This window comes from Vipera berus, assembly GCF_964194415.1.
Source record: "Vipera berus genome assembly, chromosome: 1".
NCBI lineage: Eukaryota > Metazoa > Chordata > Lepidosauria > Squamata > Viperidae > Vipera > Vipera berus.
In genome coordinates this window covers 338,216,548-338,320,951 of record NC_138202.1, presented here as the reverse complement: position 1 = coordinate 338,320,951, position 104,404 = coordinate 338,216,548, and the positions used below count along the sequence as shown (strand labels likewise).

Here is a 104,404-nt window from a genome sequence, read left to right as displayed (position 1 = left end):
AAAACCACAAACCAAACACACCTAGGCGCTGTCTGGATTCAGGGCAGTTCTGCTCCCACACTCAGCTTTCCCAGTTATCCCAATCAGCATCCACTTCAATCAAACATCCACTCTCTACCAAACAACCTGGACAGGTGAGGATACCCACTTCTCCATCCAACTTGAGGATAACCCAAATTGCTGCCCCACTCCAGGTTCTCATCCAGGAGAGGACAGACAGCCCCCTACAGCTAAGGAGGAAATATCCTTTACAAAACCACAATCCACATAAAATGCTCAGTCCGTATCACACCAACTACAGTCCATCAGTCTGGATGGAGTGATTTGGGTTAGTATTAAAATTCATTTAATTTAGTCAATTTTAAGGCCAGCACTCACAGAGCAATGCCAGGTGTCTTGTATGTCTATAGATTTTTTTAAAAATCAATGCATGAAATAATAATAATCCATAAAAACATACAGAATCAGAGACAATTAAATCTAAGAACACATCTAGGCAAGTTCAAACAACATCCTGGCCCAAGTGCCTGGGGGAGTGGGGAAATCAGGTGTTCAATCAAAGGCCATCAATGTCTGTAGGAGCCAGTCTGTGAATTAGAAGAGAAGATGAATCTTGGCATGAAATGTGTTTTTTTTTTCAGATTTGCATGAAAACTTACAAAAGGGAGAGAGATGAAAACATATTCAACATTTCCATTATCAGCAACATCTCTTTGTTGAATGGCCAATCTTAATAATTATTTTTCATTGTTTAAAGGAGTAGGTAATTTTCTCAAGGTAATTTACAATAACGTAATTGTCACTAACTATTCTTTATTTTTAATGTCCCTATTTATTTCCATACTGACTCGGAGTATATTTATTTTATATTGGTTGATTTAGTTCGTACAACATGCTGTGTATTGAATTATCCCATTTTCTGGGCCAGAATATATTGAAATATAAGCTAGTAAACCAGTAAGTATTACACCACACACTGAGCTATGCCTAACCACATTTTACATGTGCAATTGCAATTATTTGTTTTTAATTGACTAGTTTAAATTTAGCCCCTGCTAACTAGTTAATTCTGTTGGCTGAGTTAACAGAATATCAACTAGCCAACTAGATGGGTTCACATAGCATGCTTGGCCCAGTCAATCACAATTATAGCCAATTAAACCATCAATCGGGTCAGACCAAGGATTCAGCTAGCCCAGGATTGCCAATCTCAGATTCCTCTTGATTGTTTCAGACTTGGCTGAAGTTCTCCAAACACTTAGAGTAACACAGCTATAAAGAATTGTTATTGTCTATAAAGAATGAAACTATTTTAAACAGTTTGTAGTTTTGTGACAACTACAGCTGCAGTACCACTTATACCAGCTTAAGTTTAAATTCAAGACTTTGTCCTAAGTGGTTTTATACTTCTGCTTTGTGCTAGAGTAGATGTCCATTTACAGTATAATCTTAGCATTCTTTTCCTGGGAAATTAGCTCCAATGTAACTCCTACAGTCATCACCGACTAGCAGGGGTTCCCTAGACTTTTACAGTGCTGCTTTTTTCCAGGTAATGAAAAGGGAGTGGACCAGTGGTGGGATTCAGCCAGTTTGCACCACTTTGGCAGAACTGGTAGCTAATTTTTTGTTACCCAGGCCCAGAATGGACTTCCAGAAGCAGCATCCACATAGAGAACCGGTTGTTCATATATTTGAATCCCACCACTGGAGTGGACCTACAGTCATGTACTTTCAGGTCATGTGTTCTTCACTGAGCTATAACAGCCCCTAACTATGAACATATGTAAATGATGCACTTCATGTATTAAGGAAGTGAGTTATGGCTTTGTACAAGTTAAACAGGCTAATCTTTAAAGTTCACCAATACCGGTACTTGTTTTAGTTTTTGTGTAATTATTTATCTTGGCTGGGGTTCTCGTAAACCAAGGATGCACATTGGCTATGTTCCCACAACTGATTAAACTAAGTCAGTTAAAAACCATTGTAACTATATTCCTGCTTTTCTTGGATAACATGAACTTTTCATATTTCTCTCTCTCTTCCTCTCTCAGCCTAACCCAATCTTATCGGCTAGTTTAAGTGGAATGTATCACTGAACCTCAGTAAATGGCATAATTCAATATCCAGGTGAAGTGGGTTATATGACTTCAGCCTGAGTCATCACAATCTCAATGTATGAGGAGAGAGTTTCCCTATCCTAGAATGGTTTTGAGGTCCAGCATCATGATTCCAGTTTGAGCAAGCAAGGATCACAACCTGGCTGAGGTTCCTATGACATTGCATGAAAAAGTGAACAACTCTTTAAAAGATCACTCCCCAATGATTGCTGAGTGACAGGTTGGTTGAATCCCAGAGCCATGATTGGTTGACTCAGCAAAAACCATTGTTACATTGCTAGAGGACAAGGTGATGAGCTATAAAAACATTTTTTGCTCTCTGGGGGTGGTCCAGACATCATAAGGGGCCCAAGGACCGGTAAGTTCAGAAAAAATAGTGACCTCTCAAGAGCTGCTTGGCGGCCTTGGCTGAATATTTGAGGTTTGGCTCTTGCTGCATTCCATAGCCTGAGCAATCCCAGCGCTGTGGGACTGAATTGGTCCCAACAGGCATAATTCTCTTGGTTGGACCATTCTCACCCGGGCCCTAAAGTCTTTCACTGTCAGATAGTTGATTGTTCATCTTTGGGAAGCCACAGCTCCTTTTAGGCACAATGGTTATGATTAACATTTCAAAGGGGATGGCAAAGACTTATCAGCCACAGCAAAAATCCAGAGTGTTTCCTGGCATTTTAAAGGCCAACAGATTTATTAGGACAGATCTGCACAAGCTTCAGACCTGCTTGTTATAAAAGATAAGACTGATATTGCTTTGTACGTTGGGGATATATGTGCAGTGTCTCAGGAAGTCAGCCCTGGGAACCAGAAGATGCCTCTTCTATTTCTTAGAGCCTTTCTCTGGTGTAAAGGGAGTCCTTGACTTACAAGCATTTGTTTAGCAACCTCCCAAAGTTAAAACAGCCCTGAAAAAAGTGACTGGTCTTTCTACTTATGACCATTGCAGCATCCCCATGGTCACGTGTTCAAAATTCAGATACCTCGCAAGGTGCATGTATTTATGACAGGTGCAGCATCCTGCAGTCATGTGATCACCACTTGAAAGCTTCTCAGCTGGCTTCCAACAAACCAATCCAGTGGGGGAAGAAGAATTCTCTTAACAATTGTATGATTCACTTAATAACTATAGTGACTGGTTTAACAAAATAGCGCGTCACTTAACAACTGCTTTGCTTAGCAACAGAAATTCTGATCCCAATTGTTATCATAAGTCAAGGACTACTGTAGATCAGGCATCTCAAACTGCCGGCCCGCGGGCCAGATGCGTCACTCCAAAACCGGCAATGGGAAAGTCACGATACATCGCGTGACGTCACAAGTTTGACATGTAGATTCTTAAAATCACTTGGCTTTTTTCCTGAGAATGGTAGCCTACCCTTACTCTTGTTAGCAAAACATATTCTCCTCATTGTGGAGAGCAGGAAAGATGAGAATATTTTGAGGATGTCCTTCCTATTAAGAAGTAGAACCCACCTCGGGGAATCTATTAAGGAATGATCAAGGCTGAGACATAAACATCCACAATTAAACTTATATTCAATGGTGTTTGGTGATTTAAGAAGGAAAACAGCTTGATTTCATTAATGTAAGACTACTGCCATCCTGGAGGACGACAATTTGGCCAGCATTACATAATCAAAGCAAGACAATGGAGTTGCCAGGCACTGTTTATCAACAAAAACTTCAAATAAGGAAAGTCTTCTAGAATAGTGTTTCTCAGCCTCAGCAACTTTTAAGATGTGTGGACTTCATGCTGCTGACTAGGCTAGGGAATTCTAGTTTGTGAAGTCCACACATCTTAAAGTAGCTGAGCTGAGAAACACCAGTCTAAATGATTAACCACTTAGAGATCTTGCCATTTTAAATGAAATGGCACACAATTCTTGCAAGCAAAAGTTCTTGGTAAGGCTGATCGCAAACTTAGTCCCTTCACCTTCCCCATTACACGCATAGAAGCAAACTACTGCTCTATGGAGTAAGGTTTTCTGCTTCAAAAAGCAGCAACCTAGTTCGGTGGCCCAACAGGCCAAAAATGTCAGTCCTCTTCCAAGAGAGGAGGCTGTATACAGACCCACAAGAGGAATGTTTCATCCTGCCTGTCCTACCATCTGCTGTCTGAGGTACTTTCCCTGCTGTAACGTGAGAGCAGATCTAAGCAGAGAAGCGAGCTGGTCTCTGGGCCTCGACGATGGGTAAGGAAGGTTAAAATGAGGAGCTCTGCTGCCCTCTAGCGGCTTCTCAGGTTTGAAAGAATATTTTTACAAAGATAAAATGTTTAGGATTTTTTTCATCACTTTGTTGATCAAAGTGGAGGGCTCCCGGGAGGGGAAGGGGGCTCCAAGTATTCTGTCTTTGAAGGAAGAAGAAATCCTGGCTGGCCGCCCAGTTTCTGTCAGTGGTCGCAGCAGCAAAAGGGATGTGCGACAGGCAGGCTGATGTTTTCAGTTTCGTTTCCGCCGATCCAGATTGCAGAAATGAAAGTGAAAGATGGAGGGAGTGCGAGCGGAGAAATGGAAGAGGAGAGACGCATCTGCAAGAACTGGTAAGAAAAGCCTCCGGGCTAATCTCAACTTCTCACATAGGCGAGGCAAGTGTGCTTTTTTTTTTTTTTTTTTTGCAGTGGTAGCTTCTGTCTGTTCCAGAAATCTGCTTGGTGGCAGGCTGGAGAGAGGAGAACGCGTTTTGAAGTTGGGCAGGAGTGGTGTGGGAAGCCCAGCCGCTAAACTCTAGCCCAGATAGGTGGACTTAAACTTTCAGAATTCCCTAGCCAGGCATCTACAGATAGTCCTTGACACAACCACAATTGAGCCCAAAATTTATGTTGCTGAGTGAAACATTTGTTATGTGAGTTTTGCCCCATTTCTTGGTGTAGTTCAGGGGTCTTCAAACTTGGCCCTTTTATGACTCATGGACTTCAACTCCCAGAATTCCTCAGCCAGTATGCCTGGCTGAGAAATTCTGGGAGTTGAAGTCCATGAGTCATAAAAGGCCCGGGTTTGAAGACCCATGGTGTAGTTGGTAAGTGAATCATCACAATTCTTAAGTTACAAACATGGTTATTAAGTGACTCTGGCTTCCCCCTTGACCTTGCTTGTGAAAAGGTTGCAAAAACTAATCGCATGACTCTGGGACACTGCAACCATCATAAATATGGACCAGTTGCCAAGCATCTGAATTTTGATCGTACAACCAAAGAGATGCTGCAATGGTCATAAATGTGAAAAACAGTCATAAGTCACTTTTTTCAGTGCCACTGTAACTTTGAATGGTCACTAAATGAACTGTTGTAAGTCGAAGACTACCTGTATCACACAGTAAAATATAAGTTCCTGTATTTTTCATATACTTTCCATTTTCAAATTTATTCTTTTTCTTTTGCTGGTGATCTACAATGCAAAATATCCTTTTCTGTTCGGTTTATCAAGAATTAGCAAGTCCCAATCTTTTTTATGTAACGTATTCCCAATGTTCCATTGGTTTGCAAGGAATAAAAAGGAGAATCAGTCTGTTTATCAAAACTGAAGTTTCAGACACATTGATGATCTTGCCCATGGCTGTTTTTTTCTTTCATTCCTAGCAAGAGGGATGTGGCTGCGGTGAACTTCTCTCTCCACGAAGCTCACTGCATGCGGTTTCTTGCTGTCTGTCCCAAGTGTGAGGAACTGGTTGCTTCGAAGGACATGAGTGAGCATCTTGCCAAGGCCCACCAAAAGGTAGGGAGGATCTTTTGCCTTGCAAGCCTTTGATAGGAGGCAGTCTGTGGGCTGCTGAATCTAAGGAGTAACAGGAACACGGTATGATGAGAGTTTTTGTTTATGTTACATGCCAGTTGCCAAAAATCTGCCTGTATTTTCATCATTTGGTCGTATTGTAAGTGTGAGGACTCGTAAGTGTTTTTTTTCAGTGCTGTTGTAACTTTGAATGGTTGCCACACAAAGGATTATAAGTCAAGTACCTGTACGTGAAATAGCTTAGTTTTGCATTGTTTGGGGGGAATGCTGTGCCACCATTTCCCCAGTGATAGAAAGAGTTCTTTCTATACAACTTCTGAGTTTCAGATCCTGTAAGACAGACATGTCAAACACAAGGCCTGAGGGCCGGATGCGGCCCGCGAAGTGGTTTCATGTGGCCTGTGAAGCCATCCTGGAAACAGTGAGGGAACGGCCCCCACTGCCTTGGCCCTGGCCCAGAGACCCTCCTTCTGCCAGAGACCCTCAGATCTGTCCCACTCCTGCCCAGGCCCCCATAGGCACCTTTGATGCAACCGATGTAGAGCTGGCCATGCCCACCCAGTAGGCCATACGCACTCTAGCCACACCCACCCAGTAGGCCACGCCCACCCAGGCCACACCCACCCGGCCCCCTGAGGGCAACCGCAATGCTGATGCGGCCCTCAATGAAATTGAGTTTGACATCCCTGCTGTAAGAGGAGGGCTGGTTTGATAGATTTACCTTCTAACCTCCACCTCCACACATGTCTCCCTGCAACAGTTGTCAGTTTTGCCCTTGACTTCCCACTGAAGAAACATTGACACTGGTTAACTATTGGAATACTTTATTTTGTGGGTGGGGTGGAGTAAATGGACTATCTTTGCTGCAGGTTTTGCAGAATTTGAGGTGGGAGAGAGATATTTACTCCTTGTTCTGAGCACCAGATCTGCAGAAATGAAAACGATGCTGGATATTCTTCTGAAAGCTTACAGTGTGAAAATAGTGACAGTGTTGAAATGGCCATGATTTTCTACAGATACATATTTGCAATGACTTATTCTGTGTCAATGAGGTTGATGTAGAAAACAAATAGGTAATTGATTGGAGCACCCTCATCTAGCCCTATCGTTCCTAAATCTCATCTAGAAGGAAAGCTCTTCACCTTTCATTTATAAAGCTAATTTGTCTAAAATTAACCTTCATATACCTTGCCTTTCCATGATCATTTCCAAAACATGCATGCACATCCATCGATGAGCTATAACATTGCAGGCAGCCACTAAAAAGAGTTTACCAAACAAGATATGCTCTCTGACAAAACCCCAACATCTTTGGAACAAATCAGTGCTGTGTCTTGCCTTCCTGACTTCCAGTGGGTGGTTGTGTCCTTGGGCAAAGCAACTTATTGCCTGTTTTCCATCCTCCCTTTCCATCTTCCAGGTCAGATGCATGCTCTGTCACCAGAAGGTGCAACAGTATCTGCTGGAGCTCCATGAGGTAAGGCGGGTGTCATGGTTCCAATAGATGAGACCAACTAAAACAAAAGTCCGAGGCTTGAGTTTTCCTCTATGTTTATTGGTTACAAAACATTAGCATGGTCAAAAGTGAATCCAAGACTAAAGTTCCCTCCCAAAAGTTACATTATTACAAAGTTAACCTTCCCACCCCAGTACTATGCAATCAACTACGTTTCCCAATAGAATAGTTTGGCAGGCTTTCTAAATAAGACCCAGTTCCCCAGTCTAATTGGCAGAAATGATCTTGGTTCTCACGGGACAGAGAATTGTTTAGACTAGCATAAAACTCCATACCCCTCCCCCCATTCTTGTGGAAACCGAAAACGAGCAAGATGGCTTCAGCCAGGTTCATTGCACAGTTGACCATGGACATCTGTCTCCATCTTTGGACAAAGCTTGTGGCACAGGTACAGGTCCCTGTTTTCATTCTCAGCTGTGCTGGGATAAGAGCGTCTTCCTTGAGTTCACTTAGGATATGTGGACTGACGTGAGCTGAAAATGAGCACCATAGTCACTGCAAAGGAAATGAAATGCCGTAAAGGTCTTACGACCTGGCACCTAGGTAATTTCAGGACCACCTTCTCCAATAAGAATCAACCTTCTCAGGTGAATTTGCTTGCAGTTGCTTATTTGGGGGAGGTGGAAAGGACTGAGACCAGAAATGCTGCTTCTGAGTGGTAGCACTCTTCTTTGAAACACTTTCACTCTGGAACAAGAGCGACCCTATTTGGAGTAGCCTCCTGGAAGTCAGTCCGGGAGGTTTTAGGGTGAAGTGAAATCTCATTCATAGTAACTGTGATTCTTGTCTTGTGCTCTGGAAGCTTTAACTGATGTATTCGTGTTAATATTGTAAATGCCAAGAGATGGGCGGTCCATAAATTTAACAAAAAATGAGGTAAATAGGTAAGAGAATATTTCTGTTGCCTCTGATGGGTATCCATTTTGTACATTACGGAGCAGTATGCCAGGCTTGTTACTTGGTGTGACAGCATTTGCCTAGTAGGGTTTAGTGTTAATCATAGAAAGCAATATAGCAGCTGAGAGAGTTTGTGTAGGCTAGCATTTTGTGGGAATTCTATCTCTTTGGTCAGTATGTGTTTCATGCATTGGGTGAACCCAGAAAATGGACAAGAACCAGTTTGGTGTAGTGGTTAAGGCACTGGGATAGAAAGTGGGAGGCCATGAGTTCTTGTCCCACCTTAGGCATGAAAACCAATCGGGTGACTTTGGGTCAATCACTGTCAGTCCAAGCTACCTCACAGGGTTGTTGTTGTGGGGAAAATAGGAGGAGAAAGGAATATTATTATGCATGCTCATTGCCTTGAGTTATTTTAAAAATAATAGAGGTGGGGTAAAAATACATGACTTTTTGTAGACTCAGGTTTATGCAATGTACAAGACTTCATATAAGGCAAGATGTCATCCACACCTCCTGTGCTCCATAGCTAATTCTGTCCAAAGTTCCTTCTGCAAGCTCTGAGGCTTTAAACACACCTGCAAAAACTGAACTTTGTGTCCTTTGTTCTTCCCACCCCTGCAGGCTGAAGAATGCCAGGAGCGCTTAGTTCAATGCCACTTCTGCGAGCTGGAACTGCCCTTCCGTATACTGCAATCTCACCTGGATGCTTGTGGCAGCCGCACTACCATGTGTTGGGATTGTGGCAAATACGTCATGCACAAAGCCCAAGAAGAGCACAAGCTCACCTGTCAAACAGGCAACATGCTAAGGAGCCCTGGTGAGTTTCACACCTGTAGGTCTCTTGCTACCTTTGCCTAGTCTCCCTCCCCATCAATGTCATGTGTGTGTGTGTGTGTGTGTGTGTGTGTGTGTGTGTGTGTGTGTGTGTGTGTTTAGAGATAGGTAGATAGATCTAATGACTTCAAACACAGTTTTTATTTATAATTGTAATCCATCCTGTAAGAAAAGGCAATCCAAAAAGAGTCTTTGTTTTTCAGCCACAATCTTCAGGACTTTAAATTCCAAGGACACCATAATGTTTAAACTATAAACCAGACATGTCAAACACAAGGACCGGGGGCCGGATCCGGCCCGCGAAGTGGTTTCATGTGGCCCGTGAAGCCATCCTGGAAACAGTGAGGGAACGGCCCCCACTGCCTTGGCCCTGGCCCAGAGACCCTCCTTCTGCCAGAGACCCTCAGATCTGTCCCACTCCTGCCCAGGCCCCCATAGGCACCCTTGATGCGAACGATGTAGAGCTGGCCATGCTCACCTAGTAAGCCATACGCACTCTAGCCACGCCCACCCAGTAGGCCACGCCCAGCCAGGCCATACCCACCGGCCCCCTGAGGGCAACCGCAATGCTGATGCGGCCCTCAATGAAATTGAGTTTTGACACCCCTGCTATAAACAATGGGCTTATAGCCAGGTTTTACTCCAATCAGAGCAAGCTGCATGTACTTCTCAGTTTTGCCACTAGATGTCATTAGATGTCCATTCCCACCATACCTTGAAAAAAGTTTAAGAGGTTAAAAAACCGATGATTTCCAAACAAAAAATAATCAAAAAAAGATTTATAAAACCAAAAGTTTTCCGAAGTTATCCTTCTTTTATGCCTCAAGTCAGTTTTAATTTCCCCAAAGCTTAAACCACTGCTTAAAGTTCAGGAGGGAGGGGTAAGGAAACCCCCCCTTCCTGGAGCTAAGGGCTTTGCTGTTGAATGCTGTTTCCCAGAACCGCTATTTCCATTTATAGAGAGATAAGGAAAGTAGTCTCACCCAGATCGGCTGTTTTGCCTTCCGCTTTAAAAATTTGTTGTCTCTGACAATCATCTGCTTCTGGAAGACCACATGGGTGGGGTCAGTCTTCCTGCCGGTCCCAAGGGCTCCTTTGAATCAAGCAGGCCAATCGCCTCTATGGGGCAACTTTCGGTCCTATTGGACTCCCCAGCTGGTAGAAATCAGGCTTGGGGAAGGGAGATTCATTCCCCAGCGCCCATCTTGCAGCGACGTCACCGGAAACTCTCCCCATCGATGCCCTTTTGAAATGCTACCTGGGAATTGATGGAGATGGCCCAATCTTTTTTCATCTAGGACACAGGTGTCAAATTCACCACGTCATGTAATGTGATGCGACGTATCGCAACTCTTTTTGCATTGCTGCCAATGGGGTGAGGGCGGCTTTGGTATGATGAAACCGGCCCACAGGCCAGCAGTTTAACACCCCTGATCTAGAAGCTGGGTCTGTTTTTCCCCTGGCCTATGATTAGTGAAATGAAAGATCAAAATGACCTTCACTTCCCCATCTCTCTCTTTCTCTCTTGTGCTTTCCTCTCTTCAAAATGTAGTTTAGATAGAAGTCAGGCTTTCCTATCTTCATACATTTCTGAATCTAGCTTTTACCTCAGATGTAATAAGCATCTGTTAGCATTTGCTGACAGCTGCACTGAGCCTATAATCTGCATCCAAGAGGGTCACATAATGAACAGTCTTTTTTTAAAGAGGGACACACAACATTGTTCCTCAGAATTCATTCAGCAATTCTCCTTATGTTTGAGAGCACATCCTCTAACATGGGTTCCTGCTGAATTCAAGCCACCAAGAGAAACCCATGTTTTCCATTTACCATAGATCCTGGCTTACTCTTGACAGTTCACAGGTTGAACTGCCTCCACTAGCAAACGAATACTATAATCAATCAAATCAGTTTGTTCTCTGTTCTTAGCCTAGACCAGGGGTCTTCAAACTTGGCCCTTTTATGACTTGTGGACTTCAACTCCCAGAATTCCTCAGCCAGGCACTGGCTGAGAAATTCTGGGAGTTGAAGTCCACAAGTCATAAAAGGGCCAAGTTTGAAGACCCCTGGCCTAGACATTTAAACAACTGGAAAGAGGCAGACTAAAAATTAAGATCCCCAGGAATGGCACATTCCTGACCGGAAGCTAGAATAAGGGTTAGGGAAATTGTAAGTATTCAGGGAAGGCTGAAATGAGGTAGAATAATTTGTAGTTCAGAATGTCTCAGGGTTGTCTGTAGCAAAGCAGGGCAATCCTTACCCATCAATTGCACAACTCCTTTCTTTCAATTACTATGTTGCGACACTCTTGCAGAGCATGGCTTGCATACTGGATAACTTTGCATGCTCCATGAAAGCTCATCTTGTTCCTTGCTTAAGAGTGAGTAACAGGCTCAGCAGTTTGCTTTCTACTAGTAATTACCTACCACCAACTGAGCTCTTAACACCATTTTTAAATTTTGCCTTCCTTTACCTAGAGTTATTTTTAAAAAATCAGGGAATCGAGTTGTGTTAACTGTTTTGACTGGCTATAGTGCAGGTGTCCTATTAATCATTGTCTTAGCCTGTTGTGTGATGTTAGTGCATTGATATAATTGTTTTGGTTGCTTAAATGTTGTATGAATACAACATTGGGTCTTGTTGAGGTTTTGTGTTTTCTCTGTGTCTAGATGAAAATAATGGCTGATCAGGGATTTAACTTGCTTTATGAATATACTGTTGATTTTGCTAAAACTGGGGTTGTGCGACCCATTTCTAAACCTCACTTATTTTCCAATTTATCCAAGGAAACTTAAGAGAGGGATAAAATGAATGAATGAATGAATGAATGAAGTCATTCATTCATTCATTCATTCATTCATTCATTCCCCTTGTTAAATCTGTGTCTGGATGATTTTGGCCAATGAGAGGCTGTTGGAAGAGGCACAGACCAGTCTAAAATCTTTTTGCAGTTTGTTATGTATTGGGCTCAATTGTAAAACCACATGGTAAGCTGGAGCTAGCTAACGGCTCTCCAGCAACTCAGACTTCCCGGCTCCAGTGCTGCTATTGGCTACCCCTAGACAGCAATGGTTTGCTTTAAACCTATTGGCTGCCGCCTAGGGGCCAGGCTATAAATTGCTGCAGGCTGCAGCCCAGTTCTCAGTTCAGATGCTGCAAGCAAATAAACATGACCATTGCTGAACTCACTTGCCTCATCTCCATTCCTGCACAACGAACTCACTATACAACACTGGTGACGAAGGTGGGATCCTGCTTCTCTGAAAGAGCTGAAGTTCACTAGGGGAGAGGCAGCGCACGCCTGGTGGGAAAAGGCATTCCCCCCCCTTCAGTCGGCTAGCCAGACACACTAGTGACCACATGCTCAGTGGATCAGTCCCTGGGCATCGGAGAAGCAGGATCAGAAGATGCAGGAACCAGCTGAGAAGATCTGAAGAATGCCTAAGATCGGAAGGCTGCAAGAGTTCTATATCAAGCGTCCGGAGGGATGGCCATCCTACTTGTCCCAGGTGGAAAACTACCTCTGGGCAAATCAGGTCACAGAAGATGGGCTGAAGGCCGCCACACTGCTCTGTGTGTGCAGCCCAGCCACATTTGACCTGGCCGAAAATCTGTTCACCCCAACACCGCTGGAGTCAGTCTCCTACGCTGAGCTTAAGAAGAAGCTAGGAGAACATTTCCAGCCGAAGATATCGGTGATTGCTTGGCGTTACAAATTCGAACAGCAAATGCAGCAGCCCGGTGAGACTGCATCAGAATACATCGCAGCCTTGAGGCAGGCCACACGCCTGTGTAAATTTGCGGACGTTGAAGAGCGACTGTGAGACCGGCTCGTCTGTGGCCTATGAAACCGAATGCTGCAGCAAAGACTGCTAGACCGAATTTAACCTTCACTGAAGACCAGGACGAAGTCATGGCAGACGAAGCCGCCGGGGGTGCAGTCCAAACAGTCCAGCCTGCCAAAACAACGAAACACAAAGAAACAGTCCACCACGAGGACGCCAAACACTCAGAGGAATCATCAGAGGAAGAAGATGCCGAAGTCAACAAGCTACACAAGCAGCCCGATGCACAGCACCGCAGCAGCAAGCAACAAGAGACTCCTTACAAGGCAGTTCTCTTACCTAGATGTAAAGGTTGTGGCGGCAGCTACCAATGCGCTGTTTGCAGATTCCGGTCAGCCACGTGCAGGGCCTGTGGCAAAACTGGCCACATTGCAGCAGTTTGCAGAGCTTGCCAGAGGGTTTGGCCACCAAAACACCAGTCGGAAGATCCAACCAGGAGAGGTACTGGGGCCCAGGGACCATTTAGTGTGGGGTTTTGTAAAAGCCGCAGAAGTGTATGCCGCACCAGGGCCCGACGCCCCCTTAAGCCAAAATTTAAACTTCAGGTGGAGCTACAAGGTGTCCCCTGTAAAATGGAGTTGGACACAGGCTCAGCTGTCTCCATTATTTCCCTGGACACATTTAATTTCGTGTGCAGTCGCAGTAGAAAATGGGCCAAGCTAAGGCCCTCTGACATAATTTTAACTGATTTTCAAAATGCTAAAGTCAAAGTTAAAGGGGAAGCCACCTTGGCTGTAAAATTTAAAGGGTTTTATGGGCACCTGGATGTCATAGTAGTAGGGGGCCAGAGAACGAGTCTAATAGGACTCAATTGGTTTGATGCTTTAGGCATTCAAGTAACCGGTATCAACTGGACACAAGCTGCAAATCTAACGTCAGTTTGCGAGGACTTTACAGACATATTTGATTCAGTCCTAGGAACATACACAGGCCCGCCTATTTCATTCAAGCTAGATCCCAGCGTGGTCCCCATTAGGATTAAGCCTCGAAGGGTCCTCTTTGCCCTCAAAAATAAAATTGACACAGAAATAGACAAGCTTGTAGAACAGGATGTTTTACAACCAGTTGATGGTGGGGAGTGGGAAACTCCTATAGTCACACCACTCAAGGCCAACGGAGAAATTAGAATATGTGCAGACTATAAATGTACTGTTAACAAAGCCCTTAAGCAACATGCATACCCTGTCCCAGTGGTGAACCACATTTTAGCTTCTTTGCAAGGGGGCACTATTTTCGCAAAGTTAGATTTGGCACAGGCCTATCAGCAATTGCCGGTCGATGAGGCCACAGCCGCAGCTCAGGCGATCATGACTCACAGGGGGGCTTTCAAAGTGAAGCATTTACCATTCGGGGTTAGTGTTGCTCCAGGCATTTTCCAGGGAATCATGGAACGCACACTTAAAGGCATTCAGGGTGTTTGCCCTTATTTTGATGATGTACTAATTGCTGGAGAATCTACAGAGGTATTAGCCGGCAGGCTCAGAGCTGTCCTACAAAGGCTGCATGAAGCAGGCCTCAAATTTAAAAAGAGTAAATGTAGTATTGAGGTTTCTTCAACTGAATTTCTGGGATTTCGAATTGATGCTAACGGCATTCACCCTGCTGAGTCCAAAGTGAAGGCCGTTCAATTGGCTCCTAGTCCTAAATCCAAAGGAGAGCTACAAGCATTCTTGGGCCTCCTCAATTTCTACCATGCATTTCTGCCTAACAAGGCCGCATTGGCAGAGCCTCTTCACAGGCTCTTAGATAAAAAAAGCTCCATGGAAATGGACCAGCATTCACGAGAAAAGTTTCCAGGACCTAAAGTCACTATTGTCAGTTAAATCTACTGTAACTCATTTTAGGGAGTCTAAACCAGTCTGTTTAGCATGTGATGCATCTCCTTATGGGGTGGGGGCAGTCTTGAGTCATTTAGAAAAGAATGGAACACAAGTCCCTATTGCATTTTATTCAAGGACACTGTCCTCTGCTGAGTGTAACTATGCTCAAATTGACAAAGAGGCCTTAGCCATTGTAACAGGAATTAAAAAATTCCATGACTATTTATATGGCAGGGACTTCACAGTCTTCACAGACCACAAACACTGCTGGGACTCTTCACAACAGACAAACAAACTCCCCACATACTTTTCCCAAGAATGCTGAGATGGTCTATTTTTCTGTCTGCATACACATTTAAGCTGGTTCACAAACCCGGCAAAGAAATGGGCCATGCTGATGGCCTGAGCAGACTCCCACTGCCACTAACGGAACCAGAACCAGACCCTGCGGCCAGAATTCTGTCCATTCAGGACCTGCCTGAATTTCCTCTCCACACTGGGGACATAGCTGCAGAAACAGCTACTGATAAAACACGTAGTAGAGTGCTTTCATGGGTACACACGGGGTGGTTAGATAAAAGCCCAGGCTCTGAGTTCCAGAGTTACTTTGTTAGAAGACACAAGCTATCAGCTCACAAGGGGTGCATCCTATGGGGGAACAGAGTCATAATTTCCTCATCACTGAGAGATAAGAGTTTTACAGTCACTACATGAAGGCCATCCAGGCACTGTCAGAATGAAAGCTTTAGCAAGAAGCTACCTTTGGTGGCCAGGCCTAGACAAGGACATTGAGGCACAGGTACATGGATGTTATACATGCCAGCAATCAAGGCCTGAAATGCCACACGCTCCAGTTCACAGGTGGGAGGAGACGCACACTCCCTGGTCTAGAATTCACATAGACTACGCTGGGCCTTTTCAGGGGCAGCTCTTCCTCATAGTAGTAGACAGCCACTCCAAATGGCTTGAAGTAATCCCAGTTGCAAACATGACTACTGCTAAGACCATCCAGGTGCTGAGAAAACTCTTTGCCACACATGGGTTGCCAGATGTCTTAGTTTCAGACAATGGGACCCAATTCACTGCTGCTGAATTTCAGGCCTTCCTAAGAGCAAATCTCATCAGATGCGCAACGTCTGCCCCTTTTCACCTGTCCTCTAATGGTCAAGCTGAACGTATGGTAAGGACCATGAAGGAGTCACTTAAACGCATAGTAACAGGGGACTGGCATCACAGACTGGCAGATTTTTTACTTTGCCAGCATTCTACGCCCTGCACTGCTACAGGCAAAAGTCCTGTAGAACTTAGTTGGGTGAGGCGACTGATCCCTAAACTGGACAGGTTGCATCCAGATAGAGTGGCAGCAGAAGCCTCTCGACCAAAACCCCCAAGGGGGCTGCAAGTGGGCGATTGGGTATGGGCCAGAAACTATGGACATGGGAATCTGTGGGTTCCTGGTAAAATTACCAAATCTTCTGGTCCCCTCTCTTATGAAGTGGGGCTGGAGGGAGGGAGAGTCATCAGATCAACTCAGAAAATGGTTTCCAGAACGGCCACTAAGCGAGGACTGCATCATAAGTCCCTCCCAAAGTCCCCAAACTTGCAGCCAAGCCAGCCCACACATGGACTATCAAGATTCTTCCTTCATAAGCAATGAGGAATTGGGCGTAGAGGAGGGGAGTCCAGAAGTGCAACATGGATCCCCTGACAGAGCAAGCCAACCAGATTTTAACAACCACTGTGCCAAATCTGCTGAACAATCTGACTCTGGGGTGGGCCAACCTGGAGAGGCCAGCCAGAGAGCATCTAATTCCTTTAACTCAAGTGCATTAAGGGACACTGGTCTGCCTGGCCCAATGGGTAAGCTGGTAGACCAGAAAGTGACTGGAACCCTGAGGCATTCCACAAGGGCACGTAAGCCTCCTACTTCTAGCAGATTATCTTGTAAAATAAAGGAACTATAATGTTGTCTGTACTGTTGACTTGTTGCTGTACTGCAACAATAATGGAACTATGATGTTGTTAACTGTCTAGTGTGCTGTTAATGGAAGCCTATTCATTTTGGTGTTAAATCGTGTAACTTGTATTGTTTTGGTAATTGTTGCTATGATGTTGTCTGTTCTAAGAGGGGAGGGGTGTTATGTATTAGGCTCAATTGTAACACCATGTGGTAAGCTGGAGCTAGCTAACGGCTCTCCAGCAACTCAGACTCCCTGGTTCCAGTGCTGCTATTGGCTGCCCCTAGGTGGCAATGGCTTGCTTTAAACCTATTGGCTGCCGCCTAGGGGCCAGGCTGTAAATTGCTGCAGGCTGCAGCCCAGTTCTCAGTTCAGATCCTGCAAGCAAATAAACACGACCATTGCTGAACTCACTTGCCTCGTCTCCATTCTTGCACAACAAACTCACTACACAACACAGTTCTTTAGTCAGAATGTTGGTACTGATTATTGTCTTCTACCTCTTACTTTTAGGTTCCAAAACAAATTTATGCCAGCAGTGTAACAAATGGTTTCCGGCAGATGAATATCTACTCCACCTGGTAAGAATTTCAGCCATCTAAAATTGGCCTTCTTATAGCAGTGGAAGAACAAAAGAGGCAACAATTTAAATAAACTTAAATGTAAATTTTTAGTCAAGCTGACTGTAAAAGAACTATAAAAATATCTAGAGAAAAAAGTTTGGGGCAGAGGAGGAAAAAAAACTTCCCTCCATCTTTTATCCCTACAATTGGAATATTAAAGCTTGAACCCAGGATGCCTGAATGCGGACCACTGAGCTTTGGCCTTTGTTGTGGGTGAGGGCCAATTCTGGAAATATGGGGCTGGACATGAAGGGAAATCCTTCTCACTCAACTTAGTGAAAAGGAGGGAGACGTTTTACCAGAAAACAAAACATCTTAGTCTCTGTATAATTGGAGCAATTATTTCCTGGGTTATCTCACCCACTTTTATGATGGCTACTTAACCTACATTACTTAACCTACATTAACCAAGCCTTCTTTGGAACCTCTCTTTAATCCCACCCACAGAACAAATGCAGTTCACCACCTCAGCTCCTGGGGGTTCTCGCCACCCATTCTGCCACAAGATCAAGGTCTCCTCCATCTCCATGGATACCTCCACCTCCATCTCCTTCTTCCCCTACTTGGAAAATGAAGGCTGAGAAGGATATGCACCCCATGAGGACAGAGAGAGAACTGCCTTCTCTTGAGAAAGCATCTCTGAGGTCTCCAAAAAGTAAAAAGACATCTAGCTGCCAGGACTTCGCCTCCATCCCGACCTCCAGTGGGCCACAGGCCCTCAATGACACGTATGACCTGCTGGTGACATGTTCCCAGTGCAACATCTTCCTTCCGAGCCCAGGCCTACAGAAGCATGAGGTGAGGAAGATGAACCCTCTGGGATTGTGGCAATAAGGGAGCCATTTGGAGGACGGGGTATTATCTGATGCTGCTGCAGGGGAGAAGTCTTTCTCTTGGGGAAGCTATGTGTATCTCTCTGGAACTGCTGCTAAATAGCTGAAATCCAGCTGCACCATAGTCACTGCAAAGGAAATGAAATGCCGTAAAGGTCTTATGACCTGGCACCTAGGTAATTTCAGGACCACCTTCTCCAATAAGAATCAACCTTCTCAGGTGAATTTGCTTGCAGTTGCTTATTTGGGGGAGGTGGATAGGACCGAGGCTAGAAATGCTGCTTCTGAGTGGTAGCACTCTTCTTTGAAACAGTTTCACTCTGGAACAAGAGCGACCCTATTTGGAGTAGCCTCCTGGAAGTCAGTCCGGGAGGTTTTAGGGTGAAGTGAAATCTCATTTCATAGTAACTGTGATTCTTGTCTTGTGCTCTGGAAGCTTTAACTGATGTATTCGTGTTAATGTTGTAAATGCCAAGAGATGGGTGGTCCATAAATTTAACAAAAAATGAGGTAAATAGGTAAGAGAATATTTCTGTTGCCTCTGATGGGTATCCATTTTGTACATTACGGAGCAGTATGCCAGGCTTGTTACTTGGTGAGACAGCATTTGCACATGTCTAGTAGAGTTTAGTGTTAATCATAGAAACCAATATAGCAGCTGAGAGAGTTTGTGTAGGCTAGCATTTTGTGGGAATTCTGTCTCTTTGGTCAGTATGTGTTTCATGCATTGGGTGAACCCAGAAAATGGACAAGAACCAGTTTGGTGTAGTGGTTAAGGCACTGGGATAGAAAGTGGGAGGCCATGAGTTCTTGTCCCACCTTAGGCATGAAAACCAATCGGGTGACTTTGGGTCAATCACTGTCAGTCCAAGCTACCTCACAGGGTTGTTGTTGTGGGGAAAATAGGAGGAGAAAGGAATATTATTATGCATGCTCATTGCCTTGAGTTATTTTAAAAATAATAGAGGTGGGGTAAAAATACATGACTTTTTGTAGACTCAGGTTTATGCAATGTACAAGACTTCATATAAGGCAAGATGTCATCCACACCTCCTGTGCTCCATAGCTAATTCTGTCCAAAGTTCCTTCTGCAAGCTCTGAGGCTTTAAACACAACTGCAAAAGCTGAACTTTGTGTCCTTTGTTCTTCCCACCCCTGCAGGCTGAAGAATGCCAGGAGCGCTTAGTTCAATGCCACTTCTGCGAGCTGGAACTGCCCTTCCGTATACTGCAATCTCACCTGGATGCTTGTGGCAGCCGCACTACCATGTGTTGGGATTGTGGCAAATACGTCATGCACAATGCCCAAGAAGAGCACAAGCTCACCTGTCAAACAGGCAACATGCTGAGGAGCCCTGGTGAGTTTCACACCTGTAGGTCTCTTGCTACCTTTGTCTAGTCTCCCTCCCCATCAAGGATAATGTCTGGGTTCATGTGTTTAACAAACAATAATAGATATAGTTAATTATCATAAACAATATGTTACTTAATCACTCAATAGCCTTCTTCTTGCTAATATATATATTCAACCACATTCCTTTCTCTCTCACTCATTTTTCTAGCCATTGATAGAAATTATCCCTTGTTCTACACTGAGTCTTATTTTTCTTTAATCTTTAAAGTCAATCTATCCATTTCTGCACACTCTAGAATTTTCTTAATTAGTGCTTCTTCAGCTGGTAAGTTTTCATTTTTCAAATGTTGGGCAAATACAATTCTTGCTTCAGTTAATACATGTAGTATTAAATATCTGCAATCTTTCTCATAATTTGCTCCTATTATTCCTAACAAAAATAATTCTGGTTTAAAGTCTATTTGTTTATTAGTCATTTTCTCCAACCATAAATGTATTTTAACGCAAAATCCTTTGGCTTTAGGGCATGTCCACCACATATGATAATAAGTACCCGGTCTTTGTTTGCATTTCCAACAGTTGTATGAAGTATTTTTAAACATTTTTGCTAATCTCACTGGTGTCATATGCCATCAGTAAAACATTTTATATAAGTTTTCTTTATATGCCCCTGCTTTAGTTAATTTAATATTTCTTTCCCATAACTTTTGCCAATCTTCTAATTCTATATTATATCCAAAATTCTTTGCCCATGTTATCATTGTTTCTTTTACTTGTTCTTCCTCCATCTTTAAATTTAACAGAAATCAATAAAGTTTCTTAATCAACTTTTCATCTGTTTTTAGCAGTATCTGATCAAATTCTGTCTATTCTTTATAAAATCCTGTTGTTTTGACATCTTTTTCATATCTCGTTTGAATTTGCAGATATGGCCACCATGCTAGATCAATACCATGTTCTTGTAAATCTTGTCTCTTTTAATTTTCCTTCATTGTCCAAAATACCTTTATAAGTCACAACTTTGTCGTAGTTAATTAAATTTGGGTAAGCAAAAGCTTCCACTGTTGAAAGCCATAAAGGTATCTTTATATGGTTTTTTTCTTTTATTTTTTCCCATTATGAAAGAAGTGCATTCCTTATAAAATGATTTTGAAAGTATCTATGTATTTTATTCTTTCCATACCACAGAAAGGCATGCCAACCGATTTGTAGGTTATGCCCCTCTAGGTACAATAGTCTTTTTATCTCTAAGCATTATCCATTCTTTAAGCCATGTTAGAATATTTGCTTGGTAGAATAACCTCCAGTCCGGCAGTCCAAATCCTCCATTTTCTTTTGCTTCTTGTAGCATTTTCACTTTAATTCTAGCTTTTCAATATTATTGTATTCAGTTCATCAAAAAAGGCTTTCCCCAACCTTACAGGAATCGTTTGAAATAAAAAGAGTATTTTTGGTAAGATATTCATTTTCACTGTTGCTATTCTCCCCAACATTGAAAATTGAAAGTTTTTCCACTTTTCCAAATCCAATTTTATTTGTTTTAGCAGTCTTATATAGTTATGTTTTTTTACTGTTACACACTTTGCTGTTAGATAAATTCCCAAGTATTTAACTTTTTTAACTATTTGAAGATTTGTTTTTTTGTTAGTTGATTTTTTTGTCTTTCTGTTAGATTCTTTGTTAGCACTTTAGTCTTTTCTCTGTTTATTGTCAACCCTGCCACTTCTCCAAATTTTTCTATTTTCTCCAGAAGTTTAGTGCTTGCTTCCAGTGGATCTTCCAATATAAAAACTAACTCATCCGCAAATGCTTGTAATTTATATTTTTCATCCTTTATCTCCAGTCCTTAATTTCTATATCTTGTCTAATATTTCTATTCAATACTTCCAATGTTAGTATAAATCAGGGGTCTTCAAACTTGGCCCTTTTACGACTTGTGGACTTCAACTCCCAGAATTCCTCAGCCCGGCACACTGGCTGAGGAATTCTGGGAGTTGAAGTCCACAAGTTGTAAAAGGGCCAAGTTTGAAGACCCCTGGTATAAATAGTAATCGAGATAGTGGACATCCCTGTCTTGTGCCCTTTTTAATATTGAAGTTTTCTGTAAGATCTCCATTTACAATGATTTTGGCTGTTAGTTTACAATAAATTGTTTTGATTACATTTATAAAGTTTTTTCCAAAGTCCATTTCTGCAACTTGCTGAAACATAAATTGCCAGTTTACATTGTCAAACGCTTTCTGCTCATCAAGGAATATTAAAGCCATCTGTTTCCCTGAATGAATTTCATAATACTCTAACACATCAAGAATCATTTTTAAATTATTTTTATCTGTCTTTTAGGTAGGAAGCCATTTTGATCTGAGTGTATGAATTCGATCAAAAATTTATTTAGCCTTTCTGCCATTATTGAGGCAAAGATTTTGTAATCTACATTTAATAGTGATATTGGTCTATAATTTTTATTTGCGTTAAATAAGAGTCTTCTTTAGGTATTAAAGTAATATTGGCTTCAGTCCATGTATTTGGTATTTTAGCCTCCAGGAGAATTTCATTACACAGTTCTTTCAGGATCAGACTTAATACATCTTGTAGTGATTTATAAAACTCTGCAGGTAATCCATCTGGGCCAGGCCAGGAGTCTTTTCCTTTTTTTGCCTTTTTATAGCCTGTATAATCTCCATCACTGATATTTTTCCATTTAATTCCAGCTCCTTCTTCTTCTTCCCCTACTTTGAAAATGAAGGCCGAGAAGGATGTCCGCCCCAAGAGGAGGGACAGAGAAGTGCCTTCTCTCAAGAAAGCATCTCTGAGGTCTTCAAAAAGCAAAAAGGCATCTAGCTGCCAGGACTTTGCTTCCATCCTGACCTCCACTGGGCCACAGGCCCTCAATGACACGTATGACCAGCTGGTGGCATGTTCCCAGTGCAACATCCTCCTTCCAAGCCCAGTCCTACAGAAGCATGAGGTGAGGAAGATGAACCCTCTGGGAATGTGGCAATAAGGGAGCCATTTGGAGGACGGGGTATTATCTGAAGCTGCTGCAGGGGAGAATTCACAGTGGGGCCTCCTTCTCTTGGGGAAGCTATGTGTACCTCCCTGGCACTGCTGCTAAATAGCTGAAATCCTAGCCACAGCAGGCTAGTAATCTCAGTATTTAGAAAATGGTGGGAGAAGGGAAATGTTAATTAAAAAAAAGATTATTCAAGTTTAGTGGCCTTTCAAAATTGAATTTCTCTACATTACCTTTTAAAAGGACACTTAAAAAAAGAGGCTGCCATAGCAAAACTGTCCTCAGATCACGCATAAAATTCCAATTTCATTCCTATTTCAGAAAAAGTGCCAAAGGGCAGCTGCCCTACAAGCAATTCGACAGAGCTCACGATTTTTGGAAAAAGAAGGTAGTATTATAACTTCCGGTTTGCTCTTTCCCTCCCTAGTAATTATTTAAACCACTTCATGCTTTTTTTAAAAAAAAAGACGTTGAAAATACCTCCACCTGTTCAAAAAGGCTGCACAGTTTCACTCAAGTACTTGCCATATTTCTGCACTGCTAGAGATTCAGAATTGGAAAGCAGCATCTGCTTCTCTGCCCTGCCACCACTGGAACTACAACAGGGGTTAAAGGGTCATTGTAAGGAGTGGTTTCCCTTTTTAATTTCATTTCCCAAAGCAGCGTCTAGTAACAATTCTAAGGAGAGATTCTTGGTAACTTCCATGGTGGCACAGTGGTTAGAATGCAGTATTGCAGGCTAACTCTGCTCACTGCCAGGAGTTCGATCTTGACTGGCTCAAGGTTGACTCAACTTTCCATCCTTCCAAGATTGGTAAAAACGAGGACCCAGATTGTTGGGGGCAATATGGTGATATTTGTAAACCGCTCAGAGTGCGCTAAAAGCACTATGAAGCAGTATATAAATTTAAGTGCTATTGCTATTTATGAATAGGTCCATAGAGTTGCTTTCCTTAAAGCAGCACACAAGTGGTTGCCAGATTTATTTATTTGGGGGGGGGGGGTGAACATTTCACATTCCAGCACACAAGTAGTCCTTGACTTACAACCTGTTGCTTAGCGACCATTCGAAGTTTTGAGGAACCCCCAAAAGATAATTAGAACCCAGTTCCGAAATTCCAGTGGCCATCCCCCCCCCCATGATCATATGACCATATTTCGGGTGCTTGGCAACCAGTCCACATATACAGCTATTTGCAAAGCGCAATTTACAACATGTATGCATTTTCTTCCAGTTTCCAGTAAAAATGTGCCATAGTGAACAATGGCTTTGCTTAATGACCACCCCATTTGCTTAAACAATTGCCCCATTCGCTTAATAAGCACTGCAAAAAAAGTAGTGAAATTATGTTGCTCACAGTTATGGCTGACATGACTTATGACGATAATTGGCAGGCTCAATTATGGTCATAAGTCTGTACATTGCTAGTATTTCTTGGTGGGTTTCCCATTTAAGAACTAATCCAGTTTGGCCTTCTTCAGTCCAATCCTAATCAAAACCTTTATTACAGCCTTTAAGCCAAGAAAAGTCATAGTTAGCAAGGTTTTAGGGGCTGCTTAGCTTTTTTAAAAAAAAAAAAACAAACAAACTCAAAGAACCAAAGTTTAAAAAAACCATCCTGGTATCACTCAGGAAAAACCAAGCAAGCAACTCCTTTGTTTCTCCAGAAACTAGGAATTCGAAAAGCGGGAGTTGCCGTACTGTCTTCTGTCCCCAGGCTCTCTTCTTTCTGTGCTTCTTCAGGCCTCATTCTCCTATGGAGCCAGCTTTGTCTTCTTCCAAATAAAGCAGCCACTTTGAAGACTGAGGAGTGGAACATCTGTTTTATTCAGCAGTTTTTGGAGGCGTAGGGGCCACCCTAGGGTTGCCCTCCGTTTGAAAATGCCCTGTGGTGGTGACCGGATGGAATTTATACTTAACTAAACTCCTCATACAAAATACTTCCACTTTTTATGGGAGGACAGGAGGGTAGCTTGAGCTAATGAAACTAAATCGAGAAGCAACCTAGAATTAAGGAGAAATTTCCCAACAGTGAGAACAATTAACCAGCTACAGGGCTCTGCAACCTTGACAACTTTTTAAGACTTGTGGACTTCAGCTCCCAGAATTCCTCAGCCAGTCCTGTGAAGTCCACAAGTCTTAAAAGTTGTCAAGGTTGCAGAGCCCTGAACCAGCAGAACAACTTGCCTTCAGAAATTATGAGTGCTCCATCACTGGAGGGTTTTAAGAAAGGTCTGGAATGGTATAGGGTTTCCTGCTTGAGCAGGGGGTTGGACTAGAAGACCTCCAAGGTCCCTTCCGATTCTGTTATATTCTCTTAAGCGGACAAATGGGGCAGGCTGCAATAGTACCACCAACCCCCAAGCGCTGGTCCTAAATAAACATATAAAGCGCAGAGTTTAAGACCTTTAACCTGCGTGCATGTAAAATATGAATTTGTGCGTTGGGTGTGGGGGGGTTTATCCTAAGAACCAAGGAGGAGAGGATCCCCTTCCCCTGAGATTTCCCCCACCTCACCCCAAAGCGACTGTTCCCTGCTGCCCTCTGCCATGTTCTAAAGTATATTCTCTCTCCCTGTGTTGTGTTGCAGGAGAATCCATGCAAAGTTCACCAGAAGGAAGTAGCTGGCAATGACATTTCCCAGCAGCTGAACTGGCCCTTTTCGTTCCAGCAGGAAAGTGCCCTGCAACACCCCGATCTGCCCTTTTTAAGAATAAAAGAGCTACGCAGTTGACAACCAAGACTTGAGCATAAGCACCATTTGTGAGTTTACAACAAAGAGTCTTTGGAATGCAAAAGGGCCAGTGAGGTTTGGGGCAGCTGAATGGCGCCTGCAAAAGATGCTGGACCAGAAGCAGCGCAAGGATTCTTGCATTTCTCTTCTCAGGGAAGAAAGAAAAGCCTGTTGGTCTTTGAGGAGAAACTTGGTTATCCTGGGAAGAAAATGTGGGTTTGCTGGAATCCAGAACTTAAAAAGTATATACAGGTAGTCCTCAACTTACAACCATTCCTCAGTTACAACAGTACTGAAAAAAGTGTCTTACAACCAGTCCTCACGCTTACTACTGTCCCAGCATCCCAACAGTCACGTGATCAAAATTTGGGCACTTGGCAACTGGCATGTATTTACAACAGTGGCAGCATCCCAGGGTCATGTAGTCTCCGTGGGCGACTTTCCCCAGCCAGCTTCCCACAAAGTTAATGGGGTAAGCTAAATTTGCTTAACCACTGCATGATTCATTTAACAACTGCAGTGATTCACTTAATAACTGTGGGGGGGAAAGGTCACAAAATCAAGTGTGTCTCACTTAACAACCGCCTTGCAACAAATTCTGGTCCCAATTGTGTCATAAGTCGAGGACTATCTGTATAAGCTATGGGAGTCATTGCCTAAAGCACGGGTCGGCAACCCGCGGCTCCGGAGCGGCATGCGGCTCTTTAAGCTGTCTCATGCAGCTCCCAGGCCTCCTCTGCCATTCTGCAAAAAAGTCCCATTGAGAGAATGGGGCGGCAGAGGTTTGGAGAGCTGATGCCTTTCGGGCTCTCCAAACCTCCTCCACCCCGTTTCCAAGGCTGCCAGCTTCGTCCATGTTTGAGGAAGCCAGCAGATCTCCAAACAGCCGGTGGCGGTTTGGAGAGTTGCGCGCACAGCTCTCCAAACCTCCTCCCCGTTTGCAGGGCTGCTGGCTTCCTCAAATATGGACGAAGCCGGCAGATCTCCAAATGGGCGGAGGAGCTCCAAACCTCCAGCGCCCCGTTTGGAGAGCTGCTCCCTTCCGTGTTTCTTTCAAATGCGGACGAAGGAAGTACCTCTCCAAACGGGGCGCCGGAGGTTTGGAGACCTGCGCAGGTCTCCAAACCTCCAGCGCCCCGTTTGAAGAGCTGCTGCCTTCTTCCGCGTTTCTTTCACATGCGGACAAAGGCAGCAACTCTCCAAATGGGGCGCCGGAGCTCCAAACCTCCGGCGCCCTGTTTGGAGAGCTGCTGCCTTCTTCCGCGTTTCTTTCACATGCGGACAAAGGCAGCAACTCTCCAAATGGGGCACCGGAGGTTTGGAGAGCTGTGCAGGTCTCCAAATTTCCGGCGCCCCGTTTGGAGAGCTGCTGCCTTTGTCCACATTTGAAAGAAACGCGGAAGAAGGCAGCAGCTCTCCAAATGGGGCGCCGGAGGTTTGGAGACCTGCGCAGCTCTCCAAACCGCTACCGTCCCGTTTGCAGAGCTTCCGCCTTCATCCATGTTTGAGGGTGGCAGCAGATCTCCAAACAAGTGGCGGCGGTTTGGAGAGCTGCATGTGCAGCTCTCCAAACCTCAACCATCCTGTTTGCAGAGTTTCCGCCTTCGTCAAACATGATCTCCAAACTGGCAGCAGTGGTTTGGAGGCCCTGGGGGGAGGGGCAGGGCGCTCTGACGGCTCTGGCTGCACCCGGGCTGAAAACAGCGCCGCAACCCAGCGCCCGTCGCCAGGCAGACTCGCCGCCGCTGCCGCGCAGGTGCCTCCCAAGGCTGCAAGCTTCGCATGGGAAGCCCAGCGTCTGGGGAAGCGGCAGCGAAAGGGCCGCCTCCCTTTCCCCCCACCCGGCTTCAGTTGGGAGTTTTGTGCTCTCGAAGGTGGCGAGGACTTTTCGGGCTAGCTAGCAGAAGAGAAGCCGGGCCCTTCCTCCTCGGGAGCCATGAGCAGGTGTGGGAAGTGGTGCAAGCACGGCTTCGTGAAATTTGCCCGCACCCTCTTCAAACTCATCACGGGCAGGCTTAGCAAAGGTAAAGGCGAGTAGTAAAGGTGACGTGGGAATGGCAGGCGGCAGAGGGAGGGAGGGAGGGAAAGGAGCAAGAAGACCAGCCGACGCCATTCGCCAATCGTTGGGTTTAGGGAGCGGAGCGTAAGGGTTCCCGGTTCCCTTTGGAGAGGGCATTTGCTGCACTTGTGGCGTTTTGCAGGCCGAGAAAGGTTTGCTAACTGTTTGTTGGGTCACTTCTGGGCGATCACGGGGGCCCTGGACGATGTGGAGTTTTGCAGCAAAGCCTGGTAGGAAAAGGCTTCATCGGGACACACTTTCCTGCTTAGGCGGCTTCCGAAGCTACGAATCGCCCTTTCCAGTTTGCAGCAGTAGTGGCAGCAGCTGGAAGGCGGCGTGAAAACCGGTCCGCGAACCTCTTGTTTCCTGGGGGGAAGAGTTGGAGCCTGTTGTTTTGTGCATGCATGCGCATGCGCGCACATGCGCACTCTTCTTTGCGGCTCCCAGTTTTTTCTTTTCTGAGGGAACCGGTTCCGAGTGGCTCTTTCACTGTTTCGGGTTGCCGGCCCTTGGCCTAAAGAATATCCACATTCTAAAAATTAGCCCAAGTGTTACCGGTAGGAGTCGCTTAACATTGCACAGAATTATGCAGGGGTCTTTGAGGGAAAGGAGGGAGAAAAAAAGTCAAGATGGCAGCTATGATCATTGGGTTGAAGCCATCACTCTCTTCTCCTGTGAATATCCCTGGTATCCTTTTTGATCTTGTGTCTCATTGGATGAATGACCATGTGACCTGGATGGGGCTGTCAATTAGTAATCAGGGTCAGAATCTTAGGGTGGGTAGCCTCCACATTATCCCCATTTTAGCCTATTCCTAAGGTTAATTTTTTAAAATCTGTTTTCTCCCTGAACAGGACAGAACATTTACAAATCCTATGAAAGCAATGTGTAGAATCAGCACTCGCCTTAAGTTTTTAAACTATTTCTGCACTAAAGATACCAGTTCAAATCCTACTTGTTTTTTTTCCAGCCATCCTCTGTCACAGGGATTTCCCCCTCGCCCACAGGAGCTGATGAAGTTGGGCTCTGAGGTTTCACTAATTTATTATCTGGTAGAAAGTTCAGGGCAGATGTTTGGCTTCTATAAAAGATTTTTGAAAGTTTAAGCCAACGTTTCAAGATCTATTCGTAGGGTCCAGCAAGCAGAGATTCTGCCAGCGTCGTGGATCAGAAGTTATTGATGGAAATGGACTCTCTCATCTGCATGCAGAGCACTTCATCAATGTAAAGTGTATTTGCTTTGACTTCAATCTCTTCCTCCAGAGAGAGCTGCCGGCGGTGTAGGCCTTTCAGTTCTATTTCAGCCTGAGCCAATGTGTCCTTCAGCCTACGGGAGAAACAGAAGGAAAAAAAGGTGAAGGCTACTACTTTCAAGAATTTGGCAAGCCTCTCCATGGCTTTAAGTCAAACAAATCACAACAATCTTCTGATTGTATGCTCTGGTCTGGCCCTGCTTCCATGTTAGTATGCCATAAAAGGTGGATGTCCAAAGAAAGTAGGTTTAGTTCCAAAGAGATTCTGGTTGGCACTAAATCATCTCCTGCAGGGAAGTAGCTCCTTGGATTTCCTGTAACCTTGACTCTGCAGGCACAGAGTCTTTACTATTTGCCTTGCTCTGTTATCTGGGATTCTTTTGATCTACAGCCTCCAAGGAAGTAGATAGCTTCTGTCTCAGTTGCCTTTTGCTACCTGTTGGTTGGATCCCTGCCCTCCCAGCTTGTAGGGAAAGCAGGCAGGAGGTGACCATGTGGATATGAACAATTGTTAATGCCTTATTGGAGAAGAGTTTGCTTTTAGCAACCTTGAAAGAAGTTGTAGTATGCCCGGACTTCTGGTTTGCCGACACAGCCGCCATGAATGTCTGGAAGGCGAGCTCCGTCTTCCGTGCCCAGTTTCGCTTTGCTGGGGGACCTTGGAAAGGGTTGAAAGTCGCCCTGTAGGGGCAACCAGCAAGGAGAGGATCCCCGTTGGATAGCGGGAGGGCAGCACCCTTTCTGCTTGATCCAGGGCAGCCTTCCAAACTAGCAGACGAAAAACTGGCCACAGCAATATGGCTCGTCACTAGGCTACAGACAGCTGAAGTCACACTTAACCACCAGGCAATTTTAAAGCAGCACGGATGAGACTGGGTGAGATCTATCTATCTTAAATCCTAACTATTTTATTACCTGCAAAACCTGCTTAAAGTACTTTCCCCCCTGTGGAGAGGGAAGGGAGATTTTATCCCTCCCTCTAGAAACAGCGGCAACTGACTATCCAGGGAGCTTAAAACATTGAAAGAATAACTTGATCCTAATTGGAATTCTATTTTTTAAAGTTAAAGATAAACAGTTCGGGACAACTACCGTAGTTTCCGGCGTATAAGACTACTTTTTAACCCATGAAAATCTTCTCAAAAGTCAGGGGTCGTCTTATACGCCGGGTGCTGAAAATTTAGGGACAGGGCTGGCTGGAAAACCTGCAGCGGATCTCCCATTTAGTCTGCGCAGGGAAAGCGGGACCAATTGGAGAAGAAGCTGCAGTCTGTGATTTTTTACAGGCTGGGGTCTGGGCGTCTTTCTTTCTAAAGTTGAAGAGCAGCTGTAGTATATCCCAACTTGAAAGGTAGGTGGGGAAGGCAGCAGCCAGAGCAGCGGCTTAGCTCTAAGGACACATCTGACTCAGTAACTGGGCGGGCTGGCTGGAAAACCTGGAGCGGATCTCCCATTTGGTCTTTTTTTTTTAAAATCCCATTTATATCCTGCCCTTCTCCGAAGACTCAGGGTGGCTTACAATTTAAAGCACAAATCAATGTGCTTAGCAATAGCCTTCATTCTGTGTATATGCCTGTTTATTAGGGCTTTCACCCCCCCCAAGCAGCATTATTACAAAGTCAGCTTATTGCCCCCAACAATCTGGGTCCTCATTTTACCTACCTTGGAAGGATGGAAAGCTGAGTCAACCTTGAGCCTGGTGGGATGAGAACCTGCACTAATTGCAGGCAGCTGGTTTTACTTAAGGCTCTGCGCAGGGAAAGCTTTAGAGTGAATTAGGAAAAGTGAAAAAGTGAATTAGGAAAATAGGGAACGGTTGCTGGAATTGGGTATGTGTAGTTTAACGAAGAGAAGGGTGAGGGGTGACATGATAGCAGGGATCCAATATCTCAGGGGCTGCCAAAAAGAAGAGGGAGCCAAGCTATTCTCCAAAGCACCTGAAAGCAGGACAAGAAGCAATGGATGGAAACTAGTCAAGGAGAGAAGCAACCTAGAACTAAGGAGAAACTTCCTGACAGTTAGAACAATTAACCAGTGGAACAACCTGCCTCCAGAAGTGGTGAATGCTCCAACACTGGAAGTTTTTAAGAAGAGACTGGACAGCCATTTGTCTGAAATGGTGTAGGGTTTCCTGCCTTAGCAGGGGGTTGGACTAGATGACCTCCAAGGTCCCCTCCAACAACTACTACTACTACTTCTTCTTCTTCTTCTTCTTCTTATTATTATTATTATTATTATTATTATTATTATTATTATTATTATTATTATTATTATTATAGTTTAATCCACTTGCACTGTTTTATGTTTACATGTTTGATGACAAACAGCCTTATGTTTATAAGTGACAGTTTTCCTACTAAGCACCTGCATGTCATAAGCATTTGAATTAAAATTACCATATTAAAATCAAATCTGATGTTTTTTAATTTTTATTTGGTGTGCGTTGGAAGAGGGGTAGTCTTATACGGCGAGTATAGCCCAAACCCTATAATTTAACAGGAAATGTAGGGGGTCGTCTTATACGCCCAGTCGTCTTATACGCCGGAAAAAACGGTACGTCGAGATGGAAAAACAGGGATGATTTGTTAGTCCTCTCACAAAAATGGCAACCGGATGGTTTTTTCTACGTCAAACAATCTACATAACAACACAAACTCAAAAGCACAGAAGACGATTTGGCAAAGAAAGAAAGCCAGAACAAAATTGGGGTTTTGACTTACTCATTAGAATTTAAATAGAATATACTCAAATGGATAAAACTTGTATTTTGAACACTAGATACTTTTATGAGATGAGATAAAGAAAACTTTGGTCATTTATAACTTAGAAGTATAAATATTAATAGTTAAATTTGAACATTGATTTGCTTATAAAGATTAAATGTAAAGGTAATTAAGATATATATAAGCTAAAATTAATCGATGAATGTAATATTTTTTTTATTTAATGGTAATAATAAGAATTATTAGCTTAAGCACGAGATAGTAGATATTAAAGACAGGAAGTATTAAAGGTTGAAATAGGAGGAATTTTGGTTACTAAATTTAAGATATCTGTAAATTACCAGAAAATAAGAGTATTATATTGTATAAATAATTAATTGATGTAAGATGGTGAGAACCCAAATAGATAAGATGTGTATTTTGAACCTTAGATTGTGATGAATTACATGTAATAAAGGGAATTGGGATTATTTAAAACTCAGAAATTATAAATATCAAACATTAAATATAAATATTAATGGGAAACTAAAAATTGGGAAAAATCAACCAGGACATTGATTGTCTAAAAAGATTGAATGTTAAAACAACTAAGATATGTCTAAACTAAAAAATATTGATAAATGTAAGCAAGTTATTTTTTATTTAATCAATATAATAAGAATTGTATTAATTTAAATATCAGACAATAAATACTAAGGGGAAAAGAGAGGAAATATTTACTGTAAAAGTTTGAGATCTGTACTAAAGATATTTGTATGTTATTGAACTATTGACCAACTCAGCCGCCACGTTGCTTTTCAAATATTTAAATGTAAAACTAGAAAACCAATACAATTTTCTTTTAAAAAGAAGAAGTTGTAGTATGCCCCCTGAAGAGGGAATTTGTGGAACCATTAGTATTAGAGAACAACCAACCAGTCAAGACCTTCCCTAAAAAAAGAACTGGTGATGGACCAACTTCACAGCACCTAGAGAAATCAGATTATCAGGATTCAGGCCAAGAGATGACACTGGTCACACTCTTAAATGATCTGTGTTGTAACTTGGATAAATGTACCCCTCCTGGTCTTAATAGACTTTGTGATGGCTTTTGATACTATCAGCCATGGTACGCTTTTTTGGACCATCTGCAAGAGTAGGAACTGTTATTTCATAATGGTTTCACTCCTTCCTTAGTGGGTAGTCTCTGTGTTGAGAAGGAAGACAGGTTGGCCTAGTAGCCTATGGTTTATGAGATGCTGGAGTTGGTCCTATCGGCCCTGCTTTTTAACAACTTTATGAAGCTACCGGGACAGGTCACCCAAAGGTTTGATGTACTCAGTTGTACATTGCCACTCTGAGCTGGGGAGTGGGAGGGAGAGAAATACTTTTTCCTGCTGTCCAGAAGCTATCTAGATCTGAATGGGAAAGAACAGCCTGAAGTTGAATCCTGGCAATTTGTTGTCAATACATGAGGTGCCCTGTTGTCATCAAATTCCTGTGATAGTCAAGTTCACAATTTAGGGGTGTTTCTAGACTTGGCTTTCTACTCCGTAACTAGAAAGGGAAACATGGCAGCAATAAATCATAACCTTATCATAACCTGTAATGCACTCTATCAGCCTGCATCTTTTATGTCTTGATGCCCAGGCACCTTTAGGACCAGCTACTCCCATTATCGTTAACTCTTAACAGGAAGAAACTATTGCAAATCCCTCACTTTTGAGAGGTTTGCAGGCATGGTGGCACTGCTTTTTTTACTGCAAACACTATTAATACATTAATGTATGGTTTACTTGAACACTGTTTACAGAACTAAACCAAGTGTCTTGGTTGCTGTTTAGTGAGGTTAGATACCTAGCAGTTGCAAATGTATGTACAAACACTGGTTAATTTGTTATTTAATGGGTTTGCATATCCATCTTACTTAATGTTCGAAATATGTGCAAGCCCAGAAAATGGTTAATTAAATAACCAAATTAAGCATATTCCATGAATGTAGTCACAAGCTACAAACTAGCCAACCACATTTTAATCTAGCACTGTGAAACCAAGAAATGGTTGTATTTACACAGCTTAGTCTGGCTACCAAATGGATCCCATCAATACACTGAATGATAAACCAATCCATAGGCTAGGTTTGCGCAATAGGCTAAGCCACAAATATCTACTTTAACTTTACCCAAGCTTGGCCTATTGTACAAATGCACTTGCAAAATCTTTACCCAACATCGCTAAGCTTCTAATATGAACACAGCTTTAGGATAATCAGTCTGCTCGTGTATATCATTGTATTCCTGCTTGCCAGAATGGCAGGCAAATGCCTCCCAACTCAGCTGCTAGAAGCACCTGCTCAGTCTCAATTGGTCTCATTTGGATTGCTGAGATTCCTATTAGCATTGCTTGTGTATCATAAGTTTCCATTTAGAGCCAGAACTAGAAGCCTAGGGAGAAAAATCATTCCCTAGGACTTAGAATGCTATGCACTTTCCCAGAGTTTAATTCTGGGAAATCAAAACTCCCTCCGTTTAAATTCTTTGTCCATAGAAGAGCCACCAACTGCTCTGATCTCCCCCATGAAGCAGCCCCACCTTCACGTCTACTAGAGAGAAGTTAGCCCACAAATCCATTGAAATCTTTGACCAAAAGGGGGAGAATTGGGTCTAAAATTAAGACAAATGATGGACCAATCAAAGGATCGATCACAAAATGAAATGAAACAATCCATTGCACGTACAGGTTTTGCAGAACAGGGATCTCACACTGTTTCCTGCTCCTCCCTCACCCCAGAAAGTTACTAACTTCCTGGGACAACCCCAGATTTGACGAAGGCTCTGTGGCTTCTCGGTTGTACTTGCCTCTGGATATTATGGCAGATTTCCTGCACTTCACTCATGAGTCGATACTGCACCATGTCTCGGCAAAGCTCTACATTTGGACGGTGAGTCCGGGTATCCAAGCGAGTTTGGGCCACCTTGGCTGGCCCCTCCTTATCCAGGATAGCCTTCTTCAGAGCATCAATATTTTTTGTCTGAGAGTTGATCTCCTCCATCACCTTCAAATACAGACAGAACAAAGAGAGGAACACATTTCGGCTGTGTTCATAGCACACAATTAGATCCCTTGAAGGTCTAATGGCTGTCTTTATAAGAATAAGAAGCCTGGTTCATTTTAAGTCTTGGCTTTATTCTTTTTAAACTGTTTAGTTAGTTCTTCCCTCTCTTTATGCCCCATCCCAAAGTTCGGTACCCCTCCAATATTTACCTTTGCCAAGTGAATTTCTAATTTGTTCTTGGCATCCTTGGTTTCCTTCACCCTATTCTGGAATGCAATGTTTACTGTCCTGTTTTGCTTGCGCATGTCACTTGCAGTCTGGGACAAAATGCTGTCAATCAAGGCTCTGAGGGCCAGGGAATTGTTTCGCTGTTTGTCGGCTTTTTCAACATTTGTGTTGGAGAAATCCATCCATTGTTCAGGGCTCACTGAGCTGTCCAAAAAACAAGAGAAAAAAATGGACTCCCACATGCAACCCTATGTATTCAGTGTCCAGAGAAAGGATGGGAATCGTTGTGAAATGTTCAAATCTTTGAGGGAAGAATCACAATCAAGAATGTCCATAGGGTGGGTGTATTACAATCACAAGATGGTGGTCACGACCATGCAATCAAAGTCCTGTCATCAAATAATACAATACCAAGTATTCTGGGCGTTAGTTATGGCTCTATGAGGCAATAAGGGAAAAAAGATAGATTGGTGGAATATTTCTGAAGAAACATCTTGGATGAAAAGCGAAACATCTTTAAGGAAAAACAAAGAAAGTCCAGTTGCCTTTTGAAAAAGCATCTTTGGGACAATCATGATTTGGATGACTGAGAATATCCATACACATTGACATTGGTGGAGCATGAACCCAAATGAGCTTCCCTCGTGCTATTCTCATCTGTGGCACCATCAACTGCCCAGGTCCTTCCCAAGTTTGGCCTTTGTTGAAATGAACCATGGTTACAAAAGAGCCCCCGTGTCCCAATGACAGGTTTTCCTGGTTCTCCCACTCAGTTCCCCATATGACACTTACTTTTCCTCAACCTTCACAACATTTTGGGCATATCCAATATCAGTGGAGTTGTTGGTCAGATTGGAGCAATAGTTGTCAATTGTCAAGGCTGTGAATTTATCCTTTAGATCCTGTTCAAGATTGTATTTGGCCGTGCGATTAAGCCTGAAAGAGGAAAAAGCCTTTGGGAAGAGAATAAATAAAAAGCTGTCCAGCCATACAGTTCTAAAATGCAGATTACACATGTATCAAAGGACTCGGTATAGCACAGTTGATATATTAGAGCAGTATTATGCATGCTACAAACTCTATGGAACAGAACATCAGATTTACAAAGAAGCCTTCTTATTCCTTCATGATTTTTGCTGTAGAATGAAGAAACCAGCTCATAGTCCTCCTGTATGTGTCTGTAAGAGAAGGGCAGGCAGAGTTGGAGGGCAGAGTTAAATGCATCATCAGTTTAGAGTCCTTGCATTGCCACAAGACACCCAAGTCCAGTCCTCCCTTGAATTCCATTGGACCTTATCTAGCACCAATTTAATGCTGGCAGTTAGTTGACCAGATTCTTGTGTATAAAGGTAAATGTAAAGGTTCCCCTGCACATGCGTGCTAGTCGTTTCCGACTCTAGAGGCCGGTGCTCATCTCCGTTTCAAAGCCGAAGAGCCAGCGCTTGTCCGAGGACGTCTCCGTGGTCATGTGGCCGGCATGACTAGACGCCAAAGGCGCACGGAGCGCTGTTACCTTCCCACCGTAGTGGTCCCTATTTTTCTACTTGCATTTTTACGTGCTTTCAAACTGCTAGGTTGGCAGAAGCTGGGACAAGTAACAGGCGCTCACTCTGTTACGCGGCACTCGGGATTCGACCCGCCAAACTGCCGACCTTCTGATCGACAAGCTCAACGTCCTAACCCACTGAGCCACCACGTCCCTTCTTCTTGTGTATAGGCTTCAATAAATTATTTATGCTGCAAGGTTATAAATCATGCTGTTTCTTTGCGTCTGACATTGTCAAATGCACAATCCACCCAATGTCATTGTCTGGAAATTAGTGAAGACTTTGTTCAATTGTACCTGAGAAGTTTTACATGCAGAATAGTTGCTGTTCCATTGAGTTATAGTCTTAACACCCAAGACTACATACCTATCCCACTATACTCTGTGGGATTAACAGCTTTAGTTCATACTGCATCACACTTTAGGTTCTTCCCTGTTGCCCATATCATCTCCAGAATTTCCACAGCTTTCTGTTTTTCTTTTCTTTTCAGCCTTTTCCTTTTCCTATACCTGAGTTGCTCATCCGTTTGCTCCAGAGTACGTTCAAGCAAAGCAACAACTCCCTGGAAGACCTCAACTTCCTTGATCAGCTCCCGTTCCACTTCATCATGGACCAAGTCAATACCAACCCGCCTTTCCCTGAAACAAAAACAAAAATTCTTTTCAGGGTTTTGACACAACAGGAAATCCTGACTCTGTGGGTATATTAATGTTTGCCCAATAATCAAGCACGTCTGATTTTTTTTTCCCCCCCCTCCATTTTATTGTTGTCAGCTGCCATGGTGAAATGGGTGGCAAATAAATTTCACAAATAAATAATATAACAATAAATAAAGGTCCATAGACAGAAAAATAATTTTAAAAATCTCAACCACTAGAGCTTACCTCTCACCATTTGTGAATTTATTATATTTTTATATCACTATACTTCCCAAGGATTCACAGCTGTGCACAACTAGAACTTACACTCTCTGAGTTTCTTCTTCAGCACCTTCACCATTATACTAAACTGGTTCTTTGCCCCAATTGTGTTTACTGAATAGTCTTCAGAGGCCATTCTAGCTGATCTTGAAAAAAACCCATACTTAATTTTACCCTAAATACTGTAGGTCGGATCTGGTTAGTACGTACAATGGAGACTAGCAAAAAATCTTAAAACAATAGGTTAAACTGTAAAGTTTTAAAAATCCCGGAGGGAAACAATGGCAGACATGGAAAATAACACAATTGTGTTAATCTTGCTATTAGAAGCTGAACACAATTGGAGGAAAACTTATACAGGTGGTTCTCAAATATGATGTTCCTTCAATATGTGGATTTTAATCTGGAGAATTCTCAGCAGTAGCTAAGAAGGCTGGGAAATATCTAGGAGTTCATATATCTGGAGGTTACTTAGATGGAAAAAACCAATCCTATATTCTTCTGCAAGATTTTCCAATGTCAAAACCCTCCCAAAATGTAAAACGTTACAATGTCCTTTGTAACTATTATTATTATTGTTGTTGTTAAATTTATTTGCCACCCATCTCACAGATTGACGTGATTCTGTTCCCTTCAAGGTAGATTGTTACTCAGATAAAACTTCTATACTTTTCTGTCACAGAGGTACTCTTAATTAGCTTTTTATCCCAGCCCCATGAAGAAGTTGATCAAGAGACAATTCAGAAGTAATTCCTCAAGTGTGACAAACATGAAATAGTAAAATTGGTACCAGATGGAGAGTATTTCTAGTTAAAAATGCATATATAGACAAAAGATGTCCATTTTAGAGAAAAGGCCTAATGTAGGTGCATCCTCTAAGAAGCAGAGAAGAAACCTGAAGAGGATAGGATAATAAAATATAATAAATAACTAAATCTTAATTAATAAATATCAGTATAATTACAGGCAGTCAGTTCTTCACCCGTTTCTTTTCAAGGTAGAGACTGGGACTCTTGAGAATGATCTTCAGCCCCAGAATCCCTAAAATAAGAGTCAGCTACTCTTTCTGCAAAATTAAACTATCTTGCAAGCTCCTACGCCTTTTCATTTGCAGCATCCATAATTCCACACAAAATGTCACCCAAGCCTTCTTTAGGCTTACTTTTTCATTAGTATGGACTCGTAAAGTAGAGCACACTGAATAACTGCAGTGATTCACTTAACAACTGCGCCAATAAAGGCCCTAAAATGGGGCACAACTCATTTAACATCTGTCTTGCTTAGTAAAAGAAATGTTGGGCATAAGTCAAGGACTGCCTGTCATATGAACCCAACTTATCAGACCAGCTTAGGATTTCATATATATGGTGCAAACCTAGTATGTTGTGCAAACATAATATATGGATTCATATATTAAGGCATATACCTTAATTGAAGTCCAACATCTGCCTTAATACTTATGTATTGGTTACAACAGTTCTTTAATACTTAGAAAGGGCTTTGCCAGCTCTACCTAGCTAGACCAGAGGTTAGGCCAAGATCTTCTACATACAAAGCAAATGTCCCACTGCTTAGCTGTAGAACAAACACACCATAGGAGCAGTGGTGGGATTCAGCCGATTCGCACCACTTTGGAAGAACCAGTAGCTAATTTTTTGTTGCCCAGGTCCAGAACGGACTTTCGGAAGCAGCATCCACACAGAGAACCGGTTGTTCACATATTTGAATCCCACCACTACATAGGAGACATAACAGTAGGAAGGTACATTAGAGAGATCATTTCCTCCAATTCTCTACTCGGTGCAGAAATCCACTACTTCAGGTTCCCCACAGATGGCGAGCTAAGCTTTGTTTAAACATGTCCAGTGTAGAAGTCCAACATTTCCTAAGGCAGTCTGTTCCATTGCCAATTCTTGTCATTAGGAAATTTTATTTGATGTCCAATTGAAATATACTACAGGCAGTCTTTGACTTATAACCGCAGTTGAGCTCCAAATTTCTATGAACTAAGCAAGACAGTTTTTAAGTGAATTTTGCCCCATTTTACGACCTTTCTTGCCACACTTGCTAAGTGAATCACTGCAGTTGTTAATTTAGTAATATGGTTATTAAGTGAATCTGGCTTCCCCGTTGACTTTGCTTGTCAGAAGGTCCCGAAATTTGATCACATGACCCCAGGACACTGCAATGGTCATAAATACTTGCCGGTTGTCAAGTGGCCAAATTTTGATCCTATGATCATGGGGATGCTGCAATGGTCGTAAGTTTGAAAAACAGTCATAAGTCACTTTTTTCCAGTGCCATTCTAACTTTGAATGGTCGCTAAATGAATTATTGAAAGTCAAGGACTACCTGTGTCATTTATCAATAGGAAGAGTTAGAAGTGTATTTAGGGGTCACCGTATTTAAGCCCTACTGCAGGATCTACTAGAGCATCTCTGACATGACCATGCAGTCTCTGATGTAGAGGAGAACTCTCCACTTCATATGGCAGCCAGGTCCACTGGTTAATAATGTAGAGTTCAGGAAGTTAATTTAAACCTACTGTTTGTCCTGTAACAAGGAATAACTCCAACAAGTCCTCTCCTTCTCCTTCCTTAGAGAGGGCTGTAAAGCACTGTGAAGTGGTATAGAAGTCTACGTGCTATTGCTATTGTGCGTGACAGCCCTTCAGAAACTTGAAGATCACCACTCTCTTTTCTAGACTAAATATTTGCACGTCTCCAGTTATTTCTCATAACATTTTTTCCTGCCAGCTACTATGAGTGACTCAAGACCTTTTCTCCCAGCTAACCAGTCATGATGACATTACAGTGTTTTTCTTAATCCAGACAAGTTTATCCCACCTGCCTCCAGCAAGTAGAAACTGAAGTAGCCTCTCAAGTCCAAAAATAAATAATCCTCTCACCGATTTAAGAGACACTCCTGAGCAGTGAAAAGTGGTTCTTTGCAGCCCTCCAGAGCTTTTTCCAGCCTTGTTTTGAATGACAAAAGCACTTCAGTCTCCTTCACAATCTGGTCAAGTTTGTCATCCAACTGCTGCTTCCAGAATTTTATCTCCTCAAGTCTCTGTTCTGCAGAAGTGAGAATACTCAATCACCCCAAGGTAGAGGAAAGCAGCATCCAGGTCCAACAGCAGCTCAGGGCTTCATCCAAAAGGAGAATTTGATGATCACCCATAACAGACAATGTGGATGAAGCTCAAGTGAATGATGCCATCAATTCAAGGGCTGAGTTCACACAGTATTGAATTAAGCCATTTTCTGGGGTTGCGCAATATATTGAACCATAACCTACCGTAGTCAAAAAGTCTGGGTTTGCATTGCATGATGAGACACAAAATTCTAAAACTATAAACTGTATATTTTACGAATGTAGTTGTTACATCTTTACCTTACCTGCTTAGGCATCTTGGGTGGACATGTTAATCTCCATACATTGCAAGGGGTAATTGCTATATCTGCACATTTATCTCACAGCGCAGTATTTAAATTGGTTTAGAAGAGTGATGGACAACCAGAATCCTGCATGCACTTCCCCAAACCCATTTTTGCAGCCCAACAGTGTATTGCTAAAATGTGTTGACTAAATGGTACCCTCCAGCAGAATAATATAGTCTTTTTAAAAATGGACACTGTCAAATGGGCACGTTAACATATGTTTTTCCAGTTTAAACAACCTCCAACCCCTTCCTTTCCAGGGACAAAAAATTCATCCTTGCATCATTGTCATGGGACAACTACACATGCCTTCTGCGGCTCTTAAATGTTGGAAACAGGATGAAGAAACAAACACACGTTAATGTGACAGACACACCCCACAGATCAGGTCCCTTCAGCAGGCGTGGACAACCTCAGCTGGCATGCAGCCTCCGAGACTCCCTTTGAGGGTCCCTGGATCCCACAGCCATTCTAGTGTGGACAAGGCCAGATCTTTTTAATGATTTGTTTAAAAGATTTCTATGGCCACCCATCTGAAACAATTCTGGGTAGCCCACAACAGTAAAACCAGTAAAAATTAAAACTGAAACATAAAACAATCAAACTACAACAAGAACTTTGCAGCTTAATCATCCCCTGAGGATGTCGCATAGCAAGCTCCAATTACTCTCCTTCCAGACTTTCTATTTTGGAGAGAGGTTGTATGGTTCACAGGCAAAACTGATACCTTGTCTTACAGAAATTTACCATCCCCTTTGAAAGCTTCCAGTATCAAGCCAATTTCCCCATCTTGTTTTTTAATGCTTAAGATATCTGTTTTGCCCCTCAACCCCTCTGAAATAGGGTTCTTTTTTGGTCCATCCACTCCTGTACATAAAGATATCATTGCCCCATCTCCTGCACTCCTTACCCAGCAATTCCTTACCCTTTGAATTGAACTTATGAACAGTCCACACACTTACAGCTATAGCAGCATCCCCATACAAGCAATCAAAAAGTGGGCACTTGGCAACTGATATGTATTTACAACGGTTGCAGCAACCCAAGGTCATGTGATTGCCATCTGCAACCTTCCTCCCTGGCTTCCAACAAGCAAAGTCAATGGGCCCATCATAGTCACTTAATGACCGCATGATTCGCTTAACAATTGCAATGATTCACTGTGGCACAAAAGAATCATAAAATCAGGCTTCCGGATGGCAAGGTGTCGCCGGAGGCAGCCATTCTTAGGCTGTCAGCCCTGCGGCTCCGTAGAGCCGCCGAAAACAGCGTGATCAGCTGTTTCGGCGGCTCGGAAGCCCCCTCCTCGGGAGAAGAGGAGGGGGTGAGTGCTCAGGTAGGGGTAGAGCTCTCCGGGGCCGCCAGAACTTAAAGTTTTGGCAGCTGAAGGATTGAGCCCCCCCGAAGCCTGGGTATGCTCCGGACTGCGAGGCGCTTCTGCTCTGGGTTTTTTGGAGCAGAACAAGGTGTCCGCAACCATCCCTGCTAGCAAGAAAGAATTTTGGAGAACTTGGATGCAGGCAGAGCGATGCAGGAGATTCAGGTGAAAGTGGACTTTTGATCTTTAACTCAATGGATTTTGCTGAGCTAAAGTGAAAGTGCGTAGCAGACAATAGTGGGTGAAAATGGCGGCTACATCTTTGAAAGTTTTTAGAAGTGCCGGGGTTTCTCCGGTGCAGCAGTCTTCGTTGCGAGCTTTATTGCCCCCTGCACCCGTACCTGCATCAGCCCTCACAGTTAAAGATTTGCAGAATGTGATGCAAGAGATTATGGAAAAGCAATTGCAACAATTAGTTGAGATAATGGATGAAAAGATCATAGAGAAATTCACAGAACTAAGGGCAGACATCTTATCTGCATTTCAAGGCATGGCAATATGTATTGAGCGTTTGGACGAAAGAGTGGAGGATCTCAGTCAAAATAATACTAGATTAGAAGTAAAAATGACAGAAACTGAAAATGTGGTGGAAAAAATTGATTGTGATATGACCTTGGTACAGTATCATCAGATGGAGTTTGCCATGAGAATCAGAGGCTTAAAAGAAGATCCTAAAGAAAACCTGAAGAAAATAGTTTCTGAGGCTTTGGAAGGGGTGCTGGGGTGATCAGCAGATGAAATAATGGAAGATATATGTTAGAGATTAAACTTGATTTGGGTGACAATATTATATAATGGAGTAAAAGCACCTTTAAGGAGTTAAACGGCCTAAGGGTGTGGCTGTAATTATTCCACATAAAAGAGAGTTAGATGTTACATGTAGTTGCTCTTGTATATGTGTTTGATGTTAGTGTTTGGATACCTCTTGTTCTCTTGTTTGCTAACTTGATATTTATTCTCTCAAGAATCAACTGCTTGCTACAGTGTATATTGTTTTTGATATTGGTAAGCAGCTTTTGTATTTTGATACTATGTTTTTTATGGACTGACTTTTATGTGCATGATACTGGATTGATACTTGGACTATTTCTTACTGTGTTTCTTTTTGTTGTCTGAGTAAAAATAAGTTATAAAACTCGTGTTAGTGCATTACTGTTTGCCTAAAAGTCCCAGTACAACTTCCACTGTGTATTAATAATACTCTGTTAAACAAACCATTTTTTCAACAACATATTCTAACAATGGTTATGGGCCCAGATCCAGTGTGGTGCTGAGGACAGGCACAGTATTGTATTTATATTTCCTAACTGAGTTTTGAAATTCAGACAATGGCACAAGGACTATTCAATCCATTCTGCATTACCCGGCTTAATGGGTCAAACTACGTATCCTGGTCTACACAATGTAGTTTGCTATTACAAAATCAAGGTCTTTGGAAAATAGTCCATAATCCTCCTGATGTAACTGCCTGGGATCCAACTAATGAAGAAGATAACAAGAAGATTGTAGACTTCAATAAAGACAATGATAAGGCTTTATCTATTATTGGGCTAACATTAGGAGACCAACAGCTAGTCCATGTGCGTGGAGAAGAGTCTGCTGCTAAATGTTGGGCTAAGTTGAAAAAGATTTTTGTTCGGGACAGTGTTGGTGCTCATATAAATCTTACCAGAAAGCTATTTAGAGCTAGACTGGAAAAGAATGGCGATATGTTAGCTCACCTTAACTTTATAAAAGCAACTTTGTTGGAACTGCAAGAAAAAGAACTTATTTTCTCAGAGCTTCACCAGGTTTACATCATTTTATCATCATTGGATGAGAGCTACGATGCCTTTGTATCGTCCTTGGAGGTTTTGTCCAAAGAAGACCTAACTGTTTCTTCAATAACTGGAAGGTTGTTGGAAGAATCAAGATGTCGTATGGAGAGAAAACAGTTGAGAGAGCCATTGCAACAAGAAATAAAGAAGACTGAATCTGCTTATATTTTAAGGAAATGCTTTAATTGTGGGTTAAAGGGACATATTGCTAAGTTTTGTCAGAATAGTAATTGTCAGAGAAAGGAAAGCCATAGAAAGAATAAAAAGCTGATTAATGTAGCTGTAGCTAATAGAACTACTAATAACCACAATTGGTGGGTGGTAGATAGTGGAGCTACACACTGTATTTCAAAAATAAAAAGGGATTTTGAGAATATAAGGTCTAGTAAAAAATATATTTCTATGGCTAATGGCTGGAGAGTCAAGGTCTCTGGAGAGGGTAAGGTTTACTGTTCATTTTTAAAACAAAATTTGGAAATGCTATATGTTCCCAGATGTGATTATAATCTATTATCAGTTAAGGCATTATTGGAAGCAGGTTTTAAAGTTACTTTCCAAGGGGAGGAATGTCTTATTCAAAAGAATGAAGTGAACTTAATAGCTAATATGAAAGACGGTTTGTTTGTAATTAGCAATGATCCTATTATAATGGCTACTACTTGTACAAATCAAAAACCACATGATGAATGTATTCATTTATTACATAGAAGATTGAGTCATGTGAATTTTAATACACTAAAAAGAACTGTAGCTTTGTCTAATGGGTTTAAGTTAAAGGCTTGTAAGAAATATCTGCAGTGTAACGTATGTGGTAGAGAAAAGAGCAGGGCAGCACCAGCTAATAGGTTAGATGGATTTAAAACCACAACTCCATTAGAACTGGTATTTATGGATTTGATAGGTCCTATGAAACCCAGTTTAGGGGGTGCTTGCTACATATTAAATATTCTAGACCATTATAGCAGATATGGGTTCTGTTATCTCCTTACGTCAAAAACTGAAACTATACAAACAATATCTAATTGGCTCAAGTTTGTACAAAGGAAAACTCAGTTAAATGTAAAAACCATAATAACAGACAATGGAACTGAGTTTGTTAATAAACAGTTCAATGAGCTGTTAGTTTCAGAGGGAATAGAGCATAGACGTACAGCTCCTTATAGACCTCAGCATAATGCATTTGTTGAACGGAGGGGCCAAACATTGCAAGCTATGATTAGATCTATGATTGAAGATTCTGGTTTACCTGATAGCTTATGGGGAGAAGCAGCAAAATGTGCTAATCATATTTTAAACAATGTGGTTAGTTCAGCTACAGGTAAAATTCCTTATACCTTATGGTATAAGAGAAAACCAAATCTTAGTTATATTCACACATTTGGGACACCTGATTGGGTACATATTCCAAGTTCAATAAGAAATAAAGGAGAACATAGAGCTAAACAATTATTTTTTGTTGGCTATGAGTTAAACCATAAGTCTTATCGGTTCTGGGAGAAAGGTACTAAAAACATTTATTGTAGTTCTAGCGCTGTTTTTCAAGAACAGTCAGGCTGGGAAAGGGTAGAAGATATTGTATATATTCCTCAACAAGATTTAACTAACTCCTCAAATGAAAGTGATAAAGAAGAGGAGGAACCTGCTAGAGAGATCAAACAAGAACCACTGATAGTGGAGACAGGAGAGGAAGAAGATAATAATGTAAATGTACCTATAAGTCCAATAATTCTCAGAAGGTCTAACAGGGAAAGACGACAGCCTGATCGTTTTGAGGCAGGTTTAATTTGTCAAATAGACATTGAACCTTCTAATGTTGAAGAAATAAAAATGTATCCTGAGAATGAAAGAAAGAATTGGAAAGTAGCTATGGATAAAGAAATAAAATCTTTGCAAGATCTTAATGTTTATCAAGAGGTTAAAATACCTAAAACAGAAAAGTTAATTGGATGTAAATGGGTTTTTAAACTGAAAGAAAGTGTTACAGGAGAGGTAATACATAAAGCAAGATTAGTTGCTCAAGGATTTGCACAGAATAATAGTGATTATGATGAAGTATTTTCCCCAACGTTAAGAGCTTCCACTCTTAGGGCTGCTTTAGTTTGGGCAGCAAATAAGAATTATAGTATAAAACATGTAGATATTGAAACTGCTTATTTGCATGCAACATTAAACCATGATATATATATGAAAGTTCCATCAGGAATAGAAAGTAAGGTAGGGTACTGTTGGAAACTGAATAAGAGTTTGTATGGTTTAAAACAGTCAGGTTATGAGTGGAATAGATGTTTAGTAAAAGAGTTAAATAGTTTGGGATTTAAAGCTAGTATTGCAGATCCTTGTTTATTTATAAAACAGCAAAATAGTGAATTATCATTGTTATTATTATTCACTGATGATATTGCTATTATAGCAAAAGATGAAACAGAAACTGAAAGAATAATTTCAGGGTTAAAAAGAAAATTTAGAGTAAAAGATCTAGGAGCTATTAGTCATTATCTAGGGCTGGATATTGTCAGGACTAGTAAAGGATTTAAACTGTCTCAAGCTAAGAAAATTAATGGTTTGCTGAAACGTTATAATATGGAAAACTGTAAACCAGTAAAAACACCTATGGTTCAAGGTTTTGAGAGTTCAGCAGATAACAGCAATGTCTTTGATAAAAAGATATATCAATCATTAATAGGCAGCTTGATGTATTTATGTAACTGGTCAAGACCTGACATAGCATTTACAGTTAATCATTTAGCTAGATATTGTGAGAATCCTACAACCAGATGTTGGCAAGGTGCGAAAAGAGTTTTAAGATATTTGAAGCACACCATACATTATTCTCTATATCTAGAGCCAACAAAGGAATTGGAACTAAAAGCATTTGCAGATGCTAGTTTTGCATCTGATACTGTAACCAGGAAATCCACTTCAGGATTGGTTGTATTATTGGGAAACGCTTTAGTAGGATGGAGGTCTAACAGACAGAAGCATATAAGCTTATCAACAACTGAATCCGAATTTTCTTGTTTATCTTTATTATGTACTGAGCTATTGGTATGGAAACAATTATTGTTTGATATGGGTTTAAATTGTAATGAACCAATAAAAGTGTATGAAGACAATCAAGCAGCTATAAAATTAGCAACTAATGCTGCAGTGAAAACTAGATCAAAACATACGGATCTACGGTATCTAAATGTCAGACAATGTGTTAAAGATAATTTGATTAAACTGGAATATTGTGCAACTGAAGATAATATTGCTGACCAGTTTACTAAAGCTCAGGGTGCTATAAAGCATAAATCTGTTTGTGATATGTGTAATTTGAGATTGTAAAAATATATGTATAATATGCCACCCAAAAGGGGAGATTGTTAGAGATTAAACTTGATTTGGGTGACAATATTATATAATGGAGTAAAAGCACCTTTAAGGAGTTAAACGGCCTAAGGGTGTGGCTGTAATTATTCCACATAAAAGAGAGTTAGATGTTACATGTAGTTGCTCTTGTATATGTGTTTGATGTTAGTGTTTGGATACCTCTTGTTCTCTTGTTTGCTAACTTGATATTTATTCTCTCAAGAATCAACTGCTTGCTACAGTGTATATTGTTTTTGATATTGGTAAGCAGCTTTTGTATTTTGATACTATGTTTTTTATGGACTGACTTTTATGTGCATGATACTGGATTGATACTTGGACTATTTCTTACTGTGTTTCTTTTTGTTGTCTGAGTAAAAATAAGTTATAAAACTCGTGTTAGTGCATTACTGTTTGCCTAAAAGTCCCAGTACAACTTCCACTGTGTATTAATAATACTCTGTTAAACAAACCATTTTTTCAACAACATATTCTAACAATATAGATAAAATTTTCCGTGTTAATTCGTGGATTGCAAGACAAAGGAAATTACCCAGAGATGTGGTGGTTTATTTTACAAAGAGAGCGATTAGAAATGAGGTTATTCAAGCCTCCTACAATACTGAATTCTTGATTTTAAAAGAGATCCCTCCAAGAATCTTAAGTAGAAGGAAGAAATTTGCTTTTTTGGCACAAGAATTAAGACGACGTGATATCAAGTATAGATGGGAGATACCAGTGGGGACTGTAGTCAAGAAATTAAAAGACGCTTGCTCCTAGGGAGGAAAGCCATGGCAAATCTAGACAGCACACTAAAAAGCAGAGACATCACCCTGTCAACAAAAGTGCGTATAGTCAAGGCTATGGTCTTCCCAGTTGCAATGTATGGCACTGAAAGTTGGACCATAAGAAAGGCTGAGCGCCAAAGAATTGAGGCCTTTGAACTCTGGTGCTGGAGAAGACTCCTGCGAGTCCCTTGGACTGCAAGGCGATCAAACCGGTCAGTCCTAGAGGAGATCAACCCTGACTGCTCTTTAGAAGGCCAGATCCTGAAGCTAAAACTCAAATACTTTGGCCACCTAATGAGGAGGAAGGACTCACTGGAGAAGAGCCTAATGCTGGGAAAGATTGAGGGCAATAGAAGAAGGGGACGACAGAGAATGAGGTGGCTGGATGGAGTCACTGAAGCAGTAGGCGTGAGCTTAACTGGACTCCAGAAGATGGTAGAGGACAGGAAGGCCTGGAGGAACATTGTCCATAGGGTCGCGATGGGTCGGACACGACTTCGCAACTAACAACAACACCAGTGGGTATGGTGGTGACCTATGAAGGTATGAGACATCGTCTTACTACGGTGATTCAGGCATGTGATTTTTACAGTAATGTTTTAAAAGCAGCCCCCTTACCACTTTTGGAATCTACAAAGAAGAAAGGTGAGGGAGAGTCTCAACGATACAGAGAGAATTTACAAGGTGCTGAAGGAACAATGCAGACAGATGAGAAAGTTACAGGAGTGGATCAAGTTTCAGTATCATTGGAGGCCAGAAATTGGAGGAGGCGTGCTGCTTCTAGACGGATGAGACGAACTTGAAGATTTAGTTGTAGAACTGAAGGAAATAATAATGTAATAAGGATCATAAAAGGTGGTTTTAGAAGAGTAAACGGGAATTGAAATTGTTAAAAGGGTTAAATATTTGGGGATATATTTTTCACCCTCAAATGTAGAGTTATATAAAATAATTATGTTTTGTAATATTTTATGTTGTTTTAATTTTAAAATAATTATGAAAACTTAATTGGGAAGAATTGTAGTAATGCTTATTGAAATTTTGAAGGTCATGACTTGTTATTTGGTTGGTATGTATATCTATTGTGTGATAAGAAGGTGGATAATGTGTTTAAGGTATATATTTTAAAACACGCTCTGTTGCGAGTTTGGGAAAAAGTATAGATGCAAGCTAATTGGTAAGTTACTTTCAAGGGCAATAATGAAATACGTAATAGAAAATACAAAAATGATGTGATTACATATAAGAAAATTTTAAGTTTGGAAAGGAATGTATGGTATTTGAAGCTGCATAATATTTTAAGGGGTTTTAGTATGAAAAATTACAGACCAGGTGGAAAGATTAGAAAATTGATTTTTTAATGATTGATGTAAATTTGTTTTGTCTGTAATTGTTCTTATTGGGTATTTTTTATTGATATTACTGTCATGGATATCCGGATGTTGAATTTGATTACGGCAGTAAAATTTTTAGTAGGGCAATATTGGAAGAAGGCAGAACTGCCGATTATAGAAGAATGGATTGTAAGAGTTCTCAACTTGGAGGATATGGCAAAGATTTTAGTGTATTTGAAAGACTATTTGCAACAGAGAAATACTAAAGAGTGTTATCCAGCATTTGAATAATTATTGATGTGATATTTATACTGTTTGGAGTTAACTTATAAGAGTTAAAGTGTGATAGTTTTAATAGTTTATGATTGTTTGTATTCTTATACCCTGTACTTAGCTCTGGGAAGTTGGGGAGGGGGGAGGGGGGAGGGGTTGGGGAGGGTTGGGGAGTGGGAAGGGGGTGGGGTGGGGTTTGTTAAAAATAAAATGTATTGTAAAACTCTTTAATAAAAAAAAATAATCATAAAATCAGGCACAATTCATTTAACAATTGCCTTACCAAATTGGAAATTCTGGTTCCAAATATGGTGGTAGGTTGAAGACTACCTGTATTTTCTGGTTGTGTATACTACAATCACAAACAAACAAATTACCCACAAGATACTAACACCCCCCCCACACACACACACACCGGCAATAATGAAATTTAAAACAAAGCTTTGCATGTTGTACAAATACAGATCTTTAACTGACTTGGTTCAAGGATCTTATGCAAACCCAGCCACCCGCTTTCAAACTCATGTACACATGCGTCCATATAAATGCATTAAAAGCATCCATCACCTATTCTCTTGTTGACATCACTCTGAGTCTTCTGAGTGGTTCTCTCAATTTCATCTAGCAACCGCTGGCTCTCATCTACCAAGCGTTCCGAACGAGACCGCTGGGCCTCGGCACTACTGTATTGGACCTTGTTAGCAATGTGCCATTCGGGGGGCAGAAACCTAGGGGGTGCTTGTATCAACTTGGCCATTATGGCATCCAGAAGACCCTGGGAAGGGAACAGAAGTTAAGTGAACACTTGGAAATAAAACTGGAAAACAACAACAAAAGTTTAATAGCAGGGAGAATAAACAGAAGTTGATTTTTAAAAAGGTGTGTTCCCTAAAAAAACCCTAAAGGGTCTCCTTCCCCTTCAGCAAGAAGCAGTAAGGCTATAGTTTTATTTCAAAATTATTACAATGGAATGTATATCTTCACAATTCTCCATATCTGGGTATTTATTTCATTTCAATAGCTGTCCATCTCAACAAGTGACTCTGAGTGGTGAACAGTCTTAAAATACATTAAAACAATTCCAATCACAAATTTAAAGTACACAGTAGCTGAGGAAAATACCACAACCTACAATCATTAGCACAGCCAGAAGATAGGATTCTTCACACAGACAGGGTCCCAGCCCTGAGCACATTTAATGCTTCTTGATTTATACTGCTCAAAAAAATAAAGGGAACAGAAAATAAGACATCCTGCTGTTAAATACAGTACATTGTGTTGTTTAAGTGTTTCCTTTATTTTTTTGAGCAGTATATTTAAAATGCTGAACTAGGCCACCCTCTGAACATTTCATGTATTCCATTCATGCTGCTTTCTGCTCAGAAGGACATCCTCCAAGGATCAGCACTGAGAAAGATCATATAGTTTTACATAACCAAATAGCTCCGTGGATTCATCCAGAAAAGATGGCTACCCAGATCCAAAAGTCCTTGAATGCTAAAACAAATTGTTTTGCTCAGTTTCTTAAGTTATAGGAAACATTAAGAAGACAGAAATACATGAAAAGAAAATGAATATTTTAAAAAATATTTAAAATACTGTTTAAAAAAAACCATTTGGTCTAGCAGTTAAGGTACCAGGGTAGAAACTGGGAGACCATGAGTTCTAGTCCTACCTTAAGGCATGAAGGCTGGCTGGCTACTTTGGGCCAATCACTTTCTCAGCCCAATCCACCTCACAGGGTTGTTGTTGTGAGGAAAACAGGAGGAAGAAGGAATATTAGGTATGTTTGCAACCTTGAGTTATTTTTAAAAATGTATTCAGTCAGAGACATAAAAGCCTCACATCAGATTGAAGAGGAAGAAACTAACCCCTGGAAATAAGCTAGTAAGGGCAGGACACCACTGCCTTAAGCCAGAAATACAAGAACTGATAGACTTCCAATGCATTTTTCCCAAGTTCAGTACGGTAGCAGCTTCTTGCAAAATCCCCAGAAAGGAAGGGAACTGCTCCGAATCTTACGTGCATGAGGATCTTGTTATATATTCATTATCCCTATGATTTACAGAGCTGGCCGTCCCATGCAAGCCTGGCTACCCACTCTTTGGCGGTGCTCTCCACAGCAGCTCCTCCGTTCGCGAGTTCGAATTGGGGCGTAGGAAAGCGGAAAAGCAGGCACAACAAACCTGTTTCCATGGAAATAGGGCGACGCCTCCTATAGCAACGTGGCAGGCGCTGTAGAACGGAGCCGTGATTGGCTGCTGCTCTCTATCAACCCGTAGGAAAAAAATGAATGAATGAATAAATCAACAGCGGCGCGAGATCAAGGTATTTGAATACGCAAATCCTTATAGTAAATACCTGATCCTGTCGGCAGCAATTTTAACACTAATGAATCGAACGTTTAGCCCTGGGTGGGTTGATTCGCTGTAGAGATGCAGATAGTGGTGAAGGGCGCAAACCCTGCAGCGCAGAAAGCTGAGGAATCCTTTTGTCTGATCTCGCCTTTGATGCGACGGACAAGCAGATTTGCAAGTAGGATTGACACGTCTGGCTGCAAAAATCCGGACGGCCAATAGATTTCCAGCGAAGAGACTCAGAAACTCTTCGCTGTCATACTCCGGATCTTTGCAGCAGCCCGAAAAAAAAGAGAGACTTCCGGAGACTAGGATTCTCGACATTTCCTTAATTTTGAAGTGTGATTTTATCTTGACCTCTCCTCGTTCTTCTGTCAGGAATATTAGGGCCTCCTCTCTTCAGAGATTTTATTTCCAAAAATGTTTACTTACTTCAACAACCTTTGCTTCGTTTGGTTACTAGGTTAATCCGTATTTTATATTTATACACTTAAATGAATTGCATACAGACAAGTGACTAGTTTGAAGATCAAGCTAACAATCATCAGGTTTGGCATATTGTGTGAATGTAATTCCTTGTCTTTAAGTGACTTGATTAAGCTTCACCCAAATAGGTGTCTGATAACATCCACAATTAGACTGGTTGCAGAGTAGTTTGAGACCGAAGTTAACAAGCGTGGGACTCGCGCCACACTTAGCCAACATGTGATTGGCTAACTCGTGGTTCTATCAACGAAACAGACAATGAAAAACGCGGGCTGATGGGTCTTTTCCAATCAGATAGCATCATTTAGCTCGATAGACAATTGGTAGATTGATGCCATCAATCAGAATAGAGCCGGAAGAGACCTTGGAGGTCTTCTAGTCCAGCCCCCTGCTCAAGCAGGAGACTCTTTCCAGAAGTGTGAATTTTTAAAATAACATTTCTCTTCCCCCATCCATGAAGTCTAGAAAGGGCGCAAACTTCACCCACTCACAAGGATCAGCCATTCTAATGCTTAGGATATTACATTACCTGACTCCACTCTTTTGATTTGTCATCTTTACTATGAATTAGTTTGTAAGTTCATGCATTTTGCTCCCAAGAATAAAATAAGGACCAAACACAAAGCTGCCTTTATTTTATTTGTTTTATAGTGGCCATCTGTACAGCCCCAAGGTAGGAAACTGCTCTGAGCAAGCTATTGACTGCAGGGAAATACCTTGGAAAGAAGTTGATGGGGGTCTGCAGTGGCAGAGTTGTGTGGAGCAGACAGCTAAAAAGCACAAATTCATCCCAAAACACACATATGCTTATTCCTGCTGCTTCAGGATAGCCAAATGGCTATGATTACATAGATGCCTGTAAAAGCCAGTATGACATCTCACATGAGCCATTGACATCATACAAATGGTACAAATTCCATAATTTGTCAGTCATGTCCGATTTGTATTTTCTTTACTTGAATAAAGTCTTCACTTATGACATAATTGCCCTGCTCCAAACATACACAAGTGTACATGACCAAACATCGTAGATGAAGCTACATTAGATAGAATGTGGTTTATTGTGTTCTTGGATCTCTGCTGTTCTTACATTTTGTGTGAATCAGGCCACCAACCTAAGCCACAATTTGGTTTCTCCATGCAAAAGAGGCTATGTGAACCCAGCAATTGGATTTTGTTCATCTGGTTTTTGTGTTTAAAAAAATTGCACGACTCTAGGATTCACGTCACACAACACAGTTAACTGGATCAAGAAGAAATTAAAATGTTATGCAAGTAGCTTATCTAATCAGTGATGGGTTTGGATAAGTTTCAGCCCAAATCCAAAGGATGTTTGAGACAAAGTTAATTTCCCCATAGTACAAAACTAATTATTTATCTCTTAACAAGTAGCCAGCTGGGTCAGTCATACATTACAAAGAAGCTGATGCTGGTACTAGGCAACTTGCTTTCATGCAAAATCTTGTATAATACTTGAGACCATTTTCAAAATAGCCTCAAGATGTGAAAAGCAATCCCCAAACTGTGATTAGAAGTGTGCTACACCTTAGCTGCCTGTTTCTCCAATGGTGTGGTTTAAGTGCAATGTAACTTAGTGGGTTAGGACACTGAGCTTGTCGACCAGGTCGGCAGTTTGGCGGGTCGAATCCCGAGTGCCGCATAGCAGAGTGAGCGCTGGTTACTCGTCCCAGCTTCTGCCAACCTAGCAGTTCGAAAGCATGTAAAAATGCAAGTAGAAAAATAGGGACCACTACAGTGGGAAGGTAACAGCATTCTGTGCGCCTTTGGCGTCTAGTCATGCCGGCCACGACCACGGAGACGTCCTCGGACAAGCGCTGGCTCTTCGGCTTTGAAACGGAGATGAGCACTGGCTCCTAGAGTTGGAAACGACTAGCACGCATGTGCGGGGGAACCTTTACCTTTACCTAACTTCCTATGGGTGGACGTAAACACTTTTCCTGGCCCAGGCTAATCTGAACCATGACTCCATTTTAGCCAGGTTAGTTTGGGAAGATCTGGAGCCTCTTCCTTATTTTACTGAGCACAATTCTCACACATTAGCAGAGCAAATGCTCTGGTAAATCTTTCCAATCTGGTACCGTCCAGAATTCTCATGTCAGCGTGCACCAGGACTGATGTATCTGGCACCAGTTACTTCAGATATTTTGGACAAATATTTTGGACTCAAAGGTGCTCTTGCTGTAATCAGTTTCCTTTCTGGCAATCACCGCCTGGGAGTCTGATGTATATCATAAAGAGCAAATTCTCCTCATTCCTTCGAGACCAGAAGACTAAGGTATGCAAGTATTGTGCAGAATTTCAACTATCTGCCCATAAGAGTCTTTCCAAACAGTCCCTGTGCATCACCATAGCTATTTGGAGTAAGTATTCTTGCTCTGTTGCAGGAGTGAGCAACCTCAGAACTCAGGGTTATGCACCCCCCTAACTCTATTTTCTGCCTCCCCCAGAGCCCGCTCCTACTACATCATAATGTACACCTATAACAGGTTTAATGTAGTTTTTTTTAAAAAAAATAAACTCCTCCCCACAACTAGGAAAAATAATACAGAAGTTCTCCTCCAGCCAGATTGCCTCACTGCACCTTTCTTTATGGCCTTTCTGCCTCATTGTCCCTTTCTTTGTTGCCTTTTTCTGCACCTTTCATGTGGACTTTCTTTTCCCTAAATGCTAAATCTGATAACCTTCACACGGTTGCCAATGCCTGCTCCAGTATCAGATAATATCGCCTGACTGGGTCCGATTCAGGATTCAGCCTGCAGCTTTCAGCTGACAGATTAACACATACTGGGGAAAAGTAATGCTGGAGCAAATTGTGATGAAGTGTCAGTTGTGGTCATGCCTGTTAATATACTCCATTATTGCAAGAGCGTTTTTTTAAATGTACAAACAAGTCTTTTGGTTTGAAGGAAAACGGGTTTCAATACTGCAGCCTTTGGAAACAGGCTGAGTTCTACAAGTATTCAAGAAGCCCCCGTGATCAAGAGAATTTGCACATTAGCCTTCAAACTATCCACACTGGAATCTGTCTCTAGGTCTTAATCTATCCCAGAAATTCCAGAGCATAAGGAAGTGGAATCAGGAAAAAGAAAGGGGATATAATACAAAGCAACTAATAGCACAGCTGTCTACAAATGATAGACATAGCATTTAGACTTTTGAGAGACATCTACAGAAGGAAGACAGGGAGAAGGAGAGGAGATCATGCTTGAATTATCCTTCTAGGTCAATTTGGTCAAGTCAGCTTGCACATACAGTTAAAAGAAAATTCTTGGAACAAGAATCTCTATTCACAGCTGCTTAGAGAAAACAAGGAAGGAACTTCTGGCCCTTTATCTTTTTTCAGCAAGAGCTCTAGCTGCCCAGGAATCTTGACTGTTTTTAACTTTCCTTTTTCTTTGGCTTGTGGCTGTGTCCAGCAGCCTGGGACTTCCCTCGGCAGGGATGGCAAGCAGCTGTATAGCAGCACCAAACATTAGCACAAAAGCAGTTGTGGAGCAGTCCCATTCTAAGAGTCATGGCCTTCCTGGATTCACTCAAAGCGCCGAAGATGGTTGTAGAGAGACTGCACATATGTGAAGACACACATGGGGTCTGGTTTGCGGCCCATCAGCATCATGTCCTCCACTTCAATCAAGCGGTCACAGTTGGCCATTTTTCTACAAAGGGAAGCAAGGCATCGGATTTAGAAAGCAAGGCAATTTAGAAAAATTGGGAACTGGGAAAATGAAGGAAAACTATCATTCAAGGGGACAAGTACCAACCCACTATCTTACAAAACTTTACTCAAAAATAATTTCCTCATATTTTTTTCATTATCAGACAAGGATGATGTAAAAGGGTAGCCTTCCTAACCGAGGAAAGCTAAGAGCTCTGTGCAATTAATAAAATTCTGCAGCAGAATCTGCAGCAGGCAACTTATGACAGTAGCACCCTACTTACTCAGCTGTTGTGAATGCCAGTTCAAAGTTCTCCTTGCGCTTGGTGGGGTCCAATGTGTGGTAATCAAATGCTTCGGGGAAGAAGGAGTGCACCAGTGCACAGAAAGCCATCCCATCATTCCAGCTAGAGGAGAAATTCTGCAGATCTATATGCTGGGGGCGGGTGGGGGAAGAGTAGGGCGGCAGAAAAGAAGGAGGAGAAGGCAAGTACTGTAATTCAGGAGAAGGATCTGACACAGTTGGGGTAGAGAAGCCTGAATTTAAGTATCGGCGAGGAACCAGAAGTTGTATTATGGTACTTCATATGGGTTCACAAAGTGAAACAGTGAAGAAGGGGGGAGGAATTACAGAATTCCTTACCTACCTTGTAGCCAATAGTTTTGGACCGGCACCAGTCCAAGAGGATTTGCTTGATGCTGCTGGCACTGGCAACTGCAAAACTCTGGGATCTCTTGAGTTTGGTCCGGCCCACACTCTTCCCCCTGCACAACGAGGGACACAAAGAGAAGAGATTGCTACTGTTATCTAGAGAGGTAGTATTTTAAATGGAAAAAAACCAGCTCCTTCAACCTGTACCCAGAATTTTCCTATTTCATCATAGAGGAGCTGTCAGAGGTAGAATATTGGAATATTGTCATCCTGTGTATATGATGAACACCAGCAATCTGAAGGAACATTAGCTTTTACCTTCCCATTCAAATCCCTTCTCTCCTATTCAACTCCTCCACTGAACTGGCATAAGTAAAACAAATTTTAAGACCTTTTTTCCTGCATGCTGGTTAGAGAACATTGCAATGATTTGTGCGGTTTTGCGTCAGCTAAATATGCTGCCTTAGTGAACTGCTGAAACTAAAGGAGAAACTATACTTATATTGAGGATCAACCAGTTTTGCATTTTTCTTAAATCGTTGTGTTTTTACCAGAACAGAACTTCTGGTACAGCCTTGTGCTGCAGACAAACAAGTGCAAACCATTAGGCTAGAAACTGTGACCTGATTTAAGGCAGCTGTTTTTAGACAACCTCCGGGCCTTCCCTGAACCAACTCTCTAAAAGTTGAACGGGACCCAACGTACTTTCCAGTATCCTGCTCGAACTTCTCAAAGAGTGCTCTTCTAGATTGAGTTTCTGAGGTCCGGGGCAGGGTCTGAGATCTCACCAGCTCCCTTCGCTTTTCCACTTGTCGATGGACTGAAGAAGGTGGAGAGTGGGACTTTGAAGCCTGGGTTTGTTGGCTTGTGGTGACACTGCCCCCCCCAAAAAAGAGAGAAAATACACTTCAAAAGAACACAGTTGCAAAGGATGACCTATTGGATTCTCCAAAAGGGATGAAATACAATAGCTGGATTCATATAGTATGCTACATCAGGCCCTCTACATATTCTTCACACAATTTGGATCAGTAGGCATATCTGAAATTTGAAGACCATGACACGGGCACTCTCAAAACACAGCAGTCAGGGAAGATATGCATAGTTAAAACAAAAAACCAATGACCACTTACCAAAGGCTGAAGTTGCACCTAAATAGGCTGCAGCTCCTATCATTTTTATTTTCTGTTACTATTTATTTCTATGCAGGGCCCAGAGGCACTTTTGGAAATAAAGTTTATGCTTGGGGGTGGAGCTTTGTTCTATAACATACTGTCTTCCCATTTATATTTTTCCCAATTAAAAAAAAACTGTGCTAAACTCAGTTCCTACTTTATGGCTTAATATGATGTGAGAACCCATCCAAATATAGTTTAGTTAATAAGCCCTGATTAAACAAACCAAACCAATGAGCCTTTCCCCACTGGCCATAACCGCAGCACGAACATTTCTAGGCTCATAACATTTTCAGTTAGTAAAAACAGAGGGCAAATGACAACATGGGCACAAGGATGCAATCATACAAACTTTATGAACTTGGACACTGGTAAACAAGTATGGAACAGTGGCATTGCATGTGACGTTACCACACCTGTGTTGTCAGTGTAGTTTCATTTTGGTGCATAAAGGTTGGGGACCTATGCTTTAACACCACCCATGGACATCTTCAGGATGTGTAAAATCTATAAGGCTCATCAACTTGGTGGGAAGTGAAGAGTACTGCAATGACTGGAAACAGTGCAAGAAAAGGGAAGAATATGGCATAATAGGAAATGGGAACAAGACATTTCATAGTGGTACAAATTTTCCACAGGTAAGCAGTGGGGAAAGACCCAATGTCTATTCCACCCAACAGTATGTCCATGCTGTGCCCCTATTACAATAAAATCCAAAGAGTAAGATACTTGCAAATCCAAGTATGTTCACCTTTCACTAGATTGGCTTCCATAGTTTACAGTCGATGTGGATTTTGTCCCCGAAGAAAATTTATCTGCACAAAAAATTAAATAAAGAAATTGGCTCTCTTCCAAATCATTCTCCTACAGCATTTGTTTTTGAGGGGGTGGGTGGAATGCCTGACTCTAAATGTGTGCGGGGAGGGGCGGGATGGAATCATGCTCTGAATAGAGAAGAGGTTGGAATCTGCAATTCACTGGTGCTGATGATCGATCCATCAATGTCATCCAAGAGGAATTCTTTACTATATAGATTTCACCATTGGATTACAAACCCAGGAAAGGTAAACTGGTCTTAATCTGGATCAGGATATAAAGTTCTCTGATAATTTTCTTAGGCTTGCTTATATTATTAAGATTAAGTATAAATGCATCAAAATCTCCTAAAAATTAGATTCAGATTTTTATTGGTCACCATGCAAACACTTGACCCTGCTGGACTACATCAAAAACTCTCTAGTTCAGCATGTTTAGGACTTAAAAATGATTATAAATCAGTGCTTTGAACTCTGGATAAGCACTGAACCTCCCTACTAATTAAAGTAGCCACATCATTTTCAGATACCAGTCTGAATTTGAAAAAAAGATGGGCCTAAAAAATTGATCCACTTAAAAAAAGTCCTTAAAGCAGCAGCAGCTTTTTTTCCAGATTTATATGGAAGCCTAAAAAAACCCAAGCCTATTACAAAGAATAACAGAAAGGTGCTGTGCTCATTTTCACAAGGTCTGAAGCAGTCCACCTAAATCAATTTTTGAATTATGCAGAGTCCTATTATTTCTCACAGTGGCTATTGAGGCATCTCTCTCAGTGGCATCTGGAGTTGGAGTGGGTGTAGAAGGCAGAGGGGAGTTAATCATGTCAAAATAGTAGGACTGACAGCAGATTGGAGCCCTATCTGTTTTTCCAAATATGCAATGCGCACAACGCATGATAAATAGAGGCAAGTCTTCAATTGTCCTGTTGCATCCACTTTGACATTGTGGAATCCGTGGCAGACATCCATGTCTGGGATCAAAGCCCATCTGTGGACCATTAAGGCAGAAGCTCCATATTCAGCTGATGACACTATAAGCACTATGTGTTGAAATCAGCAAGATGCCAGTGTTATGATGAAGAGCAGCCCATGTCTTCACCATGCACCAAAAGGATTTACCCACTTGCTAATTTTGATGACGAAAACAGCATTGGGCTGTCACGCTGCAAACTCCACCCCTTTTGTTTGTGCGTCATGATATCACACAATGCACAAATCAAAGGGACACAGCTTGATTCAGAAGAGCATGGACTATTTTTATCATTTTCATCAAATCCTCTGATCTTGTGGACACCTCTGCTTCCCCTCTAATCAACCTATCTGGTTTCTACACAGTTTCTAGTCCCAAAGTTCTTCATCTTTCAGTGAGGGGTGCATGTTCTTCAGCCAAACATCTGCCTGATACAAATGTCAGTCAGACAGCATTTGCATTTTTTTCTAATTTTATTGTTAAACCTCTGTGCCGCCTATCTCACTGAGGTGACTCTAGGCGGCCTACAGTCATACAATTAAAATACCGTATAAAGCATTAAAACAATAAATAAGAAAAATGCATTTAAATTTCAGATATTTGAGGGTAAATGCATGGAACCTGAATGTGGAGGTCTTTGGAAACCTATTTATTGTGTCAATTTTTCCATACCATAGTACAATAGTACAGAAAAGTATTATTCAAACATAGGAAAATATATGCAAACCCATTTGCCAACCTGAGGTAAAGGAAGCATTTGTTGTCCTCACTGAACTCACATTCCAGTTCTTCGCAGTGCTCAGGGTTGAACTGCTAGCACCTTTTATATCTTTTTTTAAAAAAACCAAAGAATAAAAAATGTTATTTTTTTTAATGGAGAGAAGAAGAAAACCAGATTAGACCATTAACCCATCAAGCCACGTTAGGTCCCTCCTATCAAAAGGCTACATTCCAACAAGTCAGCATTTGCCCAACAGCCCATTTGATTAGCATGAGATTCTATGTTAGTGTGCAAACCCAGAAAATGATTTAACTTTGTAACCAAGTTAAATATATTGTGGGAATGCATTCAGTGAGAGAGAAAACTTTCCAGAACAAAGCCACACTTCTCTGATGTTTTTATTTTTTTATTTTTTAAAAAAAGAACCAGCCCATTTTTTATATACAAGAAAGCTATCACCACTAAAACCCAAAATATGCACACCCAATTAAAATGCTAACACCACTAAGCCTCACTCAAAACAAACATTTCCCCACAGGTTTAGCTCTAACATCTTTTTGAAAAGATGTGTGTAAAAACTTGCACCAGAAATGGTCCTTTGAGGAATGGATGCAATGGGACACTCCTGGGTTACTGATGAAGACCACTTCCAGTAATTCCATCATATTTGGAGTCTTGTAGAGAACCTCTCTGCTATTCATTAAAGAAGGCACAGCTTTTTTTCAGGGGTTCCGCAGAACCCTGAATGAAAGTGCTGCCACTTTAAAAGTTGACTTACCATATGATTAGTTTCTTAGGACATGAAGAAAAGAGAATGGCTTTAATGAGCAGCGGAGAGGCACTGTATTCTTGTGAAGTTCAAAGCATTTCTTCCACACCATTTCCAAAAGGTGCATAGCACTAATAGGTACCTTTGCACAGCTAGACTTGCAGAAGTGGGGATTATTTTATTCAAGTCATCCACTATTTTACCTGATTGAATCAATGTTTTGGACACAGCCTCATTATGAGCATCGCTCTGCTGCCCACTGGGAGAGTTTGGCCCAATTGACTGTCCAACAGTTTCTCCTGAAAATGTTTCTGATACTCTGGTTACTGCAGTAACAGGCTGGTGGGGCATCCGCGAAGACATGGCTGGAGCATGTGCCTCAAGAGGAGAATCTGAAAAGTGAAGAGAAGAGTATTTCTTGGCTGAGCCTAGCCAGGGCTAGTGAGGAAAAGAGCAAAACGATGTTGGGATCATTTTTTTAAATTAAAATTCTACATTGTCTTTTATTTTCCAGGGAGTTCTTCTTTCTAAATACTATTTTTCTTAGAATAATATCATTCTGGGTGAGATTCAAGGTACTGGTAATGGTGTTTAAGGCCCTACATGGCATGGGTCCGGAGTACCTTAGGGAACACCTGCTGCCGGCATCAACTTCCCTCCGCCCTGTGCGTTCCCACAGAGAGGGCCTCCTCAGGGTGCCACCGATCAGAGAATGTCGATTGGTGGCCCCCAGGGGGAGGTCCTTCTCTGTGGGCGCCCCGGAGCTATGGAATCGGTTACCGGTTGAGCTCCGGATGGCGCCCGACCTTCACTCCTTCCGTCGCGATCTAAAGACATTCTTGTTTGAACAAGCCGGCCTGGCCTGATGGGGGATGGGTGGGGTTTTTTACTGTTTTTTAATATTTGTATTTACTGTTTTTAGTGGGCACATGTTTAATCCTTTTTAACTTTTGTATTTTTGTATTTTTATATATTTGCCCTGTTCACCGCCCTGAGTCCTCTGGGAGAAGGGCGGTATATAAATAAATATTATTATTATTATTATTATTATTATTATTATTATTATTATTATTATTATTATTATTATTATTATTATTATTATTATTATTTAAGGAAAGTTCAAATGCCACAAATATGAGCTTCCTTTAAGCAGAGTTAAGCAAATGACAGCTCAGTCCAAATGGCCAAGTAATTGCCTTATTACAGCATACAAACAACAAGAAACCAATCTCCAACTTTTATCTGACTGTACAATCTCATAAGTTCCATTTGCAAGACAGTGTTGTTTCTCTGGGTCATATATGTGTATGTATGTGGGTATATGCATAATTTTTTGGTCATATTTATGCAGTGTATATTGGAGGTGGTTACCCTTTGAGAGCTGTATGCAATGAAATCTCATTTTAATGTATGCTGATTAGTGTACATTTAAAGTGACAATAAAATTATTATTCTATTATAAAAAAGTTATTCTATTTTGAGGTTATTGGAGTATGTTCCAATGTGGAACCAAGAAAATCTATGCTTTCATTATAGGCTTTCTTTTACTTGCTTAAAAGACATCTATGGCTATGCTGTTTTATCTTTTCAATAAATAAAGGAGAATATTTGTAGCTCAGGGTTGGAATGGGGTCCTTAGTGCTCTCTGAGCTTGGATGTTTGCAAGAAAACGTCTGCAAGAAAACAACCAAACTCAAGAGAGCACCAAGGACCTATCTTTTCAATAAATATCTTGTTTTAAAAATAGATCTGTCAGGACCCACCTCAATCCACATCTTAGGAAATAAGAACTCTTGGATGCAAGTTTAGTCCAAAAGGAAAATGTTTACTAGGATGGAATCGATTGTGGGAATACAAGACGGAATCTGAGAAAAGTTACATTTCAATCCTATATAAACCATTCCCATTCCAGCCCCTCCCCTCATCCATTTGGTCAGGCTGTCGTCAGTTGCTAGGTGTCAGGTCCTTCCATGGGAAAGGGAACTCTCCTTGGTTTTATGGTTATTGCTTTCCTTTTCAGTTGTAAATGAAGATACAATCCAGACCTGTCTGTCCCCCCTCCCTTCCCCAGTAAAACATCCCCTGTTGTTTGAAAATCGCTTTAGTAACCATCCTCTCCCCCCCCTCGGAGAGATGGCAGAATCCCCAGAAATAGCACGTTGTTCTACCTATACAATTATGAAATGTGATATAAATGGATTCTGACATTCGGCTCTCCTTTCAGAAAAAAGATGAGTCCATCTGTGGGGAAAGAAAACATATAAATGTTAGCCTGGTTTGTTTGGATATTCTGTATGAAACCTCTTAAGCAGCTTAGGTGCTTTAACATGGAGTTTGTTAACCCACTCATTTTCTGAGGAGGGGAGGTGTTTCCATGCCACTAAATATTGTATCGTTCCATGGTGTTTTCTGGAATCTAAGATTTCTTTCACTTCAAAATGTTGTTCTCCTTCCACCATGATGGGGGGTGGTGGTGGTGGGATTTTTTCTCGTAGTGGTGATTGTTGTTCTCTCTTTAATAGACTGCAGTGGAAGGTTGGGTGTATTCGTCTAAGATTTTTGGGTAGTTCTAATTCAACTGTTACTGGGTTTATGATTCTTTTAATTGGAAAAGGTCCAATATATTTTGGTCCTAGTTTTTTACAGGGTTGGAGTGATTTCAGGTATTTTGTGGATAAATATACCATCTCTCCTACCCTAAATGGTGTGGGATCGGTTCTTTTTTTGTCTGCCTGTGTCTTGTATGCTTTTCTGGCATCTTCCAACGCTTTCCTAACGATTGGCCATGTATTTTGTAATTGAGCAATCCATTCCTTCAGATCAGGGATAACCGGTTCTTTTGGGGTTAGTTCTGGTATTGGGTTGAAACTCTGGCCTGTAGCTACTTGAAAAGGAGTGTAACCTGTGCTTGAGTGGACTGCATTATTATATGCTACTTCTGCAAAAGGCAGTAGGTCCGTCCAGTCGGACTGCTGAAAATTAATATAGCATCTCAGATATTGTTCAAGTATATTATTAAGTCTTTCAGAAGCTCCGTCTGTCTGAGGATGGTGACTAGATGACAGTCCTTGGGTGGTTCCTAAGAGGGATAAAAATTCTTTCCAAAATGCCGACGTAAATTGCACCCCTCTGTCAGATATGATGCGTTGTGGTACCCCGTGCAATCTGTAAATATGCTGTACAAAAAGTTTTGCTAATGCTTTTGCAGTCGGGATTTTTTGGCAAGGTATGAAATGTACTTGCTTAGAGAACAGATCTGTGACAGTCCAGACTACGGTGTTTCCATTACTTTCTGGCAGTTCTACGATAAAATCCATGGCTATTTCTTTCCATGGGGCTGAGGGGTTTGCCACCGGTTGTAACAGACCTGGCGGTTTCCCTTGCAGTCTTTTGGCCATCACGCAAATTTGACAGCTACCCACATAGCTTTCTATGTCCTTTTTCATAGATGGCCACCAAAATTGCCTTTTAGTTAAGTGTAAGGTTTTTACAAAGCCAAAGTGTCCTGCTGATTTTGTATCATGGCACAGTTGCATGAAATTGATTCTCTGTGTGGCAGGTATATATAGCTTCTCCCCCACCCACGGCAGTCCATCTTTAATTGTGCACACATGTTTATTTTTCTGGAACCATTCATCACTTTCCAAAGATTTCCTGAATTCTATTCCAGTTTGGCTATCTACCTTCGGCTTCATTTTTTCTTGTGCCCTGGTGGTGACTGGTGCTGCCAGTTGTTGTTCCGGTACAAGTGGTTTAAAGTCAGTAACTCTTGTGCTGTTATATTGGGGCATGCGGGATAATGCATCTGCCAGGAAGTTCTTTCCCCCCGGTAAGTGTTTGAGAGTGAAATTGAATCGGTGAAAATGTTGGGACCAGCAGGCTTGCTTAGGAGTGAGCTTCCTGGGCGTTTTTAGTGCTTCCAAATTTTTGTGGTCTGTCCAGACCTGGAAAGGTATTTTATTTCCTTCTAAAAATTGGCGCCATGTTAGTAATGCCCACCTCAACGAGAATGCCTCTTTTTCCCATATTGGCCAGCGTTGTTCTGTTTCTGTGAGTTTTCTGGATGTGTATGCGCATGGTTGCAATGTCCCCCCATCATTTTCTTGTAATAGTACGGCTCCTACCGCTACATCACTCGCATCTGCCTGTATTACAAAAGGTTTGTCGGGATCTGGGTGTTTTAGGACAGGTTCAGCAGAAAAAAGTCTCTTTAGCCTCTCAAATGCTGCTTGACATTCCACTGACCATTTCAGAGGCTGGCTGGGTTTCACGGGTGACCCCCCCCCCCTTCGTTTTCAACAAATTTGTGAGGGGCATGGCTATTTGGCCAAATGCGGGGATGAATTGGCGGTAGAAGTTTGCAAACCCCAGGAAACTTTGCAATTGCTTCCGTGTGCGGGGGGGTGCCCACTCTAGTACTGCCCTGACCTTCTCAGGGTCCATTTCGATGCCCTCTGGAGATATGCGATATCCCAGGTAGTCGATTTTTTCCTGATGGAATTCACACTTCGATAATTTAGCATATAAGTGGGCAGCTCGCAACTTCTTCAGGACTGCTCTGACTAGTTTGATATGTTCCTCTTTGGTTTCTGTGAAGATAAGGATGTCATCGAGGTAAACCAGGACCCCCTTATATAGGTGCTCTCTCAGCACGTCATTAATTAATTGCATAAAGACTGCGGGGGCCCCTTGCAGTCCGAATGGCAATACTTTGAATTGATAGCATCCCATTGGGCAGTTGAATGCAGTCTTCCATTCGTCTCCTTCCTTAATCCTAATACGGTAGTATGCTTCCCTCAGGTCTAGTTTGGTAAAAATCTTTCCTTTCGATAGGTGGGATAACATATCCTTCATTAGGGGAAGGGGGTACAGATTACATTCACTAATTGTGTTCAAATTTCTATAGTCCACAACCAAACGAAAGGACCCATCCTTCTTCTCCCTGAACAGAACCGGGGCGGCCACTTTGGGTTTGGCAGGCTCAATAAATCCTCTTTCTAAGTTTTTCTTTATGAATCTCTCCATTTCTGCCATTTCCCTTGGGCTCATGGCATACATCCTGGGTTTTGGGAGTTTTGCCCCAGGTTTGAATTCTATGGTGCAGTCTGTGGGGCGGTGGGGGGGAAGCTCATCTGCTCTTTCCTCACTGAAAACCTCAGTCAGGTCCCTGTATTCCTCCGGTATCTCTGGTAATCCCTTCTCTTTCCCCACTGCTGCTGTCTCCTCCCTCTGGGTTGGGGGGGTGCTTTTGGAGTCTAAGTTCTTCTGCCCCCCCTTTGGGAAATTGAGTTCTGCTGTCCTCCAGTTTATCCCGGGGTTCCATTTCTTCAGCCATTCCAATCCTAGGATCATTGGGCATTCCATGCCTGGGGCCACTATAAACGTTATGTCCTCCTCATGGGGCCCCAGTGATAGGTGGATTGGTAAAGTGGCTAGGGTGGCTGGTCCTCCCCCTGCTATTGTCCCATCTAATTGACTAAAAGAGATTGGTTGTTTTAGCCTCCTCACTGGGATGCTCAATCTCTCCACCAGCGTTGGGCTGATAAGGCAGCGGATGCACCCAGAGTCTATCAGAGCTTTTATTTTGGCTGCTTCAGGCATAGGGGAAGCTAATATAGTCACTGTCTTAAGTATGGGTGGAAGGGGTCCACTTACCAATGGTTCTCCCTCTGAGCTGTCTTCCGAGTTGTCCACCGTCCCTGCGGTGCAGGCCGGAGTCCAGTCCCAGTTCCTGGCAGGAATTGTGGACTCTACAGCCTCTGTCCCCTTCATGGAAGATTCTTTTGTGTTGCCTTGGGGCTTCCACGGCTTCTTGGAGGATGATGCCTCTGGTTTTCGTGGGGGGGCTTTTGAACGACATTCTGCAGCATGGTGGCCCTCTCTCCCGCAGTTGAAGCAACTTGTTGATTTTTTGGCTGTGGCTGGTGGTTTTTCCCCCTCGCGTGTTTGCTCGGGTGGCAGGCGGCCCCATGGTTTTCCTCTGCGGTGTCTCTTCAGTAGGTCTATTTCCACTTCCTCCGCCAGGATGTACCAGTCGTCGAGGTGGGGTGGGTCTCCTCGAGGCAGGCAAGCATCATACAGGTCGTAGTTCAGACCGTCTTTGAAGTGGCTAAGGAGGATGTCTTCTGGCCAGTTCAGCTTGCTGGCAATGGCTCGGAATTCTTGGGTATAATCAGCCACTGCTCGCCTGCCCTGCCTCACCGTTTTGATTCTCTCCCAGGCCTTACGGTCAGCCAAAGGATCCTCGAACCGTCGCCTCAAAGATGACATGAATCGGTTGAAGTCGTTGAGTTCTGGGGCGTTGGAGTCATGCAAGTTCACCACCCAGTCTGCAGCCGTCCCGTCCAGGGCAGATTGCACAATTCGGATGCGTGTTTTGTCACTGGGGATGTCCCGTCCGTACTCTTCCATGTAGCTGAGGACTTGGGTTAGGAAAAATCCCAGTCGTGATGGCTCCCCCTTGAATTTGACTTCCAGGGGCGGGAGTCTTTGGCTGGAGCGTTGTCTGCGCCGTGGCCGGTATCGCTCCTCATCCTGGTCCCCATCTGTGGTTCTGGGGGGGGTGGGTACTGCTGAGGCAGCAATTCCTGTTCCATTGGATGGCCCCGGGGTTTCAGGTGTTGGATCCCCTCCGTTACCTTTCCAGTTGCGTCCCCAGGCGCTGCCTCGGTTGCGATTTTCAGCTCTCTCCTCCCTCAGTGAACTCAGGGTTGCTTTCATCAGATCAATGGCCTTTTCCAGGATCCGCTCCTCCTCGCTGGCGTGCAGGGAACTCTCCATCTCTTGCCTCCATTCCGGTTGGTGGTTACTACGCCTCAGGGTCGTTTCTCCCGAAGCCTTTTCCCACTCACTTTTCCTTCCAACGCCCATCGACCACCGGGGTTTTCGGTCGTACTGCTCCACCGCTTCTTCCCCGGGGGAATATGCTGCTTCAGCTTCCCATTGTCTCTGGGATTCCATTTGGGGGGAAGACTCCCCCTCCATGGGGCTTCCCTCCTCTCTTGCTTCATCGGCAGACATTTTATTTGTTGCAAAGTCCCCCGGTAAGGTTTTCCCTTCCAGGTTGACTCTTAAAGCAGATTCCGTCTACTGTCAGGACCCACCTCAATCCACATCTTAGGAAATAAGAACTCTTGGATGCAAGTTTAGTCCAAAAGGAAAATGTTTACTAGGATGGAATCGATTGTGGGAATACAAGACGGAATCTGAGAAAAGTTACATTTCAATCCTATATAAACCATTCCCATTCCAGCCCCTCCCCTCATCCATTTGGTCAGGCTGTCGTCAGTTGCTAGGTGTCAGGTCCTTCCATGGGAAAGGGAACTCTCCTTGGTTTTATGGTTATTGCTTTCCTTTTCAGTTGTAAATGAAGATACAATCCAGACCTGTCTGTCCCCCCTCCCTTCCCCAGTAAAACATCCCCTGTTGTTTGAAAATCGCTTTAGTAACCATCCTCTCCCCCCCCCCTCGGAGAGATGGCAGAATCCCCAGAAATAGCACGTTGTTCTACCTATACAATTATGAAATGTGATATAAATGGATTCTGACAAGATCAATATTTATTTAGGAAATCATTCCTATATACTCACTCCCCATTTAACAACTAGTTCCATTCCAATGACCAAGTTCTTAAGCAAAGTGGTTGCTAAACACATGACTGAGAGGGAGATACTGCAAAGAACAGTGGTTGCTCCCATCTTATCCAAATAAAGTTCTCGTTCAGCTATGCCAGCCTTACTCTCACTCTGGGATGCATTGTTGTCAAGCATACTAAATTTGGTTGTAAATGTGCACATTGTTCGGAAAATATTTTTTTATTACTATCCTATTTGCAAATGACCACTAAACAGTGGTAGTTGCTAAATACGATACTAAATAGGCTACTACATATGATGATCTTAATCACATATTTAAAAGAACCACCCTCTCTTTTAACATGAAATACCATTTCACTTTGAACTATAAGTTGTTAATAGAATGAATGCTGGCCATCCACCTGGGTTTAAGCTCAACATTAAAATATTTAGTGATTTAGAAGACACTTTTTATTTCATTCCAAGCCTAAATGGACATTTTTCTTCTTGTAATCTAGGCAGGAAAAAGAACAGTGAATCAAACTTCCAGAGCCTGTGCAACATCACTTCAAAAGCCTGTTTAACTTTCACCACATCAGAAACAGTAAAGATTTATGGTCTCACTAAAAGGATTTCCTTTCCTTACCTCCTGACAACTGATGCCCATTCTCAGTTATGGCTGAATCAGGGGTTCTTTGGCTCATAAAGTTCTTTTCATCCTCAATGTCCAAACTCTGCAAAGGCAAGAAGATAATGCACACTGTTACAAGCACTGATTTGGGGGGGGGGGAGAAGGAGAGTCAAAAACACCAGAGAGCAGATGGTTATTCCAGATTGGAAACCCCCAGCTTCCAAGTTTGCCAAAAGGAAGAGGGCACATTGCACTGTTGAAAGGGAAGAGAAGTGCTTAAAGAGAATTTGTGGCTGTGCTCACAAAATACACAAAGCTAGAAGAACAAACTTCATTATGGCTTAGTCAATTCTGGGAACCCAGCCAGTTGTGATTTACATACCCTGGTTTATGGCTTACAGTGGGTGTTTTATTTAATAAAATATGGGTTATACAACCTATGGATTAATGCAATATGTGATCTACGTAAGTGGCTTAAAGCCATCCCACCAGAACATGTACTTGTGTTTTTGTAGCTACATTTGTTTTAAAAAGATTGGGGAGGGAAGATAGCTACAATATGTATGAGGTATAGTAATGTTATTAACTCTAAATCTATCTCTTCTGAGGCCAAGAATAAAAGCTGTTCCCCAGCATACATTTGATTTGTTTTCCTGTAAATCAACTACCTTAGTTCTCAGTTGTAAATTTTAATTGAATTTCATCCACTGTTTGAAAATACCTCTGTGAGATTCTTCTAATCTATACTATCCTCAATAACATCTGACTAAAAGGATACAAGTCTACCCTCAAACCAGCATTGCCCATCCTAGAGGAGAGGGACTGAAGGAGGCTGGATTCCTACTTTGCTATAGAGCAGCATTACTGGCTAAACTTGGCTTAAATTCATAAGTATGAAAGTATGAAAGGTTGTGGCATTTAAAAATGCCCGGATGGAGTGTTGTTGCCATCCATTCATATTTTACACTTGTGGGAGAAGAGCAGACATAGCTGGAGGGGGGAGTGGAGTTAAGCATGTCATCAGCTTAGAGTCGTTAGATTCCCACAAGTGGTTCAAGTGTAAACTATCCTGAATTCCACTGACCCTTATCCTCCGCCAGTTAGTGTTAAACTTTAGTTAACTAGATTTTTGTGTATGGGTTTGAATAAATCTTCTATGCTGCAATCTAACGGATGATCCTGGCTCTTTGTGCCTGATAACACTTACCACTACACCAAATCATGTCCTGAAAAGCAAAGTTTCTGAAGCAGGGGCCATTTTGAAGCACCCAACCACCCAAGAAACATACATGCTTATTTCTTAATTTACAAACAGGGGCATCATCTATTGGGAGAGATGAGAGAACTCAAAATGGCTGCTTTGATCAAGCAATCGAAGCCCTGCACTTTTCAATATACAGTAATACATATTAGAATGGGATGGGGCTTCGATCATATAGTCACAGCTGCATCATGACAATTTATTAACTTCTTACATACAGCCCTGCTTAAAAGCCTCTCAACCTGGGGCAATGTACAATTCCCAAAATCTGCAACTTGGATTAAAACAGAGATTAATAGAGAAGCTAAACAGATCATCATTTTCATAATCTAAACCAAAACTAAAAACCATGAATCGCAATACAGTTAGACATAAATTGATGATCTGAACATTAAAAACCAAAGAACCAATTCAATGTGCAGAAGAATGCAGTAGTCACAGCAACCTTGTCCCAAAGGCATGATGGAACAACCATATTTGGAAAAGTAGGAGAAGAGGGGGCAATTGAACACCTGGGGGAAAATTCTATTATGAGGAGGGATCAGCAATTAAAAACAAATGCTCTTATAGATTACAATCTCCAATTGAACAAATACAGGAACAGCTCAATTGATTAAGCACTACCTTATTGAGTTCCTGTCAGAAAATAAGAAAATTAATTCCAGAAGCCTGTAACAGTATCTGACTTTTCATGTCTGAATAGCTTGCAACCACAAATCCAAATTCCCCTCCCTACCTATACCTCTGCAGTGCTTTTGCTATCTATAAAAAAAAACTGAAAGAGAGAAAAACACATGTGCAAATTGTTACTAACCTTATCGCTGCAATGCCCTTCAAAGACAGTTAGTTTATTCAATAAAGCACGCTCTTACAAGCTTTGCTTATGCAGATATAGCCCTTATCTGATTTTCAAACTAGTACTCTTTATATATTTAAAATTAATTTCAAATATGCAAAATCCAAACGTTAAACACTTTATTCCTCTTTCTCTTTTAATTCCAGCCCAAAACAAATGGTCATGAAATGACCTTCCAGAACTATAGGCTTATGGCCCAAAAACTCACCATACTACAAAAAGATACATTATTTCCAAAATGCATATATAAATGGAGTTAGGGTTTGGCTTTAAAACTTGCTTCTGATACTGAGGGAACATGTACAGAAGATCTACGCATGTGCAGAGCATTTTCTCTGTAGCAACAGCCAGGTTGTCCATTTCTGTATTCATATCAGCTCAGAAAACAATGTCCAAATACAGAAATGTATAGGATACAGGGGAAACAGTTATGGTAGTAATAGTTACATATTATTCTTCCTTCTAAAGGAGCAAGCATCTCTTCAGTGCTTTTCTTACTGAGAGCCAGGTAAAGTAAAAGGAACATTTGAGGCAGCAAAGCCAGTGAAATGGACTGGTGACCACTGTATGGCAAGTAGCAGTTGACAGGAGCGCTAATGTCTTCTACTAACTACTAGATTCAGGGATTATAGAGGCCATTAATGGTGGGATCCTCTTCTAGTCACCGTCCCTCAAAACAGAGAAAACCTCAGATGGCCAGGTCAGCTCTGAATCCATCCTTTTCCACCTGAAAGCATCAAGTGAAATTGTTGAGGCACATAATGGTAATATAAAACTTCACTCAAGAGCAACATTCCTAGAACAGCATAAAAACTAGTCTAGAGCCAAAATAAGTCAAGGGAACATGATTAGTTCTCCGAAAGTTATATGCTGGTTCTGAACAGGCATCCAAACCAGTCTGATCTTTTTCCTCCTTGTGCAGAAAGTCTAACTCCAGCTGTTTCCAAGTGTGAAGGATCATCACACATTATGGTGAGATTAAAATGCTGGAGTTAAGCTCCAACCAACTTGGGAATCACTCACGAGACCATCCTAGATTTACAGGAACAAAATACGCATCCCTCAAAAATCCTTACTTCATATCCCATTGCAGCTGTCAGCCTTCAGTGCCACTTGGCGTAACATACACCAGGACTATTCCCCAGAAAAGCCATTAATCATATTGATAGAAATGGAGAGGATGTTTATTGCACTTGATGGCAGTTCAAGGGAGCTCCAGCTGCCAGTGTTCTCTCTCCTCTCCCCAAGGCCAGGAATGGGGCCTAGCTCATTAGGATGACATCACTGCTAAATAGTCACGACACCTACCATAGTTCCAAGCCACAGCCACCTGAACAAAACAGCATAGAGACAGTGTACTGCTGCCCTGCTTGAGCTCAAGAAATCCACACCAGATTCTGGCTGGAGGCTGCACAAAGGAGGAAAACGTCCTAGCCAAGGAGATAAACAATGGAAGTCAGACTGGTTGTTCAGCCAGAGTTTAGTCTGTTGACTAAAAGAAACCTTGAGAGACAACTTTGTGAAGAAGGACAGACCTGAACAGCCATTCCATTTATTGGCATGATGTTGGAGGCTCTGGGTAATTAAGAGCATAAGGAAAATGCATCAGTAATGGCACTTCATCACTTATCCTGGTGGTCCAGATCACTGCCAACCATGCGGCTAGGTTTATACAATATGCTCAATATTAACATTGATTAAAAAGACACAGTTGTGCTGTTTGAATAATATGGTGTATTCAAACAAACAAATGTATTATATCTTAAAATAATGGCAATTATATACTAACGACACTTAGAAATAGGATTACTATTATCTGGGTTGCAAAAGTCAGAATGACTACTAGATGGCAGCAAGGACTCATTTCCAGGATAACTCTGCTGCCATCTATTGGTCATATGAATTGTGGCAACTTTGATATGATAGATCTACCACCCTAAAACAAGAGCTAAGAGGACCGAAGGATAGCCCATTTCATTTGTTTGAGGTTCTTATTTGTTTCTCCCAGATTCTAAAGGAAAGAAGAGATATAACAGTATTGTTAAAAACCAATTCAACTAACAATTATCAGTTTGATGAAAGAAATGAGTCTTGTCATTTTCCAACATATGCACTCGGTTGTTATCCAGCTTTATTCTCTTTAGATTCCTCTGAGCAAAAGATAGTCAAATGGTGAACCTAGAATTCATATAAACTAGGAGAGCAGCACATTTGGGCATTAACACTGAAGATAAGTTTGTCTCCTGGTGACTACCTGGATAGAGGTAGGGTTTGGTTTTTCTTTTTTCTTTTTTTTTTTTTACAATATCCTTGGAAGTAGTGTTAGGCACTCCTGGCTGCCTTAATTTTATTAACACTTCAAACAATACTAGTATTGCTTTTGTGAGTTAGTAATGGATAGCTTGGCACATCAACAAATACTCTGAGCTGAAGCTCATTCTAGATCCTGGAGCTACCAGATCTGGGCTGCCAAAATCCAGATCTCTAGAGGCTCCTTGGTGGTTATTTGAATTTTTTTGCAGTCCAACTTTAAGCAAAAGAAACAGCACTTCATTTCTAGGTGATAGCTATGATAACTGTACGGTATTTTCACAACTGCAGCTAATACTCCAACTGTGGCCCTTCCCCAGCTGGTCAGGTTATCTATGATTTGGTTACATCCATCTTGACTTGTACATATTGGGCTTCTCTGGGAGTTTATAGGGAGGTGCTAATCAGTATTTGGCCAGAGTAACAGAAAAATTTAGGAAATCCCCAAAATTACTTTGCTGACCATTCCCAAAATGTGCACTGGCTGTTCCCATAACTCAAAAAATAAAATAAAAAAGGTTAAATGGGGGGAGTCAAAACCCCTTGAAACTGGGCTATGGCAGCTTTTCCCCCCTTTGTGAAACACACCAGCTTCACTGAGCAGAAATTAGCAGAGATAACCTCATGTATGACTAACCTTCAGAATTCAACCACCACAAAATAGGATGAAGGCCACTAGTTGAGAAGGTTTTCAAAAACATTATTTAGGGAAAGAAGGAGATGAAATCACCATTACTAGCAAGACAGCTAGCTACCTGGAACTTACTCTCCAGAGAGCATACTGAACCTGGTTAATGAACTAACTCAGCTGCTAGGTAATCAATTGATCTGGTTAAAGATGGTATATAAATGCTGCCAGAGAATATAACTATGGATAGTCAAGTGTGGTAGAGGCAAGTGATGGTTGTTTTCCTGACTCAACAGCAGGGATCTTGTTACTATATATTCTCATAGTCTGGTGCTTAAATCCAGCTTACTCATACTTGGTAGAGAATGGTGCATATGTAGCACAGGTACAAATAAGGCTGATAGCGTTCTCTACTATACTTGGAATGTCTGGTGAAACCTCTTTTAGCTATGTTACCTTTTCTTATCTCATACCCATAATTTATTTTTCTTATTTTTGTTTCTTATTATTTCTTGCTTATTTTCTTCAGTGTCACTTAGCCTGAAAAGAAACAGCATGATAGGTCTGTCTCAAAGGTGCTTTTTCAAAAGGCAACTGGACTTTCTTCCTTTTTCCTTGAAGACATTTCACTTCTTATCCAAGACGTTTCTTCAGTTCTGAGAGAACCAGAACTGAAGTTTCTTGGACGAGAAGTGAAATGTCTTCAAGGAAAAACAAAGAAAGTCCAGTTGCCTTTTGAAAAACGCCTTTGGGGGAAACCATGGATGACTGACAATTTCCATAGAAATATGGAATGGCATAAATATGGCATGCATATTTATTGTATGATAAGAAGGTGGATAATGTGTTCAAGGTACATATTTCAAGACATGCTCTGTTGCGAGTTTGGAAAAAGTATAGACATAAGTTAAATTATAAGATACCTATATGGGCAATACCGAAACACGCAATAGAAAATATAAGTGTTGGGTTTAAACATGATGTGACTACATATCAGGAAATTTTAAGTTTGGAAAGGAATGTATGGCATTTAAAGCCGTATAATATTTTAAGAGAAGAAAAGATTGTACAAACTTGGTTTCAGTATGGGCAATTACAGGCCAGGTGGAAAGAAGACCAGAAAATTGGTTTTTCAATGACTGATGAAAATCTGGTAAAGCAAATTAGAGATCAAGGCCAAGCACATATTAAAAGGATATATCTTGCATTGATAGAAATTGACTCAGAGACAGAACTTGTTAAAGACTGTATGATAAAGTGGGCTCAGAATTTTCAAGAAGTCATTACAATGGATACCTGGGAAAAGATTTGGGTGAGAAATGTAAAATTTACGCAAGCTCAAAACTTAAGAGAGAATTTTTATAAGATGTTTTATAGGTGGCATTTAGATCCTAAAAAATTAGCAAGTATGTATCCGAACTGCCAGCCCAAATGCTGGAGGTGTGGTGGTGAAGATGCAACTGTTTTTACTGGGCATTATTACGGATACTACTGTTGTGGACACTAAGTTGATCTTGAATTTAATTACGGCAGCGAGACTTTTAGTAGGGCAATATTGGAAGAAGGAAGAACTGCCGACTATAGAAGAATGGACTTTAAAAGTTTCCAACCTGGCGGAAATGGCAAAGATTTCAGCGTATTTGAAAGACCAATCGCAACAGAGATATATTGTGGAGTGGAGAAGATGGATTGATTATATCCAGAATAAATATGGGACTAAAAAGTTTCACCTAGCATTTGAATAAGTATTGATGTGATATTTATATTGCTTGTAGTTAGTTTATGAGTTAAAGTGCGATAGATTTAATAGTTTATTGTTGTTTGCATAAGGTAGACTATGATTGTTTGTATTTTTATACCCTGTATTGAGCTCTGGGAAGTCGGGGAGGGGGGAGGGGGAAGGGAGGGAGGTGCTGGGGAGGGTTGGGGAGAGGGGAGGGGGTGGGGAGGGGTTTTGCTTTGTTAAAAAATGTATTGCAAAACTTTTCAATAAAAAAAGAGAAGTGAAATGTCTTCAAGGAAAAACAAAGAAAGTCCAGTTGCCTTTTGAAAAACGCCTTTGGGGGAAACCATGGATGACTGACAATTTCCATAGACAGACAGGTCTGTCTGTTTGCCCTACCTAATTTCTGTAACATTTGGGTTCATAAAGATTTTACAAAGGCCCACCTGCCACAGGAGTCAATTTCCAGATGTTTGGGAATGTTGAAGGAATAAATTGAGAATCTGAGGGTAAGGGCGTAGGTATATGAATATTGCCAGAAAGAGAATTAGTAATTCCTAAAGGAAAGATAAAGGGTGCTGTACAATCAAGTTTGAAAATTTCCTTTTTGAGAAATGTCTTTGGTAGATGATAGATGCAGGATACCATGTCCCAAACCAATACACATTCTTCTTTTTACGGGCTAACTAAATGACTGATAGTTTAAGTTTCAAGTCCAAAGCTCTTTCCAATTACTACATCAATAATAATGGTGATGATGATGATGATGTAGTTGGAAGGGACCTCAGAGTTCATCTAGTCCAACCCCCTGCTCAGGAAAGAAACCCTATACCATTTCAGACAAACGGCTGCCCAGTCTGTTCTTCATCAGCCCGAGCTTAGAAAGATCCCACCAGTTTTCAATGAGTTTAGGAGGCAGCAGGCTGCAACACCAGATCATATTAGGATCTGAACAGTATATACATTATGTTGAAGACATTTCACTTCTTATCCAAGACGTTTCTTTTATGGAGTATGTTTAAAAAGGAGAAAAATTATTTGGAGCATATGTAGAGTGTCTTTTTCCTATCATAATCATGACCTTCAATTCAACCCCTGGCATTTCGCTAAGAGAATTATTTTCAAGGCAGATCTATGCAAAGAGACATCTTTGCTGTGTTTATACAGTACAGCGTACTTAACCAAGTCATTAGAAAACCTAATGGCTGCATTTATATAATGTATAATCTTGGTAAATGTTTTTATAGCTTAGTGTGTTGTGCAAATGCAGATATTTGGGACAGTTTAGGGTTGAAAAATATATTTCAGGCCCCCCCAAATGGGCTCCTTTAGAAACTGGGTTGGGTGTGTTGTACAAATACAGTCCAGTATGTGGTAAGTTACCCTCAGGCTGATAGGTGTGGACAAAGCACTCCAGCAGACAGTATTTTTCATTTTTGAAGGTATGTGGGAGACGTAATGGTGCAAGTCCCTTGCTCCTTTCAGACAGCTCTTAAACTAGAGGTAAACAATCTAAGATACAAGACTGAATGTTATTTTTGGCACCAAAAGCACCTTCTCACTGTTTTCTGGAAACTGTAGAGCAATCCCCAAATACCGTACATGGGAAAAGGAATCTTAAATCTTATATAGACTTATCCTACTTTAAAAGGAAACTGAACCTCACCAGGGAAAGACGGGAGAAAAAAAATGTTTCCCTTCCCACTTTACATTAACACAAAATCTATTATAGCCTTTGCCCATTCAAAGCATGTAAGGGTGATTCCCAAATTACCAAAAACTACCTATCCTGGTTTTAAGCCTTCTGGCTGGATTTTGAAGAAGCAGGATAGGAGGAAGAGATTCGATGCTTTTTAACTTTAATGCTGAAGAAGACTTCTGAGAATACAATGGACAACCAAACAAATCCAACCAATGTATCATCAAACAAATCAACCTGAAGTACTCACTCAAGGCACAAATGACTAGACTCAAATTATCCTACTTTGGACACATAATGCTAAGATCTTATCCTGCAGAAAAGGTTCTAATGCTAGGAAAGGGTGAAAGGAAAGAGAAGAGGATGACGAGCGGCAAGGTGGATGGACTCAATAACAGTGGCAATGGGTGCACTGTTGGAAGACCTAGAACAGGGATAGGTAACCTTGGCTCTTTTAGGACTTGTGGACTTCAACTCTGGCTCAGGAATTCTGGGAGTTGAAGTCCACAAGTCATAAAAAAGCCAAGGTTGCCTACTCCTGACCTAGAAGAACAGATTAAGGAGAGTTTGTCATAGAGAAAATCTGTCTATGTAGGAACTAGGAAGTTGAAACAACTTGATAGTGCATAATCAAATCATCAAAGCTATCTCAAATGCATGGCAACTAATTATGCTTATTTCTGAATGGAAAACTTTCTGATGGTCTTCTGTCATTCTAAACTTCTTTACACGGATGAAGAGTACAACAAGCCATATTCTTGTTTTCCACTGTCTTTGAAGAGTATCATAAAATAATCTAGGTGTAACTTACTTACAAAGTTAATCCATTCTCTAATTTCACTCAACGCCATAAACTGGCACTTTTGAACAACATTATTAAGCCTCAAAAATAGCCAAGGTGAACACAAAGCAATTTTACCATACTAGGCAAATAGAGCAGCCATAGGGAGTTTCACTGACTTGGTGTGGAAAAACAACCAATTTGCAGTCTGAAAATTTGAGAGAAAGGAGCTTGTCTGAAGCACCTATTGAGATGGAAAAGGGAATCCCTTATGTGAAGCACAACAGACAGAGGCCAACTCTACATTGGACTGACGTCTGCACAACTGCTGTACCTCAAATATCTCTGGGCAACGGCTAAATCAGAAAAAGGAGGCAGCTGCTTCAGTCAGATGGAGACATCCAGGGGGATTGTGGGAGAAAAAGAATAAAACCATGATTCACACAACCGCAGAGAAATCAGAGTTGGAGACCATCTCAAAAGTCATGTGTAATTAACTCTCTCCTTCTGTCCTGGCACCTGGGCTCTTCTTTAAAAGATTGAATGAATCACCACTTTACAAGATTATGGCTGAGTTGATACAATGTACCTGGTTAATAAAACGTGATCCTAGTTGGCATACTCATAAAGCACATAAGGCCCAAACAAATAAACCACCTAATAGCCTGGTTCGCACAATCTACTGGATTTCTACAACACACTGAACCACAAACCTGAAGCATGAAACAAACCAGTCTGCTCTATTCTCAAACAGATTATATCACTTAAAAGGTAAAGGTAAAGGTTCCCCCGCACACGCGTGCTAGTCGTTTCCGACTCTAGGGGCCGGTGCTCATCTCCGTTTCAAAGCCGAAGAGCCAGCGCTTGTCCGAGGACGTCTCCGTGGTCATGTGGCCGGCATGACTAGACGCCAAAGGCGCACGGAACGCTGTTACCTTCCCACCGGAGTGGTCCCTATTTTTCTACTCGCATTTTGACGTGCTTTCGAACTGCTAGGTTGGCAGAAGCTGGGACGAGTAACAGGCGCTCAACTCTGTTATGCGGCACTCGGGATTCGACCCACCAAACTGCCGACCTTCCGATCGACAAGCTCAGCGTCCTAACCCACTGAGCCACCGCGTCCCTCTTATATCACTTAGGATCACCTTATTTCAGAGGGAGTCTAGTGGTATCTTTTCAGACCGACACATTTTATTGAAAGCTGAAAGGTTTGTGATTAGCACAGCCCTCATATAAACCCCTTCCTTGTAATATGAACTCACTGGTTCTGAAACATGAAGCAAATTCTGTTCATTTAGTACAGGAAAGCTCTTCAAATACTTGAAGAGAAAGACTCCATTGCTTCTTATTGTCCCTTCTCCTGGCTAAACGCCTCTCCTTCAACAGAGGATTTGTTCCAATTCTTTTACGGAAGGAAGGATCACGTCTTGAAAAACTTTCCAAGCCAGGAGGATATATGACGATCACTCTTAAGAGCACGCTTTACTCGTGTCCAAAGTTTGATCATTTGTGATGAAATCAAGTCTGTGATTCAGAAAGCCTGACCTGAAATAAAACCCTGCTTCATTTCAAAGGCAATCTGCTTGATTAAGAAGGATGGCTGCTTTTTTGCTTGGGCGACAGCAGGGGGAACTGCCCTTTCTAATTTTCCGAAATTCCTATCCCACGATCGCCCCGCCTAGCAGCAACGAGATCGCAGCTTTAGCGCAGTTTCAGTCATGCGCAAGAAGTCAACGCGCTCGCAGGGAGCGTTCCCGCCCCTCAAAACGCGATTGGGGGGTGGGGTGGGGGGCGCAAAACGAATTGCCCGCAAACCCCGTCCGCAACGAAACACCCATACACGAGATTCCACACGCATGCAAACATCCGCCCCAGCGTGGAACCAGAGAACCGGTACAATAGCATTTGAAACGGCTACGCCGGTCCAGCAAACTTCCACTGCGCCGCCCTGGAAGTTCGGTTAATGTTGAAAGATCCGGGTTCGAGGGGGGGGGAGGGGAAAGGGGGGGGGAAACGGGGGCGCGGCATCTTCGCGCAGCGCGAGACGACGCTCCCCGACGGAGCGTACGAGCGCCACTTCGTCCTATCTGTGATCTCCTGGGTGGAGCTGCGTGCAGAAGTGAAATCGCACCGAGGGAGGGCATCGTGTAAACCAGCGTTTCCCAACCTTAGGAACTTGAAGATGCGTGGACTTCAACTCCCAGAATTCCCCAGCCAGCTATGCTGGCTGGGGAATTCTGGGAGTTGAAGTCCACGCATCTTCAAGTTCCTAAGGTTGGGAAACGCTGGTGTAAACAGGGAGGAAAAAGGAGGGAAGGGGGCGCTGGAGGTCGGGGGACGGAAGAGAAAAGACACAGATCTGACCAAGCTCGGGGGCAGAAGGGCCGAGGGCAACCGACTGGCTCAACAGCGCGCCAGGAACCCCTTCCACGCGGGCTAGGAGATCAATGATTTCAGTGATTTCTGCACGCAGCCGTCTGGCAGACGGTGCTTTCCCGCTCCTGCTACACGGGTTACCTGACTCTTGCTGGAAAGGGACAGTCTAGCGTGGCTAGCAAAGCGACTGCTGTTGCTGCTTCCCACCAGCCTCGGCGATGCGGCGGACGCCGTCGAGGATACCGGCTTGGAAATCAAGACGTCCGAGAGTCCGGCTGCCCGGCTGAGGATCTCCACCTGCTGAGCTAAATGCTCGACCTGCGCCCGCAACTGCTGGTTCTCTTGCTGGAGCTCGGCTACGGTGCTGGCCAGCGGATTGGCCAAGCGCAACACTTCGGCCACCTGTCGGTCCACGCCATTCTTAAAGACCTGGATATCCACGTGGATCTCCTTCACGGCGCCGCGAAGCGTTTCTTCGTAGCGGCCCAGCGCTTCGCACACCGTCTGGGCGTCTTGGCTGTTCAGGTCCGCGATGTCGCTCGACGACGTCCGGGTCGCACTGACTTCCATGGCGGCCCCGCAAATGGGTCTTCCCTCCTTTAGTCCAGAAAAAAAAAAGCCCGTTTCCTCGTCCAAAGAACAAGGTCCGGCCAGTCTCAACCAAGCCTTCAGAGCGCGATGCCCGCTTTCATCAGCAGCAAAGCGGACTCGGGTCGCTTCCTCCACCGTCTCTTTTTGCCAGCCCCAACCTCTCCTTTTATAGGCGGGTGGACTGGGCGGAAGGAGCAGGTGGGAGGGTGCAAAAGGAAGGTTTCCAGGGGCTGATAGGGGCTGGGCAGGAGCACACCGAGCAAGCGGTGCTGCCCGGCTATTTCCCCTGCCTGCGCAGACCGCCCCTTCGGAGGAGGAGCTGGAGAGGAGGGGGGAACTGGCTGTGTTTGAGGCGGGGGCCGAGCTGGTGGCTGCGGGAGGAGTGGCGACCTCGCTGGTTTCTGAGGCGCCGCCAAGGAATCAAACATTCCCCAGTAAGGTTGTAGGCTTCCTTCACCCAGTGTCTGGCCAGGTCAGGTAAAGGCGGTGCCCCTGCATTCACACACCATGCCAGGGGTAACCTTGATTGGTCTTTTGTGGGTAGTCTGATGGCTGAATCAAACTCATTTGGGTACTTTGTGTTCAGTGCATGGTGTGATTCCAGAAAAGGGTTTGTTTGAGTCATTAAGCTAAGCGATAAGCACTGTTTGGTTCACCCAGCATCTTAACCCAAAATCTCGCTTCGCAGAACAGAGTTGCAGGGCTCACTCAACTTGCTCTGCTAAAAATAAATCAAGTTATGATTTAATAATAGCATACAAGACGGTAATGCAACGGCTGGGATCCGACAGCACACTAAACTCTCCAGCCCTATTTTGGCCTTGTTTAGCGCATTGGGATGACTAGGGAAGATACTGTAGTCATGTATGAACAGTAAAGGTCAATAAGAAAATGAAAGAAAACGTAAAGGGGGCTAAATCTATTCACAGTACCAGGTGGTTGTTTTAAGTTTATTCTACAGAGGAAGAAAGGGTCAACCAAATTCAGGAAGAGGCCAGCGCGGCTAGTAGTGTTCAGGAAACGGTAAAAGATAAGAGTTTTCTTTCAGGAAGCGGAAAGCTTGTCTTAAAGAAGGGAACAAATTGGAATACAAACCTTGGCGAAAAAATAAAAAGTGTAAAATGATCAGGAAAGCAAAAGGAAGAATGAGGAGGAAGAGGACCAGGAGGAGTAGAATTATATAGAGGCATTGCTCTTTGAGTTACAACATCTGGTTCCGTCAGATTTAAAAGTTGTTGAATAGGAATATAGTTTTAGACCATCCAGATCACCCTCAGATTCATTCTTTTATGGTCTTAATATTTTAATTACTGTAAATTCTTTTGAGTGTTTATAGAAACAAAAATAGCAAACTGAGGTAGCTCTAGGAGGAAATCTTGATAAACTACCAAATCTTCAGGTCCTGGTGGCACCTACCCAAGAATCTGTAAAGAATTCAAATATGAAATATTTGGGCAAAATGTGGAAGTTACTAAATTTAGTTTCAGTACTGGAGGATAGGAAGAACTGGCGCATGTTTAAAAAAAGGATCCAAAGGAGACATCAGTGGGTAAGTGGATGAAAGTGATCTTGTCAACATTGCAACTTCAATTAAAAAGAACAACCTACCGTAACTAAGTCCCTCATCCAAAGTTCTTTGAGTCATTGAAGTGTTATAAGCCTTTCCTCATTACTGTTAGCTTGTTTGCGTGGGTATTTCCTTCATTGGGGTGTTGTTTACTTCTTGGTTGTTGGCCTAATGTTAAAACTACCAATGCAGACAGACAAGCTAACAGGTAGTCCTCAACTTACAACAGTTCATTTAGTGACCATTCAAAGTTACAACAGGACTGAAAAAGTGACTTTATGACCAATTTTCACAGTTCTGACTTTTGTAGCATCCCCATGATCAAGTGATCAGAATTCAGATGCTTGCCAACTGGTTCATATTTATGACCATCGCTGTGTCCCAAGATCATGAGATCACCTGTCACTGAGAAAGCAAGAATGGGAAAATCCAGATTAATTTAACAACTGGGTTACTAACTTATCAACTGCAGTGATTCATTTATCAACTGTGACAAGAAATGTCATAAAATCAGGCAAAACTCACTTAACAAATGTCTCAGCCACAGAAATTTTGGACTCAACTGTGGTTGTAAGTTGAGGACTACCTATAAACAGCAACCTAATTAAGGAACTACCAACACCAAAGGGCACACCACTGAAAGCAAATGAATGAGAGCAAACCCCATTCCCTTCTAGCATTGATGATGTTGCCTAGTTTGGTAATGAAAAGTCTGCAAGAAAATAACCAAGCTCAGAGAGCGTCAAGTCCCCACAGTTCAGCCCCGAGCTACAAATATTCTCTTTGTATCAGAAAGCAGAGTAGGAATAAAATGCCAGTCTTCTCAGTGAAACGAGATGTAGAGTGGAATCCCTTAAAGCAGGGGTCCCCAATCTGTGGGTCATGAGGGGTTTGCAACTGGGCGGCAGAAATGGCTGGCGAGCGCCCATGCGCATCCTCACTTGCACCAGCTGCGAGTGCGTGTGTATGTGCTCCATTTGCACGAGCGGCAGGTGCACAGGCATACCACTCGCGCCAATGGAGCTGGGTGAGCTCACATGCGCTTGCTGACCATCACGCAAAACCGTCCCCTCCCTCCTGCTGGTCCGTAAAGCCAGAAACACTGGGGAACTCTGCCTTAAAGATCCCTGCTGGGACCAATGCTTTTTGATTTGTTCACAATGGATCTTGACTTAGAAGTAAGCAGCAGTATGCTAGCCAAGTTTGCAGACCATGCTATTCTTTCTGGTAAAAAAATTAGAAGTGACTGTGAAGTGTTCCAGAAGAATCTTTTTAAACTGGGTAAACAATCAACCATATGCAAATCTAATTCAATTTAAGGAAGCGTAAATTTGTGTGCCCTGGGGCAACCAAAACTAACCATGTATGCACTGATGGGGTGTGAGCTGTCTTTAATGATCTTGGGGTCATATTAGATAGGTTGATGAAAATGACTCATTGTGTAGCAGCTGTAAATTCCAACCTGAGAATTAGGCATCTCTAAAAGTTGGCAACATGAGAACAAAACATTACACTTCCATCTGAACCACATCTCATAGTGGGAGCCAATTTATTTATTTATTGGATTTATAGGGCTGCCCAACTCAAAACAGTTTGACTTTGGATGGTGTACAATAAAAAAAAGAACAAGAAAGAAAACTACCATATAACAATAAAACATATATATAATAATGCGCAATGGCAGCCAAACATAATAAAACAACCAAAAGGGGACTCCACTCAGTTGGACTAAAATGCCTGAGAAAAAAGCCAGGTCTTTAATGACTTTCATAAAGGTGAGCAGAGTTGGGGCTTGTTTTTTGAGGGGAGATTGTTTCAGAGCACGGCTGTAACCTCCAAAAAGGCTGTCCAAATGGTAACTTCCTGAATTCCTGAACTTTGGTGCAAGGCAACCAGAGTTGCTGACCAGCCTCAGAACTTGTGAAAACTCTTGTGAAGGGGAAGCCCACTTGAAACGTGATGGAGACTCATCCTAAGTGTGATGCAGCATTGGAAATGATCAAGGGGGCAATGCTTTTCACTCAAGGCTGAAAATTCAATCCCTTAACATAAAAGCTTATGAACTAATTTGGTTCACTCTGGCAGCCTTGCAGGAAAGATGCCCATGGCTTCTGTGCAGTGGTCTGGGTAGAAACAGCTGACAGCCCTTCAGTTAAACCATGGGCAACTTCTACCCTGCTTAGAGAAAGGGCTTCCCTTCCTTCTCTGCTTTGTCTGGAAGGGCATGATGGGGTGGAAGGGCATGATGGGGAGGGAGAAGCAGGGGAGAACTCCTCCTTTGTTGCCAGTTCTCCAATCCTTTGGAGTGATCAATCCATGGGATCAGAGAAAAGACCAAAGACCTTCAGTCTTCTGCTGCCAGTAACTAACAGCAAAGGAGGCATTTAGCCATCTCTCTCTCTTTTGCCCCTTGCCTTGGAGTATAGACAGAACCCCTGTTCTGCTTTATTGCCAAAGCAGAGTAAAGGCTAGGAGCACAGTCCACACTTCTTTAAGCTGGTATGTTTTCTGCAACTCTCACACTGGAGAGCAGCAATTTAGTGCTGCCCTTGTGAAGAGCTCCAAGATGCATTTTGGCCTGATCCCAGAGGACCATTCTTATATTGTTATGTTAAAGATGTAATTCATTAAGCCTGTTCAGTTGGAGTTTGCCATGTTTGTACAGGACCTATGGAGTATGCAGTGTGAAATTGCTGGCAACTGAGAGCATATAGCACATTGGGGTCCTATAAGAGCATTGCTCTGTTATGTGATCTGTTGCTGCTGGTGAGTCACTGTTTTCAATTAGGGGGCTGTTTAAAAGCAAGGCGAGGACAGTCATCCAAAGCCTGTGAAAGGATGGATGGGCAATGTTCTTTTTTTCAGGGATCATTTTTGCTGGGAATTCTGACTCACAAGGGGATATTCTAGGTAATCTTGCTGTATTTTATTATTGCTTTGGGGCTAATTTCCAATTACTATTTTGAAAACACTGCTTGCAGATAAATTATTCCACATAACATGCAGAGCCTGGTTAGTTTATTAGTTTTCAGTTTATTAGCGGAGAGGAGGGGTCACAGTCTATAAAAGCAGCCTGTTCCGTTTGTTTAGGATTCAGTATATTGGGAGATCCCTGAAAATGGATTAGTAACCAGTTTGTGATGTATGAAGCAAGCCAAGGAATTAACTGGCCATCGTTGGAATTCATATTTAGCTGCAAGACCTTCCAATGTTTCTGGATAGGCTCATATTATATTCTTAACCTATTTAGTCAATCGCCCAAAAGCTACATTTGTACTGCAAGCTAAACTTGGTTGGAGAATCATGGTTAAGATTTGGGTACAGCATGCAAACCCATCTGAGTTATGGTTCAGTGTACTGTAACAAAATTAAGTATTTTGTGGATACAAACTGACTTTACATAAACATGTACAACATAAAATTATAACTCCAAAGATGGATGGATGGATGGATGGATGGATGGATGGATGGATAGATAGATAGATAGATAGATAGATAGATAGATAGATAGATAGATAGATAGATAGATCACAGTCCTGATTGATAAATATACATATTCATATACATATATACACACACATGTATACACACATGTGTATATACATATATCTATATGTATACATGTACTTATACATATCATTACTGTGACCACTGATCTTTCTGCACCTTCCTTGCATTTAGTCTGATCTACTGGAAAAGAAACAGTCTCTAAAGTGACTCATTAGATTGAGAAGCTTGGCAGTAGATCCAGAAGATAGGTTACCAACTTGCTAAAAGAATGACTGTGGCATTGCCATGTTAATGGATTAGATGCTTGTGGATAATATACTCAAAATTAGTCTAAATCTGCCTTCAAAAGCATTACTGTATGCGGGTATTTCCCACTGTTGTGTTGCATAGCCCTGGGAAGCATGCACAATGTAAGACACTCTGTACACTTCAGAACAGGAAAATTGGACCAACACCATCTTTAAAATAGATGTGTGCAACCATATATCATGGTGTGTCAGAGAAAAAAGAGTGTGCAACTACACTCAGCCAAATAGTTACTGTACAGCTGTTGCATGTTCTGATGAATGTGTTACTTGACAGACTTGAACATTGGGCACTATCTAACAAAATGAAATTCAGTGGTGAAAAAAGTAAAGTTCTACATTTAGGCAAGAAAAACCAAATGCACAGGTACAGTATAGGTGGTACCTCGTTCAATAGTAGTAACTGTGAGAGGGATCTTTGAGACTTACTGAACAATCACTTAAATATGAGCCAGCAGTGTGCTGCACCTGCCAAAAAAGCCAACACAGTTCTAGGCTGCATTAACAGAGAGATAGAATCAAGATCATGTGAAGTGTTAATGTCACTTTATAATGCTTGGTAAGGCCACACTTGGAATACTATATTCAGTTTTGGTCACCATGGTGTAAAAAAAGATGTTGAGACTCTGGAAAGAGTGCAGAGAAGATCAACAAAGAAGATTAGGGGACTGGGGTTTAAAACACATAAAGAATAGTTGCTGGTGACATAATAGCAGTGTTCCAGTATCTCAGGGGTTGCCACAAAGAAGAGGAAGTCAAGCTATTCTCCAAAGCAGACAAGAAGCAACGGATGAAACTAATCAAAGAGAGAATCAACCTAGAACTAAAGAGAAACTTCCCGACAGGTAGAACAATTAACCAGTGGAACAACTTGCCTCCAGAAGTTGTGAATGCTCCAATACTGGAAGTTTTTAAGAAGAGATTGGACAACTATTTGTCTGAAATGGTATAGGATTTCCTGCCTGAGCAGGGGGTTGGACTAGAAGACCTCCAGGGTCCCTTCCAACTCATTCTATTCTATTCTATTCTATTCTATTCTATTCTATTCTATTCTATTCTATTCTATTCTATTCTATTCTATTCTATATCACATAGAAGAGCATTGGTGACAGAAATTGCGCTATGTGAAGATACTATAATTTTAAAAGAGCTTACCTACTACTGGGGGGAAATTGCATTTTACATAAGGGGGGGATAAAGATCCTCTTATTGACCTTTAACTTGTCTGCCTGGGGAGTAAACAATTGAAATTCAATGTAGCCAACTGGAATTTAATGTAGTTCATTGGAATTACTATTCAAATGTTATCAAATGCCCTTTGCAAGGGCTTTCATTATATTAATTTATATTGCTTGGTTGAGAGAGATTAAAGGGCAAAGAACCATTACACTAAAGGCCTTTTCTGGCCTTTCAGAGAAGTAGTAAAGTCAGATTTAGTCCTGGTGATTTTGTAGGCATAGCCATGTGGTTTTCTTGGCAGTTTACCACTCTTTTTGTAATGGTGTTTTTTTTTGTTTTGTTTTGTCCAGTTTCCAGTGTAACTACAAACCTTGGATTCTCGTGTGATGCCTCATCCAAGAAGTAACTAGCCCGAATCCCACTTAGTTTCTGAGCCAGCATAAGGTTGGCCAGGTGCTGCCATTGCTGAGATCACAGGGAATGATCAATGAATCATAATCAACAACTGAGGCCTTTAGCAGGAGGGGGATATTCCCAATGGGTTCTCAAGAATCTCTAAGCCATGACTCTGTTGAAGCCATCGCTGAGGAGACTGCAATATGCTCTCGGTGTCCTTTTTTAAAAAAAAAATCCAAATATAAATCCAGAGGAAGGAGCTGGAAGAGTTTCAAATGGATTTTCTCACCCGTGCTACAAAGCAGAACTGCCATTATGCCAGAAATGTTATGAGGCCCTATAAAATTTTAGACCTAAATTCATTCCACATTTCTGGGAGACAGCTCTGTTCCAGGTGCGTCATGGATGCGAAACCTGTCTTTGCAGCTACACATTGCAGTGGATAAACCTGAATGATAACAGAAATTATTCCATTATTCCAGTTAGATAATAGGAAGCTTCCTTGGTTAAGTAAAGAGCTGAGATGAGCAGTTAAGGCTAGAGGCAAAGATTGGGGTCAAAGACATAGGGTTCATACAGAGGGAAGATCCTACATTAAAAAAATGTTGCAAGCTATAACCAGAAATGAGAATGGATAGACAGTAAGGTTTATGTTTGTGGAAAGGGAAGGTTTTTTTTACATAGGTATAAAGATGACATTGGCACAGACCCAACCATTTTCTTTCAGCCAAGCACTTCATCCTTCCACAAATTTCTTTTCACTTCATATGTCAAGCAACACCTTCCAGTTTCAGCCTTAAGGAGGGTCAAAATAATGTCCCAAACCAAGACACTGGATTGGAGAAATGCCACATTGCCCAGAAATTCAATTTTAAATAGTTTGCAAGTGGTTGGGATTGAAACCGCTGGCCTGAAAACCAAACATTTGTTTTAGCTCTTGTGATTGTTGAATTAAAAAAAGGGTGCCTAAGGAATGATATTTAGCAATTATAATCTCATTTTCTGGGTTCACATAATATATTGAATTGTAAACTAACCAAGCAGGCTGACATTGTGCAGTATGCTCGGTCCCAAGAAACCAACATTATAACTAAAGAGACTTTGTATGTGATGCCCTCACAGCTGCTGAGTAATGTAAATGATATGGTTTAGCGGGCTGTGGGAATGCAACTCAAGGCAGTCCTCTGTACTTATTTTCAGTCCCGGCCAAGGGGGTGGGAAGCTTCTGTCCCCTTCCTTGGCCTCTGAAAGGAAGGGGAGACCTTTCTGCTTCCCTCAGCAAGTCTATTATAGTCATCAATTTCAAGAGAGAGAAAGAGGGGGGATGTGAGAACAGAGAGAAAGAAAAATCCTTATGATGCAGTGTGACTTTGATCACTGGAGGTTCCATAATAAAGACCCCAGAGATCCACTTGCTTTCCCCCCCCCCTCTCCTTTCTCCACTTCGGTGCCAGCAATACTCAGTGACAGACCTGGGTTACACATCCTTCCCCTCATGCCAAGCACCTCTGCATCCTTCTAGGAGTCAATATTTACCAGCGGTTGCTATGAAGGCTTCTTAAAAGTTAAAATGTGCTCCTCTAGCTGGTGGAGGAAGATTTGTATTCCAGCAGGCCAGCACTTGCCCCAGTTCTTGCTCCTTTTCAGTTTGGCAACTTTGATTCAGATGTGAAGTGCGATTGAATATTTTTCAGACAAGCAGCTTATTGGCTCTGATGTCGTCCTTGTGACCATATGCAAAGTACAAGGATTCATTTCCAGGGTAAGGCTGTTGGCATATGAGACCCCATCTCCCTTATGAGGTCAACCTCACAGGCCCTCTTCTCTTCCCATTCTCTGAGCTGAGGAATTATGTCCTGGGCTGTGATGGGGGATAGGTTCTCTCTGCCCTGCTAGCGAAGGATAGTGGCGATCAGTTTGGTGATAGCTTTTCTTTAAAAGCCCTTCTTATTTAGGTTGGTGAGACAGATGCTAAGTGCAGAGCAAGTTAATATTGATGTTGATAGGATTATGGTTTTTATGTTTCGATTTTGTCTTGTTTATTTAATTGATTTAAATGGTTGCCCAGCTCACAAGGGGATCTCCGAGCAACTAGCAACACTTTAAAAACAATACAAAATCTGATAACAACAAACACATAAAAACCTGTAATGATTAGCAAAATCTGACCCAATAAATACCCAATGACTATAACATCTTGTGGGCCATCCAATCTCCTGAAACCTGTTGCCCTGGAGGGCATCCAGGTCTTCAGTGCTTTCCAAAATATTTGGAGTGTCAGACCCAATCTAATGTCCTTTTCTTGTTGTTCTTTTCTTTCTGTAATGTCTATGAAGATTCTCAGTTATCCAGGTCATAGCTGTATCAAAAGTGGGGTTTTTTATTTTGAAAAAGGCAGCTGCACTGATTTTGAGGAAAAACAAGATGTTTCACTTCCTGTCCTGGAAGCTTCATCAGCTGTATTGGATGCTGTGAGAGATGGAAGGACAGTTATTGACGATTTAGATTAGTTGGTGGTGGGGAGGATGGAAATGGAAAGTTTGGGGGGGTCCCCTTTGCAGTCAATTGGTCTTTAAACTCTCTGAGAGCCATTGTAGTTACTTGGTTGTTTTTTTTAATCTTTGACCTCAGGGTCACCTGAACCAGAGGTGTGGAATCTTCTTGGAACAGCCAAAAGGAGTGCATTGTAAATAGGGGATAGGTAGCGTCTTATCCCTCCTTCTCTGTTGAGAGAGGGCTGTTCAATGTTAACATAAATGACCTCTTTTACCCCACTTTCAAACCAATTGTCCTCTCTATCCCAGGTTTTTCTTTGTGTAGATGCCATTTGATGAGCTTATTACTTGCCCAGAGTTCTGGAAGAATGTTTAGTACAGCATATGATGCTTCCTCCCCTTTTAACCTTAACTATGAGTGGGTTTCAAAGGGACGCGGTGGCTCAGTGGGTTGGGACGCTGAGCTTGTAGATCAGAAGGTCGACAATTTGGCGGGTCGAATCCCGAGTGCCGCGTAGCAGAGTGAGCGCCTGTTACTCATCCCAGCTTCTGCCAACCTAGCAGTTCGAAAGCACGTAAAAATGTAAATAGAAAAATAGGGACCACTCCAATGGGAAGGTAACAGCGTTCTGTGCGCCTTTGGTGTCTAGTCATGCCGGCCACATGACCATGGAGACGTCCTCGGACAAGTCCTCTTTGGCTTTGAAACGGAGATGAGCACCGGCCCCTAGAGTCGGAAATGACTAGCACGCATGTGCGGGGGAACCTTTACCTTTACCTTATGAGTGGGTTTGGCCATTCTGCTGTCTCTCTCTCTGCTGACAAAACAAACCTGGTGTGGCCCACCAAGGAGTCCTTGGTGTGAGAAGCATGGCTTGGACTTTACCTGTATGTTAGAATCAACATAACCTTAGTTTGTGATTGCTGCCCAAGGACCTGTCTTGGCTGAGGGCCATTCCTTCTCCACTCCCTCTTGTATCCTTCTTTCCAGGTGGTGTCCTGCAGTATGCAATGGAGAGCAGTTAAGGAGGAAAACAATTAGGTCACCACCACTGCTGGCTTCGCCTTGCAATCGGGGCCTTTGGAGGGGATGCTCTGTTTGCCTCCCTGCATCCTGGCACTTATCTTGTTCCTGCCAGAGCCTTACATAGAGCAGGCAGGAGGGATGAGGCGTGCATGGCGCCATGCGCTCCGAGATAAGAGCCGTAGGTGCTCAGAGGGTTCCCAGAAGACAGGGAGGGGGAAGGCATTGGAATGTGGCTTGCACTGGAGAAGGAGAGGAGCTTGCCCTGAGGGAACTGCCGGGGAAATCAAGTGGACCCTCAAGTGGCCATGCTGTGCTGTGAACTTTTTCCAGATGCAAAGGAGGGCCAGGGAGATGACCCCCCCCCTTCTCATGCTGGCAACATCTGCCAATGTCCTCTCCAGGGGTGGGAAGAAGGGGGCTGGATACTCTATTGTAGGAGGGCTTTAAAAATATTTTTTATTAGCTGCCTATTTGTTAGGGGCACTCACTCAAGAGTCAGGAAAAAATGAGCACTGTGGCCATGGCCAAATAACAGAAGGGCAGAAAAGAGTGAAGGAATTGGAAATAACAGACAACAGAAGGGGAAGCAATTTCTAAATGCAATATAGAGCAATCAAACCAAGACAGGTAGGGGTTCAGAAATCCTCTTGCTGTTGTGCAGGTAGTCCTCAACTTACAACAATTTGTTTAGTGACCGTTCAAAGTTACAACTTCACTGAAAAATGTGACTTATGACCATTTGTCACACATACAACCATTGCAGCATCCCCATGGTCACGTGATCAAAATTCGGACAGTTGGCAATTGACTCATATTTATGTCGGTTGCAGTGGCCCAGGGCCAAGTGATCGCCTTTTGTGACCTTCTGACAAGCAAAGTCAATGTGGAAGCCAGGTTCACTTAACAACCATGTTACTAATTTAACAAGTGCCATGAAAGAAAGGTCATAAAATGGGACAAAACTCACTTAACAAATGCCTCAATGAACAACAGAAATGTTGGGCTCAATTGTGGTCATAGGTTTGAGGACTATCTGTATTTAATGGTCTGTAAGCTAGAACTGGGGATTCACTAAGAAGGTTTATACAGATTCGGGATGAAGTAACTATTTCTCACTTGTCCCTTTGAAACGAAGTCTGCTGCAAAATAACCACTTCCAAAATATTTAGAAATTCCCATATACACTTGGTAGAATTTTTTTTATTTTTTTATTTTTTTCCCTCAAGCAAGTACGCTCTCACTTGAATCGCTGGGGTCACTCTTACCCAGACCCGGGTGCGATGGTCGATGTGATTGCATCCAACCTAGAGGGAGAAGCATCTGAATGGTTGAGCAATTTATATAACGAGCAGGCCCCTGAATTGGAGGACCCCCACCTTTTCCTCCTGGGGCTGAGGGAAAGATCTGAGGACCCATCCATTGCCCTCAAAGCAGAAGAACAAATCCATAAGATAAAGCAAGCTGGAATCCACACTACTGTTTTATCTTGTTGCTTTTATTTGTTATAAACTGCCTAGAGTTGCCTCAGGATGAGATGGGTGGCATTTACCAGGGTTCTCCAACTGGGCCGCAGCCTGTTGGCCACTGGGCCACAGGAATGGCTGGTGAGCACACATGTGTGCGCACACTCACCACTTGTGCTAGTTAGTGCCACCATACAGGCACTAGCAGCCCTATTTCTGCGTGCGTGGGAGCGCTAGTGCCGCCGCCAGAGTCATGCAGGCACTAGTGGGCCATTTGCACAGGCGCCAGCACCAGCACCGCTGCAGGTGCATGCAGCCCGCTTGTGCATGCACGCAGGTGCTAGCACCGCTGCCATTTGCAAATGCGCATACACACACACACACACACACACACACACACATTTCCCTGCTCATCCTTTTCTCCCCGGGCTGCCAACCCGGAAAGATTGGGGAGCTCTGGCATATACAGTACATTTAATAAATAAATAGCCATTGGACATTGAAGCCCTATGGCTTTACCAGCCCACCCCATCTTGGTGAATATTCTTATAGATTGTTGAGGAAGCAGAAAGATTGAAATTAGGGTTCGTATTAATCTGGAGCACTTCCACTGGCTTTCATCCCTCTACCCTCAGAAGCAGTTCCACATCATCCTGAGGACATCCTCACTGTTGTTATCCTCACAGTTAGTACTCTCTGTTAACCAACCAGCACTTTCCCCATCTAACCAATGAGGGAATGCAAAAATTGACATTTCGCTAATGCTGCCTGCTTTGCAATTGTCCATTTGTTTTTAAAAGGAGGGGGGTGGGAGAGCTACTCTGTTTAGAAAGCATAGAAAAAACGATAGGTGACAACTGAGGTCAAGATGAGGCAAGTATAATTCTTATCAGTGCAAAGCAATGTACTTCACATTATTGCCACAGAAATCTCTTTGCAATATTTCCTCGTGTGTTACAGCTGAGTCAGATATTATTGTAATTGTCTTGGCTGCTAAAGAATTTTAGCTTAAAATTCTTGGGAACATAGGCATGCGATGGTGCAGATGCCCCACATCCACTGTTCTGAACAACTTTATTCTCATCTGTTTTCTTTAACAATTATTTGCTTACGAATCGTTGCCCTCTGTTGCTAACTGGCTGGTAAGGCCTTCAAGGTTAGGGCATCTTGCTGGAATAGCAGTTGCTCAGAAACCAGCTTCCCAAACATTCATTCCAGGCACATTTTTCATCAATTTTAAATAGTGAGAAAGTTGCTCAGTGAAGTATATTCAGTTCATTCCTCCAGGTAAGAAAAGCGCTGTTGGTTAACACTAAAAGTCCATCTGTCCAGCATTCTGTCCCACACAGGACCAGGTTATCTGTGAGACTGCCTTTCCTTAAGGACATCTATCCATCCTACCAGGTCAGATAGAGTGGGCATGCTCCTAGTAAATATTGCCATCTGATGGGAGCTAGGAAGTGTGCATTTCTGTGACAGCTCCTCCCCTATGGCAGGGCTTTTCAACCAGTGGTACGGGTACCACCTGTGGTACATTGGCACCTGGCAGGTGGTACGTGACCATCCTAGAAAAGTGGTAGCAGGGGAGGGGAATGAGCTGAACCGGTGGCAGCACTGCACAAGCCTGAGCGAGAGATGGCTGGAGCTGCAGGGCTGTCAGGGCTCAGTAGAAGCCCCAGGATAGCGCCAGGCTCCAGCTGGAGCTCGGCACTGATCCCGGTGCTTCTGCTGAGCCCAGAAGAAGCGCCAATCAGCTGGAATGTTGCAGCATCTCCAGGGTCTTGTTTACATTCAGATGCTTGGCAACTGATTTATATTTATGACGGTCATAGTGTCCCAGGGTCATTTTTTTGGGTCATCAAGTTTTTGACACTTTGCTAGGCGACTGGTTGTACTTGTATGTTGCCATATCCTAAAAGTAGTACAATGGGCGAAAAGGTTGAAAAGCCCTGCCCTATGGAATACTTTACCCCCAAAGTTTGGGTGGCCTCTAGCCTCTTAGCCTTCTGTGAAGCTTTGAAGACCTGGCTTTTCCCCCAAGTGCTGGGGTGACACTGGATAATTGCACAAAAGAAGGTTGACCTGGCATTATGTCTTTGTTGTTTTTAATATGTTAATGTTTAAAACTGATTAATTTTATAGCTTTAATATGATTTATATGTTGTTTTGATTGGGAGCTGCCCAGAGTTGGTTCAAAGATGGACTATATAAAAGTTTTAAATAAATACATTCTGTGCCACATAGTGGCCAACTGGATGCATTCAAGTCTGGAGGGTAATAATAGCAACCTTCCGCTGTAGTTTCCCAGCAACCAATATTTAAAGTATATTGCCCATGATTCAGGAAATTGTAAACATTCATTAATATTAATAGACACTGATAGCCTGATACTGCATGAATCTGTTCAATCATTTTTAAAAACTACCCAAATTGGCTGCCATTACCAGTGAGTCCCACAGTTTAATTATGCCCCTGCATATAGTTTTGATGGATGACCTCAAGTCTGAACAGTAAGGATAGGAAGATAGGGTTTTTTGTCCAGGGTGAAAAGGATTTTGCAGAACTGCACAGAAGAATAGGATGCCACAGCATCTTTTGTACAAATGTTAGTGAATTGTTTTGTTACTGCTGACCAGGATTCCAGCTTGCCTGATAAGTAAACAAAGAACAGATTTTCACTTGCTACAGGTGGAAAAGAGGTTAATCTCTAATTGTCTCAGATAAAAGTGAAGGCTAAAGGAAGACATAACTTGCATCTGGCTTATAGAGGAAGACATATTCCTGCTTGAGCCCCTATTTTTAGCCTCTTATTTGGTAGGACAGGGAAAAACTGTTAAGAAAACAAAGCAAGGAAGAAGCATCATGCTCAAACATGCTTTAAGTGCTCTTTGCTAAAAGAAAAGATCGTCTTTCCTTCCTCCCTCCCTCCCTCCCTCCCTCTCTCCATCCATCCATCCATGCCAAAGTAACAGTTTTCATCTCTTCCCAAATTCATTCAACCTACTAATGACCATTCTCTAAGGGTGACTATGTGCTATAGTTTCTGAAGTTGGGAAGAGCTTACTGTTATTTTTGTAGGTTTCGGCTCTCGTTTTGCTTGTACAAACTCTTTGCCCATCCACTGAATAAGAACAAAAAAGTCTTGCTTGTTATTTTATGTCATGCAGAATTGTGTCTGCTTCCCTCCTCTGGCTTTTAAAATTTCCTCCTAGTTTTGAAAAGCAACCAGAGACTCAAGATAAGCAAGAACTATGTCAACCAGCACGAGTTCTCGAAGCTGCTTAGGAGAAATAGGATGATGAAAGCAGGTTATTCTGAAAGGATGGCAATCTCTTACTAAATTATTCATGTCGTCTAGATCGTATTTACTCAGCAAGCTATTCATTTTGTGACCTCCCGTATTGTTTCACATTCAGGGAGCAAATTAACAAGCATCGCTGTCCTACATGGACCAATGTGTGTCATATGAGGTGCTATTTGATGCCATCTAAGCAGCAGGCTAGGTTTTGGCTATTTGGAGTTGGTCACGTGGCAAGTAATTACCAGAGCTAAAAACAGCGTGTAAAAGAGAAGGTACAGATCCTCTTTTACAAGGTTCTCCACTCAGTGTGTCCAGGTTTGTATGGGAATTAAGCCTTTTAGAGTAGGCATTTTCCCAATGTGGCCGCCCCACCCCCTCTCTGCCTCCCCCACAGAATGAAGTAATGAGAAAGGTAGCAGAGGTGTGAAGAAGGGCTAATTGCTTTGGCGTGGAAAAAGAGCTTCTTCTCACTCTGACCTGCCGTTAGGAAGATGGCCAGCAGTTCCTCTCTTTCTGGTGTCGCTTTGAGTGATGTCTGCTAACTAATGCTCTCTTCTCCTTCCCCAGGACGGCTCACATTTTCCACTTCTCCCTGTAGCATTTCTCATGGCCTCTTTGGCAGGATAATCTCACAAGAGAGACAGTTTATCTTCTGTAGGAAGGGAAGGGATATAGCTCTGCTCCGCACTGTACGTGTCATGGAAAATCAGAGCTGTCCTAAAGTAGACTTTTCTTTTATGGAGTTGCCAATTAAAAAAAACACACACAAAAAAACCAGGTCCTGTTGTAGTAAGAATATAAACTGACGTTTAGATTATATTATCAGGCTGGGAGATCAAGTTATGGGAAATGAGCTATGCTTCAAAAATATTTTTTTAAGAGAGGATGTAAATTTTATAATCAATAAAAATTTAAAAAGCGTCACCAAGACTCACAGCAAGTAATATAGAGGCTGGAGCCTTTATGATCAGCATCATCCTCTGATTTCAGCCTGAATTTTGGAATCTTACCATGATACTGTGAAAAGAAAAGAAAAAGGGCTTATAGGTATGCATAAAATGTAGGGCTAAAAAGCAGAGGCCATCTATCAGCTACAGATTTGGAGCAGAACAAAATTCCCCATCTTTTATATTGTTTTCTTGGATAGAAATTAGGCAACTTATGGGGCAGGGCAGTAATGGTGGTGTCCAGGATTCATTTCTAAATGTGAAGGCCATCAGGATCCAGACCATGGTTTGAGTATTAGCACTCCCTTTGGATGGTTCAGTGTGTGTTGTGAATATATTTAGTTCTACTCCAATATTTCTCTACTTTGGTGGCTTTAAGACGTGTGGACCAACTCCCAGAATTCCCTAGCCAGCTTCCCAAAAAGAATTAAAAGTGTCTGCAAGGTGTGGTCAAAATGGCAGCCACAACAGACTAATCAAAGCACACAAATGCACATAACACTAGGCAGAGCTTCAACTGCACTGTCATTGTTGCCATCTTGACTTCAGTGGTCTGCTATAAAGTAATATACTTGGCTGTTCTAACCACAGTTTAACTCAGCTTAAAGGACACCCCATGCTGTCTGGGGAATTCTGGGAATTGAGATCCACACATGTTAAAGCTGCCAAGTTTGAGAAACACTGCTCTACTCCATTGCCCACAAGTAGATCTTGGCTGTCGGGCTTTCACTTGAGGAATGACAGTATCTGCAAATGCCTTCAAAGACATGCTCTCAACGGGGTGGAACATCGCTAAAGGCAGGAGATACAATTCTGAAGTGTTGCTGATTTGTAGTGTTGGTTTTCTGTGGCAGCATGGAAGATGCTGTTGAAGCAAATTATTTGGGCCTGTATGAAATGAGGAAATCCCTCCTTGAAGCAGCTCATTGGAGGATAGCTTGGAAGTTGAGATACCATGATAATATATGGGAATACTGGGTGTTGGAACAAAAGTCTTCTAGACACTGATGCTTCTGTTACTTGAAAATATGTCATTTCTCACTGCTTTAAGTGCCTAAAGCTTTTAGGAAAGCTGTATACTTTTCCTTCACAGCCACAACTTTAGGACTGCTGGTATTTTCCCCGCAATATAAAGTGGTGGGGGAGAAGAATCTTTGTATGAGACAGCTCTGCATCTTCCTCTAATTTTAGCTTCTGATTACAACACAGTGGGGGTTACTGCCCTCTCTGTTTTACTGCTGCCCTGCAGTTTTAGCTATGGAGCTAAAAATACCCTTGTGTTGTACACTCCAAAACATCGTTTGGCTCCAGCTGTAAGAGTCCCAGGGGGTGGTTGTGAATTGTGTTTTCTTTTCAGAAAAGGGTTGTGGAGAGATCTTATTGCTTGCACATCTTCCTTTGTGGGAAGTCCCATCGGTCTTTATGCCCCTTGCCTAATCCCTGGGGAAGAGGCTCTTTCTATTCCATAATGAAAATCCAATTAAATATGAAGATAAAACCGATTTTTGTCATGCAGAAGGCCAAAATAATTGCATACATTCAGACTGTTTGAAGTCCAATTGCGTGATATCACTGTTCTCCTAAGGCTTTGTACTGACTTTAGTGGGTAAGGACACCTTGGGAATTTCAAGGGCATTTAGAGGACATACATATATGGTTTGTTCTAAAAACAGCTATTAGGATGGACAGCCATCACCAACCCTATGTGCGCCAGAAAGCTGATTAACTGCAGAGGATGCTTTCCCAGTAAGAGTTCAATGGAACCAAAGGTACAATTGCATTGGAGTTTTACTGCATGTGAGCTTATTTTCTAATAAAAACACTCTTTAAAAGTTAGGTAGGGCAAGGAGCCTTAAAGGGATAGTGCCCATATTGCTAGCCAAGAGTGATGGAAATTCTGCAGTGGAATGCTGCAAGGGTTACGCAAGCAGAGAAACAAGACAGGTTTTAACCTTAGTTCATCAAAACTGGGGAAATATATTTCCAACCTGGAAATATTAGTCTAAATCATGATAAAAATGTCAGATGGAAAGATGGAACAAGAAAACATTTTCATTTTTGATGGACTTGAAGTAAGGAGACTCCTTCTTCTGTATTGTTTCTCAACCACAGCAATTTTAAGATATGTGGACTTCAGCTAGCATGGGGAATTCTGGAAGTCCACACATCTTTAAATTACCAAGGTTGAGAAGAAGAAACACTGTTCCAATGTGTCAAATCACAGGGCCAGGCAACTTAGGGAAAATATATAGTGGGAAAGGGCCAGGCAAGAGCCTTTGGCAGTTCTTGGGATTTAGTCTCTAGATAACAGCCAACCCAGTTGGATCTGACCATCCTGTCCTGATTTCTCTCTCCAGCAGTGAAAGCAGGCAGCTATTCCACTGAATCTGCACTAAAGATGAATGGCGTCACTCATATCTGTTGTCACCCAACCTCTAATATCTTCAGGATTTATACAAGAGCCTTGTAGGTTAAGGAAACAGAGTCACTGTCTTATTTAATTTATATTTTAATTAACTCCCTCCCCCTCCATTTGCTAACTATGGTTTTGCATGCTATTCAAAAGCCAAATGCAACTTTTACAGATTCTTGTAGTTTAGCTCTAAGTTGTGAGCAAAGTCATCCAGCCAACATGGCAGGAGAACAGGTTGAGGGACCACCTCTTCCTGATCACATCCACCCACCCCAGCAGGTCTAACAGGAAAGGATGCGGCTCCCATCTCGCAAGGAGCTCCCTCTGGCGGAGCCCAGGCGGCATGCCTTTTCTGCTGTGGCTCCTGTCTCTGGAGTATCATTCCCAGAATTTTTTCCTGAAGCCCTTATGGCTTTCTAGAATCATCATTTAGGCAGAAGAAGAGGGGACCTCAGAGGCATCAGGAAAGTTCTGACTTCAGGCCACTGTTCCTCGTCTGTTATTACTAAGAGGGTTCTATAAACTGAAATCCTAGGGCTAAGCTCGGGAGTTTACTGGAAAACAGCTGAGCGAGATAACATAGTGTTCAGGCTGGCTTGCAGCCAAATGCCTTTCACTGGTTAAAATAGTCAAGAGGCAGTTTTTCAGAGTCATTTATATTTGGGTTAAAGCCTTGATGGCAAAAAAGAAATAGACACATTACTTTTAATTGATTATGCATCTTACTGCATAATCAAGGAAATGAAATAATAACAGCAGCATGGTCAAAGGTCAAATTTTTGGAGATGTGGATGACCTTTTTTTTGTTGTTATTAAAAATGGTCTGTTCGTAACAAAATTAGTCTCTTATATATTGTGAGTTAGAGAGCGTTTGGAGGTCCACCCGATCTGAATCCGACCGATTGCGACTAAGAACCCATATTAGGTCTTATCTCGCAGCGATGAGGGTAGCGAGATCTAACTACTTCGCTGCCCTCATCGCGTCCGCAGATAATCACCCGGCCGCCCTGTTTAGGGTGACCCACTCCCTCCTTAATCAGGAGGTTAGTGGGGAACCCTTGCAGGGGCGGGCCGAGGAATTTAGTCAACATCTGTCGGACAAAATCGCTCGGATTCGGACCGGTTTGGACTCCGACTGGGCAGTATCGGACGATCAGGACACGAGCGGTCTTGTCAATGTCACCTGGGAGGAGTTCGATCCTGTGACTCGGGAGGAAGTGGACAGGATCATGGGGAGGCTGAGCTCCACCACATGTTTATTGGACCCGTGCCCTTCCTGGCTGGTTTATGCAGCCCGGGAGGGGACACGAGGCTGGTTCCAGGCGGTTATATCTGCTTCTCTGAGTGAGGGTAGTTTTCCCGCCGCCTTGAAAGAGGCGGTGGTGAGACCTCTCCTCAAGAAGCCTGCCTTGGACCCGGCTGTTTTGAATAACTTTCGTCCAGTCTCCAACCTTCGCTTTCTTGCGAAGGTTGTTGAGAGTGTGGTGGCGCATCAGCTCCCTCTGGTCCTGGATGAAGCGGATTATCTAGACCCGTACCAATCGGGCTTCAGACCCGGGTACAGCACGGAGACGGCATTGGTCGCGCTGGTGAATGATCTCTGGAGGGCTCGGGACAGAGGATACTCCTCTGTTCTAGTCCTATTAGACCTCTCAGCGGCTTTCGATACCATCGGCCATGGTATCTTGCTGCGGCGTCTCAGGGGATTGGGAGTGGGAGGCACGGTTTTTCAGTGGTTCTCCTCCTATCTCCTGGGACGCTCGCAGTCGGTGTTGGCAGGAGGGCAGAGGTCGACCGCGAGGCCTCTCGCTTGTGGAGTCCCTCAGGGGTCGGTCCTCTCGCCCCTTCTGTTCAACATCTACATGAAACCGCTGGGTGAGATCATTCGTGGTTTTGGAGTTGGGTATCATCAGTATGCTGATGATACCCAACTTTTCATTTCGACCCCAAACCACCCCAGTGATGCCCTCGACGTGATGTCCCGGTGCCTGGAGGCGGTCCGGGTCTGGATGGGGAGGAACAGGCTTCGTCTCAACCCTGACAAGACGGAGTGGCTGTGCGTACCGGCATCTCGGGATATTCAGGATATCCCACCCCTCATTATGGGGGGTGAGTCTTTATCTCCTGTAGATAGGGCTCGCAACTTGGGAGTCCTCCTAGACTCACAACTCTCCTTAGAAGATCATATTGTAGCTGTGACTAGGGGGGCGTTCGCCCAGGTTCGCCTGGTGCGCCAGTTGCGGCCCTATCTAGACCGGGATGCCTTGCGCACGGTCACTCATGCGCTCGTGACCTCTCGTCTTGATTACTGCAACGCTCTCTACATGGGGCTACCCTTGAAGACCACTCGGAGGCTCCAACTGGTACAGAATGCAGCCACGAGAGTTGTATTGGGAGTCTCCCGATACTCCCGTGTTACACCTCTGCTCCGCGAGCTGCATTGGTTACCAGTTGTCTTCCGGGTGAGGTTCAAGGTGTTGGTAATGACCTACAAAGCCCTCCATGTCATGGGTCCAGAATACCTTGGGGAGCACCTGCAGCCGGCGTCAACTTCCCTCCGCCCAGTACGCTCCCACAGAGAGGGCCTTCTCAGGGTGCCGCCGGTCAAAGAATGCCGACTGGTGGCCCCCAGGGGGAGAGCGTTCTCTGTGGGTGCACCGGATTTATGGGACCATCTTCCGGTTGAGCTCCGGATGGCGCCCGATCTCCGCTCCTTCCGGCGCGACCTCAAAACCTATCTCTTTAAACAAGCTGGCCTGGCCTGATGGGACGGGGTGGGATTTTTATTAACGACTTCAATTTTAAATTTGTATTATCTCTGGGCATTGTTTAATTATGTTTTAATAATCTAATTTTAACTTTTGTATCTAATTTTTATGTATTGCCCTGTTCACCGCCCTGAGTCTCTTGAGAGAAGGGCGGTATATAAATTAAATAAATAAATAAATAAATAAATAATGACCATCTCATTAACTCTCACCAGAATCAAGGTTCCATTTTGTAATGTGCTCGTACAGGGCAATTTGACAAAGTGCACCAGCACTGCTCATCCACTGTATCCCTACCTGGGGCCATTCCAAAGGAGGAGAATGGCTTGATTTTCATTTTGGGGTGCGTGTAGTTAGTACAACTGAAATGCATCATTTGTGAGAAAATCAATAGAAAAATAACTTTGAAGCAAATCAAACAAGCGAACAAAAAAAGTTCACAAAATCTCTAAAACGATATTTTCACCTTCAGTGCCTTTTCTGCTTGCAAATGCTTGCAGAATACTGAAATGTTGATGCCTCTTCCTGCCTTGAAATGTCACAATTCACCACTTCACAGATTTTATTCATACAACAGCCTTAACCTCATTACAGAACCAACAATGGGCTCATGTACATGCATTAACCTATAACCTAACCTAAGAAGTTCACATGACATTCTACACCACAAAAAAAAATTGGCTAGCACTAATCAAGGTAGTGTATTGTGTCAATATAATCTACTGCTATAGTAGATCATTACTTGACCTGGTTAAGTGTGTTGGGGAAAAGTAGTTGTGTTTTTCTCTACCCATATATCTTTATCCTCCAGTGAAATAACTCAAACCACATTGTCTATCATTGAATCCTTACTACCTCCTTAGTTCTAGGTTGCTTCTCTCCTTGACTAGTTTCCATCCATTGCTCCTTGTCCTGCTTTCAGGTGCTTTGGAGAATAGCTTGGCTCCCTCTTCTTTGTGGCAGCCCCTGAGATATTGGAACACTGCTATCATGTCACCCCTCACCCTTCTCTTCATTAATCTACACATACCCAATTCCAGCAACCGTTCCTCATATGTTTTAGCCTCCAGTCCCCCAATCATCTTTGTTGCTCTTCTCTGTACTCTTTCTAGAGTCTCGACATCTTTTTTACATCGTGGTGACCAAAACTGGATGCAGTATTCCAGGTGTGGCCTTACCAAGGCATTGTAAAGTGGTATTAGTACTTCACGTGATCTTGATTCTATCCCTCTGTTAATGCAGCCTAGCACTGTGTTGGCTTTTTTGGCAGCTGCAGCACACTGCTGGCTCATATTGAAGTGATTGTCCACTAGGACTCCGAGATCTCTCACAGTTGCTACTATCGAGCAAGGTACCACCTATACTATACCTGTGCATTTGATTTTTCCTGCCTAAATGCAGAACCTCTTGCTTCTCAAGGGACAACCTTCTTCCAGTTATGTCTGCCTGCCCTATTAGAACTGAGTGGTCAAGCTTGAGTTTCCATCCTTAAAATTGTATCATCTTGCGGGTGATTTTGGAGACATGCCTTTCCTATGACCAGCTCTGTCTGTGTCACAGTA

The 104,404-nt window shown here is 42.4% G+C and overlaps 3 protein-coding genes across 4 annotated transcripts; 1 reads left to right on the top strand and 2 right to left on the bottom strand.

Moving 5' to 3' along the window:
- Nucleotides 1–4,588: 4,588 nt before the first annotated feature.
- Nucleotides 4,589–25,327, top strand: XAF1 (XIAP associated factor 1; the record flags this gene model as incomplete). Its single annotated transcript, XM_081315420.1, has 10 exons — nt 4,589–4,656; nt 5,692–5,827; nt 7,266–7,322; nt 8,883–9,078; nt 17,232–17,299; nt 17,789–18,139; nt 19,336–19,531; nt 22,239–22,495; nt 22,862–22,928; nt 25,132–25,327. The coding sequence occupies 10 exons, from the start codon at nt 4,589–4,591 to the stop codon at nt 25,173–25,175; spliced, it is 1,440 nt and encodes a 479-aa protein (XP_081171546.1). The 3' UTR covers nt 25,176–25,327.
- Nucleotides 25,328–28,347: 3,020 nt separating this feature from the next.
- TEKT1 (tektin 1) lies at nt 28,348–51,531 on the bottom strand. The gene is made up of 8 exons (XM_081312671.1): nt 51,443–51,531; nt 49,988–50,195; nt 39,948–40,113; nt 36,629–36,757; nt 35,365–35,508; nt 34,554–34,776; nt 34,148–34,344; nt 28,348–28,661 (listed from the first exon to the last, which is right to left on the bottom strand). Exons 1-8 carry the CDS (start codon nt 51,446–51,448, stop codon nt 28,502–28,504), a joined length of 1,233 nt encoding a protein of 410 aa, XP_081168797.1. The 5' UTR covers nt 51,449–51,531; the 3' UTR covers nt 28,348–28,501.
- A 1,363-nt stretch (nt 51,532–52,894) lies between these two features.
- SMTNL2 (smoothelin like 2) lies at nt 52,895–81,595 on the bottom strand. Of its 2 annotated transcripts, none has more exons than XR_014026806.1 (9): nt 81,022–81,595; nt 69,262–69,349; nt 61,245–61,433; nt 60,291–60,380; nt 58,518–58,581; nt 57,297–57,467; nt 56,583–56,704; nt 56,224–56,375; nt 52,895–55,940 (listed from the first exon to the last, which is right to left on the bottom strand). XR_014026806.1 is itself a non-coding variant. In XM_081330438.1 (9 exons), exons 1-9 carry the CDS (start codon nt 81,448–81,450, stop codon nt 55,814–55,816), a joined length of 1,428 nt encoding a protein of 475 aa, XP_081186564.1. In that variant the 5' UTR covers nt 81,451–81,595; the 3' UTR covers nt 52,895–55,813. The 2 variants fall into 2 exon arrangements, 1 of the variants encoding a protein (XP_081186564.1); XM_081330438.1 differs by having other exon boundaries at nt 56,587–56,704.
- Between the last annotated feature and the right edge of the window lie 22,809 nt (nt 81,596–104,404).

Coding starts and splice junctions, on each gene's coding strand:
- TEKT1 (XM_081312671.1), bottom strand. Junction 36,758..39,947: donor CAGGAGTGTCTCTTAAATCG/GTGAGAGGATTA, acceptor TTTTTGTTTCAG/GGAAAGGCGGGTTGGTATTG. Junction 28,662..34,147: donor ATCTGCCATAATATCCAGAG/GCAAGTACAACC, acceptor TTTCTCCCGTAG/GCTGAAGGACACATTGGCTC.
- SMTNL2 (XM_081330438.1), bottom strand. CDS start 81,450: ATGGAAGTCAGTGCGACCCGGACGTCGTCGAGCGACATCGCGGACCTG. Junction 61,434..69,261: donor TGGGCATCAGTTGTCAGGAG/GTAAGGAAAGGA, acceptor TTCACTTTTCAG/ATTCTCCTCTTGAGGCACAT. Junction 56,705..57,296: donor TTCGAGCAGGATACTGGAAA/GTACGTTGGGTC, acceptor CTCGTTGTGCAG/GGGGAAGAGTGTGGGCCGGA.